The sequence below is a fragment of the Taurulus bubalis genome (genome assembly GCF_910589615.1).
Source record: "Taurulus bubalis genome assembly, chromosome: 19".
Taxonomy (NCBI): Eukaryota; Metazoa; Chordata; class Actinopteri; order Perciformes; family Cottidae; genus Taurulus; species Taurulus bubalis.
Window position 1 is genome coordinate 12,895,317 of NC_136607.1, and position 121,896 is coordinate 13,017,212.

The window sequence follows — 121,896 nt, forward strand, 5'->3', positions numbered from 1 at the left end:
CCTGTAATGTAACAATTTAAAAAGTCTGTATATTGGCTTGGTGCTGCCAAATGTATTTTTCTCATCGCGAGGCATCAGAGTTAGTTAGTTTAAGACATTTTTATTCAGCATGATAGAGGTGCTGAAACAACATAATAAACTAAAAGATTGCCTTGTAGGAAGTTACGGATTTCACCTTCAATGTGAGCTGAAAGTGAGAGTGACTTATAGCCATCAGTGTTTCATTTTCGGTGGATGAGCCCTGGGATCTGTGATCAGGTCCTGTCCGTGTCCTGAAGGAGTTGAATAGGTTTTAAAGGGAGGAGCTGAACAGTAATTACCATCTGACCCCTGCTCTGGCTAATGGGGTAGTGGGGGTGTGGGGTTTATAAGTAATGGGTGAGGGCTGGGGATTAAGGATCGGGGGGAGAGGCCTCGCAGACAGAAGATGAAGACAGTTATGTTTGTATGAACAGACACTGGAGTTCATTGTCCTCCACACTTCCTGCACCCCCTCCCCGCCAACATAAAATGACCCCCTATTCAATCTGGTGAGGTATCTGAATATATGCACACACACACACACACACACACACACACACTCACACACACACACACACACACACACACACACGGCATTCTGTACACACAAATACACGTAAACGCACACATCCTCTTCTCCTGATCAGATGACATCATTAACAATCATTACTGGGACACCAGGAAGTGCAGAGATCTCCGGCTCGGCGTCTGGCTGCACAGGATCAGGTTAGCCTGCTTGAGATGAGAGATTTGAAAAGGAAAGCAACCACCAAAGCTATTTTACCTCTCATTTCATTAATACCTCTGTGCTAACAGAAGACTCAAAGGAACGATGGTCAAATACAAGAGAAATTCCAACCCACCATCACTTCCTGTGTTCTTTGTCCACATGGATTTCCTATAAATTCGTTATTAACATTTCTCCAAAATGCTGTCAATAGATTTTCTTCTGTTTTCTGAGTGTAAATCCAAAACAAGTTTGAAGCAGTTTGTTTCTGATTGTTTTAAACATGTAAGCAATACATCCAGATGGCGGCTTGATCAAATATTAAAGCATGTTTATAGTATTACACAAGCTCAAAGTTCATATGTATTACCTTTAAGGTTCCTCTGATGTTGAATATTTCATTGAAGTTGGATGATCAGTGTTTTCTTATCCTGTCAATTTAAACTGGATACAGGGCTTTGTGGTTCCTGTGGCCAGGTTAGTGATTTGGCCTGGGGCTGGTGTTTGGTGTGTGCTGGAGCCACGGTTCCTCGGAGTGAAGGGCCTTTCCTTTTGGGCCCAAGGAAAGCTGACACGCCAGGCCTGGGTTAGTCAGTGACAGGCCCCTGGCAGGAAGTTTGTCTGAGTCCATGGACGCCTCAGTAGCGGTTCTTGTATGACACTAACCACAGCTACCACAAGACAAGGAATATTGCTGTTGCTGTCGGAGGCTATGTTACTGGGATTCGTTGCATGCAAACCTTTCCGTGGTGGGCCAGGGGAGGATAGCGATTTTAATTTATGTTAGTGGCAGCGTGCATGCATGCATGCATATGTGCGTGCAAAGCTGCAAACACGTGTGTATGTATGATTGAATCTTTGCCTGCCATTGTGTGTGTGTGTGTGTGTGTGTGTGTGTGTGTGTGTGTGTGTGTGTGTGTTTGTATCAGGACTCTGATCTAAATGCTCTGCTAGGGAGGAGAGAAGAGTGACCCCTACTGTCAAAGAAATTATACACCAGGTCCATAGTGTGTGGGTACATGATGAACACCATACTGCCACAATAAATCACCCTAAAAATAATCTATTGAATTAAAGGTCATCATGATTACATATAATTTATATTCACATAATTGCACTATTAATGCAATACAACTGTGTGCAAACGTTGAATCGACGTCCAGAATTTCACAAAGAACAGTTTTTTTAATGTGGGTTGTCTTCCCGATAGCCTTTACCTGAGACAACAATCATCAGTAAACATCACAGCCGGAGAAGGACTTTTATATGTTCCATCACCAGCCACTTGAGCTTTCAGTTTTTTTCTGAATAGGGGCTATGATTGGAGCACGGAGTGCTGGAAATCCTTTGAAAAGGGAAAACAAAGGTCTCCTCTGCTGTGATGAAGCGTACCTCTCAAGAGACCGGACCTGGGCCTGACTCAACCTTTCACACAATCGCCGGCCAACAATGCAACAAACCCTGCCCTCGCAAACCTACTATTGTACTGGAGCACGCCACAGCTGTGGAGAATCACATTTAGGTGTCAGAGGCAACAAATGTTTCTTTAATTGGAATAGTGGTATTAGCTCATGTTTCCTCCCAGTGCTTTATGAATCCCCTGTGCCTATTGTTTGGAAGTTCGCGTTGACGTCGCCTTGGCGGCCCCGGCAGCCCCGGCTAATTGAGAGAATGTGTGTTTGGACCAGGTTCAAGAGGAACAAGCGTCTCTTGGTTGTGTGCGTGGGTGCAAATAATAGTGTGTGTTTGTGTGTGTGTGTGTCTTTTTTTGTTGTTGTTATGTCCAAGGTTGTGCCTGTGCACAAGTCTACGTGCAGGATCCTGGTGCTGTGACTCTCTTTGTGTTCTCTCACTGACAGTGAATGTTTTCCATTTTGTTGATTTTAAATGAGCCTCTACACACTGTGACTCTGACCCTGAGCAAAGTCATTTAGTAATTTCACTCCATTTGAAGAATCCCCCCTTTCACCACCGCCACCTAATCTGCTTTTCAGACAGATTAAATCAACAGCCAAACACAAACAGTGACCATATTTGAATTCAAGTGTTATTTGAAAAAAATCCTGGACAAATAACCCAAAACAGGATTAAATGGGTTGCCAGTTTCACATGCTTAATATCCAATATAAATATTTGAGCTGGTTTTAAATAAACAAACATATCACTGATCTCATCATTACGTTTTGAGGGGCAAAATGAGTTTTTGATTTACAATGCTGAGAAAAAGAAAGTATATTAGGAAATGACCATAAAATATTTCTATGTACAATTTGACAAGAATCTTTTAGGACCTTAGTTTAAAGTCGGGAGCGATTCCCTATTGGCCCGATAAGTACCCGATTTTGTGCACTCTCCTGATCTTTCCTAGGAGATAAGATTACTGTTAATCTAGGGCATCAAAGACACACCAATCTTTTTCCTAATATGGGATCTTAACACTGCATCAAGACAATTTGCCACAATCCAGGTCACATGGATTAAAGATTAAGAAAAGGAAGAGCTCTTGATTTTACAACTTTCACTTATTCAGTAAATGTGTTATGTGGAATGTTCGGCTAATCTCTCTAAATCCAATGCTTTATGATATAAATGTCATAACCATAATACTGTAACTGCAATGAATGTAACAAAAATATCATTCCAATATCTATCATAAATGTATAATATATATTGTCATTCATTGTTAAAACCAGTATACATTTCACACAAAAAGGGTCAGGGTGAAAAATCAAAAACCAAATCTAGACACTTGTTTTGATAATAGGGGCCAGAAATAATAATATGCACAGAACAACAATGTCACTAAAATACTGTATTGTTTGATTAAGTTACTGAACAGATATCATGATCCACATATTTTTTTTTCAACATTACATTTACAGCAGCATGAATCTTTAATCTTTTGTTTCAGATGAATAACAAATCAAAGTCATCACAAGTCTGTACTGTGTGTTTTCTCATATCTTGAGAGGGGACAGGTGCTGCTGGCCCAGATTGGTGTCAACTGGGGATTACAGCATGCTACCAAGAGGGACTGTAAACTCAAGAACTACTGTCGTAGGAGCGGAGATTACAAATATGGATTAGGAGCAAAATAAGACGCAAATAGTGCTAAATTCACAAGATAATCTGTCAGCATGCCTTTGACGAAAATATTCCTTTTGTGAAAACAGAATTAAGACGGCTTTAGGTGTGTGTGTGTGTGTGTGTGTGTGTGTGTGTGTGTGTGTGTGTGTGTGCACGAGGACTTTCTCGCATGTTTGGACGTGTGTTGGGTGAGGAGTGGTTGGGATTATTTCAGAAGCGGATGGTAAAAGTGAATGTATATTCTTAAATAACTGGAATACCCAGAAAATCGACCTTTAGTTTGGCCTTAAATTCCTGATCTACGAAATATAGATGTTTTATCTTTGTGTGTGTGAGTGTGTGCGTGTGTTTCACACATTCTTCTGACTGTGACCAGATATCTGAGGTTTGCTTGCCAAAACTAATGTGATCAGAGCATAGAGAGAGTGTGGACTGAGTATGTGCGCATGCAGCAGTGGGCCCAGAAGTGAGTGGTTTGGAGAGAATTCATTAGCGTGTAGACAGGTGGCTAGAATTACACTCCACCAGTGAAAGTCAGCAGCCTGAGCTGTTCTGTGCTCTCTCTCTCTCTCTCTCTCTCCCTCTCTCTCTCTCTTTCTCTCTCTCTCTCTCTCATTCTCTTCCATCTCTCTGTGAGCAGTAAAGCTACACCGGCATGGATGACATTTCCAAAGACAGCAGGCCACTGATTAGAAAATGGTCTGCACTGAAACAACAGCCTCCGATCTTTATCAAAGTTTAACATCCCCCCCCCCCCCCCCTCCCATCCGCCCCTACCCCCACCCTCTCCCTCTTTTTCTCTCTCTCGCCCTCTCCCTCTCCAACCTTGCTTGCTATCTATCCGTCTCAAAGGCCTGTCTCTCTTGGGAGCCAACTATAAGTACTCCATCAGGCAAACCGCATTAGTGTAATTTTGTCCCAGGAAATTAGCAGAGCAGAGCGGCGCCAATTAGAAGTCAATAGCTGGCTTTATTAATCGAGCTAGCCATCGCACTTGATTAGATTAAGCTGGAGCTGAGCTCTGTGTGTGTGTTTGTGTGAGGGTGTCTTTGTGTGTTTATTCATCTGTGTTTGGGCCTGTCACTGAATTGTGCGTGTGTGTGTGTGTGTGTGTGTGTGTGTGTGTGTGTGTGTGTGTGTGTGTGGGGCCTCATGCAGAGAGCGGCAGGTGCTGCTGACTTGCTGATCCTGTCTCATTGTGACTGTCTGCGGCTCTGTCAGAGCTCAGTAATATGTTGATATTGACCCTCTTCGACTGCAGGCTCTTAGGAGACACACTGCAGAGGGGGCCGGAGCTAGAGGCATCAGTTAATACAGAAACAAGCCAGCCAATTGGATAAATTAAACTGACATTATTATATTAACTGCTGTAAACGTATAGCAGCAATTAGCGGCCCACATAAGGAGCACAATATCATACTATCACAGTGTAAACCATAGCAAACACATGGATATTGTCATACATGAAATAAATTGACTCCATTCTATACCTGGCTGCTGTGCTTATGACTCAGTTCCTGGGATGATGTGAGAAGATGCTTAGAGTTAGATCAACAAAGATCAGTGGATTTGACAGCTTAGGTGGCATTATTCACGGATACACAAATATATCTTGAAAATGTGGCTATATCTCGCTATATCCCTTTGGTTGATCCTCTACATGCAGATTAAAGTGGGAATTTCCTGTGTTATCACTGCCTATGCCCATATGTATAATCTCAAAACCTCAGGCCTCACAGACTATCCTTTACGAATTTGTCCTAATCCGTCTGGCATATCTGCTGGGTAACACCTGTTCCTGAAGGAGCTCAAAGTGGTGAGAGAGGCTGTAGAGAACAGACGGGATGTGGAGAACAGCATGTATTGAAATGTTTCCTTGAAAATCATAGCCTTTTGTGTCATTTCTGTCAATCTTTATATTTCAACTTGTACTTGTACCGTCAGTCTGTTTACATATCAGTCAGTCTTTTGTCAGTGTGCCGCTTTCTCCCTCACTCCTAAAATAAATCTTTACAGTCCATATCCTGAAAAACACTGGACCAGAGCCTAGCTTTAACCAAACACACTTCCGACATGTGCGGTGAAGTAGCTTGTATACAAATTATACATTCAGAAATGGAACGGAAATATACATTAGAGTGACAACATTGTAATTTTCTTTTAAAACATGAGTGTCTTTACGGAGGTAAAAGATCTAATCACAGTTCGCTGCAGCCACTGAGTAAAGGGCTCAGGGTGTTAAATTTCCAGCTGAAAACACTTGGAAATCCAAGGCCCCTGTGTGTCTTTAAAACATGGAGTTAGGGGACCACAAAATGGTCTACACAACCAAACCACCGAAACCCCACTCCCTGTACACACACACACACACACACACACACACACACACACACACACACACACACACACACACACACGCACGTACACACGCTCACACACACACACCAACAGTGGCACCAGTATCACCACTATGATATTAGTGGCAATAAAAGTGGAAATGGTGAAGCCACTCTGTGACGCAGCGACCATCAACTTTCAGACACTCTTATGTTAGAGTTCATAGCAATCTGTGCTAAAAGAAGGTGACATTAGTCTTTTTACACCAATGCAGCCCATCATCCCATCCAGCTACAGATAATGCTAGCGTAGCAGAGGGCCCAAAACAACATCAGGCTTCACTGGCCCAGAAAGCACAGCTCCCTCTGGGCCACGTCTGAGAGACTGGTGGCTAAGTTGCTCTGACAGCTACATGCTTTAACAGATGCAGTTCCCATCCAGCGAAACAGCCTCTTTGGGAGTAGATAAGCTAAAGAGAGTTGGTATTGGCTGTAGTTGCATGGGTTAGGGAGTTGCAAGATGTGATTGAGGGTAGCTAGTTGCTAACTGTACCTGCTGGACAGAGCTTGTGCACTGTGATTGAGCACATGAATATTATGGCCGGAGACCTCACAGCAAATAGTGTCAGCAAAGGGGAATGCTGCAAGCTGGATTTCAGTGCTGGTTCAACTGCTGATCTGAGAGGACATCGGCAATTGTATCATTGAATTGCTATAATTAAAATTAGACATATTGTAGATGTTCTCATTACAACTAAACTAATTACCACAGTTTCAAGTCTTAACTTGTCGGGGCGTTTCCTTTATTTAGGACGTCATCTTTTTGAAACCACATCAATCCCTTCTGTAAATCTATTTTGCTAAAATGGCTCGGTCAATATAAATGCTAGCGGGATCCATGGGAAACACATGCCAGGAGCTATAAACTCAACTGCAACAGCAATCAATTGTGCATCATGCCAAGGTACTTTCTAAAGGGTGGCAGTCTTACACCCCACCTACAGATCATCTTACGGGGCACTTCAATCTCAAATCTAATCACAGAAGCAGCAATAGCTGTGAAGGGAAACAAAGCAAGAGGCATTTCATATTCATCTCCCTTGTGTCAGGTGGACTAAGTGCCAGCTGGACTGAAAGGGCTGGCGAGGATGCAGGTAATGTTGCTGACTACAAAACAGTCTTAGGTTACCAAGCAAAATTATCGATCAGTACCGCCACGGGGGAATTGTAACTGTGCTGTCTGAAGACATAGAATTTAAATGTTTCTGACAAGGGGAAGTGAAAGAAAGCGAAATGATTTTCAAAAAGGTCAGTAATGAATAGTTGAAATACTGAATTAGCGCAATACAGAAACAAACCTGAATTTGTGTATCCACTCTAAAAGCAAAAGGTTGCTTCTAGAACCAGCTGTGAAGGTGTACAATGTACGCTTGTATTACAGTTATGTGTGCAAAATAGCAATTAAATACATTTCATTTTGTTTCTTAGAAAATAAACAACTCTTCCATGTCAAATAAAAGTATTGAATGATTTGTTCATCACTTTCAACAAACTATTACCACAAGTCTTCCTCTCAAAATTGTTAAATTGTGCCAAAACATTCCTATTTGTTGCTTTATCCCAAAAATCCCCCAATCCGGCAAAGGGCCTATTCCTAACACATACCCAACAATCAGCGCCATTCACGTTGGTAAATCATGTGACGCATCACAGATGTGACCAGCTGCTAACCTCATCTGTGTAGACTCAAATATGCCTCCGGAAAACAATGTGAATGAATAAAACCCAGCATAAACAAACAAAACCATAATCCATGGTTTTTTAACACGATACCCACAGAGTTGTTGATATTCCCAATTCTTTCCTTTCATTTACGATGCTTGGTGAGGACATGTAAATATATACGATCAAAGAGTGGAATCAGAGAAAATAGAAGTCTGTCAGTGCTGCTGACTGTTTAAAAGGATCATGCAAACAAAATAAGGAAAGCCAAACTATTTCCATGTTACTCAAAACATTACAATGTGGAGGCTTGAGGGAGAGAAACTTTCTGGTGCTTTCTCAAACTCCTTTTTCATCTCTTGCCACCAAAAACTCTCCTTTCTTTTATTATTTTGAAAGCCTTCGGGGACCACGCTTATGAGCGCGAGTGTATGTGTGTTTGTTGGAGAAAAACCCCACTTATTAGGTGTCACGTCGTGTTAGAAGCCGTGACCTGTCAGGGCTCGTCTTGCTACTTATCTGTCACCACTAGCCTGTTCAGTGTCTGCGGGTGGCTTGGAACACTGCACCTCAATACACATATTTGCTGTTCAAGCATGACCTGAACAACAGAGAGGTCAGCCATCAAGATGACCCTAATTGTCAAACACCAGAAAATACAAAGACGTTTTAGAAGCTTTCCAATCCTCGGGGTGAATGGCCAGACAACAATTATCGTGTCGGTGAAGACGTAAAGAAATATACTTCAACACAAATGACCACAACCCAGTAAGTTAAGAAAATTGTGATGCCTTCGGGAAAGTCATTCATTTTAGCATGTCAGTACAGTATGAGCTTGCCTGAGAAGTAAAAAGTGGAGCCCACGTTTTCACTATTTTACAAGCTATAAATCATGCTTGAGATGGGGCCTTGAGAAACTGGAATCTGAGAGCGTCACAGTGATGGAGGTGAGCTGCCAGACATGGCGTCAGGTAGCTGCCACACAGGGTTGATCAGCTCCGTGACAAGCCAAGAGGCCCGGCCTGTGACATTCTGTGCTGTCCAGCAGGTTATGAAGGCAGGCAGGATGGCGTTGGGGTGACAAGAACCAGGGGCTGTCAGGAGGAAAACGCAAGGCGAAGATGTCATGTTCACCGTGTCGACCGGGCGCCACCATCTTTGATTTTGCTCAGCTGAGACAGCTGTGAATACGTGTGCATGCTGCTGATGGATGTGTGTGTGTGTGTGTGTGTGTGTGTGTGTGTGTGTGTGTGTGTGTGTGTGTGTGTGTGTGTGTGTGTGTGTGTGTGTAAATGTTAGCAGAAAGCGGCTCATAAGAATTTTTCTCATACATAAGATTTTTTTGTTTTGCTAAACAGTAGCTTTGCTGTTATATCCAGATAAACATAAAGTTCTGTTCTCGCCATGGATTCTCATGACGTTCAACATTTTTAAAAGACGCCTTTGTTTTGCAACATTCAAAGGAAGCATTCAGAGAGTTTGTTTTGTTATTGTGTCATGCCAGAGAGGTTATTTCATGATTCTGATATTGACTCCAAGCAAATTGTGTCTAATACAGTACATTTAATTGAGTTTGAAGCCCAAACATCTGTTAGGTATACAGCAAATATTCATTTTTCATTTAATTCCATCCTCAAAGTGTCCTAAAATGTCATGTTTGTTTTTCTAGCTTGTTTCTGTCTCTGATGTGCTGCTTTGGATGATTCATGTTCCAGGATGAATTTGTGCACATTTACACTGTCAAAAATCATGTTAGGCCTCCGACAAGACAACCCAATGCAATCCTTGGCGAAAGACTTGTGGTGTTATCAGGACCATCTGTTGGACATACTCCAGACACGGCAGAAGTAAAGTCATCAAGGGCCCCAACTGATCACAGCACCTTAGGGCCATGTTTAAGGCGACGTGTGAACTTAAGGTCTCATTCCAGAAATGTTCTTTTTAAGGCGCGCACTGGTAAAGACCTCACAAAATTAATCTTAAATGGATCAATACTATACAGCGCAACCATGCACAAACATACAATACACGCTGAGATTTAGGGGCAAAAACAGACGAAGCCTCACCCTCTCCCAGCTCCTTCCTTTTATGATCTGTATTGGTGTCCACCTAAAAACCCATCCCATGTTAACTCGCAGCCTGCTGTTGACTCAAAAGTGTAATGATAGCTGCAGGGCCTTACGCATTAGTATCTCCTATTGGCAGTGATTCATTTCTCTCCTCTCAGTCTTTCCTCATCCTGCCTCTGAAGGATAAGGGTTGAAGTCCCGGTCAGGACCTCTAAATGGGGCTGTCGTTCCTGTCTTCCACCAATCACATGACCTGCTTTCGAGAAGGGTTGGTCAGATGACATACAGCAGAGGCATGACAGTGCTCTGTGCCAACAGTGCAGCACACACACACAAACACTGTGCTCTGTATATTTGCGTATATTTTAAGTGCTACAGCATCCTGTCATGTGCATCATCGTATCATATTTCACATGCATCTAGTCACTGACAGCTCCAGTATCCAAACACAAACACCAGTTAGGCAAATTCATCAAGGAAACTGCTTAAATGATTTAATGATTGAATTGATTAGGGAAACATGCATACAGGAAGTATTCACGTTAACAAAAGAAACATTACAGCGCAATTTTGAGACAGCCTGGCGGTTATTTTTGATATTATTTCAATATGCATGAGTTGTATGGAAGCATTTCCTTGTTACTGAACTGGCCTTTAGGTCTTGCATAAGGCTCCCTATACTGTATGTCTCATCTTGTTATATCTGAACTGTTGTTTCTATGTCAAACAGCCCGATGAATAGAAGAGGAGATGAACAGAGAAAAGCTAGAGGGTGAATTAGTGTGCAGCAGACTGCTTCATGCAGCAACACACAGAGATCAATATTTGCAGACACTCCCCTGCTTTAGACAGCATTCATGTCAGGACGAACAAACAGTCCTCACTGCAAAGGTAATGTCCAGCACACACACACTACACACTCACAGCGTACTCTCTCTCGCTTCCCTCGCGTATACCTCCCTCTCCCCCTCATACAGAGACACTCCAACCTGAGACAAAAGCACAGGTAAAGGTTGACAAAAGGTGTCTATATATCTTTTGAGTCACACACGGCAACCACTGTCTACATTATCCCTGCAATTATCTCCTTACAGACGTAATCCAGGCAGTTAAGTGGCTGGCTAAAAGCATGTGTGCACAAACAGGGCCGGAGAGCAAGGTGATGCATGCCGTTTATCTGCTGGCTCCATCAAACACCTGATGTACGGCTATTGGCAAGCCTGACAGGAAGCCACTCAGTTTGACCTTATGGGAGTTAAACCACGTAATGCTTGCTTACATATACACAATGTATATAAACTAGATTAATACATGGAAAACTGATTAATGTGAATAACAATAGGCAGTTGAAGGCAAATTTGCATGTTGTGATTTTGTGTAGTTGCCATTGGCTAATTCTGTTTTATGTGCTGGAATCAACAACCTTTTAAGCCAATAGGAGTGTTTGTTTCTATACTGTTTAAACACTGAGGGCAACTTGGTCGATTTGTGGTCCGATTATTCAGTTAAGCCATAAGCGACATCCTCATTGCAACTTTGAACTGCTTTTAGAAGGAAAATACTGGTGTGTTGAGTGTCTGAGTATTCAATGACAAATTGGTGTAACTGAAACCAGTTCATGAAGATTTTCACCACTTACCACTTAATTCATTGAAATCCTAAATAATTTCAGTCGATACATCCCAGTTACCCTATTTGATCATTGACCATATAGATGTTTTTCTGAATTCCCCTATTTTTGCTATCTATCCATTCAGCTCTATCTAGCTCTTTTTCGATATCTATCCCTATCTAAAATGAGCAGGGACTTGGCAAAATGGATCCACAACATCCCGCCTTCAATCTGTGCATGAGCCAGGAGACAGTCATTTTACTCTTGCTAAAACGAGTAAAACCAGCGCTAAAGGGAAGGGTGAGAGAGGTAACTTGAGCCAGTGTGAATGGACTCATTGTTGCTTTGGCTTAATTAGGCGTGACAAGCGAGGCGTGAACAGATTCCCATCATTAGGCTCTCTAAAAAGCCCAATAGAATCAATGGGCCACACTCCGGTCAGACTTTCTGTCTACCAGCCAGCCAGCCTCCTGCCCCTTTAGCAGGACACTGGATATAGTTACAGCCACGGCTAACTCAAAACAAGGCAATTCTATAGCTGTGGCCCGAACACCCGAGGTAATGCAATTGACGCCACGTTCGAGAGAAAAGGGCAGGACGATGAGAGAGGTAGGCAAGTGTGTGAGTGGTGGTTTTGGGGTAAAGTGTGAGGAAGTGTGTGTGCACAGGAAAGTGTGTGTGTGTGTGAGAGAGAGAGAAAGAGAGAGAGAGAGAGAGAGAGAGAGAGAGAGAGAGAGAGAGAGAGAGAGAGAGAGAGAGAGAGAGAGAGAGTAAGAGTGAGAGTGCATCCACAAGTGTAAGCCTGTCTGCTTCACAGAGAACTGGACCAGGCAACAAATTCGCAGCAGCCAATGTGGCTGATAAACTACAGGGATTAGCAGGCACTTCTGGAGCCCAAGTGGCCCTATCAATACAGGACCGGACCCATTGATCTGTTGTCTGGACGGGTGCTGGGGCTAATTCCTGGACCTTGGCTCTGAGTGCTTCTCGCTAGGGAGGTGGGCAGAGGTGGGGGAGAGACTGGCTGGCTACTAGTGGCGCCATCCACAGACCCTACTGGATTTGAGGCTCAGTGCTTATAGACCAACTCAATAGGCCCATTACCACAGCACGGCTGATTGAGGCTCATCAGAAGGAACCGGACAATCCAACACACAGGATTTTCTAAAAGTTACAAATTATTTATTTTCCATAAACATTTCCTGACAATTGACCTTAAGCAGAAACATTTAAGTTGAAACAAAAATATAGCTCCCTCACTTGGCCATAGAAGTTAAACCATTCATCATGTGAGTCTGTGTTGTTTGTAATCAAAACAATGAGGTTATAATTTAGGGTGACATAATAAATTAAAATGTTTATAAATGAATATATTTAATTACTATTTAATTATTATTATTATTGAATTAGTTAAAATATTCATGTTTTTCAATACGTGAAACAATACTTTGTTTACTTAGAGTTAATATAGGAGATTTATCCTAAAGTAAGGTCCAATTACCAGTAATTAGGTTTTACTGTAAACAAATTACTCACTCAAACATTTGTCAGTGTGTGGTATGGAAATTGCAGCATGTTGACAAATGGAGCTTATCTGTATAGAGCAGCCTGCATTAGCACCTCATGTAATCCCTGTCCGTCAAAGATATGGCAAGTGGAGGAAGGGTAGAAAGAAGTGAGGGAGGGATAGAATGCTAAGAATGGGAGTTAGAAAGAGTGAGGTAGCCTACCTGTTGGAGAAAGGGAGTGTGAAAAAAAGACTCAGAAGGAAACAGAAGTTAAGGAAGGATTGAAAAAAAGTAAAGAGAAAGTGTTAGGCAAAAAGGATAGGACTTAGGAGATAGGAGTTAAAAGAGTGTGCAACAAGTAGCACACTCTTTTAAAACTCACCCATTTGAATCTGCTTTTAACCTGTGATGCTATGAATGTCTTTGTTTTGTTTCTAACTGTTATAATGTCACCTCTCTCTAACTTGCTTTTATGGTTATTGATTTTATTGTTTTTTGTTGTAAATTATGTAAAGTGCCTTTGAGTACCTTTTAAATGACTATGCAAATAAAATGTATCATTATTATTATTATTATTATTATGTCTTAATAACCGACCTAAGGATGCTGTTATAGCTACATGAACAAAACAGGCTACTGATATTGCTAAACACCCACTAGTCACTCATGAATCTGTGAATCGGCCTTGCAGCAGTAAAATGTGTTGGTAGTTTTTTTTGTGCAACAGAGAGCTGAAACAAAACTGTGAAACAGACACAGTTATGGTTAACGTGATATATTCACTTTGGAAAAAGAGAAAGGGAGAAGAGTGAATGGTAGACAGGGTTACTGTTGCTGTCTCATACAGTGGTGGTGAAGGCAGAAGATATTAGCACCTACTGCTGAATATTTCATGGTATAACTGTCTGACTGCCTGCCTGTCTATTGAGTGACAGTCTCATTCTGGTGCTGAGGAGCATGGCATCCTTATAGTACCCTGAGATACTGGAGCACTCCCGTACAAGGAGGAATACACTGTATTGATTAATACCCATCGCACATGTGCATGCACAGAAAGAACGTTTTTTTATATATATCAATGGAGATGTCAAAGTAATCTTTGTCTACAAACATCTGCAGCTGGTTTGACAGCCGATCATAAACAGTTTGAGTCATGAATGACTGATTCAACATCTGACAAACAAGACTAAAGCTTTGATCATACTGAATTGCAGAAACAGACACATAAATTGGCCTTCAGAGTCTATAGCCATGATATTGATGCACTGAGGCTGAACTTTGGCACAACAGTGCTTTAGGCTAAATGCTAATGTAACCATACAAAAATGGTCCCAAAGACATTGCTAGCATGCTGATGTTAAGCATGACCATAGTCACCATCTTAGTTTAGCATTTTAGCATGCTAGCACTAAAACCAAAGTACCGCTGAGGCTGGTTATTTAAATGTGGGCCTCATGATGACGATTAAAAAAAAGTTACAAGTTAGGGGATCCTAAGAAAGTGTTAGTGTCTCTAAAAAAATAGGTGACATTCTATCAAATAGTACTCTAATAATACTTTTACATTTAACTAAAAAACAAAAATGACACCCTCCTGGCAGAGAAGGAGAAGCCAAAGTCGGTAGGATTCATCCTCTGGGGACCATTAATGTCAAGTCAATCTAGTTGTGCAGCTATTTCTGGACCAAACATCTTCATTCTCAGGACCATGGCTAAAGAAAGACTTGACAATGAAGTGGCTCATGAGACAAACGCAACACGTAATTGGATATTTGGGGCCACAAGTGACAATAACACTTTGGAGAATGCGTGCTGCCAAAAGAAAAATTCTGCACTCTGTGAAAAATGTGTTCATGAACACACAATTATTAAAAAAGAATCAATGATATGACCAAAAGGCTTTCTGCCTCATTGGTCAGTATCCTGTCCGGTACTCAAATGTGACAGTAAAGCTGCCATGTTCTGTGGTCTACCTGTTCTTCTTCCATAGCTGCACTCACCTGTGCTCAGCTGCAGAAAAATAGCATCTTATTTTATGAAGTGCAGAGTTATAACAATGTTCAAAGAAGAATACGGTTGGATTTCCAGTCCCCAGCAACCCCCAAAAATGGGGCCAGAATTCTTCATCAGGAGCTCTTCCTCACTCTCCATGTCCTCGTATTCCCATGAATCGATGACAAAGCCATGTGACATAACAACAAAAAACAGTTTTTAACACAATTCAACCATAAATATTAACATAAATCATAAATATGACTCGAGAGGACTCAAAAGTTATTGAAAAATCAATTTTCATAACCCAAGCTTGATGGGCAGCTTACGAGCTACAGAATCCGCCAATTGCGCCAAATCCACTGTCAGACAAAGCCTCAGCAAGATACCAACCACATTCCAGCCCAAAAACTGAAATATGACTTACTTATGGATGAAAAAATATTCCACACAGCCTTGCTTGGTATGTATTGGTGCATCTGCTTGAGCAGAGGCCGTCTGTGTTGGAACCAGAGGCGTTCAAGGTCCAGGAAGAAAGGGCATTTTGGCTTTCAGCGGACCTAAACCTACGGTCCACGAAATATGCACTAAATGAATTACAAAAAATATTTAACTTCACTTAATCAAAGTCAAACTTTGCAGAGATACTGTTAACACATAGTGCTATTTTATAGTAGTACAAATAAGCGATGATATGCATAATTAAAAAGAGGAAATACATTCTGGAATTTGTTTCTATCATTAACCAATAAACCAGTAACACATATACTGCTATATGAACCTCTTAACTAGTTTCACAAGTGTTTTCTATATATTATACCTTTTGAAAGTATTCAAATAGCCCTTGTGGTTGAGGAGTTATTCTGTATTTAGTATGGGTATGCAAACCATTTGGAATTTTTGAGAAAAATGTCTGTGGCTCAAGCAGGGTTAAACAAGCTAACAATTAAGTCAGACAATTTATAAGGTGACGTATTGACCTGTAATTGCTAAAGGTTTAACCCAAATGTGGAAAAGAAATGCAAGGGAAACCTGGACAGGATGAGTCCGATACCTCATGTTTTACTGTGAGTTGTGACATCCAGATATCTGTATCGATATTTCAGCATTTGTGAATAGATATGTGACGAGTGAATTTAAATTCAAATTGTTGAACTATTACAAGACGTGGAGCTGTGATATAGTCTAAAATATACTGCTGAATGTTACTTTATGAATAGCCTTTAGTCAGAAGTTAAGTATGTGTTCTCTTATTTCAACCCCCATTCCTCCATGTCACCACTTTCCCCCTCTCTGCCCTTACTGGGGCATCTCCATCGACTGTCATCTTTCAGGAGAACCATCTCCCTAAAATCAATTCAAAATAACGTTTCACCTCCAAATTCCTTCCAGAGACATCTGTTACCTCGCTGTGCCCTTCAGAGAGAAACCCCATTCATATTTGATACACGTCTGAGCAGAAATGTCAGTAATGTCTCCTGTAATCGTGACGAGTGTAATCAGGCAGGCTTTTGATGGGCTAACGGTTGGACGCGCACTCCACTACTGTGGCAAGAGTGATATTATATTTGGCAGCTGTGTCACATTTTCCTAAAAAGCTTTTCTTTGATTTTCAGACAAAAAGCTCTTGAGATTCCACTGACTTTTAGATACATTTTCTTTTGTTTCCCTACTTTTCTGTCAGAGAAGGGGAAAAGGCCCAGTCTCTTTTAAAAGACATATATTCCTTAAACTGGTTGTTTTTATATATTATCTTGGGATGAGAATTTATTCAAATGTACTTATTTGTGTATATTTTGTAAAGCAGGAGCATTATTTATATATTCATGTGAATGTGGACATTTAAATGTATTCAGACAGGCTTACATAAAATGCATAAAATGCAGTTTACAGACCTATTTTGGGGTCAGAGTGAAGTGTTTTGACTGATATTTTTTATTTTGTGTTGTTGTTGCAAACTGTTTAAATGAATCATTGTTATTTTTCCCAAATGTGAATCTCATCTCAACCTGTATTTCCAGTTTTCCGCTGAAAATAATGTGAAAAGCGTTGCACACTTAGGTGCCTCTAATTCCCCAGACTCTACAAAAGAGAAATGAAAGATTCCATTGAATTACTTCAACAAAGATTATTAGTGGCTGTGACAGATCGGGTTGTAAGATGGCCAAAAAAGGCATAACATGAAAGTAAGCAACTTCCGACCACAAGTACAGACAGTTGCATTTGAACTTTTTTTACTTTACTTGTCTAACATTTTGTGTGTTTGTTGTTACCATACCCTCACTTCGCCTAGCTGCGCTGGATGGAGCCATACCTAATTTTAGTCTTATGCAACTTTACATTATTAAAAAGGAAACATTCTTACAGGTGAAGGTCTGCGACGACTATGGGTGAAAAAAAAGGGGGGCGAAGAACATTTCCGAAATGGCTTTAATGTGTCATGTAATCGCGACAAGTGTGAGATCAAGCGGGTTTTGATGGGCTAACTGTTGAAGTGCTCTCCACTCACGTGTCAGGAGTGATATTACATTTGGCAGCCTTGTCACGTTTTCGCGTAAAAGCTTTTTCTCTGATTTGCTGACAAAAAGGTGCTCTTGAGATCCCGACGCCATTTCCTCCCATTTCCTTTCCTCTCCTGTTAGGGAGGGGGGGGCTTAACAGTCTTCAGTTGAGCACATGTTCAGACACCAATTGATTTGGGAAGGGAACCAATGGTAAATCAATGATATATCCTTCATTGGCTTTCCTTTTTCCTCATCATGTACCATCTTCCTTTGACTCCTGTTGCTTTGAGCCAATCCTTTCAGCAGAATAGCCGATACTCTTCTCCAAGCATTGCTCCGAGATGAGATTATTCTCTGCAGATTGCTTCTCCATGAGGCCCTTGGCACCATGTCCTGTGTACATGTTGTGTGCATTTGACCATTCAAGCACATGTGTACGTTTTTGGTTGCACGCTGGTTGCAGTGTGTCAGGGGCCCAGGATCCTCCTAATCAGGCCTGACACTGTACCAGAGGCCCCTCATGCTACCCCTCACTAATTTCAACCTCACCGGTAACCTCTCTCCACTATCCCTCCACCGGGCTGACAGGAGCCAGACTGTGGCTCCAATCAATCCACCCTGATGGCAAATAGCTTCCAGAGCTGTGCCAAGCCTATTATTTCCCACCCAGAACCCGCGCAGGCTCAGGTGAAATTAGCCAAGCTGAAGAAGAAGGACGGGGGTCATCCTGGGGCTGACATATTTTTCAACCAAATACTCAAACACACACACACACACACACACACACACACACACACACACACACACACACACACACACACACACACAGACCAATCACCTGACCATTCTTTGATATTCTGACAGCATAAGTGCAGTCCTAAACATACATGTTAATGCTATCATATGTATTCAAATGTACCCAAGAAGAGGATGTGAGGGCTCCGGCCTAAACAAATTCAGGATGCCAGGGAGTGTGGGTCTTACAACACACTTCCACAAGGGATCAGATGACCTCTGATGAGAGCTAGTTATGGTCTTGGATATCCTCCTCAAGTGCATCCACATTGCCTGGATAATCATGGAGGGAAGTCAACCAAAACTCTAATATTACGTCAGTTTTCTGTCATTAATATCAGAGAAAAAAGTACAATTTACTTAAAAATGTGGTTATTCTTTCTGCACGTGAATGATGACTTCAACATTGTTAGAATGTCATGTGAAGTGACTCTGAAGAAAGCCATAACTCATCATTTGACTCATCATGTCAGCAGGAATGTCAGCTACTGAACTTGCTGTAAACAGAGTTTTAATGTTGAAATGAATCACTGCTAGACCTGGCTGTTTGTTTTCTTCCGGAAAAGGGTCTTGTGATAGACGTGCGTGACAAATCAGGGAAGGACACGTTGTGACTGCTAAGACCCATTCAAGTAGCCAACGCGGGTTTCTACGTCATTGTTTTCAAACTTATCCGTTTACGCCCATCCTCACTAGGAAGTAAATCCCAGAGTTTCCAAACGAATCCATCTTTGGGAGCATTTCCAAACGTATCTCTAAAACTCTGCCGTAGTGTGGACGCTCGGTATAACGTAGCAAACCATATGCGCTTTAAGATGGAAACGTAGCCTCAGAAAGACCACAGCCAACGGGAGGATGATTGACTATTCAGTGTTCGCTTTCCGTCTCTGAAGTGTTGAGGCATCATCATTTTTTTGCCGCATTTGTCAAAAACCCACTGTATGCCTGCAAGCAAGACTCAAATTGACCCCGCTATGTCTTTTTCTCTAAATCATCATCTCAGAAGCTGCTCCCTTGTCAGAATAGACTGACATGTTTACATAAAGAGGGAATTAACTTAACCCCCCTCCCCACACTGGACAAGCCTACGGTTGCAAACAAGGGTTGTTCCTCCTGCGGAACCCTTTGCTGAGTCTTCCTCTCTCTTTGCTGCCTTCTGCAGCCCGTTGAAGAAGATGCTGATAAAGAATTATGTTTTGTTTGTTTTAGTTGGAAGGGAGAACATATTTCACAGTGTTGTAGGTCATAAGGCAAGTCAAATTCTATGTGGCGAGGGGAGGAAATATGAGCCTCTAAAACTCTTTAAGTGATTCCCTCACTGTCTTGGCCTCGGGGCGAGGTTGGACTTGTTGCAACATACCCAAACCGAACGAGGCCCAAAGCAATACATTGACAGGTTCTGATTTGTGATGGGTTGTTGGGGCAACATATGGTCACAAACTGAAGAAGGGTACGAAATTCTCCCCGGCTTATCGTAGGAGATCAAACGATGATCAAGAGACTCTTTTTGTTGGCATCTTCTTCTCCTGTCAAAATATTGTGAAGTAAAAACATGCTTCCACATCACCTTTATGAACCCCTCTTACTGTATCCCAGACACTCTGACACATTCACACACCTTCACTGTCTCCTGCTGCAGCCTGATCATACTCTGAGTATGAGCAAACATACCTCACCTCTACAGATGCCTGTTGCCAAGTACATGATGATCTGTACCAACCAGAATCTGAGTCTGAATAGTTCTGCTACTACAGAGTTCATTTTAGGGACGTGACCTTCTGAGTGATAAACCACCATTATTACCTTACTAGGAAGTCTGGGGAAAGCACAGTTGGGGCTTTCCTGCTAGAGCAGTCAGAGGTACACAAAAACTGCTTCAGACTTGTCAAAAGACAAGAAAATTATCCAAAAACATGATGAAGATAAAGTAAATGACTGTAGTGTGTGTGTGCAAGCAGAATCCCTTGTGCCCATCTTGGCACCCCTCCAGTTCAACTCAGCTGAGTTCTTGGACAAGGAGGAGATAATTGCCCCAGTGATCACTGTATGAGAGAGATGTAGTGTTGCTAGGAACCAACAAATGTCAAAACAACCCTGAGCCTTACAACCCGTTAGTTGTTCCTCTTCTGCTCTCAACTGAGAGCCTTGTGGTCAGCTCTTTAAGGGCTTTCACACATGTGATTATTCAATATGCAAGGAAATCTTTTCTGAGTATGAGCACAAAGAAGTACAATCACTCTCTCTATTGCTCTCATTCCCCCCAGTCTCTGCTCTGCTCTCTGTCTCCTTCACCTCATCACCTTTCAGTGTCTCACCACTGTGAAGGAAGGAAGCCATGAAGAGCATCACAGCCTGATTTGTTTAACGTACCGACTCCTTCTATGTGGTGCTGTGTGTGTATGTGTGTGTACGTGTGTGTGTATGTGTGTATGTGTATGTGTCTGCACATGTGGGAGACAATGAATCAGTCAAAGGAGAAAAGAGAAGAGAGATGAGACGAGATATATTTAATAGCGCAGCACTATTTGACATGAGGTCTATGTGAAGAGGCGTAAAGGCTGGAAGAAGTCCATGGCATATTGCACGCATAGACAAACACATATACACACACTTATCCCTGGAGTGTGCCCCTTCTTGTCAGCCAAGTGGTGCTACGCTTTGATCTTGACACAGTGGGGCAACCCAAGCCCCCATCTCTCAGATTTTTTTGTGTTCACTCTCTCTTACACTGTCTCTTTCTCTCTCTCTCTCTCTCTCTCTCTCTCTTTTTCTCTCTCTCTCTCTCTCTCTCTCTCTCTCTCTCTCTCTCTCTCTCTCTCTCCACGCTGCTACTTCTTCTACTTCTCTCTGGCTCCGTCTCCCTCCCTGCAGCCGTCTGGATGGCTGGCCCGACAGCCTTGGGGTGTTTAGGCTCTGGAGGGATCCCAATTTCCTCTTCTAATCATGACATCATCCTGCCTCAATAGGTTAAAGATGTGGCCAGGATATTCCCTGCTTCCTTGTTCTGCAGCCTCCCATAAAATTACACATATTACACATTGCCAGCCGCGGGAATATGAGTTTCTAAAAAAAACAGCAGGAGCTAGCACAAATGTTGAAGGAATGCATGCAAATGTTGTTTGGTTGCGGGTAAAAGGCATGTGTTGCTGTATGTGAAAATGTTTGCTAATTTTGTTCGTGATGGAGAGTCCAAAAGTATCCAGGCCATGAGGTAATCCAATAGGGCCGTTCATCGGTAGTTTGGAGATTGTGTCCCAGGATCGGACTTGATTAAAGGCAAAGGATGATTAGAGGTGAAGAGTAGCCAGAGCCTGCCTAGCCTGTCAATAGCTGTTAACTTCACCTCCACCAGCTCCACTAATCACACCAAGTGTAGCTCATCTGGCCAGCTCTCTGCTGAACTGTGAACTCTTCGTTTTCTTCGTTTTTCTTCGCTTCTTTTCTCTTCTCTCCTATTTTTTGCTTTGTTTCAGGTCTTTGCTGTAACCCTTTAATGCATTAAGTAATAACAGAAGCCCAGAATACAATCAAACTCTTAATGTTCTGCCTATTACTGCAATTTAGGTCAAAATCAGAATTGCATGAGGAGGGTATAGCTCCAGTCATAGCAGTTGTTCAAAATTACTTTTGAAAAACGTTTTTATCTGTGTCTGGACTTGTGTGTCACTTATGTGATATTGAATAGAAAAGCATAGATCAGAATAAGTTTTATAGCAGATGGGATAGTACTGATAGAATCACTCGTAACAAAGATCATAGGATACAGAATGTAAGGACATTTTACCCATATGAGTACTTAATAATATAATTGCAGTTCTAAGAATTACTTGAAAACATATTTTATCAAATGAAATATACAACATGATGCTGTTGCTGACATTGTGTATTCCTGATACAAACAGAGCATAGTTTGCAGTAGAGAAGTTAATAATCGTTTATCCGTGCTTTTTATTATAAAGAAGAAATAGTAAATATAATAATAAAAGGAAAATAAACTGTACACACACCGCACTGCAACCTTCACAGCTGTAATGTTACTGTTTCATACTCATCACACACACAGACCGGAACTCCCTGTCACATCAGGATTGCAATACACTGCGGAAACATGTTTGTGAATCACGTTATTGTTGCAGCTGGGTGGATTAATAAGGTCAACTGACGTCACATTGCTGTAGTGAAATCGGGTGTGGTTGTATCGGAGTAGTTTTATGAGTACATGAGCACACCTTGCTGCCATACTGGTATGGGTGCATCCCTGGATTTTCCCTTTTGTATTAGATTGCTGGCATGCATGTGGTCTTTAATGCAGACCGACAATCTGTTTATAACGTCAAACAGATCCAGACTTTTCACCAGAGTCAGTGGTATGATAATTTTATTTTTGCATAGGAAATGCTGTTAGGGAAAGTAGAGTGAATGCTATTGTCTTGCCTTTGCACACTAACATCCGACAAAACGATTGAATTAAAGTCTGTCACAGTAATCTGTCATCTGCTGCTGTTTGATTGACAGCTCGTAGAGAATCAACGCAAACCTACTGCCTCACAAAGAAAGAAAAAAAAAATTCATTTGTGGCACCCTTTCACCATTTTTGTGTGTTTTTGTGTGCTTTGAGTGTGCCGGCCAAATGGAGCACTGCCATGGAAAATACCTGCACTGACGCAATGTATCCTCATGCAATGGTTCATATGAGATCTTACCAGTGGTGGGCCGTCAGGGCCAGCTAAGCCTTCTCTCTCTGCTGGCCTAAAGAGAATCACTAAGTTATAGCTATTTTATAACGTTTCACAAATACACTTCACGTATTAAAATGATGTTTCACGATTAGCTTATTTTCTCATTGCACTGCTAGTGTCTTCCTCTGTTGCTCTGCTTCCAGCCTGCAGCGCTGCTTCTAGTGTAGCTTGTTTTAAGGAGAGCTTTTATCCAATCAGATTTCACCTCTATGTCTCTATGGAAGAAGAGAGGCCTGAGGCCTTCTAGCTGGCCTTTGCAGATTATGGGGACGTTATCGTTGATTGTCATAGTCTTCAACCAATCAGATCTTTAGTTTGACATGCTGGGCGTATTCTTTGACGTGCCAGGGCCGCCGAGTGGAAGTACGTGAGCATAAACATGCGCTGTGATTGGTCAGTGGACCAGCGTGACTTTTGTCAACAGAAAGCTAGTTAGCAAAACTCAGTAGTAGTCTGTGACGACGGGCAGAGCTTCTCAACGCTGATTGGCTTTCGCAACTCAGCATCGGGCGATTTCTTTGCCCGAGTCGGGCAAAACATTTCGGTCAAAGGAATATTTCAACTCGGGCGAAAAAGCTGAAAAAAACGACAAAGCGCTTTTTCGCCATGCTTTTTCGCCTCATCCGCGACGCCCGGTGAAAAATTTGCTTTTCCGCAATCATTCGTGTCTGTGCATTGACTTTACATGTAATCTACTCGCGCGAATATTTCGCAACTCTTTTGGTGTGAACGCAGCATTAAGCTCAATTAACCACAGACCTTATTTCATGCATTAAACCAAAAATCCATAAAAAATATTTGTTTTAAATTGACCTCAAGACGAGGTAACCGTAGTGCAACAATGCTAACAAATTTCTGAGTTTTATTACACATTGCGGCAGCACTCTATACTGCCAATATCAGCTGTAATTTTTGTATCTTCGATGGATTATTCTGTCATTAGCCTTTTAACAAGGAGTTTGTTGAAATAGTTGACCTTTCCTGACAACGAATGCTACTGTAATAAGTAACTGTAATGTACTGATGCAGCACCAAATATGAAGAAAATATCTGCTGACTGATGTCACATCTGCTGCAAATGTTCCAACGCAATATATCGTATTTACTGTAATATTTGACTCTCTTGTGGTTTTATTAATTTTATCCAAGTTAATGCTGACTTTATCCCTGTAGACTTATGGTGGGTTAGTTATAGGGCTTGGATTTTAATGAGAACTCCACCCACATTTTAATGAAATTGATTAGACAATAGTTTGGCAGCTGCTGACACAGCAGTCTCCCTCTGGTTGCTGTTTTGGTATAATTCAAAAGATTGCTGGGATTTGGCGTCGCATTTTCTTTTGATATCGGTTTTGTACGTAGCGGTAAAGCTTCCTGTGCCCTCTAACTAACCATCCAATGCAATGGCACCAACATTGCAACCTTTCCCATCCACCTGTTACTGCATCAGCTAATGACAAGGTCCCATGGGCTCAACTTGAGGAAAGGTTCATTCCACACCCCTACCCCAGAAACCCGAGCCCTGAATTTTAAGTCCACAGAGGGAGGCTTTCCACCCAAAGCGGTCCAAAAAGGATCTACAGCTCTCAAACTGATTTCAAGCTCTGAGGAGGACCCCAGCATGCTTGCCAACCCTCACCACTTCCACTACACGATTGGTAAATCGAATATAATTCAAATTGCAACGTCTTTTATTTGCATAGTGGCAATAAAGGCTGTATGGCTCTTAATTAAAGGCAATTTGCAAACCATTTTGGAATTGTTTTCAGCCCATATTGTCAATGTAATTAGTTTAGCTTCAGTTGCGACCACTGTGTGAGTGTTGTACTGGACTGATTTGATTATGTCATTGTCAATATTGTTTTAATTTAACACCTGTTATATTTAAAACAGGGAATAATCAGCCAACTGGATAAATTCAGAAGAAACTCAAGCTCCGGACAGTTTCAAAGATGACTAGAGAAAGCCGATCCTTGGACAGTGAGTCCTGTAATGTTTAGTGGGCTAGCTAGAACACAGGCAGAGTGTGTTTTACATTAGGAAATAAAAGAGTGATACTGTGCTTGAACCTGGCAAGTAGTAACCTTTATGGTGGTACGAGAGGCGGTTGATGTCAAACTCACACAGCCGTTTTTCATTCTTTTAACTTTTAAACTTGCTCTCAGGAGATTATGTTTTTCTCACCATTTCCATGAAGTTAAACATCTATCACCTGACATTTGTGAAGGAGACATTATACTGTCAGTTTTCCGAAAACATTCCCATCCAACAAACAACATACCTTGCGTTTGATGACCGGTTAGCATGTGTACTCAAGCACTTACGAGCATATCTCCTCTTTTATTTGCAAAATGAGTAAGGTGGGAGAGGTGGGGAATTGGATTCCTCCAACCCTGCTGTTCCTAGTCAGTGCGGCTGTAGACAGCTGGGCGCCCACTACAGTTAAGATCAGAGGCCTTGATAACCTGGGCCCTGATTTATGGAGAGCAAGCGGCCTCTGCAATCACCTAATGAGGTAGAGAACGCAGAGTGTTTACATGTTTATTAGATAGCCAAAACCAGCTGGGGACACTACTTTCCTCCACCTCTCTCTTTCTCTCTCTTTCTCTCTCTCTCTCTCTCTCTCTCTCTTTCTATCTATCTGTCTGTCTGTATGTCTCTATCTCCATGTCTATCTATCTATCTATCTATCTATCTATCTATCTATCTATCTATCTATCTCTATCTATCTCTATCTACCTATCTATCTATCTATCTATCTATCTATCTATCTATCTATCTATCTATCTATCTATCTATCTATCTATCTATCTATCTCTATCTATCTCTATCTACCTATCTATCTATCTATCTATCTATCTATCTATCTATCTATCTATCTATCTATCTATCTATCTACTCATCAAATCCATCCATCCAAATTGATTAATATATTGAATTTAGTCCAATATGTTGTTCAGTAAAACATTTTTTTGTAAAACTAGAGCCTAAAGGTCTTTAAATACAAAGTGTCCACAGAATACGGACAACGGATCACACACAGAAACCTTTTTGAAAGAAAGTTACCTTTACTTAAAGTTATGAATGATCGTATGCTGAAACAATTCAAGCCATCACTCTGTACAAAAACAGTAAAGCCAACTGTGAGGAGTGAATGCCTTTCTTTTCATGTTAATGTCACAAACGATGCGATACTAACTCAATAAATACAAATAACAATTGAATAGCATACAAACACCATTTAAAAGTCCTCAACGTTTCTTTATATCTCAGGTAAGATTGACTCCATACTAACATGTTGATTTTGAAACCCTCTGAGGTCTCAGCCATTTTTGCTATTTTTGGGCTGTCTGGTCTCCTGTTGTAATAATGCATGTATAACCTCAAGATTGCAATCATTTTATATACATCTCTTTTTTGAGGACAAACTGAGCTCATGAATGCTACAGTGATGTCGCATAACTGTATACATAGTTATATCACCGTGAATACAAAAGACAAACGGAAATGGAACGGATAGGTTAATATCCTGTCATTCCATTGTGCATATAATATTTTTTTCGAAAACACAATTAAAAAATATATATATTATGGCTTTTTATGACTTTTTCAACATATTTCGCGATTACTTTTTTCGACTTACTATATATACTATGACTTTTTCTACGTAGTATCCAAGATTTATTTTTAATAGAAAAACAAAAAGGATTTTGATTACTTTTTTCAACAGGCTATACTATTAATTCTGTATTCCTTTTTTAAACATACACTCACTTTTTTGACATGATTTACTATAATATTTGTATGACTTTTTTATGACTTTTTTTTGTCAAGCTATACTACGACTGACTAGTGACTTTTTTCAACACGCTATACTATGACTTTTTTATGACTTATATACTATGACTTTGTTTTAGTATTCATAGGCAGACATGTCAATATGATGCACATTCTTATGTTTTCTTTCACTTCTTTTCTACCCAGATATGTGCAGAGTTCCGGACCAAAAATCGTGACGATGAAATTTCTGCATGTCCATGTCCAACCTCTTCTACTATATGAACCACAAGTCTTAACAACCCCATGTTCGTTGGACACTCCCAATAAAATGTTGCTTTTCTTTATGCCACTATCCCTGGCCCCCGCAGACTACATGTCCAAGTGTCTTTGAGCCCCTGACCTTCTCTCTAACCTCTCAATGAACTACTTCTCAATCACAACCCGAGAGCTTGGGACACTGCAGAAGGGAATAAATATATTTTTTGTGGGTTTGATCCTTCTATAATGCATCAAATATTTGAGGTAAAACACCCAAAATGAAGAATTCAAACACACAAGGAGAATAGTTCTATGTGTGTGTGGTTTTGGTTGCATGGTTGGTTAGTTCCCATTTATGAGTGTCTCCTCCCCCTCATTGTTTCAGGAAACACCAAATTGTATCTGTTTTTTAAATGTGGCAGACATGACCCTGAAATGACTCCATTGAGTACATTCATACAGTGAAAGAAGAAGACGTGGATGAAGTGAGTGAGGAAACTCGATCATCCGCATTGTTGGTCTGGAAACTCCTCAATCATCTGGGTGAGAAAAAAAAGATGAGGACGGCATCAGAATTTCCATCATATTCACATGCATGCTACTACAACTGTGACATCAACTATAATTACTACAACTTCTACACCAACTGCAACTACAACTATAACAGCTCCTGACATAAGCTTTCTCAACGTTTTGAAGACTGCATGCTAATTTAGGGAGCCAGAATACTGAGGGTTTTTATGGAATATTACAATTGAGTTAATTATTTATTTTGCCAACATGGTATACTCTATGACTTTTTTTTAATTCTTGTAAACGTACTATACTATGACTTTTTACTTATTTTTTCCAGCATTGTTTCAATTTTTTTTACCATGACTTTTTAACAAGGCTATCCTATGAATTTGTATTCATGTTTTTCTATAAAATAAAGTAAGATCTTTTTAAAAATTATATACTGACTGTACACTGTATATATTTTTTCAACATATGCCACATAATGGCTTTTTTTATATTTGACATGTCTTTTGGGGTACAAATAAAGATTCAGTCACAAGGTACAGAACAATCAGTATTGCCTATAAACCATATATGTCATGCCTGATTACGAACTGCAAACACTTGTTTGGCCACAATTGTGATTATTCCGTAACGTACAAGTTTCACAGAGACGTACTTTAGATATTACTACAGACATACAGTTATGTGTATTTTCATGTCTCGACTGTTCGGTCCAGATAAAAGCAGCTGTAGACTATAAACTGGGTAATATATTTTAACAGGCTGCAAACCCTCGGCAATCACTTTTTGGCAAACAATCTCTTTTTTGGCATGACAGAGCAAGCTATTCCTGCTGACTTACAAACGCAATATGTGATTTCCAAAAGGTAAAAAAATCTTGGTAGTGGTATTCTAAATGTGCTCGTTGGAAATAATAAAGATTTCTACATGATCCTCACTTCAATTTGAACATATAACACTGTTAAAAAAAAACAGATCAGCTGATGCCAAAATTGAGTGGGAAAAAAATTCCCCTTTTCCTACTCCTGCCAATAAATAGTAGCCGGTTAACAGAGATACACCCATGAGCATGTAACAATGAATTTCTGCTTTCTTCCTAATCAGTCCGCCACAGGCTTACGATCCCCAGCAGAACCGATTGTCTGCTTCCACAACCAAACTGCAGCACATACTTTGCCTTTCTCATTACAGTAGGTCATAAAAAGTATCCTCATGAGGAGCTCGTCTACCTCAGGGCTTTTTTTCCCCAGCTACAGCAGACTGGAACTTACACAGCACTGCAGCTTATTGGCTTCATACACTGCAACTTCAACAGTTTTATAACCACCATAAACAAGCCACTTAGAGTATCTTTGTCTATCTTTGCGTTGGTAATTCAGTTGGTGTGTTTGTGTATGCATCCATTCATATATAGACATTTTCAGTCACCAGTGCTCACTGAAAATGAGATCTTATAATCCTTGCTGTTGGCCAGTCTCCTAAAAACTAAAAGGAGGAACAATTTGTGATAAAAGCGGGTACTTCTATGTATTATGACCGCTCGTTTAACAATGTTCTCTAGGTTACAGTGATAAATGATGGAATAACACATGTGTACGCACACACGTAGACACAAGCACAAAATAACACACTTTCCCATCAGCATCTCTGGAATCCCTCAGCACCTGGGAAAAACTCTTTGTTGTCCAAAAAAGTTAATGCATAACAGGCCGCTTTCTCTCTCTCTCTCTCTCTCTCTCTCTCTCTCTCTCTCTCTCTCTCTCTCTCTCTCTCTCTCACTCTCTCGCACAATCATTCTCCATTTGGCCTTGTAAAACCTTTGTAAATCAAATCAGCTTTCCATCGTTTTTTTTTAAATGTTGCTTTCTTTAGAGAAACACTAGTTGTCAGGGCTTTCAGAGCGTGTCTCTTAACTTGACAGTTTCTGTGGCTGCATTCTTGTTATCTGCTGCTGCGTACTGCTGGTGAGCACATTGTTCAGAACCCTTGCTCTCCAGAGGACGTTTGTAGCTCTTCTGACGGTTCTTCGGAAATTGGTGACCACAGCTGTAATATAACAGTTTCAAGATCTTCTGACAGCTCACTGCTTCGGCTTTTGTCAAACTAGAACTCGCTGTCTTCTTCTCTTCATCTCTCGCCCATCTCCCGAACATCACCCGATGGTCCGATTCTGAGGGGAACATAATCAAGCATAGTGGCTTGAAAATGTACTTTTATCAAATATAGCTGTTTATCTGCTGAAGCAAAGACACACAACTAAAATGTCCACAATGTTGCTGTGAGATTGGCCACTACCGGGACATGTGCTGTATGTAGATGAATAGATACCAGCATAAACATGCACAGATATAAAACATTAGGCAAGCAAAGACACACATTCTGTTGCTTGAATTGTGAGGCGCCACCTGTTACCTCAGCAGCTGAACAGCTGAATTCCTTAAGGAGTTCACAAACACACTTTAAGGTTATACAGTTACAGTAACACACAGTCAGCGCAGCAGGAGCGCCGTCATAAGTCACTGTCCTCTCAACTTCTATCTTTCCTCTACTCCTTGGCCCTCAAATGGTGACCGGCCGGCGCTCCTAAACAGCCCCGACCTCAACAAATCACTCATTTTCATACAATTACCTCTCGCTCCCTTCCTGCACATGGCTGGGTGCAAGTGTCGCCCGTCTGCCTGCCATTGTGTGCTTATTTTAGATCCATTATTTGCTGTAACAAAAGTGCAATGGGCAGAGTCACTTTCACATTAATAGTTTGCACCCAGAGGGGAAGTCTTCCCCCTCATCATGGATCAAAGGTCTCCTCTATTGTATCTAACTTCCTGTTTCCCTTTTTAGCTACTGTGTGTTGGTTTTTCTCACTCTCTCAACCTGGACTGCACTACGCAGGCAGTTTAGAGCATCAAATTGGACACTGCTGTGAGTGACAAGCACGACAAGGAGCCCTTTGACCCTTTCTGTGATTGTGAGAGGGCCGACAGGTGATTTGTGGAACCAGGAGTAGGATGAGAAGAGATGCGTTAAGTAAAAGAAATCACGCTCTCGATATCATGTGTCCACAGATGGGAGGTGAAATCTGTGTTCCATTGTTGTACTGTCAGCAGAGGTGTCTGAATTTGATAAAATGCCTGATCACCTTTCTCCGGTTCCACTCCCATGGATGGTAAATGATAGAGGGTGAGCAGGTGAGTTTACTGTGACCTTGGACTTCCAAAAATAAGCCTTTTCAGAGTGGAATGGGCAGTTGTGTGCTCTTGACAGTGCTCTGATCATCTTAGCCCATCGTGATATAAAGGGAACGCCAACTGCAAAACAGTTTCTGCTTTATCTAAATCCCCTCCTATGATTTACTACTTTGGATGACTGATGGAACTATGTATCCCAAGAAGCTGTGCAGTTTAGCACACTGAGAAGACCATTGTGTCATAAAGCTAAACAAATGACATCTCACCATTGAACTTTGAACAACTGAGCCAACACATGTCTCCTATGAATTGGATGAACCTATGTTTGTAGGGAAGATAAAAGACAATAAATAATCAGGCAGGAAAAGGTCACTATTACTGCCAGAGTCTAGAAACACCAAGGGTAATTCCAGCGTATGCATAATAACAGGACAGGGCAAGAAACACAAACTCAGACTATAATACAGGTTTTAAAAAAGCTTTTAGCAAAAACATATCAAGTTATCATGTCAGGTCTATTGCTTCAGGATTGCCATCATCCAGCTTCAATGAACAATGATTACAGTGTAACCTGTCTGGATCTTGGGCCATTAATGTAATTAGGCAACTTCTTTGTGATCTGTTTACAGCATGGAACATTTTTGTCTGATGAGTGACTATTTTCAGAAAAGGCAAGCTTGGCCATTGGATGATATCAAGGGGCCCCACTCTTCCATGGGTCCATCAGTACCAGTTTACAATAGTTTCACCAAGCTTTATCCTAAAAAAGAAGCCTTTAATTAATAGAAACTGAGGATGCACACAAACTCATGTTTTACAACATGTTTTACACACACAGTCGTCCGTATCCATATGCACGCACAAATGTGATCTGCAGAACACACAGCAAAGCAGTCAAGCTTTCTGATTCAGTCATAAACAAATATTAGAATAGCACTGAGCCGAAGTTGGCTCAGTGAGGAGGCATTTCCCTGAGCCCAGTGATCCTGTAATTATTGCCACACAGAAGGTGAAAGGATTGCTGATTGCTGAGGGGGTGACCTCTTGGTGGGGGATGGACGGATGTAGTAGCTAAGGCCAGTTCTGCGGCTATTGGTGTGTGTCATCATCCACCATATGACGTGTCCATGTTAATGCAGAATGTCCCCCGTGGGACAGCAAAGGGACTGAGCCCTGCAGACTTACAGAACGAGCGGTTTGCTCATGATACCTTAGGTCAAATATTCTCCTCCCAGCAGTCATGATTTCACAGAAACTGTTTCGAGAGCCACAGCTATCTCTATAATGGAAATTATAATGTAAAAGTGCATTAAAGACATACAAAAATATGGATTCATATGATCAGTGTTGTATGTATATATCAAACTTAGAACAAGTATTTCTTCTTCTTTGCTGCTTCATCGTGGCATCTGAAGCTGAAGCTCTGTTTTTCCTCTTATAGTTTTAGCTTCCCCTGTGCAGATAAAAAATATAGCGCCACCATATTGCCGTAGTGCCGCTCCTGTTAGAAATGAAATCCACTAAATGTGGCAAACCTTCTAATTTGAAAGAGCCAATTATGAGTAGCATTTCTTTGTTTTGTTGGTCTCAGAATTAGCAAATGAGCGTATATGCTACGTGGGCTTGATATGTTCTCTACTTTACTCTCTTTTAGCAACATCATCGAGGTCACAGCCGATAACAATTCAAGTATTTGGGATAATCGTTTGTTTGCAAAGGGCTACTCTTGCTTCCCCATGACAAGTGATCAACTGATCCTGTTTCTCCGAGCCTACTTTGCCTTCTTAGTTTCTGCATAGCTTCTGAAGGATCTGTCGGCTGATTAGTATGAAGAAAGTCACAAACCTATGCGGATCGTAGTCCACGGTCCTTGTCAGTAGATTTTCCTTAACTATGACCATGAATTGAAATTCATCTGCTTTGACACAACACTGAACTCCAAGTGCCCGCTGGATGTTCTCTGAAGGCCGTGTCTGTATCCTAGTTTTAGGCATGTCCTTCTAGCGACAATCACTTCTTTGTCAATGGATTCAAACTTGTGCTGCAGGAGGTTTTCTGTTCTGCACAAGCCTCTTGACTCTTCCCCCAGATGCTTGGCTGCATTGCATAGCAGGTGACTTCACGCTTGTTCAGCCATCGTAACAGTAAAAACTTATCTGGATGAAATTGATGTACACCGAGCATTTGGAGTCCAGATCATCTTTGTCCCACCAGAGCAACCTCAGGAAGTCTAAACGAGTTGAAACTGAGAAAAATCCACTTCTCATAAATGATTCTTTACTGATGTTGTCCACGCTTAATCCTTTCTTCATAAAGTTATCTTCCCTTCCATGTTGTGAATTGAATGGCCTTTGCACTTTGCACAGCTCCCGTGGTCTCTGTGCTTGAGACTCTGCCACTAACAACAAATGTTCTAATGATTAATCTGTAAAATATTTTACAATTAACTTTCCTCTAAAAGATCTAATTGACCATTTCCTGTTAAGTTCATTTTGACAAAGGCAATTTTGAACACTAACTAAATACACTAACCCTGAAATCTTAAATAAAGATATTATGATTTCCTATCAAAATATGCTTTCCATATTGTTACAGTGCACCGTTTGTAATCAAACTCCATAGATTTTTTCGACGAACCAGCATAAACTGTCAGAACACACCAGCTCTGTGTCCCTGCGCCGCGGGCAGAAGCTTACATGCATATGAACGGCACCAGTTATCTCTCCAAGCCGGAGCGCATGGAGCTCCCCCAACTCATCCGCTCAGAACACTGCCGGTATGTTGGCCTCAACACAAGCTTATCTGGGACCATTCATCAAAACAAAAAAAGAAAATCTGAAAAGCTCCCACACATCTTCACCAAAAAGTAGCAGGAAAATTACTTTGTGGCTTACTGTACTATATACTATTGCATACTTCCATATTGCAAAAAGAAAACTCTAAAAGCAGTTAAACTTATCTAAGCTTAAACATCAGAAGATTAGAAATTACTTTGGCACAAATATTCTAACACACCTTAATTACAGGTAATATGTCCTTCACATAAAAAAGAAAAGAAAATGCACTTCAGTGGAGTTACTCTTCAACTTTTCACTGCTTTAGCGTACATTCATACGGATATTTGAATTTTTTAGGTGGGCCTTTCTTTTAGGTTGCCTACATACGTTTTCTGGTGGCCCATTCCAGCAGTATATTTTTTCTTATATGGGCTCCTGCCCGTTCATCCAAACTGGAGACACGCCAACTGCCATCTACTGGAGGTGATACACTGACCTCATACAACCCCATATCAAAACATCCTAACGTCCCTTTCAGTTGCCCTTTAAACCAATTTACCCTTCATAAAACAGTTTTTTTTAACTAATCCTAATTTCAATTCATGTCCTTTATAAAACTTTTACTAAACCATGTCATGATCTTATGGAGTAATGCTGCTGCTCCAAACATGGAGGCTGAGCACAATATGAGCAAGTTTAACAGACCTGAGTCCTTAGTTGAACCACTTCTCCTACCACTTTAATTGGGAGGTTGTGGTAAAGCACTTTCTTGGCATTGGCCTGAAAACTTGGCTTTCAACACAGTCTAATCCCATTGCAGTGAGGCAAAAAGTGCTATGCTGATCTGATACTCTGGATTTCCATAGCGCCGTTATCCACTGCAGTCATGTTCCCTCTCCTCCCGGCGTTGAGAAGGTGTGTTCTCGCTGTAGTTCTCGGCACATCAACACAGACACAGGTCGGTTCTTTGAAACGGCCGTTTATTGCTTGGGGACATCTTGTGTCTTTGATGCTTTCCACGCCTTAGTCACGCCGTGAGAACTACAAATGGACACAGTACAAAACACGTCCACAAACTGTTCAGTGTGTAAAATGAAAACAAATGAAAATGCTTCATCGGTGCAAACACACAGATGACATTTTGCAGGTAGTTAGAACAAAATACCTCGTTGGCTGCTTGTCATGAAGAGGCTCTTGAGTCCATCAAAGTTCTTCAAAAGTCTCTTTGACATCTGCTTTGAGGCTGCTTCAGAAGTCAATAATTATATCTTTGAATACATTATAGGAGAGTTACACACGGGAGATGTTTGCTTTCAGGCCTTTCTGCCAGAAAGGGATTGTCTAAACTCAAATTTGATCTTTTCTAAAAACCTAACCATGGAGGTTTATTTCCTATGGCGAACGATATTTCTGTCAGAAAGACAAACTTCTCCCTTGTGCGACCTCTGTGAGAGGCATCCACCTCTTCGTTCACGTTGGGTTGTTTACAGTCCATCAACAAATTCCATCGTAAATTATTAGGTCCAAGACACACACAAACAATGGATTAATGAAATAATGGCTACAACCCTTCTATCTGTTGCACATCCTTGTACTGAATGAAGTAACTCAGTTTATTCACATTATATTTTTATTTTAACTCATCAAATACATTATTTATTTATGTATGTATTGCTTATGGAATCAATTACCAAGTATGTATCATGAACATATTCATGCAAACATCCCTTGCATGTGATTACTCAAACATGTTAAATCAGCTAAACGGTATAATGGTAGCTTGATCAATATTATGCCAAACAAACGGCAGCTTGTGTGGCCATTATTTTAAATGACACCTGTCCTTCTCACACTATTATCTGGTGTTCTAGGTGTAATGTGACTACTGCAACGCAGCCCTTAAGCAGGCACCATGAGCATCTTGCAACGTAAAGATGGAGAGGAGATCATTCCAGCTCAGTATTTTGGCAAATAATTCACACCTTTTTGTATACAAACTATAATTAACTGTATTGAATCCACCTGGACCTGAATTGTTTTACCCTTTCATATACGCTGTAGTTGTCTCTGTGCTGGACACTGCCGGCCTCCTTCAGACTCGGTGCCAAAGACATCATGTCGTTCTCTGTTACACATGATAAGTTGTTATAGCCACACTGGGCTCCGCCTGGAACGAGCACAGACAAATTGACTTTATCCTCTTTTGTAAAGTTCAGGGGTCTGACAGACAGACAGAAACACACAGATGGGGAGGAATATCTCTGCGCATCTGTAGGCTATGTCAGGGAGTCATGAGGCATCTCGTGGGGCATGTTTAGAGAGTAGAGAGTGGGGTTGAGGGGCAGTGGGGGTTATTCTGTGTGGAATGGAGCAGACTGAAGGGGGGCAGGTCACTGTGCCTTCAGGCAGGTGGGGGTGGGCTCAGGAGTTAATTGGTAGTTTGGGGTTTGATGGTGAACTCTGCTGACAAGTCTGTGTGGCCAGACCCAGTGAGCCCTGCTGCATATTCACTGTGTCGCAGGGTATTGCGGCAACTGTCACAGCTCAGCAAGCCAGAGAGATAGAAATAGAGAAAGAGACTGTGAGGGCAGGAGAGGGAAAGATGTGCGGGTGAAAGAAGTGCAGGAAAACGACTCGAGAGTAAAGATGATTCACTTCTTTATTCCTCATCTTCCTTTTCTTTTTTTATGTTTTCATTCTTACCATATGATACGGAAAGTGTCCAAGGCTGAAAGCTGGCATTTGATTTATTATAAGTATAAACTGTTCGCTGGCCTAGTGAGAAGAGACAGTGATGACTGTTTCAAAGCCAGCTATAGCAAGTGGAAGAGAGGGAGAGTTGGGGCCAGAATGAGGCTCCATGGAAGCATGACGCTGGAGTGACTCAGTGAAGCCCTGGTCCTAATTGTGGCCCAGGGAAACTATTGTAGCCGGGGTGCAGGTCACCCCGGGCCCCAGGAAGGTTACACTGGCCCTCTTAAACCTGTTGTTGCCTGGCGCTCACATAAAAATTACACCTCGTAAATATGTACAGCTAGGGAGTGTGTGAGGCAAGACGGGGTCAGTTACTTTTCTGAACCCTGCCCTTTAAACTTGCAGTCACCTTGGTCTTGTTGCTGACTGCCTGTTAGGTTGTTCGCTCACAGCCTGCGTAGCAAAATGGAGACAAGCAGCTGTGTATTTACTGGCTTGTCTTTTTTGCTTGGTAGTTTTTTTGGCACCTCATGTTTCTCTTTAGCTGAACAGCACTGAATTATGTCTCCTGTGTCGAGGATATCATGTTTGTACATAGCAATTCTCTTTCATACATTCTTATCAAACAAAAATACTGTTGCTTCCATTGTCATGGGACTCCAGGGCTCGGATACTCTTCATATTGCCCACATCTCTTGCTGGTTAATCTATACCAGTGGCAATGGTAGGAATGAATTGACACAGGACGAGATACAACTTTTACGTTTTTGAGAAAAATATTTTTTTTGAGTACTCCACCAATATAGCATTGCACTTTTTTCAAGATTGATGCAGCAGAACCAGAGGTGTCATCTTTGTATTGCTGTCAGTGTCATAAAACGTGTGAATAAAGTGGACAACAGTTTTTACGATGCTCTTTTATAGACAAAACATAATATGTTAGTGTTCAGAAGTAATTTACAATATATACCGATTATGTTATTTGCAAAAAAGTCTAACTGTAATTGCAAAAAGTTAAGACCGACTACTGTATGTGCGTACATGTATAGTGTGTGCAGAGCAGGCTGCAATAAGGCCTCTTTTGTTATGAAGGGTGAGTAATGGGGATACAGGCACCAGAGAGCCCAGGGGAAGGCATCAAAACCTTTGTCAGTCTGATATTGTTTTAGAACATATTTATCCAGCTTCAGCTTCATTACTCATTGCCCTCTCTCTCTCTCTCTCTCTCTCTCTCTCTCTCTCTCTCTCTCTCTCTTCTCTGCCAATTTTCCCCTTCTTTGGTTCCCAGGGACCTATGTGGGAACAATAGATGTACAATTAACGTGGGCCAGGCACGGGAGAGCAAGCGTTTGATGTTCCTGTTGAGTGGTCTCCTTGCTAAGGGGTAGAAAAGCAATGTTTGGCTGTGCTCAGGCTTTACTAAGTGTTTTCCTTTTTTTCCGAAGCATATTAGCTCACAGATTATTAAAATTCAGGCCATAAATAAGCTGATGGAAGCTGCAATATGCCAGAAATAATGTGTACAAAGGCAAGGCCATCATTATCTCCCCAAGGGCCTAAGTAGGAAGACAAGGAGTGGCAGAAAAAAAGGACAAAAAGCCCCTTTATGTTCACGTTTATTCTGCTCTTCCCTCTCATTTCCTCATGTTCTACTTCCTCTATAGTGTGACGATCAAGACAGATATAGTCATGCCAATACTCGACTAATGGTAACAATAGAATTGGAGATCAACCCTACTAGTTCCTGGTGCATATCAGTGAAATACATCTGTCCAGTGATTTGACTGATAAATGACAACGATGAGTTCACCAATAGGAAGGAGGTGACGGTATCTGTATAGTGTCAAGACAACAGTCTCTTCCTAAATGTAGGGAAGACAAAGAAGATAATTGATAATTTAATTGATTTTATGATGGCCAGACTGTACAGCCATCAGTTTAAATCAAACCTGTCCCTGTTGAAATTGGGGATAACATCAGTTGTGTCATTGTGTCAAAAAGGCACAACAGAGACTATATTCTGGAATGCCTTAAAAAATATTACATTTAAAATAAAATAAAACGACAGTAAAAACCTCCTGCTGCAAATGGAAGGTCGTAAGCAGTGTGGAGGACACCAGCCAACCAGCACACGGTCGGTTCTCATTCCTCCCACAGCAGAGCTCGGACGAGCCCCTAAAAAAAGGTTTCTACCCCAAGGCAGTTAGAGTACTTAACAGCAAGCACTTTGAATAATACAAGGATTTGTTTAATATTGTATAATTTCTTATTGTTGTTGGATCAGAAAACAAGGCCGATGCATTTCATTGCATTTGAAGGTACAACTGTACTTTTTCAAATATAAGACAAAAAACTTGGACTTGGATTTGGAGTGATGGAAAATACAAGTGTAATTGCTGTGCTAAGTGCTCAGGGGATATTTATAGTTTAAATGCAATCGCCTAGTTGGGTCTGGAGGTAAAAGTAACCACTGAGCACCACAGTACCAAATCTTTATTGTCAACAATAGCAGATCAAGAATTATTGTTGAGTCATGAATTGTTCATCAAGTGTATACGACCTCTACCATGAGACCAACACACATTTATCATTACTTATCATTGCTCTCATACTTGCTTCAGAAATACAAAACCACATGCCATGGGTCATTGTTTAAGTATATTCATTTAAATCAGCTGAAATCTAGCAGCTCTTCCCAAATGGGGATGTGTGTCATGGCTTGAGCTGCTGCAACAATGTGAAGATGGAATTTGGACAACATAGAAAACACAATGCCCGTGTGCACGTGTGTATCATATGTGTGTATAGTAAGCACACCTCACACACACACACACACACACACACACACACACACACACACACACACACACACACACACACTTTCGACACACAGTGGCAGGTGCCTTGTTCTACATTGAGTTGTAATGTCAGTGTCTTTGATCAGTGCGACTGCTGATGGAGGTGAAGGTTTCTCGTAAAAGATGCTGGGAAAAGAGAGACATTGTGTCACATATGGTGAAACAAAAACACACGGTAATGCTTCACCATGGCATTGGAGCACTGGGGAAAAGATGGAGTATAATTGAAAATAACTCTCCTTTTGCTTTGTAGATCGTAGTGAAAACTCAGGAACCAAACGCGTGAATTTTCAAAAATGTTGAACTATTCTTTATAAGTCAGGAAAAGATTGTTGTTTGGGTTACATTTGGAAAACATCAACACATTAGTGTGAACTTCTTCAATATTCAAACAAGAGCACATTCTTTTCCCAACCTTAAAATAAGTCTGTGAGTTGCCAAAGCATAACCATAAAGCATCATGCTTTTGTATTCAGGAGCAGATATTGTAGGAGAACGCTGAAGGACATTGACCGGTTGGCAGATACAGCACTTCTATGTATATAGGTATGAAGATGTGTTGTTACCAGTAAAACATACGTGTGAACGCAAATGGCTGCAGTAAAATGCTTTCTCCATTGTACATCCAGAAATGTACAACTTTACAATGTTAACAAGAGGGATTATTTTGAAAGATATGATTTTTTTTTAAACAGAAAAGCACACAAAGAGTGGAATTTCATAGATGGAGGTGGAAGGATTGTTTTCCCCCCTTTTCTTGTGACGTGGTCCATGTCTTTAAGTGTGTCTAAGACTTTCCATTTGGCTGTCACTTTAGATCTTCTTCTTATCTTCTAAGAACTCATCTACTCCTCTTGGCAGCTAATGGAAGCGGTGCGGATGTGTGGCACTAAGATGGCATATCAGCGTGGCCATAGCGTCAGAATGGAGCAATACCTTCCAGTGATGGCTTTCAGTGTCACAGGTAAAGGAGGGGATTTTGGGGTGGTAAAAAATATATATGTATATCTTTAAATGAGGGTATCAATGTAGGTCACAATGTAGCAACGTTGTTCCTCTGAGCATGCTAACAATCACATCTGTGCATCAAATGACAGCAGCTATATCATTATTATTATATCAAATATAGTTGCTCTGACAAGGTTTTCTTATTTATGTCAATGTTTTGTAGTAAGGACGCAGAGGAAAGAGAGGTAATGCTATTTTCTCCTGTAAAACAAACAAACTCTGATAGAACGATAACAGTACCGAAGAGTGGTGACATTTATCGGTATAGTGCCGAAAGAAATTGCCAAGATGGAAAAACTCCAATATACTTTGCATTGGATTTAATGAAACGGATACCTCTCATGGAATTGCTGCCAGCTGCAGAGCACCATTTACAGCTGAGAGGGAGAGAGAGGATAAATCAGAAGTCAAATGCCAATACGCCATCGGCCAATTCTCTCAACCTGATGAAACACAAGGATAATCAGATCTGGAGACGCTTTTTGGGAGTGGAAGTTCTTGGGGAGTGGAAGAGTTGGGTGATGATATGAGCAGAACGGACAGAACAAGGAGCGCTTTTTTCCTGACTGATTGACAGTCCCAAACAAGGCTGTTCTATTGATGGGGGGAATGGGAGGCGGGGCACTGGTTCTAGTCCCCAGACGTCCCAGCAGTGTGAAGAAAAAACACAGAGGAGATAAAATGTTCTTTGTGGAGGGCTGAGGATGCATTGGTTGATTTGTGGGTCAGATAAGGGGAGAGAAATTGAGAGGCTGACGGATGAATTAGTCTTGTTATATAAGGTTTTTCAACTGGGTGTGTGTTTGTGCACATTTATGTTCTTCTTCTCTAATACTTTAATAAACATGCATGATTATAGCAATTAACATGGGAGTTTTATTTGTATGTGTGTGTGTGTGTGTGTGTGTGTGTGTGTGTGTGTGTGTGTGTGTGTGTGTGTGTGTATGGTGTGTGTCCCTGCAAACACATGTTTGCAGTATAGTTCTCTGTGTGTGGTTGTTCGTCATGGTGACAAACGTGTGTGTCTGTGTTGCCTGTCGCAGGTATTTCATCACCTTGTTCATCAGTTAACACAGACGTGGACAGAGCATCCTGAAAGCAACAGCAAGCTTCTCTGTCACGCGGAACACCAGACACCTCGGCCGCTGGGACATTTTAGAAACTCTGCATTTGTACTCTTATTGCATCACATGGTCAGCTGCTGACTGTTTGCATACATTTTACAATGATTACATGATTCATCCATCACAGGCAGAGCATGTTTAAACAGGAGAGTGTGCTACGCCAGTCATAATATTCTCTGAATGCAATAGTTATTAAAAATGATCATGCCATATCTGTTATAATATAGCAGTTGCAGTTCAAACAATAAAGCAGCAAAAAAAAGCAATAGCTCACACAGAAACGTTTCCGCTGTAGACATACATTTGTCTATCACTTGTTAATCTCAAACGTCTCCATAAACTGCCCTTCTACCAAACATTTTAGTATTTGCTGAAATGAACTGATTTATGTCTGTTCATTTTCATTATCAAGAACAAGACCCCCTTCTCTAGAAGAAGACCAAATATATTAATCTACAGTAACACAATGAATGATGATTAGCTTGTTTTCCTTAATTCATTCCTAATTATTTCTGTGTGTTTGGTTTCTTCAAAGACCTTTATATATTTTCTGGGTTAATTATTAATTATAGGCTCTAACTTTTCGTTGTATCAATTGACTTCCATGTTTTTTTTGTCTTTGTATTTTTACCTGGAGTTATTGTGTTTCCTAAAGTTGAACTGAAGGTTACACCTCATCTTCTGATAGCTTTACAGTGATTGTTCATTTTTACTGGAAACGAGCGCTCTGTTCATAACTGTGACAACGCAGACCCACTGACAACGTCACGCTGTGGGGGCCTTTCAGATGATGTCAACGGACCGGTTGTTTGTGTACGTCTTACTGATCCATAATACTCAGCTCTCTGAGGGGGAGAGCAGCAGTAGCAGCGTGGAGAGAGACAGAGAGAGAGAGAGAGAGAGAGAGAGAGATAGATAGAGAGAGAGAGAGAGAGAGAGAGAGAGAGAAAGAGAGAGAGAGAGAGAGAGAGAGGAAGACACCGCTGTATCTGCAATAAGGGACGCCAATCTGCTGAGATGGGTTCCTTTTCTTTCGCAGTTTATCTGATGTTTTTATTTTGTCCGGTGTGTGTGCGTGTGTGTGCGCGCGCGCGCGTGTGTGTGTGTGTGTGTGTGTGTGTGTGTGTGTGTGTGTGTGTGTGTGTGTGTGTGTGTGTGTGTGAGAGCATGTCAGCCATACAGTATATCACGCTACAGCAGCGCCATGACGGCAGCACGCCATGGAGCAGACAGACAGCAGGCCTGAACCCAATAGAGTAAGATATTTTAAACTAACCGTTTACTACCTAAAGCTGTTTGCAGGACAGCAGATTTCTTTACTTCATTTTTAATGGGTTGAGAGACTTACCAAAAATAACCTAGTTTATAGCTTAATTAGCTCCGAATATACAGACGTGATTGTTGCATGCGTACGGCTGCAAACGCGCCGGTTTTAATCGTCATTTACTATTAATTAAACTTTAATTATTATTATTTGAAATACAGTAAATGCATTTTTATATTTAGCCTAATCTTACACTGTACGCATGGCTTGTAATAGGTGTGAAACATAGGTGTTTTACAAATTAACGTAATATATGTTCAAATAAAGACAATAAAAATGACAGTAGATCACCTACTTTTCCTACTTATTATTATGCAACTCGCAAAAATGTTGCACATAGAAAAGGTTTAGTGGTATAAATATATGTATTTCGGTATGCTTTTAAATTAAGGTCAAAGTAAAGAAGAAAATAAAGGCATGTTTTCCCGATTATCAATGTTTTATATTATGTCGAATTTTATAATTTTAAATGAGTTGGCCCCTTTTCTAATTGTATTATTATTAATATTAATAATAACATATACAAACTATAGATCTAGGTGCTGTGTCCAGTAGTTCCCTAGCGCCATGCAGTGGTGGACGAAATATTTTCAATGCGATTTCATCTTCCAGTGCCAGGAGGGCTCTCACTTTGTGGGATCCGTTTACAAGCCGATGTAGATGATTCCTTGTTTCCCCACGTTCCCAAAAAATATTAATACATCCAATTATCTTTCATCCAATTTGTTTATAGTGTTGTCGATTGTTAATTGGAATTATTAGACAATTATACAATATAGCTATTATCCTCCGTCTTCGACTCTATGCATTTTGTCAAATACCCCCAAAAAACTTTTGTTTGAGTCAACTTTGATGTCAGGAATCAAAGGCATTTTAGCAGAAATCCGTTTCAGGAGGAAAAGCCTAATAGCCTAATTGGGTCTATCAAGTAGCCTAAAATTGATAGAATAACATCCCCTCGCGCGGTTCAAAGAATGCCCAAAGAAAACTGTGACACTCTTTCTTTTCTTTTCTTTTTTTTTGGTCTAATGACCCCTGCAATTTTCTTCCACCCCGACTCGTTTGCCGGCGAGGGGAGGGAATATGACATAGGACCATGCGAGGATGCTTTTTCTTTGAAACTGTTTCTGCAGGTCGCTCCTGAGGGGAGTTTGAAAACATGTCAGCCCTAATTTGCGCTTCAGACATCACACCAGCAGTTTCTCCTGTTTGACAACAGAATATTACAATGATCTCTTTTTTTAAATGGGAAATGAATCCGTTGTGAAGAGTGGTTCATTTATGAACATAATTTATAACGCTATTTTAAAAAGCCTATCTATTTTAGTATTGTTGTATTCTTAATTTTGATCTTTATTCCCGCATGGTTTAATAAAAATAAAATTTGGAAATGTTGTTGATTACGTTTTTAGTGTAATTGATTATTATACGTCCTGCCTAAATGTCTATTGCTAAATATTTTCTGAACGTATTTTGAATCTTCTAAAAGCGTTATCTAAAATATTTGACGAAGTTTAACACCGAAAAAACAAAATGTAATCATGTAGTGATGAGAGTAAAAATGACAGTAAAATAACATTTCCCCGCTGATCATTAAAAGAAGAGAGAGAGAGAGAGAGAGAGAGAGAGAGAGAGTTGTTTCTTCTTTATTTATGCCTTATTTGAAAGTGCTTTAACAGTTTTCTTTCTTTCTGTCTTTTATGTAAAAAATGTCACACACTATGCTTAGCCTCCAGTAAAATATAAATAAACTGATTCTGAATATTATTCTGGATCTAAATATGTTTTAATTAAAAACTTTAACAAGCAGGTCTGTTAGTTATTTAGCTTACATTTATAAATCTGTTTTCTAATTAATATCAAGGCAGATTTAACATCAATTAATTCTCAGCAAAACACAATATTTCCACACCAGCTATATATCACTTAGAATAAATGAAAAACATGATTTCTGCTGTATTTTGCACTTCTTATTTATCCCCACGCAACATGTTATTCCTAAGAAAAGGGAATAAACGATGCGTAATGACCATTTCAGTCACATCAGTGATGATACCAGTATCATAGCAATCATTTATCCGAGTTGCCTATTAATCACCTTCCATTAGTGTCTTTTACTGGGCTTTCAGAGACTTGCAGTCCATGTTTCATGAAAAATGAGTCATCAAGCCAACCACAAAAACACTATACTGTAACTAACTGCCTTTTGTTCTTGTGTGTCACTCAAGTGTATTTTTTTCATTTGGGTTCAGAACACAGGCATCGATTAAAATATGTTTTCCCACCATCAGGATTGGACAAGGTACGGCGTCCCATGGGATCCCGAAGGGTGGTGTAGGCAGAGGGAAGGAAAGGGGAGAAGGGAGACTCATGTGCAACACTTTAAAAGAGGAGGGTTCTCCATCTTGCTTCGTCAGGGGGCCTGCTGACACGGGGAAACATCTGCTGCGTCGAAATAGAGACTGATGACTCAAATCATATGCTGTCAGAGGGTCTGCCAGCTTAGATGGGGAATGTAATGGTGGAGACTAGACCGCATCAGTTTGACCCCATGGCCCAAAAGGTATGGGCTCAAAACACACACAAAATATAACCTGTCCTCGTTCATACGCTGGTAAAACCGATCTGACACACCAGAGTGTGTGTGTGTGTGTGTGTGTGTGTGTGTAAAGATGAAAGTTCAAAAGATAAGCACTCAAAGTTGATCCACACATGTCAAAGTGTAGCTCACCTTGCGTTATTGCAGGGACGACCACGACAACAACACATATCAGCGGGGTTGTTTGTTGTCTGTCTCTAATAATCAGACTCTCTGCCATTTGATCTGGCAGCTGAGAAGTCGGTCTCTGTCTGCTGCATGTTCCTTGTTGTGTTGGTCCACTTGAGTGAAAATGGAATTTTTAGGGGCACGTTTCACCCCTTGGTTTACTCTGCAACAGCATGCTCGCTGATGCTTTTATGATTAGGACAACTAAATTAGAACCAGAGAAAGCAAAGCAGCACAAAGACAGACAGAAACGGCTCCAGCGGCCAAGCAAGGATCACTTCTGCCTGCTACCTTTTCTAGTATTGAAGCGCGCAGAGCAAATGAACCCTCGCCTCAAAAAAGATGAATGTTGTCGTTGTTATTGTAATGATAATCACCATGCACGGTGCACACGGCACGGGGAAAGCACGGCGTCCCTTGATAAAGCATGTCAGTTGTTCTGATCATCAAGGCGGACAGGCACAACATTAGGGCCTAAGAATGTTTCAGCAAATGTCTCCACCATAATAGTGTTGATTTACATGTAATTGTGGATCCTCCACGTGAATAAGAAAAGCAGAAAAGCAGGGGAGGAGGAATGTGCGCTTATGCTCTCGGTTTCCTGCCAGTAAGCTGATTTATCTTACCATAAGAGGCAGATCTTGAGAATATGCAAGGGAAGAAAGATAATGGATCATTATTATGTGTTCTTCACTCCCCTATCTTTCTAATGACTGCAGGGCTTTGTGATTCCGGCTTTGATTCGGATCCCATCCTCCAATGTGACTTGAGTGGACTAGCTGAGCTAAGACACAATTTTCAGGAGATTGCAGAGTAAGTGCCTTCGGCAAGACCTTTTTATTTTTATGGCACTTGACTTTCTCTATCTCTCTCTCCTGTTCGGAAGAAAGAGAGCAAGAAGGGGAGAGGGAGAGAGTTTTTCTCTTCGTTATTGATTGGGTTTTAAGGATGAGAAATGCTGGTCAAAACAAATATTAATAGTAAAAGCAATTTGCAATAATGTCTTTAGTGATCCTCTAAAAGTAGAATGTGTATAGTGTTCAGTTTTCACTTCTTTGTAGGTGTTTTTCCCAAAAGACTCAATGTTCAGGGGTTTTACATACTTCCATTTTATATTGCCTCCATTATGATGTTTCATAAATAATGCTCTCATAACCCCTATCGCTATATATATATATATATACATATATATATATGTATATATATATACATATATATATATATATATATATATATATATATATATATATATATATGTCTGTTCATTATGTATTTTCAGTGCATACATCACATGTGTGTGTGTTCTAAATGGCTCCTTCTGACAAAGTGCATTACAAGATCATTAATTAATTTGACTGGTCTCAAGTTAATTAAAATGAGAATGGGAATGTGGTCAAATGAACGTTGAACATTGAAGCTTCAGTCATAAGCACAGCATGTGAACTATAGCGATATGCAAATGCTCGGTTCATCTGTTGACTAACAACTCTCCCTTGTGGGCATGGAGGACATTGCATGAGGAAGGAAAAGTTAGAAAATCACCTTCACCTTTTGTAGTCACTTCAAACGGCATTCTGTCTCTCCCACGCAAGTTCCATCGCAGCTTCTCCCTTTTTTTTTTAAACACTAGTTTTCTCTCACAGAGCGACTTTCCCATCGCTTACACAGAGTGTATTATCTCATTGAGAAGTGCAAGTTACAAAGAAAGCATTGCAACATGTCTTGATTTAATATATCATACTCATTTCCAATTACAAACAAAGATAAGTCATTCCTAATTTTGATTTTAACTCATATATTATATGACAGCAGAGTTGAAAACAAGCTGTGAAAGATCTGTAAAACACTGAAAGTGCTGGTGAAATTCACACAATTATACGTTTGTATTAATTAAACAGAATGGCTATGATCATAAGTAAAACAATTGAACAATAGGATGTTGTGTTCAACAAAACACTGCAGTTGCTAGCCAACACAAACAGGAGTGTATAATTACCTGCATGAGTGGCTGTTTTCCATCAACATACGTTGCATTGAAACTCATGGGATAAGGTCACAGGTGTGCCGTTGGTGGGTGTTTTACAGCTGCCGACATGTCTCAGCCAATCACAACAGCAGACTGGCACCTCCTCTTAATAATTAGGTCAAATCATTTGTGAAATTATAATGTAATTATGAATCAATAATTATATTTTATTCTGAAAATTTGATATGTAGATAGTTAGCCTGTATGTAGATATTATGTTTTAAAATATATTAATATTGATGCCCTTTAATTAACAGCAGTGCTGATGGGTAAGTGATGATTAGTGATGAAGAGCGTCAAGCTTAAGCTGCTGTCAGCTTTCTCACGGCCTTTTATGACGAAAATATGACTATACATCTACACATACTTGTTTCCCCGCCATCTAAGGACAGGCTTCATGCGCAATTCGTTTTACAATAGTAATCTTGGCTTTACAGTGCACGCCTGCGTGGCATTTTAAGAGTTAATATGAAGGTATTAAATACAACATCTTTAAGTACTGAGTATAAGCATTGTCTCTTCAGCAGACCGATGTACCAAACAAATCATATTGCAGGAGATGCAGTGGAAAGAAAACTTGATTTTCCTAAATACCTTCAAACTAACTTTCCTAACTAGGACTTTCATGTCCCATTTGATCTTTAATTCAAATTCTAATTAGGTACACTTTTATTAAATAATGAGACAGCAAAGTATCGGTGGGAGATTCTTTGTTTGCAAGCGGATGATATTCCAAAAAATGGGAAATCTTTTAGCAAAACGCTCAGTAAATAAAACTATGTGAAAGATTAAAATGTGACCAACTAATACGTGACAAGAATATTATTAGACACTGAGTGGAACTAGTGCAATTCAGACCAGTAGACTCGTTATTGCATATCGGTGTCACCGATTACAATTTAATAATTCTGGTTCATCAACATGTTTTGCTACACTGAGAAACATTCCCCTAATTCACAAAATTCCAGTCCTCATCCTTGGTTTTCTTCTCGGCCTCCGCTCCCCACTCAGCCTTCCTGGATGGCTTGTGGCATACAGTCATCAAGGGGATTAATGTCCTTCAAACTTTTTATATTCAACATAAATGCAGATTGTTTTCTCTCTTGCGTTTTGATGTTTCAGAAGAGGGGCTCACGGCGACTGCTTTGAAGTCCGCAGAGCTTTTATCTTCCTCTATTTACGTTGGCTAAAGTGTTAAGTGGAGTTCTCGTTCGGCTTGAAGGATGTAATACCCCGCAATGAGAGATTTACAGGAAGGGGAATCGCAAACTCTCTGTGCTCCTTTCGGCGGCCCCCTTCTAACAAAAACTATTTATGCAAATGCAGAGTCCGTGGATGGAAAGCACTCCTCGACAAAATCAGATGTTTTCGAACAGGCTGCCGTGCTACGTTGGCAGATGTTCTGTCGCTTCAGCAGGGACCCTTTAAACAAAAGCTGTTGATGGCTCTCTGCGTAGAGTGTAAGCTGCGCCAAGAGCTGAATTTCCTCGACGCCATCTGGAAGATGGCTGAGGATGTGTTTGGCTGGAGCTGGCCCGTGCAGGAAAGTCAGGGCACTGATGGAAACAAGTACCGATGACTAAATAACTGCAACTGACCTCCTCTGATTATGTGACAGGAGGAGATGATATTTGAACATAACCCCATCATATAGTAAATAGAGAGATAGTGGTGTTGTTAGACCAGATTTAAGATGGGGAAGATGTTTCTAAAGGGTTAATTATGGTCATTATCTACACTAATTGCGATGTCTTTTTGGAAAGAATCTGTTTAGAAGTTACATTCTTTTTTATAACTTTGTGTTTAAAAAATATATATATATGTCAGGCTGGTGGCAAAAGTCTAGAGGCGACAAAGATAAAGGCGGCCCCTCAAAGAACTATAATAATAGATCTCCTACGTCACTATGGATGTTGAGCTAAGGATGGACGATGATTCATGTGGCGCACAGATGCAAATTGGGATAACCCCCCCCCCCCTCCGGAACCATCACACCTCCATTGTACAGGTATAACAGGCTCTGCAAATGCAAGCTTAATGTTACATCAAAATGTAAATGTAGTCACTATAAGAGTATATCAAATAAACATGATTAATGAATCCTTTAAGAAATATTTACTTTTGTGCCAAAGGAAATGAGATATAGGCTTGTGATGTAAACATAGTGTGTTTAACTATTTGATATGACATTCTAACGTCAATCATATCCTATATCTGAGTGGAGTAAACTCCTTTCAAACCACACCGTTCTCAGTGTGTTTACTATCTGTCCCACTGACAGATTAAGCATGGCAAACCTGGCGAGAGGGACTTTGTAAACGAGTCCCGTTACAGGTCACGTCAAATTGAAGCAGGAGCCATCAGTCCTTCAACCTCCCAAACTCACGGCTCTCACAGTAGATGGCGATGACCCTGACCTGTACCACCCACCGCTCTGGCAGGGCGCCTGAACCCTTGCTGACCTGGCTGGTATATCAGGGGTCAGGCAGAGATAGGACCCTCCACGTTGCCATATGACCACCGCCATGACAGACACCAGACAGTCTGTGTGTGCGGTGTGTCCCCTTTCCCTCTCTCTCTCTTTGAAGTTCAGCAAAACCAGCAGTGTTCACCACCATCCACAAAGCAGTGTGAAGCTACAGCCCCCAGCTGCCTCCACTTCAGAGGGAGAGGGCATGTCAAAACAGCACATGGCTCTGCCCTGCCAAAGTCACGCCTGCAAGTGGAGCACTCTCATGGGTCATCTGGAGTGACAGAAGGGCCCTGATCCTTCACACACCTCTGCTCTGTTTTGGGCCGAGGGGACAGGATGGTTGATTCTGTGAGGATCTGCATTCACAGCAGCAGTTACATTGCAGCAAACACGTTCCTGTGTTCTGTGAAGTAGACCTGCTGATCCGCCATTTTGGTGAGATTTGAGGTGTTCCTCTCTCTTCAAATCAAATCATTTTGCAGCATTTCCTGCGAGTGCGTAACTATGAGTCAGCTCTGGCCTTTATGTTGCTTTGAATTCTTCTCTTTTTGTGTTGATTACATTACTCTTAGAGTACATCTACTAATATAATTGAGACTTTTTGTAAATTAAAGTTAGAATGTTTTCATCCGGTATTTTCTAAACATTTCCATTACATGTAACTATTCATTTTTAACATTCTTTTTCATGACAATTAGCCGGAAATATAGCGTTAAGCCGACCAACTCGCTCTCATAAGAGGGCTTTTTTTTTTAACAACCTTGTAGTCTTGCGTGGTGCTCTGTTGGTAGAAAAGCGACATAAAACGTCATTGACTTCTATGTGTTTGCGCTAATGTTATGTCAGGCCTCCTTCGTCCAGTCTGTCGTCCATTTGGCCGCAGCAATGCACTTGGCAAGCAAGACAACAGGTGAATGGCCATGGCCTAATAGGCCATCTGTGGAAAACACATTGCAGTCAATTAAGGGTCCACTGCCTCCAGTTGCGACGGCCATTAGACAGCCCCACCACGACAAGTGACTCTTCAGCTACCCAGCCCTTTTAATTCACGGTGTCCTCGAACTGCCCAGTCCCTCAAAGACCGACTTTTGTCTTGTTTCGTTGTTCACCAGGCTTTAGATTCTATTAAAATGCCGTTTTCCACTCAAGGATTTCATGTGACCCTGATGGTCAAATATAACCTCCTCCACTCCCTCTGTTGTCCTCACATATTCTAACTCCCCCACTTCACCACACAAAAGCAGCATAGCTCTTAATTCCCCTCAAGAGGACAACCTTTAGAATGATTACATACACACAATAAACTAATTTAGTTCCTAACATTTCTTTGGCAAATGCATTTACTATATTTCATGTCTAGTCCTTCACAATGTCCTGCCCTTTAACACACATGCACACACACAAACCTTAATGGGCAGTTGACGCTCCTGTACGTTTATCCAAAATTGGACTAATATCAAATGTGTTCAACAGAGACATGAGAGCAGGCCGACATCATACGAGTTCATGAAATCAAACTTCAAACATGCCGCTGTGGCGTGGAACTTCCAGCAGCCTTCAGTTCTCCTCATTGGGATTACAGAAAGACAATGATGTGGCACTCCTTGGTTGTTGTTTTTTTTGTCTCAATGCCATTTTCTTAGTCCCTTTGCTGCCGTTTTAAAAACTCTGAAGCAGCTAACACAGATAAGTGCAGGGTAAGTTTATAATATATACATATACAAGTAAATTCACATAATTCAGTTTGTCTATGCACTTTCCGTCATAATTTAATCAGCTCTTATATGTTTGCATGAGTGAGCCCAACACATCGTATACAACTAAACGATCTTGTTAAACAGGAAGTACACTAGCCGGGTGAGGCAGCTGTCACTCAACAGTGTTATTCATTGTTTTGATTTCCTTCACCGAACCAGTCAGTAAACATTGCTTTCCTTAAAAGGTCAGGGTATCTTTCAGTCATTCACCTCATTCAAAGTGTCAGAGGAAATGTTTATTATTCTGGCAAATCCTGAGACGTATTCTCTTGTGATATGAAAACAGTGTGAAAACAAAGATTCACACCTCCGCACTGCAGTGAGGCAAACTGCATTCACAGCATTTCATCTTCGAGCTGTCAAGCTCCATTTACAGTCCAATTTGAACGACTGAATATATTTATGTGTAGTTTATACTTAGTTTAGTTTAGAAATGCTTTATATTTAATCATATCATGATATATTTTGGATCACATTTTAACCTGAACATTAATTGGAAGCTGTCAGAAAAAATGTGGTGCAGTAAAAAGTACATTTGTACTGAAGTGCATTACGTGAGTAAATATATTTTGTTTCATTTCACCACTGATTATCAGAAGTAGATTACCCAAATAAACAACAATTAAATAAGAACATAGCACATTCTGGGGTTTGCCGTCTTTTGGATCAAAAGAGAAAACTGAACACAACATCATTTTCAGGAGTTTTAATAATTTACTAAAAAAGAGTGTAAAAGTAACAGATCTGGATCTGTTTGATATTCAAAGTGATGACAGATGTAACATTTTTTTGCAAACTTGCCCTCGTCTGTACATTTGTGTACACTTACTTGGCAATTCAACCTCTTGGCTGTAATTAAATGACGTTTGTACTGTATACTGTATATCAAAAAAGCTCAGCAAAAAAAAAAAATACTTTGATATGAATCACTTGAAAGTAAACCAACCAGCATGAAATGTACAGCTTTAAGAAAATTCCAAAAAACACAGCTGAAAAGTGTATATACAAACATGCTAGAAATCTAACAAAGAGCAGACTGGGTGAAGCTGAAGAGACAGGCCTTTCTATTGGTTTGCTTGACATCATTTGGGAGAGCCAATGAAATAAAGCATCATTCTTAAATATTTAATAACCTTGCAATGTTCAAATACCATGGTCTTCTACTGCCTATTTCAAGTTTTTTAGCAGAGGAGGAACACTTTATAAATATAGAGTATACTGTATCTCCTGCATCAATTGGTTTAATTTAAACTCATTAAATAAAAAAGGCAAAAATGTTCAGTATCTGTAGAAAGTAAAAAAAAAGATAAATGTTCATACTGTGTCCACTTCTAAAGAGACGGTTGTGTCCATCATCTTCATCATTAAGTGCCTGCTTGGAAGAGGTAATATATATATATATGTATATTCATATATATATATTTATATATTTATATCAAATTCTATGACATGATATAATTTGTATAAATATGGCATCTTTACAATTGCATTAAAATGACTTTTTTTATTATTTCAGATCCCAAGACAATTAACAGTCAATTGGGAAAAAGGCCTTGTTTAAGTTTCTCCTTTTCTTGTTTTAAATATTAAAAATAAGTTTCAATTCTTTGCAAATGTATGTCTTACATTATAAACAACACTTCTGCCTTAACTGGTCAAATATTTCCCATTGTGTTCACATCTACAACACTTTGGAAGGTGAGGAAAAAGTGCCCCTTTCAGAGTAAAAGTAGAAGTTTCATCGACCGACTGCAAGTCCCAAGAAGTTCAACAGTGCAGTTCTATACAAAAATGTAAAAGCATCATTGATGTAACAAAGCCATGTGTTCGTGTAGTCATGCCACTTTGCTGGTTGTACAATATGGAGTTATGTGGCCCTGCACAGACGTCCTTTTTCACAGGTGAAGGTGGTGAGAGAATCGTAAATAGCTTCTCTGTAAATGTCCGATGCGTCATCAAATGCCACAAAGAGGTGTCGCCCGAGCGGGACATAATGCGATTTTGATCGGTGAAAAAGTAACTGCAGTTGTGTGATATGTCAATAATGGGGATAGTTGGATAGATCCATCCGTTCTCCTCCTCAGAAAGTACCATAACCGACACAGGACTAGTTGTGAAGGTACAAACTGTACTGGGTTTGCAGGGTGTCGTGGTTAACTAATTACGTTATTGTTCAGAGTATTTTTCTCTTCTCATTAATTACATTCCAGGCATGGGAGAGTCTGACTTGCCCTGTCTTTTATTCAGCCATTGAATCCGTGCCAACCCGAAGCAACAGAAGAGCTCTGGTGCTCTCTGGTGACCAGAAGGAGGAAGCGTAGGCACAGAGGAAGTGAAGGTACCCATCAGCCCCTAGAGCCGTCCCTTGAAGTCCCACACAGTTAAAGCATGTTCAGGATGGCGTTGTACATTTGGATCAGGACAGCCAGGTGGACGGGCAGGCAGGACTGCCGGTCCTGGGTGGCAGGGGTACACGTCAGCCAGGAGAGGGCGTTGTACTGCTCCAATACAAACCTGTGTTTGGAAAATAAACAATTCTATTAACGATTTCTGACTTTTTGGAGATGTTTTGATTATAATGGTTTATCCAGTCAATTCCCCCTGTTTTCCTTAATCACATAATAGCAAACAACTATTTGCTTTGTACATTTATAGTAGAGTAATGTCTATCTGAGCAAGGAAATAAGTTGCTCACCGTCTCAGTGTGTGTTATAAGCCGAGCTTTTTTGTGCTTTGTTCACATAGCCGGGCCGACCAAGCGGGCTTTTAAGTGCATGTGAGCGTGCCCGACTGACAATATTGAGTCGTTGAGAGGCAATTAAAATGATCTCAATTTCACATGTTGCACCTTTCCAAGTATTGGTTAAAATGCTACAATTCTGTGGCATTTAATCACACTTAAAAATAAGTATTAAAAAATAGTTTATATTCTATCTTTATCATTCATCATTTATTAATGATATATTTAAAATTGTTCAAGACCATTGCAACATTAAATACAGGTTTGTATAATGTTATATGAAACCACTATTATCATCTTTTTCAGTTATGATACATACACAAATTATAAGATGTTTTTACTGATAAGCAAACAACTTCAATCAATTTGTTCTTAGCACGCATTGCAATGTAAAAAAAAAGGATTTATCGTTCATGATCTAATTCATGTTATTTAATGAAAATGTAACACTTACTTATGAAGAGCAGATATTTAAAATAAATTCTTTTGTATCAACTACTTGAATATAACCACTAGAGACTTTGAAGGCTGGAACCTGTTTTGAACTCTGCTTTCTATACAGCAGGTGATAAAGACATCTAAAGGGACAACATGTGGCATGTATTTACCTGAGCACATCCGAGGTGGTCTTTGAGTCTAAGGGGTGAGGGGACCTCTTCGTTTTGTCGGACACCAACTCATCCGTTTGAGTTATGGAGATGTGGTGGTGGAGGGAGGCCTGGAGTAAAGAAACAAAGGGCACGGTGTCAAATGTTGAAGCATTCCTGACTATACTGCATGGAACAGCTGTGTGCGTCTTCAATAAAGTTTAAGTACATAAATAAAATGTTTCTAAACAAATTCTTCCTTTTCTTTATTTCTGTCTCTCAAATTAAATAGACTTCAATGGCTTTGTCTCTTTCAACCATACACATTCACACGCACACTCACACACACACACACACACACACACACACAGTGTGTTGACTACCTTGAGGAAGAGTGGACACTGGCTCTCAGCCTGCGGACAGGAGGCCCAGAACCAATGAGGAAGTCCATTTGCTTGTGCAGTGGAGACGTAGTAGCCCAGAGCCAGAGGTTGCTGCTTCAGCTCTTCTGGTGGACTGTCCCTGGAAAGCAAGCGCTCTCCCTGGTTCTATACACACACAGGTAAAGGCCAGTTATTAATTACAAACCTTTATTGGGATCCTTTCAAATCCTGGGACATTTTATTTTTCCTTTTACATCTTATAATATACATACATACTACATATAATAATATAATTCACTGCCATGAGTAGGCTGTCCTTCTTTCACTACTTTTATAAAAACATAACATTTTCATGGTAATGCATGAGAACATGAAAAGAGTACAGACAATATGTTTTGTTTTGTGTTGTATCAAAAGAGACCTCTGTAGTTCAGCAATTGCCATATGCTGCTTATTATTTGGTTTCCCATGTTCTGAGCTCATATCAAGTTAGATATTTCTAGGTTATAGCATGCAATTCTTGAAGATCCGAAGATACATAGTATACACATAGTATATACATAAAGCTCCAACAACACCATTTAAAGTGTACACATACAGATTTCAATCAACAAATATTTCATTAGCAATTTTTTTTCCCATGGAGTCTAGCTTTTTGGAACAGAACAACCTACATGTTTGCATTCATAGCCTGCAGGTCAATGCGGTAATGACACAGCTGACATAAGTATGTGTACCAGTTACTTGAACCTATAACTTGTTATTGTACAGCTACACACTGTTCCCACAGTGTATCAGTACTGAATGAAATGTTCCGTAATATAGGTTGTCAACATGTCTCTTCTCCTGTGCCTCCGAGACAAATTCCTGTGCTTCTATTATACTTGGCAAAACTATAATTCTGATTCTCGTTTGAAAAAGAGTGTCAGTCAGCAAGGACTGCAGTAAAGAAGCTCCCATGCAAGTACAAAATCAAATCTGAACCTGAGAAGGTATGCATTATAGTTCCAATAAAACATTTCTGTAATAAACAGTTGTACATAGCAATCAAAAAGCTTATTATACTCTATAGGATATACTCTATAGGTCATATGGAACAGACGTTTTTTTATTTTTAATTGTAAAGGTAGTCTGAGGTTGCCAAGTCTGATCCTACATGCTTCCTGTGCAAAGTCAGAGCAGCACACAGCCTTCATTGCCTCTTCTAAATCAATGTCAAGTTGGAAGGTGTAAATACAGCAGCATGCTTTTTTCACATGCAGGGTATGTCATTATTTTCCTTTGTGAGATGGATCATTTGCAACAGCTCAGGTCACTGCAGGATGATTTCTCTCCACTGGCTCATGACTCACTTTGGTGTGCTGGAAATGTGATCCCATTCCCATCCCGGACGGAGAGCCTGGTGAGGCCACAGGAGAGGTGTTGGGGGACGGGTGGAGGTTGCCTGTGATAAGCATCATGTCATGGCCAATGTCGTTCTCCAGTTCATCAGGAAAGGGCAGATCGAACATGTCGTCTGAGGGGAAGAAACAAGAGATAAAAGCACAGCCCCGAAATGTTTAACTTTCGTAATTAACAATGACACATCTCACATTTGTTGTCATTCCACACCAACACAATTAATATTCCCACAAAAGGGGTATGTCTTTTAGTACAAGGCTAAATTATATAACATGTTTTGCACACAGGAAAAACGGGGGAGTAATCTTTCCGGAGTTACTATTATTTTTCTGTAAAGGAGTCATATTTCAGGGGTTTTGGATCGTCATTACTAGGCGCAGCCAGTAGAGTAGGAGCAAATATTCTGAATTAAATTTATTGGAGTAAAATTATTAACTCTGAGGCAAGAGTAGATTTGACTATATTTACACATTTCTTTTCAATTTGAGTCAAATTTACTTTGACAAATGTACTGTGTGTACAAGCCATCTGTGACTGTGGGGAGAGATGTTTTAGCACAAATATGCCACCTGTTGGTACAAAATTATATCAAAATCATTTTAAACAAGGATTTATTTTGACTTGTCTCAAGACAAAATAAGAAGTCTTTGAATAATGACACTGTTATTTTGCTAGTCTTTACCATTATTGTCCTCAGTAGGGTAGGAGCTGGGTGCCAGCTGGGTGGTAGCAGAGGTTGGGAAAACGAGGATGTGTGTACAGGAAGCATCCTGAGGTGTGTTCAGCTGCGAGGTCTGCAGGTTGAGAGCAGTGCTGCGTCCAAACACTGAGCCCATGGTGACTGCATCTGGAGACAGAGAAACACAGCAAAGGGGAGGTGTCTATTACTAGGTCTTAAAAAATATATTGTGCTGTAAAAAAAATACTAATAATAAATATATTTTTTATTTCAGGCTCTAGCTAATTTACAGTTGTTCTTATCTGCACAATATGTAGCAAGTTTTGTACCTAATTTGTGTTTGTTTTACTTTTACAATTACAATTATTAATCTGATTACAATTAAGCAGGCGACTAACCAGGCATGATCACAAAGGAACCCTGTGGCTCCATGGCGACCAGGCAGGCGCTGAGGATGCTGGGGGAGTCGGCAGCTGAGATCCCACACATTCGACAAGCCTCCTTCAGCTGGCGCCCGATTGAATGGAGGGAATGCTCCCCGAGGAGTGAGCTCCAGTCTGGTGGAGAGAAAGGGAGGGAGAAACATGTGCAAAGGAGAAAGCAAGATAAAAGCAGGGATATTTAGAAATATGAAATATGTTATAGAACATTATTCCCCAATTAACAGAAAGCAGAAAAATATTTTGGTGACACTGCGTTTAGCCATTTGAGAGTCGCTGAAAATATTCATATGCTTCAACAGAAACTAATAACCCATCTATTCAGTCTGGCTTTTAGAGTGTTTTATAATTGTATGGTTTTTATTATAATTGCTTATTATTCTTAGTCTTACAAGTTTTTATGCAATGGTATACATTTGTATGCATATTGTATTTATTTTTCTTTTATTATTGTTTTACCATGATCAATATATTCAGTGTTGTATTTTATTAATTCATTAATACATTATTTCCTAACTTCATTTGTTGCGCCTTAGTCTCTTCATCTTCTCTCCATTTTCATCTTTTCATTTCAATGATTTTAGAAACAATTAGAATCATAAAACCATAGAACATAAGTGATATAACATGTAATAAACTATTTATAATACATTAAAATAATGTTTGTGCACCTTGATGTGGCCCAGGAGTGGAGGTGCTATGAATGGCTATTAAGGAACTGGTCCGTGCCAGAGAAGTCAAAGAAGAGCATAGATAATAAAAGTCAAAGTTTATGTTCAGTGAACGGCCCTACTTACTGCACGTTTCCAAATGAACACTCACGCATTTATATTTGTCAGTACGTGCACTCTGGGAAACAACGTGATTATGAAGTAGTGTTTTATCCACGTTAGGATAAAAGAAAAGAATGAGCTTTGCAACAAACAGGTACTCATTACTTCCTTTGAACATGACTCAGCAGTGAGTTTCATTCATCAGAGCCCGTTTTCTCTGCACGAACGTCACTCACCTTTCAGCTCTCCGTGCCCCAGCCTGCCCAATCGACCGATCACAATCCTCCATGGCAGTGAGGTCATCTGGATGATGCCAATACACCATTCCCACAGCTTCTGCAGTCCCATCTTTCTGGCTGAAACCTTGGGACGTCTCGCTCTGAAGTAAAAAAAAAAAAAATAAATAAAAAATATGTGATATCTAACAGTAACAAAAGAAGAACAACTAAAAAGCATAACTGTGCGTAGAATCAGGCCCATAAACCACTTTCCCACACCTGTTGGGTACATCAATGTTGATAATACTGGTCTCTAGGAGCTCCCCCTGCTGGTCAGTGCAGGATACAAGGATCCAGCGCTGGTCATGTGATAGGCAGTAGCCAACAAAGAGCACATTGTATTTGGGAGGGAGCTCTGCCCATATCTCCCCTGGTTCTGGCTGCTTGGAACGGGTCGGACTAAGGATGAAGGGGGGAGTGTACAGCTGCAGTGGGCTGGGATGCTGGAGGAGGAAATTCAGATGTCAAGAAAGAAAAGAGAATTCATATCGGCATGTGTATATTTCACAAGCAAGTACATTACTAATTTTCAGTGTATAATATAACACAAGTTGTTCAATGCTCTACCTCCGGACTCTTAAATACAGAGTGAACAGTTGACACCGGACCAAAGCCAGTCAGGGACTTGATGTGTGTTTTCTGGGGCACCAGACGTCTGCATTGAGAGTAGCAGGAGAAGGACAGGGAGCGCAGATGTTGCAGGTAGAAATGGCTCTCCCCACTGGCCGGCTGGAGAAGGTGCTGGCACGGCACCACCTAAGCAAGATGGAAAGAAAAGATGATGATGATGATCACATGAGCATCGGTGAATTCTGTTTGATTCTGTTCAGTATAAATGTGAGGCTTCCTACCTGTAGTACCAGCGCAGGTCTCATTGCCTCAGGCAGAGCCTGTAGCATCTCTGTGTAGCAGCGAAGTAGCCCTAGTAGCCAAATGCTACTGGCCTCCACTTCGTCACCCTCTTCTTCCTCTCCCCCTTCATTCCTCGCTCCATTTGAGCTAAGAAAAGCATCCACTATGTAAATAACAATAGCTGGTGGGTTGGCGAGGCTGTCCATCGATTCGGCCACAGTGGGGATGCCGATCCTGGACTGCTCAGCAGTGCTGAGAGAACAAGACAAGAAATAAGTTGCACTATGATTAAAATATGTGTGGGGCAACATTTTAGTTGAGGTAATTTTCTCATTAACGTGGGTCTTACAGTTCAGGGGGTTCTGCTGGTGTGTTGGCTGGTGGTGTGGCACTGGAAGGCCCTTTAGGGTCGCTGGGTGCCCCTTGGGTTGTCTCCCCTGTCTGGTTTGAGGTCGCTGCAGTCGGGATCGAAGCATTTCCTGAACTGACAGCCCCTGGAGCTTGTTCACCATCAGGGCCCCACGTGGGAGGCTGCCCAGAAGAGGCGGGCTGGGTTGAGGATGTGGAGTTTAAGGGAGGCTGAACTTTAGGAGGCAACAGAAGACTGCTGTCCAATGTAAGGGCTGATAGCTGGGGACCTGCAAGAAGGAAAATAGAATAAAAGAATGATTTTAAAAAAATAGGATAAAGTGCAATAGAAGTGTCTGGATGATATTTGATTTATTAGATTAGTCCGTTTCAATATTCTCACCAAGCTGCTGCTTGCAGGCATAAGCGTAGAGTTTAAGTTTGCTGAGGTTGTCGGCGTGCTGCTGTCCAGCCCAGGGTCCAGTCACCCACTGGTCCACATCCAGCTCCTCCAGCTTTTCTTGTTCCACTTTTTCTCCCACACGCACGACGCCATCCCTGGACACCTTGGCCAGAGGACGGTGCTTCCCTAGACGGCACGTCTGGAAACGCAGTCAAGGCTTCTGTTAATTCCCTCATTAGAAACACTTATGACATTATATTAAAATATGTGTTGAAGTTCTACAATACTTCTGATTCAGATTTCAATCTCTGACCTCATAAACAGCGCTGAGCTCCTGGAAGAAGGCGCGGGCTGCAGCCAGCAGAGAGGGGCTGTTGGGACACAGCACCACATACGCCACATCCCGCTGCCCTCCATACGGCTCCAGCAGCAACTTCTCCCAGAAAGGTAACGCCAAAGGGGACAACGCCAAGAAGTCCCTGTCCCTGTCATAGCCCAGTAACACTTTAGGGATGGGCAAGGGCTCTGGTGACTCCTCCGAACCTTGAACAAATGGAAAAAAGTCAAGGTTAGTTACAGTTTAAAAGAGTAATGAGCTAAGACAGGGGATTTGTTTTCTAAATAAAAAACAAAGAATGCCCACCGTAGGAGCCTCTGCCGGCCATCTTATGGAACTGCTGCCAGGTGAGTGGACCCTGGACATGCTGGATGTTTTCCCAGGTCCGTCCTGATCTCTTCTTCTGGATTGCATCCTGCAAGAAAGGCTGCAGAGAAAGCAGCATACGAACCATGTCCTGGGACGACAACATGTTCATGTCCACCACTGTGGAGATTGGCAGACACACAAACAAAAAGGATGAACAGATGCACACATGTTAAGTTGACATGATTCTATACACAACATAAACAAATTAACACACACAAAAAACATCAATGCATAGTTTAGATCACACAAAGGCAGCTGGACATACATCAAATAATATTCTCACTAAATATCTGTGAAGTAGGGCTATATTTAAGGGAGTTGATCACATACTTATCACAAGGAGGCATTCAATTATTTGTATGTTGTATTTTTTTTCAAACCCCTTCTTACCATTTGCATGAGGCCAGGAGTGCAGAGCTGTACTTCTGACAACAGCTGGATCTACTTTCCCGCCTGTGGGGTTATCCACATACTGCAACCCCTGCTCAAAGGCATTGTAACAGTCCACACAGGCATCACTCCCATCCGCCCACTGCTTTTCAGACATCCAGCTTTGGAGCAGTGCCCCCTTGCGGCCATGGCAGGAACAGCTGAGGGGGAAATGCAGGGATGCCAGGGAGGAAATCGGCTGGGAACAGTGCTCCTGCAGAAGGATCATGACTAACGGAGAGGCGGGGGCTGTGTCCTGCACACGCTTGGCCCTGGGGTCACCCATAGTTGGGTCCCGCCGGCAAAGAGCCAGCCTCCTCTCGGCCGCCCGGCCTACCTCAGAAGTCCGGCCATAAATATCCAGCTCATCCTCCAGGAAGAGGCCCGTGCCATGGGCTAGCCGCCTGTTCACAATGGCACTGAAGCCACACATACAGCGGTACTGATCTTCACAAGTGGAATCAGGGATATACACCCCCACATCTGCTCCTTTGACATTCATATTGCAGGCACAGATACAGCAGCTGTCAAAGTTGCGATCCTTGAAGACGTTGAGGACGGAGTCTGAGAGCAGGAGGATAGCGTACAGGCTGTGGGCCTCAGGCAGGGAGGGTCCTGGCCGAGCTAGGGGGTCTACAGAGCTAAGAGGCATGCTGGTGGAGGGCGTGGACACCGGTGAGCTGAGCTCAGTACCATCTTGCTTCACCGAACCCTGCCCAGAGCTCGCAGCGTTCATACCCCTTGGTGTACGAGGGGTTCGTGGAGTGGGCACAGAGAAACGGGGAGTGGCAGGAGATGGGAGGATGCCGGCGTTGGTGCTCACAGAGGCAGTGGTGCCGCTCATCTGGCCGTACTCCTGGTCTGAGAGGGTGGTGACACTTGGCATGTTTCTGAATAACACGCACAGGAAAGACAAACATAATTACTTAGGTGTCTGAGCAGCAGCACGAAGAGGCTGCACCTTACATCCAAACAGAGCACCTTAGAGAACAGGACTGTATCTAGTGATGCTAAAGAGCTAACCTCACATAGTGCTCCTTCAGAAACAGAAACCCAGCACAACACTGTTTTTATACAATAATAGCACAATTACATTTATGGACATTGAAGATCTCATATTTTGAAATGCTTGTCATAGCTGACTACTCACGTGTATCCATCTCTGATGAAAGTGGTATTATGGGAATGCATGACCGGGAAATGCTCCATTTTGGGCATGAGGGCCCAGGATGGACGATAGTAGCATTGCTCGGTAATCTTGAGTTGTGGTAGAACCTGGCTGGGTAAGCAGGAGAGTGGAGCAAACATGGAGGAGCCGATTTGTGGCTGTATAGAGAAGATAAGAGTGGGAAATATAAGTTGATCAATTAGCAACATAGGCAAAAAAGTAAAAGAGCATATAGTGGGAGTCTATCATTTGGCCACTGTCAACAACTCCAATACCAAAATACTAACTGTAGTCGGTACAGATATCTGTCTCACAACACAGAAATAGAAAATTAGCAAGCAAGGTATCAGTGGAACAATTCCAACACAATGTGTGCGCCTGATCAGCTGCTCAGGAGCTCAGTCAACACGTCCTTGCATTGACTTCCCCTTGATGAGAGTTTTAAATGGATAAAAGTTATTAATGAAAGTGATTAACAAGTCCAACTCCTGATTCTCGTACTAAAGTGTAATTTCCTCAGTTCACACTTGACGATGTTGCTACATGGGCTGTTAAATGGGGATCAATCCGACTCTCCCCACCTTGATATCCTCCTGCCTGGGACTGGCCATGCCCTCATCAATCTCCATCCTGTATTCGGTATACTGGGTGGAGGCTAAAGGCAGCAGGTGGTCAGCCACTCCGCTGGGTGCAGGGGGCTCTTGGCTTGGAGTGTCCCGATACGTTGTGATGGGAGAGAAGGCTGGGTGTTGCTCTAGGGAAGGTGGGGTGGGAAACATCCTCTGGAGGTCTGCTACTGCTGAAAGGAGACAGATATGGGACAAAAACACAAAGATGTGTTGGGACAAAACATAAAAGCTGTTGCCAGATAGAAATGTATTTCACTACTTGTCAAAGTGACTCACTTGATGGATAAGGTACAGCAACTCTCCCTTCTTTCCCCAGAGGACGGTCTTCTGTTGATACTGGTAGCTTGGTTGAGTGCTGGTTGGGGTAAACAGTTTTGTGTCAAAACAAATTATTACATAAAATTAATAAAAATTTTAATAAAATTTTATTGCATAAAACATAATACATAATGAGTAATCATACTAATATCTAATATCAGTGCCTGTGTTTCCACTAAAATATTTAACTGAAAAACTGCCAATTAGAGTATGTTTGCTAGAAATAAAACTGGAAATAAGTCAAGACAGAATATCTTACATGAAGTTCGTTAAAAGAAAAACACATTTGTCAGAATATTGTACATAAACCAAGATGCCTCACCCCCAGCTCTTCCTCATCTTCATCAAATATGTTGTCCAGATCCGAGATGTTGACAACCAGATCTTTTTCTCTGGTCAGAGAAGGGTTGGCTTTGGCAGCTCCATCATCTTGACTTGATTCATCTAAAACAACACAAGAACAACCTTTAGAAAATGGCTCCAAATAGAATATGTATTTGATGTTGATGGTGGTGGCTATGTCCCACCTGATTTTGGATCCGAGTTAAAAATGGACATAGCATCTTTCCCATCAGGCAGTGCTCCATTGCTGGTGATTTCTTCTCCCTGGTGAATACATTAGAAGAAAGGAACAATATCCTCAGATGAAATCCAGCTGTAGTTGAATCACTGCATTGTGTTTTTAAAACTTTTTTAAACTGTGTCCTACCTTGGCCTTCTTGCTGGGTTCTCGTCCTTGACCCTTTAACCTCTTGGAAGAGGAGAAAGTGTACTCGATGTCTCCTTCCTTAAAGTCGTAGGGATCCTCCCCAGGTTCCCGCAGTCCCTCCACACCCGGCTGCTGGTACAGGCCCAAAGTGTGGATGTGGTCCCTCACCCGCTCCTCTGAGATCTTAAATCTCTTGTGAGTCTGTGTATATAGTCTAGAAGAGACAAAGAGACAAATGCAATTAAGTAATGTGTAGAAGTAGTAGTTAATTATTTATGTTGAACTTGGCCTTGTAACTTATCTCATAAATAACTATTCTCATATATAATAAATGCTTTCATTGGATATGTCAATCCCCCAGTTTTTATTGTTGATGTTTTGTGTCCACCGTTCCCAGAAGCCTATAATCTTTTTTTCTGTATTCTAAGTTAATCTTCGCTCTTCCTCTCCCAACGTTTTGTTTTGCAAACACTGCTGTGGTTTCTCTCTCCTACCTCTTTAGTAGAGCTCCTTCAGTGGCTGTCTCTGTCCTCACTTCTTCTAATTTATCAGCGGGGAGTTCACAGGGTCTGCAGTCAGTCTTATCAGTCCTTGGAGTCCTGAAGCCTCTCCACCAGCCGGCCCCATTCTCCCTCTGCCTCAGCAGAGCTGTGTACATTGCTGTCTCGCTGGTCATCAACCCCAGCCCTAAAGCTCCTTCATGACAGACAGGCATATCCACAGGCCCATCCAGGACCTCTGGGTCCTGCACTCGGGGGTGTGGGCTGAGTGTGGGCGGAAGTGGAGACATTGGCGAATGGAGAAGGGACTCCGGGGCTTTTCGGCCATTGGAGAGGGGTTTGGGATACTTGCAGCCTGGCAGAGGCTCCATGGATGGCTCCAGAGCCACAAGACCCCCAATCTGAGGCCCTCCTGGTGAGTCTTGTTCCAGAGGGGTCTCCTGAGAGACAGATAGACGGTGGTGGAAGGGGATCATGGCTGGCCTCTTGGACTGTTTGTCAGCCTTTTCTGTCTTATCACTGGTCTTGTGTTTGGGCAGGGAGGGAGGGTATAATGACGGGCCAGAGGACTGAGTGGGGTTGGCACTAGTCTGGAGGTTGGCAGTGGACGTGGTGGTCAGATTCAACTTCTGCTGCTTCAACCTGCAACAAAGCCAAGTTTGGGGTTAATAAATACATAGAAAACAATTGAAAACCTGGTTTAAATTCATTATTACAAAGATGTAGCTATGAGTTTCCAAATGTCTTTCATTAGACATTGAATAATAAAAACAACCAGGTTCTATTCATTGTCCTCGCCTGTCTCTTTACTGCTCAGCAGTATTAGTCTTTGGTTTTATTAAAGTTTATACTGTGATCTGACACTTACATACTACAGTATTCTACTGATAGTTTTTGTTGTTGTTTTTGGTCACACTGTATAGTATGGTATGAATACGATGCTGATTGAACAGCTTGGGTGCAGCTGTGGTACCTGGAGCAGCTGCAGGACGCTCTCGCTCCCAGATCGCTGAAGTCCCACGTGGTTACTCCATTAGGCACTTCCTTCTTAAGCGGCAAATCAGTTGGCGGATTCAATCTGCTGGGAACAAAAAAAGATCCATGAGGGTGCCAGATCAACTGCATCACTGAACTTGCACAACAATCACACCAAACATTGGAAATAAACTCAGTGATGGTTGAACTTACACATGCTGAGGCTGGTTGAGATAGCACTCCCTCCAGGCCTGATGGACTACCTGGCACGTTAGCTTCTTCCCAGAATGCTTTGGGCTGATGCTGGCGACCCCCATGCTGTTGTCTGGTGTGGGGACACTGGAGATGGAGGTCACAAAGCCGCTGTCCGCTGAAACGATTCAGGGTGGAACAGATTTCATTATGCAGGACTGAGCATGGGATCATTTTGTATGTAATTTCCGGTTAGGTGTGTGTTTTACCTGAGCAGGGCTGCTGCGGTGACGTTGGCGGTGTGAGCGGCCCGCTGCAGTGGTTTGACTCCCTGCTGAGGCCTTGAGCTGCAGGAACAGGTGGAGGCTGCTCCAATGGGAGGTCCCCCTGGGCTATCAGCACTAAAGCAGCTGGGTAGGTCATCCTCACTCCACCTGAGAAGACGAAAAGGAGAAAGAAGCATTTTTATTATGCAATACCCATTAAATAAATATGATGCCTAAAATATCTTCAGCAACCGATCATTCATTAATATTTTGCTGAAGAAAAAGGATATAAGAATCTATATGCTATACGCAATCTACTGGCTCCTTATCCATTAATGTAACCAACACATTCACTGCTCATATACAACACAGCATGTTACATCCCTTCACACTGGCTTCTTCACTATCGTTTCAGGCAGCAAAGACTAGACAGACTTTCCGTCTTAGATGTAAAAGCTATTGGTATCCATATGAGGTTTGATTATAATCAGGTCAAACCAACACTCTGGGATCAGACTGATTAAACAAAGCTGTTGGAGTAACTCCCCAGGGATTTTTGCCTCGCCTTCCCTATCTTTACTGCTCCCTCCTCCCTTCCAGTCATTTCCCTTTTTTCCACTCTGAGATGTGGTAAATGACTGTGAGGATCATTGCAGCTAAAGTACACTTCAATAGCACCCCGTCCACTAATACCACAGCTCAAACTGCTCGGGAGTCAACATGGAGACCGAGGGTCTGCCCTCTTTTAAATCTATCAAACGTGTAGATTTCTTTCATACCTACGATGACCTCCACTGCCGCGTGACAGTGGCGATCATAGGATTGGCTTGCTTCTTCTTTTTCCTTTTCTCCACTTCCCTCTTTCTGCGGAAGTACCACGGGGTAGAAGTAGCTCCACTCCTCCATCAGCTTCCGTACCGCTGGGTCACTCATCTTGTAGGCCTGCCCTGTAAGCGTGCCGCTCAGACCGTACGGACTTAGGATAACTGCAGGTGGATAAAACGGATTGTAAGAATGGAAAGCATGGTGGAGGGCTGGACTCTAGCAAATAAATTATAAGTCGACTAACAAACATGCAATTAATCGACAATTCTGTAAAACCGAGTTTCTCCACAAAGAATCAAACATTAGCATCACTTTAAATCTTGTGTTTACCAGATATGTGTTCATACGTTTCTTGGAAATAAGTCATTCAGCATGAAAAAGCCTAAGCACCATCAGTACCCCTGCTGTAATCAGTACCCCAAATAATTACATAAATGTTGCTGCATTTCCTTATATTGCACAGCAAAGATACACACTGAGGTTTTGAACAGTTAATATGATGAGTTTGCAGAAGGTTGCCCATAATAATCTCATTTAATTTAATCATTTGATTGGCAGTACTTGTTTTAAACCAAAACGATGACAACATTATCTTATATAATCTGCATAAAATGTAGGACCCTGACGACTGTTTTGCAGTGCTTAAATGTCAGAGTACATTGACTCAAGTACTGAACTTAATTACAATTTTGAGGTACTTGTACTTTACTTAAATATTTTATATTTATACAGTCTATCTTACACTTTTACTCCACAACAATTCAGAGGCAGATGTTTTATGTTTACTCAGCTACATTTATCTTTAGTCAATAATAACCTTGACCAACTACATCAATTCATTATTATCATTATGAATATATCAATATCATAGCATAACTTGTATCTTAATTGATTACTTTTTCTTTACAACTTTAAGTATAGTTTGCTAATAATAATTACATACCCCCAAAAAATGTCACTGCAAGTCTTTCACTTGCATTGACATTGACGTTATATAATGTGGTCAAGCCACTTTTACGAAAGTAAAAGATCTTAATAGAAATTCCACTACTGCTAATTTGAACATTAAACATCATGTTCTGTCAATTATGGCATGTTGTATTATTTTAACAAATGTCTGGTTGTACTTCTTTGCAGTGTGTGTGTAGTGATCCCATGCATTGTTTTGTTCTGTGTACAAAACCCATGACAATAACAAACGATTGTCTGAAGCATTACCTTGGACTGGTGTGAGGGAGGTCTGTGCGAGGCAGATGTGGTGCTCTGTGATGTGGTATGCAGGCTGGTGCTGGGCGATCTCCACACTCGTGCACACATTGCTCTCCCCGTGGAGGAAGAAGGAGAAGGAGCATGAAAGGTGTTCACTGGAAACAGAAGACAGTAATGGTTTAGACTGTGAGACCACATAAAGGCAGAAACAGTACAGGAATGTGGTGGCGTATATATTATGTGTGTGTGTACAGGGAGCTGATCATAAGAAGATGTGAACAATATCTTTCCCACCATGAAAAATTGTATTAATTGGCAACATGAGTTTGCACTGTAATCTCGTTGTCCAATTACATGCACATTCCCCTTCACAACTGTTAACATAATTGAATTGAGATTGAAATGTAATCAAAATCACATTTAATGATGTTAAATGTGAGTTTAAGCCATAAATCACATCTACTGTAACACAAACGTACAACCTGGATATGCTGATCTTTCGGGCAGCGGCATGACAGATGATGAGAGCTTTTCTTCAAACAGTGATTTTGAGAGCAACACTCAGAATGTGTCTTTGCGAGAGCCTCGCTAAGCTCTACCTACATTGATCATCTTCATCATTTCCCACACGGGTTCCTTATTGCAGGTATAAATCCTCATTTGCGTATGACTGATTGTGGCGACTACATGTTTACATATGCAGTGCTCGCTTTATTACACAGCCACGCATAGTTCATCAAGCATTGCTCCTTTTTTCTTTTCTTTTTTTTTTTAATCACAGAGGAGGAATTGTTTGGGCCTTATTGCAATCTACATACCAGTGGGCGGGCAGCACATCATTAACAACCAAGATGGCTGCACTGATGTATATTTTTAATCTATAAAGCTCCTTACCACCTTGGTTTATATATATCAGACTGACAATAAAGTCAGCAGGTACTGTAATCTCCTTGTGATTACCCTGCTGCCTATGCAATATCTCCTTTGCCCTGAGGGAGCCGGACCTTCTTCTGAGCTGTAATGGTCATCAAACTCAATAAAATGGCCAGTTCTACACAGTCACTCATGGGCAGAACTAAGCACAGTCTGGAGGGAGCCAAATATCTTTTGATGTTGGCCGCGGCAGCCTCCAGATGGCGCCGAGTGTACCCAAAAAGAGAAGAAGAGGCCAATTTCTATGCTTCATAAACATTGCTGATGCTCCCAGAGAAAAATACACCCTCATAATAGGTGGTTTAAACACAACGATGCACAATCACAGGAGAAGTGCATACATTGCACACACAAGCACAAGTCGCCTTCGCACCTCCAGCCACACATTCTCTCACACTCCCAACAGCACTAATCCATCATCTCCACAATTCACATCTGTACAATGCATGAGTCAAAATGCTTTCAATGCCGCTGCTCTCCAACCTTGTCCTCAGTGCATCATTACACACATGAAGAGCTATATATAGCTGCACTGGGACGCTCAGGGGAACAGCTGTGAGTCAAGAGTACCAGCAGTCCAGCGAACTGACATGCCGATATGAAACGGTCACCATTTACATTTAGAATAATTAAAGAGTTTATTGAAAAGCATAAAGACAAATGTTCCAAATATCTTCTGTGTTTGCAGTGATTCTTTATGATAATTTACCTATATGTAAAGACACGGGTAATGGCACTTAAGACAAATAAATCAGGAAGTCTTTTTTTCAGAGGGTGATTGATTGGTTGATTGATTGTATGCATTTCACTGTGCTACACTTCCTGCTCTGGCTGCCCTGTACAGATTAAATAAGGCTGTGACATGAAGCATCCATTAGAATTTATTTCCCTCTTGTGATGATAATTCTGTTTATACTGTTATTATTTATTTTTTTATGAGATGTGTGTGCACTGATCGGGACTGATGCAAGTACAAAAACACGACTCCCTCAAGACCCCTCGTAAAAACGGCAGCTCTTGCCAAATAGCGGGGAATCGCTGTTGAAAATCCTGTGTTCTCTCTTTGTATCATTGTCTCTTTCACTGTCATAGAATCAGACAGCGATCCAGAGGAATTAGAGGCTGAATACTTTTGATATTTCAGGAATTATTTGACAATATTGTGCGCTGATAAAGAATTTCACCTTGGTGCTCTGAATTAAATCTACCTTATACATTATATAGCAGAGCCCAAAAAGGCCACTGATGAATATCAAATAGGTTTAAAAAGAATATTGTGTACAAAGAGGCAATCAGTCTCCATTAACTAATGTGCAATTATTATGACCTTAGACTTATTATAGCTGCAATAAAGTGCAATTAAATGTGATTCAGGGAAAAGGAGAACTACAAAAAGAGCATCAAACTGTAGGCTGACGCAGCTGGTAGATTGATGCTCCCTGTCCTTTTACAAAGGGCATTTTTCTGCACAGTAAGCGGGTGCGAGTGTGTGGACACACTGGGCTTCTTGCATCCTCGGGGGACATTTGTGCACTCGGCAAGCGTGCGTGTGAGTGTGTTTTTTTTGTATATATGTGTGTGAGTACAGTGGACAGAGATGTGAGGCAGCTGTGTGCTCGGCTGCATGAGTACAGGTATTAATAAATGAAGAGGAGTGATGGCTGAGACTCGCCTCAGGGCTGACAGAACTGGAGAGATATAGAGAGAGGAGACAGAGAGAGTGAGAGAGAGGGAAGAGGTGGTGTGTGGAGGGGGATTGAGAAAAATAAGTAAGAGTGAAAGGAGGAAGAGCAGGGCAGAAAGAAAGACAGCAATGGAAGAAGATGGAGACAGAGTGAGCGCTAGAGGTAGAGCAATTAAGGCAATGCATGAACAAGAGACGAAAAGGGGAAAATAGAAGGATGGAGAGGAAATTAGGAAGACATGGAAGGAGAGATACAGTGTAAGATGAGGAGTGAGAGCAAAACGAGTGTGAGAGAAAGAGGAGGAGGTGAATAATTCAGTGCCACGCACTACAATTGCTGCACACATATCGATGAGATCAGAGTTTTAATGGGAGGCTACTGAGCACAATTTTATGGTGAAATCAATCAGGGAATGTAGATCAGGAAAACACACACACTCAGTGTACGCCTGTGTGTCTATTTCATTTGGCTTCATAAGCACTGTAAGTGTCTAAGCTTGTATGCCAACGTTAACAGCAAAATATATACTATTATATGTGTACGAATGTGTATATAAGGTATGCATGTCGAGGGAAGACAACTACATGCGACAACAGACAAGCGTGCGTCACACTGCTGTGTGAAAGCCACTGAACAAAGAAGGTGGAGCGACTGTGTTGCTTTCATGTGACAACATGTGTCTTTGCACCTCATCACGGCGCCGCCAGCCAGCCAGGCAGCCAGCAGGGGAGCCGGTTAATGTCCGACATGCATCATGGACTTGACACACATGCATCTGTGTGTACAATCACAGGCACACCAAATAGGAGCGGTTATCTCCATTGTGGGGTGTTTCTCATGTGTTACCCCGTGGGAGTAAAAAAAAATAAAAACAAGATTAGATTAGTGTTAGAGAGCAATAAACAGTTCAAAAGAAATGCTTTTTTACGCTGTTAGAGGCATCTAAAGCCCATGACGTGATAACGTTGTTTAGATATCATTAACAGTCATGTGCACTAAGCAAGCACGATAGCATTTTCTTCCACTCTCAAATCAGGGGGATTAATCTCCTTAATCTGCACCTTAAATGCTCTGTCTGCCACCAGCGCAGCACTTTTATGAGTTATCTTTATCTTCATCGAGCTGCCTAACTCTTCCCGCATATTCTGAACAGATCTCTCGGAAGCACAAGAGAGTCAACACTGCTCTGGTGGACCGATGTAGAGGATGTTTACCCTCTTATAGCTCTTGTGAGCAGCGTGTACACACCCTCTGTCTACATGCTCCAAACGTCCTGCCATTGCACCGGCACAACTACTTTATTCCATACAAACAAAAACACACAAAAACACAAAAAACTCTCGGACTCGCTTGTGACACACCAGTATTAGCACAAGCATAAGGGGGATGCAGTTAGCTTGATGTATTATTCAGTGGCTCCCAGTGGGTGGTTTTAGCCAGTGTTGCTATCACAATGTTTGTGCTCAAACACTGCTCCAACTATGTATATGGATTCACAAGGAAAAGGTGCTCAAGGACACAAACTGTGCACACACACACACACACAGGCCAGAAAAAATATCAGCCTATCGCGGTTGAAATTACATTTTTTGTTAGTCCTGAAAAACTGCAAATAATAAACTGTGAATACTGGATTTTACCTTCATGTCTGTGGTCCTAATTAAAAAAAAGAAGGGAAGGATCTGTTGGAAGGCTGTTGCTGTGATGTATCACCATCCTCTCTATTGATCTATGTGTTTTTTTTCTCTTTCGCATCCTTCTCTCTCTCTTTCCCCCTCCCAGTGGTTTTACCTGGTAATATTAGAAATCTGGAGGATAGCGCCTCACGTGTTCTCTGCTTTCCGTCTTGAGAGAGACCGCAGACACGTTTCAGAGGAGAAAACGTAAATATTTCAGTAATGCAAATATTTATCAAGGGTGAATGAAGGGATGCCCCCCTGCCCGCCCTCTGAACTTTCATCTAAAAAGCACAAATAAATGACTTAAATAACACTGAACTCAACATGACATCTGATACCGTCTCGGTCTTCTGGTACATTAACATTTGAATGGCTCCAGTGCAAAGTAGTCAATCAATGAGTCTGCATAGATCTCATCTCTCTCTCTAAAAGTGTTTTACTGCTGACTGAAGCACATATTATAGTAACAGTAAAAGAACAGTCAGATTAATAAACGATTGCAAAAGTGGTGCTTTAGTTTTTATTGTTATTTTGTCATACACACAATCACACATATTTCAGTGCATTTACATAGAAGTGGCTTTGAGTTGGCTTCTTTGGAGAGAAAAAAAGCCAAGACAGAGTTTTCTTGTGAAGATAATCTTCCACTTGAACACATGTCAGCTTCCTATTGCTCTGCAGAAACCGCAAATCTAATATTTACATTTTCAGCAACACCATTTACTGAAGGAGCCAGATCATTGCACTTTGTATGGTCACGGTGACCTGAATAATCGACTTCTATTAAAAACATTAGCATCTTGAGGTTTCTCGCTCTGAAGTTTGCATAAGAAGTTGACTGCAAAGCAAAAGTCTGGACGGCGGGATAATAAAGAGCAAGAGGAAGAATGAACGAGATGTCTTCTCCTTCAGGGTGCCACAAACAAGTATTTACTGACTGAAGTATTGAAAAACTAATTAAAAATTCCTCACTCAACACTCTCTCTAAATCCTTTTGCTCTAAATCCAAATCCTGAGCCTTTATTCACCCCTGGCCTTCACAAGCCAGTCAGCGTATTTTAGTCAGTCCACCATTCATGCAGTCAGTCTTTGTAACAAGTCAAATAATCAGCTGGCTGCAAGTCAACCAGTAAGACAATCTAAAGACAATACAACACATCTAGGATCAACAATTTTACATATTTACTCTGATAATCTTTTTTCTGTAATGAAAGTTAAAAGTTGTAATAAAAATTAAAAAAATAAACGTTCTAAGCCGTACATTATTTTTAGTCTTCAAACTATTACTAATGCATTAGCATGGTGTTGAATACAACTTGTTTGGCAGAAGCCTGTAACTTTCTTTTTCTCACTTATAGCAACTGGGAGTAAAAAGTGTTTTATAAGCCACTGAAAGCACCTGGGGAAAGAACCAAGCATACCAATTATATATATATATGTTTTTACTTGCTAATTATTCTTGTTGTTTGTTCTTACCTGTCTGTTTATGAAACTTGATTAAATTACATTTTCATATTAGGGAGGACTTTGTACAAAACCCCCTGGCTCCCTTCCTCCCAAGCATATATCCATTCATCAAGCTGTTTTAATTGTGCAAATTAATAAAAGTAAACAATCTTGGCATCGGTTAACATATCATACAGGTTCATCAGAGATGCATGCCCAGTACAGTGTTGGTAAAATGTGAAAGTGGTATGAGAAAAGAATATTTCTGATATTTTTGTTGTTTTGTATTTTTCTGGAGATTCTGTGACCTTGTGATGTGGCCTAACAGCACATCTTTGTTGCCTTGGAGATGGCTAATATTTCATTGTCATTGGTCCCTGGGTAGGAGAGGAGAGGAGAGGAGAGGAGAGTTTTTTTCTCTCAGGTCAAGTGAGGATTTTAGTGCTTTTTAAAAAAAGGTACTTTAATAGGCAGAGCAACTTGCTTCTGTTTCTTGGTCTAGCACCAGAGGACAGCTCTATTACACAGTAAAATATATTATTTATGCATGAGTATATGGTCATTAATGCCAATGAAAGCATCTAGATTAACAAATATACTGTGCAGTATATTTGCCGTACATAGAATTGACTGAACTAATGAGAGAGACAGTCTTTAATACATCCATTCAGCCGTCTATAGTAATGATTAATTTACGACCCCCCATCTTCTCTGATCCCCACATCCCCAACACACACACTGAGTCTCTCTCTCCCTCCCTGTAACTCTCTCTCTCTCTTGCTCCCCTCAGCGTCTGATGCAATCCGTTACCAACCCAGAGTGCCTTCCTCTCATTCAGACACAAAGAGAGCACGAGTGTTGTGCTAAGAGAGGAGGAGGGGGACTCGGAGGGGGAGGGTGGTTTGGATGTGTCCTGAATGTGCCAATCCTCGGCGTGCCCCCGGGACACATACGAGATAAACACCAGATAAGCCTGACAAAGGTGGTGGCGCCAAGGCACAGGAGTTGGCACGGCTAAGGGGGCATTGATATATTAGCACTGAAGCGCCCCCTACTGGGGATAAAAGGCACAGTGTGGGAGTGAAGAAGAGACAAAGGAGCTGGTTACAGCTGAGGCAGGAGGTCAGTGTATGCCTAACTGAGCAATGTTCCCTCATGGCATGAAGACACTGACGGCCAGGGATCTGCAGGGATCCTTAAGGCTCACACTGTCAATTGTGGGGCAACACTGCTATTCTGGGAACAAGGGATGGTGTGTGTAGCCATTTAGGACAGCATGTGTGTGTGTGTGTGTGTGTGTGTGTGTGTGTGTGTGTGTGCAATCTGTGCTGGAAGCAAGCAGTGGAGACATGTGGAAAGGAGAAATGCCATGGATCCTTGAGACAATGTGATACATGCAACACCTGCAGAGTGCAAGCATGCAACAGCATGGCCAGTGCTGCAGACATCTGCATACGATTTGTATTTGTTTGCGCTCTATGCGCTTGGGAAAATGTCTCTCTCTCTTTCTCCTCTTCTCCCTCTCTCTCTCTCTCTCTCCTTCCAGGATGCTCAATAATTTACAGACAGAACAAGTCAGGATTGGCTCAGCAGGGGGCGTACCAGCTGACAACATATTCATATAGAGCTGTCAAAATGAGGAGGATTTACATGATGCACAAAAGAGACACACTCACATGTAAATCTCTGCACTGGAACACTGAGTGTAATTGCAGAAAAAGAGATGTGCTTGTATGCATGCAGTATACATGCACACACACAACCGGCACTTACCACACTAACGGAATTGACCGACCAGTGTCTCTATATGCTTCACTGCCATGTAGTAGTTTATAATGGTGGTTATATCTGGTAGAAATGTTTTTTCCTTCTTTTCCCCTTTTCCGCCCTGCAAGGAAGCACCTTTTGTTCCTTTAACTTATCACCTGTATGTGCCATATTTTTTGTGCTTTTAGGTACAACAAGTTTCACGTCAGACTGCCTCACAGTATTTGTGCGAACTCTGCACGTATGCAACACAAGTGACACACACGCTCTTGGGATGACACCCGATGTGTATCACTGAGGGACTTTCACCTCAACACCTAAACCTGAGTTTGCCACAGCGCATCACAGCAGACTGCATGCATGTCAGCAGCTTTCTAGAGCGAGAGCTGTCTGTGCATCTCTTAATTTGCACCACATCTGCATGACAATGCAATTTGCGGCGGTCTAGTTAAAAAACCACAAATATAAATAAGAGGATGTTCGCTCCCTCTAAGCGGTATACTAACAGATTTTACAGCTAAGTGGTTTCCTGCTTAAATGCATTTAAGTGCCGCTAAGTTAGAGATGTAAGGAATGTTGCATCCTCACCAGCAGAAGAAGTTGAAGTGGGCAGACTATAATGGCTGAAGCAACAAGCTGAGCAACTGTCATCACACCCACCCCTCTTTTTTACTCAGTTTCAGTCTGTCTGACTGTCTCCCACATTGCCTACACACTTACACAGCATGACATTGACACACACACCACTCTCTTTTCGCCCAGAGAGCGTGCGCGTGCGAGAGAGAGAGAGAGAGAGAGAGAGAGAGAGAGAGAGCATACTCACCTCTCTCCACCATTCACTGTCCTTTTTTTTTTTTTTTAACAGTCTCACACCATGAGCCAGCCGTAGGAACATCAAGGAGAGAGGACTCGACAAATACTGAATCGCATGAAAGCCATTCATGCCGCCTCGCTGTGTCACACCCGGTCACACACATGGACCTCTGTAGTGTGTATTTCTCACAGACTAACACACGGGAAACCTTGTGGCACACAAAGCATGCGGAAGAAGTCCAGCGACTACATCTCAATGGTGTGTGTGTGTGTGTGTGTGTGTGTGTGTGTGTGTGTGTGTGTGCATTGAAAGTTCTTACCTGTTGCCCAACAGCTTTTCTTGCAGTTCGTGAGGCTTGAAGAACCACTTCCCGATCCTCACGAACCCCTTATCCATCAAGCATCTGCAGCAAGAAAGAAGAAGAAGAAGGAGCCAAGATAGTTATTCATTAGACAAGGAAAAAGAGAGCCGGGAAATGGTTTACCATCTTGTATAATGCACCTCCACATATGAATCATGCAACAAGTAGTATTCTTGAGAGGCTAAGAGAGGTATTGATTCAACTCAATGGTGATTGTGTATGCTTCTGGTGGTGTTGAATAGGATTCCATTACAATACAGACTGTTTCTCAATGACAGCTTCAACATTAGGCCTTCAAACTTATATGAGTGGGAACTGTTTAACGTGGTTTTATATTTTGCTGACCTAAGTGCAATCACTTTTTGAAATAAGCCACAAGACATGCAAAACAGAATCGTTTTGCCTAAACCAGACAAAGTAATAAAGACCCGAGTGTATAAGACCGAGACGAGACTTTGAGGGGTTGCGACCAAGTCAATATACCGACAATACTTGATTAACTTTATTGTATTGTTCATGTATTACATGAACGGTGATAAGAACAAGCAACACATTGCATGACCACTCCCATCATACCATAAAGCTATTGTATGATCCCTGCAGCCTCAAGCAACATTATTTAATTTGTTATTGAGGGAGGCACAAATGAGTCAAGACCAGACCAGTGCGAGTCCCACACTTGATGACGCACATAAAATGTGGAACATGCAAACCACAGGCACGCTTCAAATAGATCTGCTAGATCCACATTCCCATTAAAAGACCCACAGAAAACAGAATCCTCTTCATTCACCTCTATTATTGTATGCGTGTGTGTATAAGTGATGACATGTCTTGATAAAATAATCAAAGGGCAATGCAGAGGTGACGTGTATGTGTTTTCCCTTTGTTTTCTATGAGCAATTACAGCAATTGTGCTAATAAATAAATGAGGCAATGCACAGACAGTTTAGTGATATGCCCGCAGTTGAGGTCTTGAAATAAAATATGCAGAGGACTCTAAAACAAGTCTGAGACCGATCTTCAGTACGACAATACTTGTGCAAAGGAAAAGGAAAGGTAATCTTCTGCTAATCTGCTTTGTCCCAAAGTGGTGTGCACTTTAACACATAGCTTTCCAAAACCTTTTCCTCTCATCAGATCAAAATTTGATCACATCAAACCGTTCAGTCATGCTCCCTATTTGGCTATCCGACCATCTGTGCACTTCTTCACCTCGTGTCGGCCTCCTTTCAGAGACAAAGCTCAGCGCTCTGAGAACTTTGACTCGTCTCTGTGTGCAGGTGCCAGTGCATTCCCTGCTGGATCCTCTGACCCGCGTCAAGGAATTACAAAATGATTTTATGGACTTCTCTGCACTCAGCTGAGCTGAGCTTTCCAAAGCTTTTAGCCTGCAGCTCCACCATCTTTGGTACAGTCTTATCGACCCCAAACAATTAATATTAGAAGAACATTAACAAAGAAACTGTGCTTAAAGTGGATTGGTTACATCATGGCAGATTCCCAAACCGCTTAATAAAGGTCAGTATTGGCCCCGGACACTAATTTGGTGCATCGGATCAATGTGCATGGTCACTTCACTGAAGCCCTTACACAGAATATACTGTGAGTGTTAACAGTGCATTATTTCCATTGAGCAGCCACTGTGAGTAAATGCTGAAGCTAATGCGGAAAAGCCTCAAGATACAGCTCCTTCAAATGCTGGCTCAAAAATACTCTTGGTGATATAATGTTAGGATTAGGATATTAGGCTCTTAAAGGCCAATTTTGCTTCTTCTAATGCATGTCTAATTGTGTATACTCATCTATCTTAAACCTGCCTTTTGTATAAGCCACACGAAGGCCTCACAGAAATCTGTTAACAAAACATGAAGTTGATATGAGGACATTTACTTTTTACTTTACTAATCCAGCAGACAAAAAGCAATATTTGCATCCATTTTGGATTTTCTCCAAGTCTATTCCCTGGAGCAAATATTCACAGTTAGTGCATACAGTTGTACTCTTCACTTAATTTACTTTGTCCTGTAAGTTTTATTTTGTTCTCATTTTGGTTTATTAAATTATTCACATTTTCTTTATGTGTAATTGTTTGCTTAAAACTCTGTTAATTATTTTTCTGTTTCTAATAATGGAAATAATTCAATGTTAATAATAACAGCCAGTGACAGAGGTCAATTTTGTCTGAATGATATAAAAAGAAAGTGGAAATGATCCATCCTGTGTTGAAATAGTGAGCTATAAAAGGAGTTAGCTTCAAGGTAATAGGAAGGTTAATTCACCCTGCCCCCTATGATGATCACTGATGCTTAACTTAATAGAGAGCAAATATGTGCTGCTTCATTTAACAGATGGCTCTGACTCAGAAAGGAGAGCTTTGGGTACTTGAGCAAGTGATTCAGCGCTCAGATTATAATTTCATTAAGGTGAAAAGTAAAACTGTCTGTCAATACGACACAAACTTCTTTTGTTTGTGGATCACTTCAAAAGGATATTCTTGCTTGAAACAAAAGTTACTTTCAGAGTATAAATGTAATTACTAATGACATTAATGTTGAATATTTATGTATATGATGCGTTATAAAAAGGCTGCTTTAGCTATCCCGAAGGAAAAATCACTTCCTACACATTATATTTGTCTCTCTGAATCAAACCTACTTACTTTACTTCCTTATTTAGCCTGTATGCGTTCTTTATTAACACTATAGCACTAATTAAACCTTTAATAAATGTTTTATATGACCCTAATATGCGGCTAAACGCAGCGATAAAGACATTTACCGTGTTTATTAATGTGCAGCATATGTCAACAACTATGATTACAATACATGTTTTGTATCATTACAACTGTGTACTCTTATACAGCAGCCTCCACTTGTTGGTGCCCACGGGAGACCGTGTAGCTTTTGACAAATACATTAATAAAAATTATATCTGCTTACTAAACTACTAAACTAAAACATAGTGTGTTTATACAATTCATTACATGCTGAATATGAATGAGAAATGAAAGTGCAAAAACTGCATAATACTGCAAGTTGTAAACTTCAAAAAATATTTTACATTCTATGTAACTATGCAACTTGTATTCATATTTTGTGTATTTTGTGTCCATCGTTTAGCGGCTAACGGCGTGCTTCTTTACCTTTCCAGCAGGTTGTGTATGGCCTTGAATAAGAGGGTCCTGCACTCGTAGGACAGCCCGCACTCCCAAAGACCCTCCTCAGCCACTGAAAGAAAAGGAGAAAACAATCAGGAAATTATAAATCTTACTATTTCATTATCTCGACAATAAAGAAAAGCAATGTTATTTTCTGTGACAGCGAAACATCTGCAAGCACCAGCTTGAGGATAATAAACAACACATGATTCAGCGTTTAACTGCATGTGTTTATAGCCCACTCAGTCAAAACATGCTGCATGTGCTGATGAGAAAAGCTGCACATCAAATCAGAAACTACACTGGAGATGAAGTTGTCTCTAGGTGTGTGTGTGTGTGTGTGTGTGTGTGTGTGTGTGTGTGTGTGTGTGTGTGTGTGTGTGTGTGTGTGTGTGTGTGTGTGTGCGTGCAGCTGTCAGGTTGGCTGCAGCGACAGCCCAGTCAAACCCCATGCAGTTGTCAACAGCAGTTAGCTGCAGAGTGAGTGTGTCTGTATCTGTGCAGGCTGACACACATGCTTGCGTGCTCAGGTTTGTACATGCGCGCAGACTTTTAACTCAACCCTTCTTTTTTTCTCCTGTGAAATCTAGACAGCCGGAGACCAAACGTGGTCAAGTCAGCTGCACTTTGCCCGAGCTTCTGACATGTCAGCAGCCAGTTCACATGTGTCAGATGTGTTGTGAACAACTGAGTGCCCTCTTGATTTCTTTAACCCCCTCGACACCAACCCCCAATACCCTTGTCCCAAAGAAAACACACACACACGCACACACAGAGTGGCCGGTTAACAGTGTTTCTCTTTGTTCTTTGCCATATACCTGCAGGGCTCCTGGAAGAACTGGAGGATTGTGGGTGGGTGTTGTGTTTGCTTATAGGGTGGTGGCAAACAAACCAAGCATCACAGAAATACACAAGAAAAAAGCAAAGAGAGACAGAAGCAGAGGCAGATCGCCTGGGGGATGGGTGGCATAAACCCTGGTAGAGGTTCTTTTCCCTTCCCTCATTGTGTGTGTGCGTGTGTGTGCATGTGTGTGTGTGTGTGTGTGTGTGTGTGTGTGTGTGTGTGTGTGTATTTCTTTCTCTTCCTCTGTTGCTTTGTTGCTTTTTTTCTTCTTCTGCTTCTTCTTCTTCTACTTCTTCTTCGTCTTCTTCATACCAGAGTGAATGAAATTTCCTTACTCGCCAGAATTACCCTGTAACCATGGAAACGCTGGCGGTGAGAACATGGCGCCCTGGCATTCAATTTCAACACTGGTCCCTCCCGCCCCTCACCCTCCTCCTCCTCCTCCTCCTTCCTCTGTTCTATTGCTTCCAACACCCCTCCCTCCCTCCCCCCTCCCCCCCCCCACCCCCCCCCACCCCCCACCCCCATCTACTCCTGCTTCAGGGCTCAGACAGGAAGCTCGCTCGAGCCAGCTCCTCTACAGAGGAGAAAGATAGAGTGAACACCACGAGCAGAATGCCAAGTCTCCTGCAAATCCAGCTCATTAGCTCTAACTGTCTCTGTATCTCTCCCTCTCTTCAGAATCCCACAACTTTTTTCTTCTTCCCCCACTCTGCCAGTCGCCCACAACCCATCTTCATTTACTCTCGTCATGACCGACTCACAACCGGCTCTTGACCCCCTATGACTCCAAAGCTGTCACTGACACCTCAAACCTCACATCCTCCCACAACTCCCACCTATAAGTCAACACAACTGAACCACACACCACGGAGAAATGGCCTTAAAGTAACCTTTCCACATTTGCTCCCCTAAATCCTGCATGAGGTTGTGTAGCTCCTAACAGAGCAGGTACAATTTGTTTCACAAATCCCACCAGTGGTACTGTCGCGGCACATACTTAGATGCCTCAGAGAACATGCAATCCACATTAGACGCTCCTGTTTATATTGCCGCTGTCAAAGAGCCAGCTCACTGCACCATATCAACACACGGCGTGACAAATCACTCCTGCAAGCAAACAAGGTCGGGCATCCACACAAGCGCGCGCACAAAACCTCACAAAAACATTATAGATATAGAAAATGGAGAGTGAAATAAAACAATGATCTGATACATAAAAAGGGATATTCTACAGGGATATATAAGGAACCCCATAAACCTGTCGTTTCATCAGCAGTCAGTCAGTGACCATCATGTTTTGAGTTTTTACTGCCTGTTAATCAGGAGGAGGAACACAGATGGCCCAAGGGAAAAGTGCGCTGTAGACACTAAATGCACAGCTAAGTGCAATAGGGCTTTAAAGCATCACGATCCATCATTCATCGCAGTCTGAGCTACAGGGAACTGCATCATGCTTGAAAGATCTTAAAGGGGACTGGATATAATCAGCCTCAATTAGATTAAACTGAAAGCTCATCATTTTTGTTTTTTACTGATTTTCACTGATAAAAAAGCCAGCTTCTTCTTATTGCTTTTTTTTTTCTTCAAGAAGCTTCCTGATTTTAAAAGTTATGATCGAAAGTGAAGGAAAAAATTGGGGGAAAACATAAATGACTGACTGATTATGCATCAGACTCTTGTTAATTAAGGAAGTAAAAATACAGATTTTATGACAAATAATTAACAGTTAAGCAGCAAAGTGTGGAAATATCTTTAAAATACCTCCCCCTCCCCCCTCTCTCTCTTTTTGAATTGATTTATTTTCTCTTTTTTTTACTGGCACCAAAATAAAAAATATATAATATCTAAAATGATGAGCCCTAAATAAACTGCACTGACTTGACATCTATATTGTGCCCACTGAATGTTGGAACGCTCCAAAAAATAAACTCCACAGATAAAAAAAAATGCCTGCGGCTGATGTGGCATGTTTATCCCAAACAGTGCAACAACAGAGTACGTCCGGGTATGTGTGTGCGGTCACAGTTCATTTGTGCTTTTACGGCGCGTGTGAACAATTGCCTCAGATCTCTGAACATGTCGGTGTGAGAGCAACATCATCAGGCATCAAAATTGCACCATTACGTGCATCTTACTGCATGCAGCGTGTGTGAGAACTGGTTCCCAAAGTGCCTCAGTGCACATGCAAGCTCTGAGCCTGACTTTGCATGTGCGAGTGCTGTATATATCTATATGTGTGCGAGTGCACAGTGAGGTAACGTCCTCACAAATGCATGTTTATTTTACGCAACCTTCCTTCCCCCATCCCCGTGCCTCAATGCTCTTAACCGCTGCGCCACCCCAAACACAAACAAGCAGTGATGGAACTGGGTCGCCACTACCACTTTATATATTCCCACCTCTCTTTCTCGCTCATCCTATCCTTCTATCTCTCCCTGTTTTGTCCATCTCTCTTTCCTAGTGTGTCCACCCCCCCCAACCCCCCTCTCTCTCACTTTGACAACTCTTCTCCCCTCTCGTTCACGTCCCGTGACTGTGTTGGTCTCACACCACTAGAGGGAGTGACCCCTCACCACTTCAATATCGTGCTAACAAAAACAAAGATGGTATTGATCTGAGAGGGAGAGAAGGCGAGAGTTGAGGTGTAACACCACTCCGTCTTAAACACGATGACCCCTCTTCACACATTTCCTTCCTTCCTTCCTTCCTCCCTCCCCCCTTCCTCCCCCCTCCCTCTCTCTCTCTCTCTCATTCATTCATTTGTCTTGGATCAATAGCACCAGCAGTATTGGCGTCCGGTGGTGTCTCTGCAGTGTGCAGGCTATGAGCTATCAGTGAAGTGTGTGTGTGTGTGTGTGTGTGTGTGTGTGTGTGTGTGTGTGTGTGTGTGTGTGTGTGTGTGTGTGTGTGTGTGTGTGTGCGTCTGATTTCACACAAAACCCCACTTTACTAATTAGCTACCCTGCTGCATGTCTGAGCATAGGTTGGTCTGTCTTAGCTTTGTGTGTGCGTGTGTGTGTGTGTGTGTGTGTGTGTGTGTGTGTGTGTGTGTGTGTGTGTGTGTGTGTGTGTGTAGTACACGTGGTGTTGGTGCAAAGCAACATGCTTTAGTTTACTTTTTTTTGTGTGGTTTGCTAGCTGCACAGTGGAGGACACAGCAGCACAGATGGACCGTAAGAGACACGGAAAGACGGAGGGGCATAGCAGGACAGAGGGGTAAGGATGATGATAATGAGGATGATGACTTCTGTGGAAGTGGGCGATGAGGGTAAAATTAATATTGTGATGATTATGAAAACATTATCTCTGTATCATATCTTCCAAAAAGTGTTATGAGTATTGATTAACAACGCTATCAAACTGCAGTTTTGTATGATTTAATGTTACAGATCAGTTCAATTGTTACCCTCTTCCATCCTACTTGGCGATTCAGATTTGTTTGTATCTTTTGACACGGTTGAATTCTCCACATGAAGGGGAAATTCCCACCAAGGACAGGTATTTGTGTAATATGAGAAAAACAGACTTCTAGCAGGGCCAATTTCTCACGCAACACTCGCATAGACATCAGAATAACAACAAGAGAAGTGTGCAAAGGGACCCAAGAAGCCCGGGGTATTACTTATAGCAGTTCACTGTCTTTGTGTATGCTGTTAATACGGCAATAGCATGCTGAGTTTCTCTGGCACTGAGCCAGAGTTAATGCAGCTCGGCCAGCTGAGCCAAAGAGCCCTCAATACCAAACCAAAAATGTATATATTCTAAATTCCCTCATGTAGAGACAGGGTACAAAAACGTGTTGAAAGTGTGGCCTGTTTTCCAATGCAGGAAGTTTGGCTAGAAATCCGGAAGTTAGGAGAACCTCGATTATTCAGGGACTTTACTCCATTTTCACTTGACAAATCTGCTACCAATTTGGGTTCTTTGGCTGAAGTTGTAGCTTGAAATGTGGCAGGAAAACGCTGTTGAATCTTTGTAGTTCCTGTAGATCACATACTTTAAGTTCATCAGCTCTTGAATCTTTTGGGTGAAAAGAGGCACATCGTGAGACTCTGCTAGAAGTTGAGTGAGGAAGAAAAGTTATTGTCATTCACAATTTCTTAAGCCATCACATCTGCCCAATCGTCTTTTTGTTTCTCTTCCTGAAGCCAATTAATTATGGGATGCTGCTCTTTGAACATCATTGTTGTCCAGGAGTCACTGTCTACTAATGAACCATTCTAATAAACTGAAACACTATAATACATCTCGAGCATCACCGTCTGTAGCTATGCTGGTGCATGTACAGCGCAAAACAAAGAGAGCACCCTGACCTCAGCTCCACACAGCGGACCAGTTACATGGTTAGAAAAGGAAGGGCTTTTCCTCATGTTATACACAATGTTTACATTGTGCATACTGATGTGAATGCTCAGCCATGTCCGTGCAGAGTCTCCGCTGCCTCTCTGTATTCTTTACATATACAGAGGTAATAAATGTGTTGTCAAGAAAGAAGATACGTAATATGCTTGTTGAAATATGTAAGAGGCTCTGAGATAGAATGTCACAATGGGACAGTCACCTACACATCCTCTTGCTCTAGTGACACCGTTTCCTAATCTTATCAGCGACACCTGTCTCTGCTATGCCTCTTAACAAATTACCACCACATGAATCCAGATGGCAGTAAACAGGAAACTCTGCAGACTTTTCCATTTAACCAATGTCAAGTCTTCACAATCATCAGACTGGAAGCAAAATGACTCACATTGCCTTCATTCCAACCAGGGCACAGATTAGATTTACAACTTTTGGTTGAAGTCGGGGATGTTGGCAGTCTGCTTATCACATCCAGTTAGTCCCCTCAGGTGCAGACATCCAAACATGAACTTTAACTGTCTCTCTTATTAAGTCATATTCCCTAGCGACGGCAATCGTATTTCAATAAAGATAAAGGCATTTTTATGTCTCGTTTTAGGAAAATAAATTGACTTGTTTGATAAAAGCATTATGTTAAGGGGAGAAAAATAAGATTAAGGAGAGGGGCCCATGCACAATTGTACTTTAAAACTCATACATTCTATCATGAGTACATGTAACAAATAAGTTGAATGCACACGGCAGGCACTAAGACCCAGAAAGCCCAGAAAGATGGACAGAACGAGGAGCAGTGACAGCAAGGAGGAGGAGGAGGAGGAGGAGGCGGCTTACAGAGAGTGAAGGGATGAGGGGAAAGTCTGGAATCAATTAGGTGACTGAGCTGTAGCTGCTTACATACTTGTGGGAGTGAGTCAGGCATAGAGGCAAGAGAAGGGACCAGGGTGTGAATGTTGTGCCATGAGCGTATGTATTCATATAAACACAAGCACATGAAAGCAACAGGATAGCTCGCTCGTTGAGTATTTGACGACATTGTACGTGTGAGTGTTGAATCAATCCAAAAGGTTTTGATCGTCTATCCCTCTTGCCGACAGCAACGACGGAGTCAAGTTGCAGCCAGAAAAGACACACCTCTCCTGAGCCGAGGTCAAGGTGGAGGGTACGAGCCGGTGGCTGGCACCGGCCCAGGCCATGTCAACGCAGCAGCTCTCAATATCCCCTCACACAACTTCCCCTCGTTACTTCTCTGCACACTGAATTCAAAAAGCACGTAGTTATATATCGCTGGCTCTCGCGATGGGGGGATTTTACTTTGAGTTTGAGAAAGCATAAACAGGAGTGACACATGTTGTGGGAAGCTTACATCGCTCTGTGCGTGGAGCTGAGCTTTGCAGAACAAATCGGAGTTTTCGAACGTGACAATATGCCCAGAATATATATCACGTCACAACTTTCAGTGACTCACATTGTGGTGTATTCACAAGAGTTCTGCTACACATCTGCTGCCAGCGATGACCTGGTGAGAACATTAGGAGCCTAAAGCATACTGATGAGAGGAGGACAGAGAGATGCAACATAAACTAAGTGTTACTGTATGCGTGTCTGCGGCTTGTGTCAAAGAGCAAGATTAACAGGGGATTGAAAGGAAAATATACACAAAGAGGCAGAAAGATAAAGTATAAAGTGACTAGGTGTAATTCTCTGAGGAGGCAGCCTCTCCATATGCAAACAGGGATCTATTTTACAGACAAGGATGCACATTTTACACTCTCAAAAGGGAGGCAATCATCACGGGCATGCAGGAAATAATGAGGAAAATAAATAATTGAAGCAACAAAGAAGAACCACTGAATGCATCATGTTAACACAAGAAAACACCAGCTGCCCACGGCTCAAATTTCCTCCTCAAGCCAACAAGACAGGCAGCAGATATCACTGTAGGCCAAATTCAATATGTGGTGTTCCACTTTTTAGAGATTAAAAACCTTCCTCTGTATATTTCCACATTTGTCAGCTCCTCATTTATTTTTTATTTGGGAAAACAGAAATGACACATTAGAGCCTTAATTTATTTAGCATCACACCAGTCGGTCCAGTGCTGAATTGGAGTGATACTGTGTGTGATTCATTAGTAAGAGCATGTTGACAGTCTCATTAATAATTCACGGGGTATTTACTGTAGAAATGCAGAGACGATGGTGTAATTAGGGTGACTAGAGAGGATCTAGCTGTGGCTTTAATACCAACATCAAGAGCAAAGCGAGAGTACTCTGTAATATAACCTGCTATAAAAACGCATCTGTGTGTGTGATTATGTGTTTAGAGGTTTAGCTACATGAAGAGAGAGGCATACAAGGGGTAGGCAGTGTGAAAGAGAGGGAGAAACTGAAATAGAAACAAAGTAGAACAAAAATAGAAACAAAGAAGGAAGAACAGAGGTCTGAAAAGTCATGACAGCAAAGGTATGGAAATAAAGAAGGGCTCTGTATGATGCTGACAGGGAAAAAGGTGTGTGTGTGTGTGTGTGTGTGTGTGTGTGTGTGTGTGTGTGCGTGTGCGTGCATGTGCGTGTGTGTGTGCGTGTGTGTGTGTATTGGCCTCTAACTAACCCTGACAATCAAAAATAAGACAACAGCCAACATAATTATCCCACAACCATACATAATTTGACACTCAGCTTTTCAAAACCAGCAAGCAAACACACACACACACACACACACACACACACACACACACACACACACACACACACACACACACTTCTGATTTCTGTTTGGGATGGATGCTAATTTCCAAATGTTTTCCCACAAGTGACTGGGAAATAAATAAATCAATTGGAGGTGTCTGAACTGTTTTGTGCACATTGTCATGAAAACAAAGTTAGTCTCTGTGGTCTCACATAATCACAATTTGGGTCTTGGACTTCATCACATAATTAAAAGTCAAAATGAGTAACACAACGGGAGTAGGAAAGAAACTCAACTCTGTCAGCATTCATTTATCTGCTGAACAATGTTGAATTAATATCGATCAAGACAGCAAAAATACACTTATTTACCAAGATTTTATTCCTTTAAATTGATGTGCAGGTGTTTGACAAGTGCCTGGACCTTAATTATTATGGGTGTATTTGTTGACCATGTCATCAAGCAATAGGATAATTATTAGTCAAATGTCTTTGTATTATATTCCTTTCACATTTTGAATTGTATGGCTCTCAAACTGCACCATAAATGTATTGTCTTGTCTACTGTTTCCTCATAATTAATCCTGTTTGTAAGAATAGACAGGAAGTAATAGCAACGGTTTGTTTCGGTTTACATAGCTGCATGTGGTGAGGATGACTTGTATTTACAGTTTGCTATTAATGTAAGCAGATGTTTCTGAGAACCGGTGGTGGTCTGAATGACGGTATTCCTGGGCCCATCAACACCTGGTTCACTGGAAAATGTGTATTTCCTGCCCTCTTCAACTGCAATAAGTGCATTAAATACATTAGTTATCTCGATGCACCCAACTCCTAATATTTACATGACTGTAGTGGCTTGAAACATGCATTCATTCGCATTTTTCTCTTGCTGAATTCGTGGAAATTTGTTCAAAATTTGCTGTAAATTTGATTGAAGACGACAGAGAACTACAGCCAGAGAACTGATTAACCACAACACTGAGTCATATAGTATCGCTCTGAAGTGCAGAACATCCTTCTTCCTTTAGAGGCTGGCTTAAGACAAACTAAGTGTTAAATATAGGGATGAATAAACACACAGATACTCAGGCTGTTCAGAGGAAAGCCAGTGACACTATTTTACAAAACTATGCTCGTATTGAAAAGATTAAAAACCATCAAAAATAAATAGACCTAAAACATTGGCAGCTCCTTCTCTCTTTTTTTTCTCACTTTGACTTGAGTAGTTTCATCTCCTTCTAAACAACTATGACATCAACCTGAGACTGAACTCTGCCTGTGCCTGTTCATACTGGGAAGCTATCCATGTCCTTGACTGGCATCATTTTTCCCTGGCACTGTAACCACACAGCCTCAGTTCACACCAGAGTTATTGACGAGTGATCAAAAACAATACGTTTGACTGGTCGTTCCAGAGGAAGCATTAGTGAAGCTGGAGACTGAAGAGTGACTGCAACTCAAAGTGGCTCGTGTTCGCTCCCTGCAACACCACCTCAAGTGCATGAAGTCTGCTCGAGACTTTGATATTTTGAGTGTTGTTCAGATGGAGTGAAGTGACGCTTTCTAGGAATTCCCATTCATTCAGCTAAATAATGTGTCAAGTGTCACACACCTAGTAGTGCCATGCACAGGCCAAATATCTCGCAAATTACAGCGCTATCGTAAAGGAAAAACACTTTAAAAGTACAACTTGAGTATTTAATATGTGTAAATTGCTCTAAAAAATGTAGGTATAACATTCTGTGAAGCAACAGAGAAGCATAATTCATATTTATGTCTGATTGTCAGATTGTGTGGCGCACAAAAAATATTTTTTTAACATCGCATTACATTTTGCATTTTACTGATGCACATAAAAAGGAAACAATAGCGGATTAAGATATAAGAGCACGATATCATTAATCACCTTTGCCAGAGCGGTGTAAAAGGGCACATTTCTGTGATGTTGACCCTCGTGTTAAGCCACAGATACTTGAGCACCTCATTAGAAGTGAATGGGCCTCGAGGTGGGAGGCAGGGCAGCTATTGAGAGGCTTAGCGGGACTCCACTGGGCTTCCTAACTGCCACTAGAGGGGAGAGGGGAGAAAACAGAGAGAGGAAGAGAGAGATTGACAGCAAGGCTCTCTCTCTCTCTCTCTCAAGGATGAGAGACGAATGATCAGGATGAGAGAGAGATGGAGAGCTCGCCTCTCTTTCCAGGCTGCAGTTCATTCATGGTTGTGTCTGTGTCGGTCCTTAGAGCACTTATAGCATGAGCATGTATGTTTCAGTTGAGTCTTACAACAGCGTTGCAGAGTTCAATTATAAAACAGCAAATCATCAAACAAGTCTTAATAGCTCGTAGCCAGATATCACTTAATTGATAAGAAAGATGTAAAAATTAAATGACAATAAGTCTGGCATTACGGCTCAATTGTGTACCGTTGTACAAACAAAACATTCAACTCAATCTAATCGAACGAGCACATCGGATGCTTGAGCATTGCTTGTCCATTCAGTTTTATCTCTATTGTCTTTTGTACACTTGAGTTTGTATATATCATTTTGTACATAATTATGTTTGTGAAATTTACACTTTACCTAGCATTGTTGCAGAAAATGTGCCTTATCCAAAAAAGAAAACAACAAACAAACTAAAAGTAGTTTCCACAGCGTTGTGTGGGAATCCTGCTTCAAACGCAGCAAAGGGCAAGGTCTCATTATCTGGTTTTTTTTTATGGCAAAATTCCTCAGACTTCACTGGCAATTGAGCCGAAAATGTGGTTAGACGGCATCAAGGATAAACACATACTGATGATGAAAGAACGGCCCGACTTACAAAGGGTGTGGGAATTCATCTCAGTGGCATCACCAGGCAGCGATTTTCATCCCAACTGGTTCAAACATTAGACTGCCAGAACAGAAAAAGTACTATCGGTACCGAAAAAGTAAAACTTCACAGAAAAATCCCCAAAAACTACACGTTTAGTCCATAGACTGTACAAAATATGGAAGTAGTGTCGGTGACGTCACCCATAGGAGCAATTGAGAAGCTCAAAGTTCCGCCCATCGCCGTCATGGCAGTGACGACGCAGCCTGAATCCCAGCTAATCAAAAATAAAATGGGCAAAGAGGTGGATCGGTGGTGGGGCTGAGGCGGCATGGGTGAAGCAGCAGAGAAGACCACTAGCGGCGAGAGACCTGAGACAGCACCCACCTGTCACTCAAAGAGGCCACGCCCTCAAGTATGCCTAACTTTAAGACAAAAACGTTCTTTGAACCAGCCTGTAAACATGTTTATTTCTGCTGTCGAGTTGAACAAATACGGGATTGACTTGCTTTTGGAGCCAGCCTCAAGTGGCCACTTGAGGAACTGCAGTTGTGGGAACTCGTGCGTTGGCTTAATTTCTCAGCACCGGAGTTTGCAGCTTGGATTATTCACTATTAGGGCCTGTGTTTAAGTACAATCTATTAAGTATGGTACATACTATACATCAAGACTCTGTCCTATAGATTTTGCTTGCAGAAATTAGTTCGGAGACTTTCAGTATTAAAAAAATACATCTTTATAATTGCTAATTGTTTTCACAAACAGCTGAAGTCCCTATAGCTGGCTATTGTGGAGACATTGATTGTGTGGGTAGTGCAGCACAAAATCAGCATTTCTATGCTGCTGATAAAAACGCCAGGGGAGAAAATCAATTTGTCCGTTGTAGTCACTTGACGCCGGCTGAGAGGCCTCACAAACTGCAGATATCAAAGGCAGCTGGCTCGTCTTCAAAAAGGAGGATCAAAGGAAACAACAGTATTCATTCCATTTCAATCCTAAATATTTTTATATATATATATATATATATATATATATATATATATATATATATATATATATATATATATATATATATATAGCTGAGATGTTAGAGTCATCTTTGGTGTTAAACAAATTTGGTTTTAGTCTGCACATCAAAATACTTTTGCCCCGAGGCAAAAATCTTAAAGTCTGAAATAAGATGTGCATAGCGGGCTATTCGTATCTATCTTTATAAACAACATGTTTCATTGTTTGTTCTTGTTTTGTTTTTTTTAGCTCAAAGTACTTTTGTTTTTAACAACGATCTGTTACTATTGTCTCAGTAAAGGTATAGTAGAGTCATTTCTCCCAGAGCAGGGAGTTAAGTCACTCTCCCTCTGTGTTATCTTTGCACCTTTCCCAAATGCTGCATAGTATCGCATGATACATATATATTTAATTTATGTAGCCCAGAATAGGAAATAACAAATTTGCATCAAAACGCTTTCCAATCTCTACAATACAGTAGGACACCTGCTGCCTTTAGACCCTTAATTCTGACAAAAAAACACCACACAAATCATTAAAGTGATAGCAGACAACAACATGTTTCAAACCAAATACAATAGTATGTTCCCATATATATATATATATATATATATATATATATACACATACACACACACACACACACACACACACACACACACACACACACACAGTATAATATGTTATTGTATGCACAGAAGGTTGCTTTAGTCTGACCCACTCTGAATTATCTGTACTATCAGTATGCGTTTAGATTATTGTGGAGGAGAGTTCTCTCATGAATAAATAAAAATGACTTGCACTTGGAATTTAAATGTGAAATAGAAATGTATAACCTGAGGCAAAATAAATATTGGCCCCACGATCTATACAGTATCTCAAACACTAATCTCCCATGCATGGAGACATATCAAAGCCTGAGTTGAACAACTTCTGTGTGCAGCACATGTATCCTTCTTTTGGTTCCAGTTCCCCCCCAAAAGATGGAGAAAGGACTCCTTCTTTTCAAAAAGTACATAAACAGAGTCAGTTTGTTTTAAGGCATTCTTCCAAACCTGTATTATTTATTAGCACTAGGTTGTTGATCGTCTTGAATGCCAAACATAAATGTCATACTCTCCCTCCCTTGTACTTCCCTCCACCCTCAAGCTCAGTTTGCCCCACCCTTCAACTTTTTCACTATTTTCACCGTATACTTACACCGATTCTCTTCACTTCCTAATTCCCTCCCAGCTCTCTTCTTCCCCCGTCTACTTCTTCTCTCTCTCTCTCTCTCTCTCTCTCCCCCTCTCTCTCTGTTGCTCTTTTAGTCCCTCAATCTCTTTCCGTGTCACACTCTCTCTCTCACTCTAAGACAGACACACACAAACACACACAAAGCTCTCATTCTTTCAGTTTGCGGCTTTTCTTTCAAAACCGAAAGCTTGCGAGGGAAAAAAAACGTACACCCCCACCCCTTCTCGGTGCAGCTGGGAAACTTCACCCCTACCATCTCATCTCTCTCTCCTTCTCACACACGCGCACACACACACACACACACACACACACACACACACACACACACACACATACACACACACACACAAACACGGTGCAGGGTCAGGGGGTCACAGGCCACCACGCCCTGACAGCCCCATAAGGGGTGGAGAGAAAAAAGAGGAGGCGGGAAGGAAATCAGAGATTCTCAGTCCTTGCCCCACAAATCTACAGACAAGTAAACATGACTGAGGCAGTTTTTTCCTCGGCTCTGAGTCTGCTTCCTTGAGCCCTTGTTTCCTAGTTCACTTTCCCTCCTCTCTCCATCCAGGAAAAGTCTGAGAAAAGTCCCCCCCCCCCCCCCCCCCCCCCCCTCCCCCGCCACAAGCAAATTTGTTCGTATTTGGAAGAACATCTGTGACCACAAACGGTACATGTTTCCATCCAGCCAGAGACTGTGCTGAGCCGAAGAAATCACTGAGCCTTTCTCACAGATTTGAGATGAGAAGGATGTGAACTGGAAGTGACCAATTTTCCTAAATACGTGTATGATGTTTATTTTTCTGGCAGGATGGCACAAACAAAGAAAAGAGGCATGCAGAACAACAAACCAACTTGCATGTCTAACTGCCCAAAGAGAAATCGCAGATGTTCTTCTTTCCCTCCAAACAAACCACTTTTTTTCTCCTTCTTCTTTTTGAAGCATGAATTCCCGTCATACGCACGCTCCCCTCCCTTTCTCCCTCTCACTACATGCATCTCTCCCTTGTCCACACCCCCTCCTCCTCCTTCTTCCCGCCCCTCCTCCTCCTCTCTTTTTTCTTGCTCATGTTTTCTTTTCTTTCTTTTTTTTTGCTATCATGGAATCGCCGCTTTCCACATGTGACTCACTTTTTCACCAGCCAAAGCCAGACTGGGAAAAAAAGTGAAATGCGTGCGTCTTCTCTCTGCCTCTGTGTCCCTCTCAGTAGGTGAAGCAGCCTTCCTTTATGGGGCTCCTATAACCTCCATAGGTCCCCCTCTTTCAGGGAGGTTGTTCGCTATTGAGACATGTGTCAGCCGGGCGACCTAGTTCCGATTCAAGGGAAAAATTTGGAGGCTAATTATTCATCCCCGCTGTTTGAGTTTTGCTTCTGAGAGCTGTTCCTAAGACAAACCCTGAAGGAATAAAAAGAAGGAGTAGGCCTTGATTGGCAACCGTACACCCCCACCTTTTATTTGCCAAGGAACTGAGCGTGCTCGCAGACATTCGCCACCCTAACATCACAGAAAGCAACCCCAAAAACAAGGGAGGAGAGAAAAAAAATAAAGCACAACAAAGCATGAAAAGAGGAGGAGTAGCAGGAGGAGGGGGAGGATGGAGAGAGGGCTGGAAGAGGCGGGTGTCAGAGGAAAGAATGAATGCCAAGTAAAACTTGTTGACACAGAAAAGGGGATTGAGAATCATTTCAGATCAGGGCTAGACTTTGTTTTTTAATTAAAATAAGATTATCAGAGGAAGCTCTTTCAACATGTTCTCTATTTAAATCGTACCATCAAGGTTCAGCCGATTCAATAAAGGCTCAAACCTGAGATGTGCTTTTTATTTCATCAGTAAAAGGATACATCTCAGTGCAACATGCAGTAAAATCATATCATTGCATCAATGGAAAAGGCCAGTGGTGATAAATATCTGCGTTGTACTTCTAAATGTTAAGTTGCTGTTCTCAACAATTTCCCTTTGAGACAAACCTAAAAAATACCTTTCCACGGGCACAGGGGTGTCTTTCACTTTCATTTACTCTCTTTTATTTACTTCCTGTCTGCCTTTTTGTACCCTAATTGACCTACGTGGCCCTTGTCTTGTTAATCTTTAACGCCTTTCATTCATTTCCTATTCACCGCTTTATGACTACAAGTCATAACCTTAAAAGGCTTCCTAACCAAACCTCTGTGCAACGAAATTACCACTTTCACCCACATTATCAGGTTGGAAACGCACTTCTCTGTCTGCTCACTGGCACCTGTTCTGTCTGTCAGTATTCAGCGTGCATCCTGGGAGGATCGGTTCAGCGTGTTTGCACACCCCTCATCATTTCTGCTGTGCATGCAGGGATCACGTTGGCACAATGCTAAGCAGGGAGAGCAACGCTGTAGAGCTTCTGGAGCATCGCCTGTGACAATCTCATTTGATTTTCTTCTTCGCTGGGTAATTTGCCATTGTATGGTATCATTATGATGATATCAGTAACACTGGTTGGTGGAGACGGAAGAAGGAACGAAAGAGGGGAAATAACAAAGAGAAGTAAAGGGGAGAGATGGGATCGTAAAACACATCATAACTCCCAACTACTTCCCAGATCCTAAAGTTTTACATATTATGATGGCCCTGAGAATGCGTCAGCCCCGGTATAACCGTAAAGGTTAGATTTCACAGCATACAGTATATTCAGCTGCTCACTGCCACCATCAAAATGATCAGTTGGTTACAGCTCACGGTAGCAGAGCCGGCACATTAGGATCACCGGTTTGAATCCCGGCTGAAGGTGAAATGGACACCGGTCTCCATTCACTTAACAACTGCTGCTGAGATGCACTTCAGCGAAACACTTAATCCGTCACTGATTCGAGGACGGCCGTGAGTAGAAGACTGTGGCAGCGCTGCACTGGATATGATGCTGCTTTCCAGGTGGACAGGTGCAAATGTCTCTTGCCGTATGAGGAGGTGACTATAAATATGCACTAGAAAAATAAAAAAAATAGCACATTAAAGGAATATAGGAATGTCGGAATTTTGGAACGTGTATTACTTTGCTTTCTTTCTGAGAGTTAAATGACAAAATCAATACCACCCATTTGAAACTGCAACCAGCAGAGTTAGCTTGGCTTAAGACGAGAGACAGTGAGACTGGCTGTGGGTGAAACTCACTGATTGGGATGTCGTATCTATAGCCCGGCACATATTTAACTTTTGAGACTGACACCGTTCAGATCTAATAAAAGATCAAACTCATAACACTGATAAATAGTGTTGATACGGACACCATAGATTTGATAGTATTAGTAAATTGTGACCAAGTTATAGACTGAGTGAGATATTTTACAGTGAGCATTGCTCTCTGATCGTCAAACTTTATTATGGTGATGACACAGTTTTTAAATGACCCCCAAAGCTAGTGTGACGTTTCTGTAACGTTACTTATGATCGTAATGTACAATGTTACAAATCTGGAATTAGCCAATATCGGCTGATATATAGGTCGGCATCTAGTTATAGCTCGTTTGTCTATTTTTGCGGAAAATTTAAAGTGAAAACGTGTTTCACAGTTTCCTGACAGGGTGCAGGGACTTCCTGGAATTTTGTCAAAACCATGAGGTTGCCAGGCAACCAGCAGAGACAAGAAATAGTTCAGCACTTAACTCCCAGTAAATCATGTTTACACTTTAGTATATGCGTCTTTTCCAAAATGTCAAACTATTCCTTTAAGGAGACAGACTTTTAAATGCTTTAATTGAAGAGGATGTACATGTTTACATATGTGTCTTGAATTGAATACTGTATCATATCTGGTGTATTTCTGATGGTAGACTGGTAAAAAAATAATAATAATAGTCCTTTGATGTTCCCATCTGCTGCATCTTTCCTTTTGTAATGCAATAGTAACATTTCTTTCTCAGTGACTGTGACAGTCCAACCTCTTTTAAAACTGGTATGCAGTGTCAGGTGCACATAATTAGAACAAATCAAACGCTTCTCTGGTGTAAACAACAAACACGTTCTCAATAAAATACATGAAATGCTCCACATGTCAGGAATCCATTCTGCTCCTGTGCACAGCAGACGGTGCTCTGAATGAAACTCTAAGCCGTGTGTGCTCCGAGTGTAAAAATGACATTGGTTTTGATCCAGTTGTGAATAATAAAGAGTCCCTAAAATAAACAGGATATGGGCAGGAACAATTGTGTAGGGCACATTACTAATGGAGCATCCTCGCCAGCAGATCCATAACAGTAATAACCTCAATCTAACCTGTATTTCTGAAGCAGGTGGCAAGTAGGGAAGAGGGTTTGTCTCCACAGGCCAGATTATGAGTTCACAGCCAGACGTGGACAGATGGAGGCAGAGGTTAGCCCTCCTTCCTGCGCTTTGCTACACATACACACATTTGGCAAACCTTTTTTTCACAGGACAATTACCTTGCGACCTCTGCCAGCCCACACACACACACACACTCACAAACTCTCACACACACACATACTTGGCCAATTACGGACACACACAAGGAATGATAACAGTCACAGTCAAGCCACACACATATATATAAACCTGTCATGGTGTGTGCATACACACATACACACACACACACTCCACAACCCCTCCAGCTCCACAGAATATGGCAGCCAACGCTGTTTATGAAGGACACCGCACCGAGCTGCAGCTTTCAAACACAGAAGACAGACAGGCTGACATGCTCCCATACATATTTGGCAGAGTGGTTTTGTTTTTGTTTTGTTTAAACCCAGTGCCTGAAGTCATGTCCAATTCACTCCCTCTGTCTGTTCTGTTAATTCCATTATCTCTGATTATTTTCTCATAAGCATTGCTGCCATAATCCACTTGTTGGTTACATATCTTTGTTGCACCAGCCAACCGCTGAGCTGATAATGGCTATGCATAACATAGGTTTTTTAAATCAGTCCTATCTCGCTTGCTCTTATTTTGTCTGGAACTGAGAGGACAGCAGAAACACACTGAATAATGCTGAAAGTCATTTTAAAGTAAGGTTATGTCAAAGAGTGCTTTGCAGGTGAGTGATTAAGTAGTGTATTTAAAGATGTGGTGTTATTGTAAATCATCTCTCCTCTGCCTTGCATCCCCGTGCTTCTTAGTTAGTAATTCTTTTTTTGGTTCTTGAATTAAGTATGCACATAATTTCTCTGAGACAGTGTGGTTAAGACTCCCGTCTCTGGAACAACATTCACCCCCAGCTAGGATTGATTCCAGTCACAATCTTTTTCTGCTGGTTTTCCCCTACTTTGTATTCCTCTCAGCTGTACTACAGTTTCAAGAAAGAAAAGGAAAACTCAGGGTGGTGGAAGGCCGACTCTTGGTTAAAACATATAGATATTACCACTGGGAGCCTTACTATGCGGGCAACACATCTCACATCTTAAATCCTATGAAAAATAACACTCACTTAATGAGATATGGCTCTGATGCACATGATTAATATATTTCAGCAACCTCAAATGAAACGATTCTGATCATACAGCATGGATGAACACAGCGGAGAGCTAAGTGAATGGCGCTCCAACGCTTCCTCCTGCATTCACCTTGACCACACGCTGTTTTTGTGGCACACAGGAGCACCGCCTATGGTGTTATCAAAGTCATCAGCCCTTAGCTTTTCGGCTGTAGATAGTCCTAACTAGATAACGCAACACCCACACACTCCTTATCCATAATCAATTATATTATTGTACTCTTGTCTCGTTGGAAGTTGAGTGTATTTGTGGACTGACAAACAAAACGGACATATCCATTGTCGTGATCTAGCTGATGCTTTTCATTCAGAGTAACGTCGATGAGTGCAACAGCACATTATTTTGAAAAGCTTAAGTCCCCAACCCATCCTAAGAGCTGCTGTAGGGTTCAGTGCCTGCACAGCACATGTACCACGTAGGCTGAGCAAATTTAATGAAAGCTTTGTTTGAGGATTGTTTTGTACACATTTGTGTATACTGGGAATGGAAAATAATTTTTAAAAAAGTGCATATCAAACTGAGCTTCTAACCATTAAAACAGCATATTTACTTCCTTTGAAACTAAAATCCTCGGAGAAGGACTGAACAAATCAATGGTTAGAGCTTTATCAAAACTAGACCATTTTGTAAGCAAGTAAAGACGGAGATATGACTCAGAAATAGGGTTTGAAGTTGTTATGGAGACGAGGTAATGATGACTCATGCTCATCTAACTCAGGTGGGAAAGTAAGTCCTCCACAAGGAGGAAAGGAGGCAGCAAGGCCACTGCAAGGAGAGGGATAAATAATTGGACAATTGTATCAGAACAGAAGTCTCGGTTATGTGGACAGAAGTCTCGGTTATGGCCTGAAAGTACATTATGAGTATTGTTTTTAAAGTCAGTACAGCAGGAGCAATGCAACGGGAGAAATGTAGGAACACCGAGCACAAGTCCGGCTGCAGCTGTGTGACATACAGGGACTTATATAAATTATATAATGTGGTTGTGGATAGTCTCATTTGGGACACATGTTTGGTTCAGATCATGGCTATGATGTTGGACTCACAGAGCAGTGTGTTATCCAGGTCACTGCAGTGTTGTCGGTATTGACAGGAAGGTCTTGCATAGGTTTTGCCAAAGAAAAACAGCAGCGCAGTCGTGTCAAGGTTGAGCTAAAGGTGGCGGACAAGCATCCGACTGGAGATGTCGGGGAGGCAGGAACAGATGAACACTGCTCGGCTGAGATGAAACTTTACGGGTTCCCCTGTGTCACACTCCCAGCTGTCAGAGGATAGAAAGTTAAAAGGTGGAGGGTTGCTGGTCTCAGAGCAGCAGGAAAAGCTATGTGATGTAAGGCGAGAGCCAAAGACCAGAGAGTAGAAAGAGAAGAGGCGGAGGCCCAGTAGTGAACCCTGGGGAGCTCCAGTGGAGGTGATGAGCACTGAAAGCAGATCTCCTCTCTGCAGTAATGAAGACAATGCTTTGTTTCCAATCGCTTTTTCCAACAGTGATTTGTCATTCACATTTAAATCTTGAAGTTATTGCTTTCACATGAGGTGCTTATTTATTTATTGTTACTGACAATGGAGTTACGCTAAATGGTGATCCCGCCACACCTCCAATACAACAGATATAACAGGTACAACAAATATTCGATGGATACCACAAACTGACTCGTGAGAAAATCCGGGCAGTTATAAAAAAAAATAGATCTTAGAATTTCTTAAATATAACTGTACAAGATGTCATTTGAGATGTAAAGATAGATGTAGCCCATTGACACTCCATTCTAAGGAGTTCTTAGGAGTAGATCAGTTTAAAGCCCTGACTTTTTGTCTACTTTGTGATATAGAAAGGCACTTACTTGACTTTCATCACTACAATGCAAAAAAAATTAGATGCTTAATTGCAATACTAATATTGTACTCACTCAATTGAAAATTATTCAAACAATTAATAAAAAACAGAAAACCCTCATGTTAATCCCTTTTGACACCTTCATGCATCCCAAATGGTACATCTTATACCAGTACATCCTACCAGGCTTTTTCTGTTACTTAAGTATTGTAAGTATTGCTAGATAAAATCGAGGCTATGGATTTATTAGCAACTATTTTTCTTGTATCAGACTCTATATGTTGTGTGAACTGATCGTAAAAATGTGACAGCTTTGTCATAACATTTCCAGTTGGTACAACAGATCAAATACAAACAAATCTAAATGTTGGACACATATGTACACCACACTGTATTTGCTTGAAAGGGGATGAATTACATCTGTACATCCTACATGAAAAATAAAAACATTAATGCCAGACCTTTGGTTTTAACTTTTGAAACGTTTTTTGTACTTTATTGTTATTATTATTACTAGTGCACAATTCACTATATGTTGGACAGAAGAGAAACATACTTTCGATCTTCTGCATGTTTGCACATTGCACAAAATTGATAATGAAACTGACTTTGACTTTGGGATAAGCTGTGTCTGGTTCATTGTCACGGCTTCTTACTACATTTCCATAGAACAAAGCCATCATTATTGTTATTATTAATGTTGTAATGCGACAAGTCAAAATATCAGCCTCGAAAAAGGCCGACACCTCCTTTGACAAGACAATAACTAATGTGCCTCTTTCAGACATGATAGTCGTGATAGAGGCAAGATGGATGACATTAAGTAACATGTTGCTGTTTCAGCCAATATTGTCAATAATTACATGAATGCAGTTGCCATGTTAGTAGATACAAAGCCACAGAGCATGTGATGCTTCTGCAGGATAAGCAAGGCCCAGATTGTGTGTACATACATTAACCATCATGTGTGTGTATGAGTACTACATGTATGTGTGTCTGTGCATGCCAGCCTGCATACGTGCTTGTGTATGTGTGTGTGTGTATTTATGTTTATGACTCATGTCCAAAATATATCACTTTGTGTCTGGCTGCGCTGGCAACATGCTGACGACTCAGCCAATTCAACGCATTAATCCTTTTTCCTCTCAAACTGTACTTAACCCACATGCACTGCCATCTGATTTCAAGACAGTGAGCCACAGTGTGTCGAAACACTTGATCGTTGAACCGAAGACAATATCAGAGAGTGCTGGAGTACAACGAGAGAGGAGCAGAGAGGTAACACTAGATCGTAGCTGCTCATACTGCTGGCACGGTCTCTATGGCATGATTTATTTAGACTAGAGCAGTTCTACATGGCTGTCACACAGTAGAATTCATGGCTTCTCCATCACGACAACCCCCATAATCATAAGGTTTTTGATCAGATTTGATTGTGGTTATTTCCTCTACTTGCAGCAGCGTTTGTGATGATATCAGATTAACTCACGGGAGTTAGCGAAAGATCAAATGGCCCACTTGGTGCCCATGAAAAGCGGGTAGTTCACAGGACTTCCAGAGCAGCAGAGGTCTTTCTCTCTATAAGGATGAGCTTTATGTAATGGCCAGCAGCTGCCAAGCTAGAGCAAATATGAGGAGGTGAAGCACTTGTCAAACTGTGCAACCATATTACTATGAGTGCATGAATAATAACCAAAAAGGCATATATCTGCATCTCATGTTCTTATGTTCTAGCAGCATTGAGAGTGTAGTATCTCTACTAGCCTGCTTCAGTGCTAGAGTGTCTTTCCCTTGTGTGTGTGTGTGTGTGTGTGTGTGTGTGTGTGTGTGTGTGTGTGTGTGTGTGTGTGTGTGTGTGTGTGTATATATATATATATATATATATATATATATATATATATATATATATATATAAAAAATATGACCAGTTTTAGGACCAAAACATTAATGTGGGACCTAAGTGGAGCTGATTTAAATAACGTCTCAAAATGACAGTTTTCCCTCACAGCACTTGTTATGTGCACTTTGGAAACATTGTTAAAAGGTGGATTTCCACCACAATCTCAATAAATGCCCTATAAGGTCACAACATATGTCTGAATAGCTTTTGTTTGACAACTTAAGAGTTCTTAGCTAAAGAACAAGATAAACTCTGTATACTTTCTAAATAAAGTCATAATCCATAGACTCTGTGTCCTCTCAACTTCCATTCAGATCATTTCTAAATGCACCTCCCGTCTCTCTGCACCCTCTCTCTCCACATGAACTACATTTACCCCTCGTCCCACCTGTTGGAGTGCAGCCGGAGTGTAAACGTGAGACTGTTGTGACTCAGTTACACAGGTCACAACACTGTTTGTGTTATCTGACTAATAGCTGCTGGCGGGCATACTAAAAACTAATGAATGCACCTTAAATATAATGAGGTTGTATTTTTCTATGTTGAAATACTTAAAGAAACAGAGCTGGTGTATTTTTTTATGCGCATTATCATTATCAGAAATAGCAATTAAAGCTGCTTGTTTTTTAAGATGACTGTAAAATTGTGTTGTATGTATTGTTGCGTAAGGGATGTTAGGCAACACCCTCTTCTTCATCATTACATAGCAAATACACCCATTCACTGCTCAGCTGGCAGACAACACTAACACTCACAGCTAATTTAAAACATGCCATTTCAATATTTTAATATTTTGTATTTAACCTGCTGATCATTCATAGTAAATGTGCCTGACAGTCAAAATGTGTCAGCATTTTCTGAATGGATGAGTAAGAATACAAACACAACAATGTCTTATATGAATCTGTTCCTTTGTTATAACTGGCTTCTCCTCTTCATTTGATCAACAAACAACAATGAAAATGTGAACCTGATTATTGTGAGATTCTATATACTGCAGACTGGGAACAAGATTGGGGAAGACGGTGACTGAGTACTTTTTATTTTAAAGAGGAAGAGAATGGGAAACTGAATACTTTACATTGTGGTGCGTCAAACTGAAGATTGAAGGTCTAACATTGCATGTATGCTTTCATACACCACATCTCAGGTTACTTTGCTTCTGTCAATAGATTTGTTCATGTAACGACCAAAGGGAGAACTCACAGGAGGAGCAGACTGACACCGGGGAGAGAAGAGAGGAAGAAGTCAAGGCGACATGAAGGAAGAGAAATCTAACACATAAAACATTCCCACAGCAAATAGAAATTCAGGTGTGTAGCTCCTTAAGACTCATTAAAACACAGAGAGTCCCTGTGTTACAACTGATTCTAATTTGGAGGAAATCCAGCTTTAATTAGCAATTATCAACTTGTTCTCACACCCCAAGTGCTATTTCCACTACTTAATAGGGACTAGACAGGTAAACCTCTGAGATTTTACACTAGAATTAAGGAAGTCGTATCATCATAATTGTATGCAGCATGTGTGCATTTGATAGTAATCCTCCTAAAGAGTCCCGCCACACTAGCATAGGCTCTCCATAGCAGCCCAGTATGGTGTTGATTAGTGGTAATAGCCTTTGAATTCAAAGACTGGAATGTCCATTAGTCATATTCAGAGATCCATCAGTCCCAATAGAGAAGTTAATTGCATATTTTGGGGATTTGAACAGTTGAGCTGGCAAAACAAGACATCTGATGACATCAACTTAAACTCAAGGAGATTGTGAAGGACAGTTTTTCAATTTTTTTTGCTATTTCATAAATCGATTCATCAATAAAGTAATCAATCAATTTTTTAAGACAAAATGTCAAAATGTACAAAAGTCAGAGCATTCAAATTGAATTGTTTCTTCTTATAAATTAAACTCCACAAAAATAATTTGACTTGACTTAGAGTAATATATAAATTGTCTGTGTAAAATGTTAAATTGAGCACTAGTAGAGTACAATCTCCGCAATCTGCATAGATATAGAAACAAATCCTTCAGGCCGACACATCTTCAACCCGAAATTATCAATAGCTGTAAAATATAAAGGGATGAGAAAAGATTATTATTAACTTCTTTAGATCTCAATGTGCTACTCAAAGGGAGTTATATTTGACAGTGTAGGCTGCCAGCTGTGACAGTCTACAAATTGGTGAGGTAATGCCAAAATGTCAGACTGCTACATACTTGCTATTCGGCTTCTGGTGATACATGTTTGGCTCTGGATGCCCAATTCCTGCCACTGAGCTCATCACACCGACTCTGCATGTGCTCAGTGATCGCTATCATCATCTGTGGTTCTTTTAAGATCAGTGAGCATTACCGAATAAAATGATCAAAAAGGACATTTCATATCAGAGTCGGATGACGTTTGCTATTACATGATTAGAGGCATGGTTTGGATGTTTGGCAGTTTTAGGGGAAGCAAAGAAATAAGTTATCCCAGCGTCTGCTATTGATGCAAAGAAAACTCAATTGAAATGTACACCGTATCTTTCTCCATTAGACATCCTGGTGCAGTCTGAGTAACGGGCTCTCCCCAACAGCAGTAAGAACATCTGTCAAATATCTGCTGCAGTGCCTGTGAGGCCTTTTCACATCAAGTCAGCTTTCAGAAGTAAGGACTGAAATTCTCACTATTGCTTCAACCTCTCCATCAAATATTCCTGCTTTTTTTCCCCCCTGACTGTTGTTCTGCTAAACCAAACCCAATATAATCCCTCTCCTGCTTCCTCCTCTCCCTGTCTTCCAGAGGCTTAGTCAATATGTTAGACTTCTACACACGTGCGCAGTGAGATAATGAAAATGTTTCTATAAATAGGGACAATACTGCTGACAGTAGCACTCTCTCAAGTGAGATATCTCAGTGTAATTTTCACTAACACATTCACACATACACACACACACAGTGAATACTGGTGAGGAAAAGCTCCTCCTAGCCGTGTGCTTTATCATAGTGATAGTCCTGAAGTAGCGTATAAACACTTGAGTTGCAAAGCAAACACAATTCAGATATGTGCTATATGAGGCTCAAATACAGGACTAGATCAATGCACTCTATACATCTAAAGCAAAATGCACGCGGCTTGAATCTGCAGCAGACTAAACAGCTTGAATCTACATAGAGCTGAACGCTGCTCTGTGTTAGACAATACAGCTCCTGTAGAACATGCAGGTGCTTTGTTGTACTATAAAACACTACATTTATATGCCAATCATACAAGTCAAACTCATGTTGTACTTATACACACACAAAACATATTTCACTACTTCAGTCTGTTTTAGGCGACTGTATTCAAAGTCATCGCTCAGTCTATATAATCCAACACAATATAGTAAAAAGCCACCATGAAATTAAACAGTCTACACAAGCCTCGAACCTAAACTTTCAGATTGTAAACAGAAGCTGAAGAGAAGACCGGTGGGGTGAGAAATAGCTGAGATGGATAGAAGAAAGAAGCTCTTTTTGTTTTCTTCCTCACCTTCCAACTCATGGTGAATGACATCGGAGAGCTTGGGCTCTTCGCCCCACCAGAAGATCCACAGCTCCTTGGCGTCGGGCTTGATTTTGCGCCGCCATACGCACAGCAGGTTGGCCTGCACGCAGCGCATGAAGCTGCGCAGAACCGGGTCGTCCTGGGCCGGGGCGGAGATCACCGGCCCGTACTCCCCGCTGCCACGGAAGCTGTAGCAACGCCATTTAATGCCCGTCAGCTCCGCCTGCGGGAGGAGAGAGAGAGATGATTAACGCTGTGAACGGTCCATTTAAACAACCGTAAAATATAACACCGCATTTTTTATATATGCAGTGCAGTTTATTCCAATCATGGTAAAGTGCAATGGAAATGTTGAAACAATTAGTTGATTCATTAATAAGCAATCATTTGGATAATCTATGAAGTCATTTTTCAAGCAAAAACAGCAAATATTTTCTCATTCAAGCCTCTCCAATGTACTTTATATCATTGTAACATTTATATAATTTAGTTTTAACCTGTTGGTCTAATATTTAAGTCATCATTATGGGCATGTGTCTATATTTTGAGACATTCTACAAACCAAACAATGAATTGATCAACCACGAATATAATCAGTAGATATTTTCATCTTGAAAAGCATCTTTAGTTGCAACCATAAATGGCATGTATAATTGTCATTAATTATTGTTAATCAAGGACTTCAAGAAGCATGTTTACATTTCACTATCTAACATTTCGCACCCAGTATATGGAAAAAAACACAACTCTTTTGCATAAATCCATTAAGTGATAGCAGCCTTATTAGTGCTGTGTTAACCTTGAAGTATTGCACTTCAGTAAACATAGATTTCTCTCACATGAAAGAGAGCAGCAGACAATGCTGACTCAATCAATAGCTGCGCTGCTTCTGTCCAATTATGTTATATTTTCACTGGCTGCCTGTTTACACGGCTATGATCCTTGAGTAAATGTTTCAACATAGTTAACATCTCCCTGTTGTGTTGTTATTTAACTGAAACCTTCACTAGCTGCTGCAGATGCTGTAAAGATACGATAAAATGTGTGCAGAGAAAAGGCGGAGAGTGACGGCGAGACATAAAAAGGAGGCCTTGAGTGAAATACAGGGAATTAACTACAGCAGGAGGGAGAGCATTGCAACATAGAGGGGAGCTACAGAGTGAGACGTGAGGAGAGGAAGACATGTTGGGGACAGTGATTGGAGTCCAGCCCAACAGCTGACATCTTCTCCATGTAATCTGATGGGATGATAGGTGTTTATGTTGACTATAGCCGACTTGGGCATTGGAGGCTCTCCGCCATGACACATTTAGTGACGAGCCAAACTTCTACTTCCATGATTGTACATTTTGTAAATGAGCATACATAAACTCTCTCTCACACACGCACACGTCAGTACCCCTGTGATGCTCATGTGTGCTTTGGAAACTCTTTTCCATGTTTGTTTGTGTCCTTGTGTTTGTATTTCTGCATGAATGAGTCGAGCGCAACAAAAGGCATTGTTGAACAGCACAGAGATTTGGCAGGCAAGAGGGGGGGGGGGGGAGGATCTCTCGGTGTGTTGCGCTGCCCTCCTCTCCTGTGTTCACCCAGCTGTGAGGATCATGTTTGGCACACTGGCTCGGGCGCCAAGACACCCAAGACAGACGGAGAGACAAAAAATACTGACCCATTTTTAACACGGGTACAGGTAGAAAGGAGCAGCTCCAAAATAATCAAAGCCTGCAGTGTCTTTGAGTGGGTGAAGAAAAGGAGGATCTGCAGCTTTGTGTGTGTTCTCAGTGTTTGTACGCGAGGGTCGCAGGGTTATGTCCGACCAAGGATCTAGCAAAAAACATGCTTTTGAGGAAGCCTGTGCATGTTCTGAAAAACACACACCGCAGCATCTTATAAGTGAGTGTGCATCAAGGTATGCACATGACCCCCAGGAACACCCTCCTGACTGCAGACTGCACCCATAATTACAAGCATGTCTCTCCTGTAATGACAGTGTGTGTAATGGGAGATATAAACATTGGCGCTGTGATAAGCCAAGCCCTAAAATTAGCCATGACAAGGTCAAGGATGCTGCTTCTCCCAAAGCAAAAGAGGAAGACATCTGCTTGCACTGCCTCGTCACTCCCAGTCAATGTCAAAAGTTCCTCCGCTGTTTGACACAGCTGTCTGCTGCTACTGAATCAGGAGCGGAGACGAGGAGGCGAGGGGAAGTGAAATGTCAAAAAATATATATTCACAATAAAAGGCGTACCAGTTGTTGGTTTTATGAGGCAACACATCTCGCATCACGCTCTCTGCTGAATTGGTTGTTAAAGATCCCCTCTAGACAAGTTCTTGTTTTTTTTAAATCCCCTGCTTGCTTTCATCAGCGCTATGAGGCTGTACGCAGACACATTGATGCTTTCAGCTAAATGCTAACATGAGCATGCCGACATGCTCACAATAACAAAGCCGCTGTAGAGCAGGTGTAATGTTTCTAATGTTCACAATATTAGTGTGACACGTTAGCCAATTAACACTAAACACACAGTGCAGCTAAGGCTGATGGGAATGTCATTGAATTTGCAGCTATTTAGTCAGACACATCAAGGTTTTGGACAACATTGACATTTTGACCTGATGATGCCGCTATTAAGAGATCACCAGTGTTATTACAATTAATCCTGAGGGTGACATGAATGGCAATCCATCCAATAATGCCACCAATGTGCAAGATAAAAAGTCAAGGTACCAACAAAGTCATTAGCATATTCTGGGGACCATAAATGTCACACAATTGTACCACAATTGTGACACAAACCAAAGACCAACCTACCAACATTACCATCCTTTTTGTAGCTATTTCCTAAATTCATTCAGTTACTATATGCCATCTACTCTTTCTCTCTCATTGAAAAATCAAGAATCTATGACACTATTTTAGTTTAAAAGCTGCTTGACTATTGTGTCTCCTATTTCTTGCAATGAAAAGTCCATTCTCAGTGTGTGTGTGTGTGTGTGTGTGTGTGTGTGTGTGTGTGTGTGTGTGTGTGTGTGTGTGTGTGTGTGTGTGTGCATCCTGCTGCATCACACGTATGTTACATACCAGATCAATATTAAACTAACTGTAATATCAGGGATGTATGGTGAGCACAGAGAAACTGATATCAGCCCTCTAGTGTCACAATGCACATACGTAAGTCCTAACAGTGAAGGTCAAACATTAACAAGCGCAATAACTATAACTAAAACACATTTTTGAGCGGAGGATGGCTTAAAGGCAAAAACCTGTTCACCTTCTCGTGCTGAATTATGGCCCGAGGTCTATTATTCCTCCAATAACAAGTTGTATTTCCAAGTGACGTATCGCGCTAAATGTCTTTCAAACACAGTGTATTTGCTGGCCATGTGTAAAGCACTAACCGAACACCCCGCTGAACTCCTGGGGAGGATTAGCTGTGGCACAGTTGCAGAAAGAGGAACAGGGCTACAGTCACATGCTCCCGGGCAGATCCAAACACATGCCTGCACACAAACACTAACACACACACACGTGTGTGCGCGCACACACACCATGCACAGCAGCTGTGATGATGTGTAGACCAGAAGTGCTCAAAGACACTGACATGCATCGGGAGGCAGACAGATTTTCCGGCTGATGTCCAGTTATTTGTCATCGATGACAGCTAAAATCTGCCTACATGCCACCACATGTATGGAGACTGTGGCGTCGCAGTCATACCAGTGCTAAAATAGCTAGAATACACAGCCAATTCTTACATTTGTATGAATAAATTATCACTTGTAACACATGAGAGAAAGCAACAACAAAAAACTGTCACGCGTGTCCTTATTATCTCTGGTGACAGTTCCCCACAAATAAAAATAACCTTTAATATTTGTTTTTAGTTCTTTCAATATTATTCATGAAAGAAACAGAGGGTGAATGTTGCAGAATTGCTGCTCAGATTATTTAGATGTAATAAATTTAGTGTGCAAGTGTCTGCCAATCGGAGGATAAATTATACCAAGCACTGGCCTTATAAGTGGTGTTTTAGGTAGAAACTGCAGCAATATTGTAATAGCATAATGGGTTAGGCAACTGTGATTTTACTCTCATTAATCTGTGACAGAAATATATTTTTGTGTTACAACAGTGACTATATGTGTGTTTAACTTGCAGACAAAAAGGAGAGCAAATGTGTGCCCAAAGCAGCAAAGCACCTCACAATCCTTCAAAGCGGGAAAGAGCAAATCAACGATTATTCTAGGCACAGGTCTCTGTCTCTTTTAAAAAAGCGCCCACGGGGGTGAAAAGGGGAAGAGGTCAAGGAAAAAGAAGGCGGATTTTGTTTCACTGTCAATAAAGCCGCCACTTCCCTGAGCCTCTTGTACTGTCGGTTAGCTGGTTCAATTTCTGATTGAGTGCAGGACCAAAAACAAGAGCTTTTCCTCCCTTTGCTAAGACAGACCAAAGCTTTGACCTCACTCTCACCTCTATTATCTTTCTCGTCTCCACTCTCGCTCTCCTCTCTCAGCATTCTCTCACTGTCACGGATACCTATTGAATACACCCAGGAGTAGCTCACGCTCTCCCTCTCCACTTTGCGTTATTCCTCTCTTTATGTCTTAAACAGAGAAAATATAACAGCCGACCTTATGTTTCCCGAAGATGTTCTGTGATGGGACAGAGGAGGTGGAAATGTGTGCTCTATTTGTAGTATTCTATTCAAACACCCTTCAGTAAGGTGGGCTGTATTACTTTAAAAGCTTTTATATTCTTTGAACATCTATTTTCAAACCTAAACTTAAAACCAGATAGGGAAAAAATAATTTCCTGTATATAAGGTGAACTCAGCCCCAGCTTGGGAAAAACGTAATCTATATTCCAACCAGAGGTCAACCTTAGGGCAACAGACATGTGCTTGTAATCAAGAGGAAATATGGAAGTCAGAGCTTTAATCTTTGGCATACAATGCTCAAATAGAAAGCATAAACCATGTGACTTCAACAGAAAGGAGAATCATAAAGGTGTGTCATACTGCTTATTGTTTAAAGCGTATAGCTTTACAATGCGGAGGAAACCGACGCTACTTAGATAGCAACGCGGAGAGGAAAACACACTTGACATGCACTTTGCATGAATGCTCCTGCAGACTGAAAATATTTTCCCTCCTCCTGTTCTTTCTCCAAAAAAAAACGCGTGGGACCTTTTGAACGGACCTCCTAAGCTTCCCAACGTGCAGCTGAACGTATGTTTGTGTTGGACTTCTTCCACACAGACGAGGCTTAGCAGCTGCCTGGGACAGAGACAGGCATGTAATGACAGCACATCTAAACATGACTCCACGCTTGTAGAGCGCGTCCATTCACTTTCAAGACAAATTACTTTTTGATAATGCTTCCATAAATACGCAACGTTGACTAAAAGAGAAATCGCAGATAATGTTTACAGAAAACGTTAAGAAAAAGGTGTATTTTATCTGTTTATCTGCAGATGTTTGAGCTTTATTCAGGACGATTTTATTTCAGGATTGCAGTTTATGGGAACATTTTCATCTAAGTGGAGTCTAGTGAGTCTAGTGCGATATCAAAGCCGACAGAGCATGAGAACGCCATCTAGGAGAGATGCTGCTTCTGTAGGAATCTCACACCGGCATAAGAGCCTCGCAGTATGATAGTCTGACAAAGGAGGCACTTTAGGCAATTGAGAGACAGCTTGTATCAGCAGTTTTACCTACTCTGTCACAAGTGAAACACTTATTCTGTCAGAGTGGCATAGCTTTCTCATCAACGTCAAATCAGTTAGATGCTTGACAAGCTGCCAATATTTGGGGTGGACTTTGTGATGCCAGCTGAGAGTCTTTCGATAAGACTCGTGGTCTTCATCAGACACAATGCAACACTCTCCATCTCTCTTTGGTTCAACGTCAAAGAACCAGGTACAATTGATTGTATTCTAACGGGGAGAGAATTAACCCAATACCACTTATTTTAAGTTTCAGCGGAAACACTTTTGTTTAAAGTTAGAATCCTTCAAATATTCATAAAATCCAATTGATTTTTTGATACTATGTGTGGTCAGCTTTTTTCAACAATGTAATTTACATTTTGTATTTACCCCTCTTAAAAGTGGTATTCATTGTTAGTGACGCTCAATTCAACCCAAGAAACAATACATCGAAAATATGTCATCCAGCATTAATTTTGCAATCGTATCTCATTGATATCAGCCTCACCGTTTATTGTGAAGCAGGAAGATGAAACGGGTTAGTGCTGACCACAAAATAAATACACCAACTAAACAAGACAACTGTCATTTTGGAAAAACTGACTAGTTTTAAATAACCAACCGACTCTCTTCTGAAAATGACTCGCACTGTTCACTGCAAGACATCTGATGGTGGATGCTCACGGCGTGATGAAAAGACAAGATATTGACTGAATTCTTTATTAAAGCAAAATGAGTTTGTTTGGCTGCAGTGTGAACAGATACAACAGATTGCTCTTCTGTTATATTCCTGATAGCTGCTCAAAGAGTTTTCTGTAGTATTAAACCACACCTATTGTGACCACTAGACACCTCCAACCAGGACTGAAATATTAGGGATTTTAACAACTTTCCTTGAACGCATCAGAGCTGGCAGGTTTGATGAAGAAACAAGTGGGGAAAACCACGCTGAACAAAGACAAGGAAGGTGGCTGTGTTGCTAAGTCAGCAGTGAGAAGTCACCAGTTAGAAGAGCCAGTGGCAGAAATCAGAACAGGCAACGACTCCCCCTTCATCAATTAACCCGTTGAAATCAAATTAACCCACCAAGAATCGTGCTCCCCTCTGGCATTTTCCACCGCAAATGAAGAGCGATGCACATTACTGCACTTGTCTGGGAGCGAGAGCAAACAAAAGCACCAAACAGGTGTAAAGGAAGGCCTCTGGGGCCGCAGCCACTAAACAGATGCTTTTCCTCTGCCTTCTGCCGCCACCTTTTCAAGTCCCTACAAAACAAGGAACCGTCATTTGATCTGTGTTCTGCTGTAGCATCCAGCCCTGGGAGGTGAGCAAGCCAAGCGACCTAATTAGAGCAGCGCGAGTCCCCAGGGCTGAGTGACGGATAGACCTGCCAATCACGCTGGAGAAAGCCTCCATCAAGCCATGACTTCTCACCTGACACAAAGAGAGGCGGGAGGCGACAGTGGCGGAAGACCAATAAGGACGGCGAGACATTGTGTACAGTGCACTGCAGCATCTGAAAGAGCTGACAAGATCCCCAGCCATTTGGCAAATAAAACAGCACAAAGCTGCAGCGTCAGGCTGCTTTTAAAGCGTTATGGGACAGGCTAAAGCAGTGGCCCTGCTTAGCCTAAATTATTAACGTGCAAATAAATAAACCAGTCTCTGCTTTACTAGTGTCTCTGGTGTAACTTAATCAACCGTGACAAGCCACGGGGAGCTGGGAATGAGCGAAAGACACAAAGAAAGAAAAACGGAGGATCATAAAGAAGGAAAAACACAAGACGGAGAGAAAAAGTAAAAACAGTTGCTAGGCAACATACAACATCTATAGGAATTCAGCAAGGTATTCAATTTTAGAGATTTCTGTCTCCAGGGTTACAGTGGAAATATAATATTTCAAGCACTTCTGTGGTTACTTTACTCTAAAAATCACAAAGGAGCGTCAGGATGTGTGTTGTCTCTCCTGAGCACAACTATACCTCCGTTTGTTCTCTTACAGCTGGAATTTATAAGCTCAAATTTGGCTGAAGATATTATCAAGCACGTCATGCATGCGTCAGGCAAATCCTGGGATTACCAGAAGCAAAAGATATGAACATTGTGGTATAGGGTTACTCACTGACTTTCTTCAGTGAGAGAATGAGAGAATTCAATGCAGTAATTGTACAATTAGCACTGCATGGAGGCGTCTGAAATGCCTACAAGTAGTTAATAGTCTGATTGTTCCTGAAATTGGGCAAATGGAGCATAAGCGGTATGAAAAATATCTAATTTGGCTTGTAATTTCCTGCATTGATTTTTTCCACAGGGATGCCATTTCAGATCAAATGACAGCGCTGCATAAATCAGCATGACTTCTCCTTGTTTCATTACACACCAGATAAACAAAATATAAAGGAGAAAAACTGGAAAGCGGCAATGCCTCTTCTGTCTGCATGTGTGTGTGCGTGTGCGCATGTGTGTGTGTGTGTGTGTGTGTGTGTGTGTGTGTGTGTGTGTGTGTGTGTGTGTGTGTGTGTGTGTGTGTGGACTTCAGCACAGGTCACACCTGAACAGGTTTCAACCTGCAACTCACCTGGCTGCTATCTCTAATCTGTTTGTTTATGGGAGTGGAAGCCAATCTGAGCTTCAACAGTAAAAGTCCACTGCACTTCTGCTAACATGTTCAACACACACACACACACACACACACACACACACATACATTATGTAATGCCACTCAAGTCCTCCTTCCCTGTTTATTCCCTCTTTACAACAGACACAATGCGACCATGGCATGTTCATATGTTTGCCACCACCGCTCTGCCTAAACACTTAGCTCTGCAGCTCCATGCTCACTCAGTCATGCCTGTTAAACACTCGATCAAACCCTTTGTGTCTCACTTCTATACTGCAAAGTCCATTTGTTCTGTGAGGCAAGCCAGGACTGAAATTGAGCTGTACAAATTTTCATTAGCATCTGAAAAATCATGGGTGTCTGCCTAATTCAAGATGAGAGAGAGCGCCGTTTTGGCAGGACAGGGAGAATCAATGCGCCACAAATGGCTGTGAATCAACAGTCCACACATAATGTGTTTGTTCTCATCAAGTACCGGTCTGATTGGTTGCAGATAATCTCTCAATGGAACATGAACACATGATAATTAGAATTTGCAACAGCAAAGCAGCCAACATTAATGTTTTCTCTCTCCCTTGTTTTGCAGCTCTAAAAAGAGCCCCTTTAACCTAAGTGTGCTTTAACTGCAATTGAATCCCAGCCAACCATGTTATTGGCAAAGCTGTCTGGCTTGCAGAAAAATATTTGCCCAGTTACAAGCAGGTCAGTATCTTCTTTTGAAAGAAATTCTCTTTGTCAAGGTGTCTGCGGTCAGGTGAGGAGATTGCAAAGAGATCATGTGATGACACAAAGAGCAGCAGCAGCAGCATCCAACACAAGCGTTGTCCGTTTCTGGAATGTATTTACCAATCAGACAACAGGCATCAGACTTTGAGGTCATATAGCTGCAGCAACATGCATCCAAAATGTAATAGTTTGGAGAAAAGTGGTGTTAATCCATTGGGAAGAAAGACAAGCATTTAGGAGATGAAATGGGTCTCGCTGCATGAGACAGAACAAGTATTGAGCAATTCTGATGTACTAAACAATATGTAATAAATGTTATGCTGCTTTAATACACCATGAGGAAATTGGTATAATAAATATTGCACTGCATTTTTTTAAGAGCTTTAATTCCCAGGTACTTTTCTTTACATCTATCATTGAGTTGTAAACATCTGGTGGAATCAGATTTACTGAGTGCATTCATTTTCCTGAGTCATGTGTCATTTGTAATGTTTTTTTTTATTTTTATAAAGAGCAGCAATCGCTCTTAGTCGGATTCCTTGTAAATTCTTGAAACAAGTTCTCCTGAAAACTGGTATAAATTACTCTAAATGACTAATAAATGATTTCTTTTAAGATGGGTAAAAACCACCCACCAAAACCATCACCTAACAGGATGCGTAAACTATACAACTAGCTTTACCTCGACCTGCTACAGTATTAAAATGCAGCTCACAAGTTAATGCACAGGTCTCATATATGAAAGGACAATTGTGAGTAAATACTTTTTTATTTCAAAATTACATTGTGGTGATGTAAGTGGAGGAGTTGTGATGAAGTATGTGTACCATATGGTATTGTTACATTGACTTGTTTTAATGATCTACTTCTTCCACCACCACCAGCAACACTGTTTAAAATATGTGTATCTAGCAGCCTATCAGTGCACATGACAGCTAAATAGCTGACTTTCCAGCAATCAAAAGCGCTTGGTGGCACCAGCTACTGTCCATTCCTACCAATCCTCCTTCCCCGCTCAGCCTTCTGTCGGCCTGCACACATGCAGGAACACCAGCGGACGCTAAGAATAGATCACAGCTGGCACTGCAGGGCTTACATATTTCACACTCAAGCCACCGTGCTCCAAAATACTCCTGCCCATCCCGTCCCATTTCCAGCTCCGGCACCAGCGGTGGTTCCCTCCCTCCCTGTCCTGCCTTTGAACCGTTCTTCACCTCTGTGGTGGAGCCCTGACAAGCCGACTGCTCAGATAAGATCCATGACTACACTCTGGAAGAATTAAGTAGAAAAGAGATGTGTAGTAAAAACAGAGACCTAAGTGAACAATCCTTGTTCACAAATCATTCTGCTGTGGCAGCAGCGATCCACTATTTGAGGAGCCAGTGTGTCCGTATCTCAAATACAGAATACCGTGTTCACACAGGTGGGCCACTGCCGGGTTGGATCCCATTGCGATGACAAGGGATTCCCACAGCAGTGACAGGGGCAGATTACTGGGCGGTGCCACGCACGGTCTCAAGGTGAAGCCAGTGCTAGCTGTCAAATATGCAAGCAAGCGTAGCCAAAAGGCACATGTTGGGCGTAGGGGGTGCACCGCCGGGTGAGAAGCAACCAGATGGAGCTGAGGGTGATGCTTTGGAAACCTGGAACCTCTCCTTGTGGAAGAAGAGGACGCTGGCAATATGAACTGCACAGAGAGTTCCTGCCATTACGATATGTAATAATGTACATGTATCTTTGTATTGTGTGAACAGATTGTAGTGAAACTTTAAAAAACTGAGACATTCCCCGATTTTTGCCAGGGAAATCCAGAGTATGTGACGTTTATGCGAGCGCCCAAGTACTTTGTCTTTCTTCAGTTCCTCTACAGCGCCAACCGTGTGTCCTGAGTGGATAATGTCAGCTAATTAATCCACCCATCCAGGGCTGATCCGGCCGGTAAGTTGGTTTGCTAACGTTACAAAGCAACTAATGCCAGATCCATGTACCGTAGCCAAGTTGCAGCAAGCTGGCACACAGCAACCTACTTCATAGCAGGAGCCTGTAGTCTGAATAAAATATAGAGCATTACAGATATTTATGTCACGACACCGTTTTCGGGCATTTTGACTGGGATTCAAACAAATCTTTTCGGAAATTCCCCCCAAAAAATGTGTTTAGTCTTTTATGACGATAACAAAAATATGTAATATCATCTATCTAATCTTTTGAATTAAAACAATGCTAATTGCAGACTATTTTTATTGAGAGAGAAAAATTCCAATACAACTGCTTGTATTCAGCCTTACCGATAGTGGAAACTAAAAAATATCTAATGATATTTTTGGCAATTACATGTTTTACAAATAGCAATAACATATAAGAATATTTTAAAAGAGTCTATTAAAGTAGTATGAAATTTAAACATTTCACAGTTGAAGAATACATTCTACTGGAAAAAGAAATGTCATGGAAACAATGTTTTCTAAATTACAGTGCGTGTCTGTTTTGCAGTGTCTTGTCACTTTTCAGCATTTGCCCTGATATCAATATATCTGCAATATAGCCAATACATTAGCCATAATTAAATGTAGCTTACCATTGATTTAGCGAGCAAGGTGTATCCTAAGATTTGAAAAACTTTATTTGAGAACTTCTTTTGTTGTGACTTCTCAAAGTAAGATGTTGAAAATATAACTCAGGAATCAGCAAAAACAAGACCAGCCCTGTGTAAACTCCCACTTGGCCGATTCAATGGCCAGCAAATGATGACCCACACTTCATCCAACCCCTTTCTCATCCCTAAGCATCCCTGCAATTCCCACCCCCATTAACGAGGCAATGCAAACAGCCTGTATTAAAAAGGCACCGTCCCTGATTACCTGCTTCTTCTTACAAGGCTCGGCCACTCACCTGCCATAAATCAAGACACTGCTGTTATTGCTATTCTCTCTGCCTCTTCTCTTAGCACTCCATTTCCATAACAGACAGTAGCATCATTATTACACATGCAAGATCTCCATTGGAATACAGTTTGGCTAATGAGTCACATTAGACCTCCACTTGAGGACACTTAATTACCAGTGTTGAGGGGACAGAGGATGTTCTTTATTTAAGGGTGCTGCATTCTACCTATGTTTGTACAGGACTGCGTCCTTGGGATGCATGCGATGTATCCCAAATAAAGGGGATGAAACATGCAAGTGTGGGTGGAAGATTTAGTGTGTGCATGTGTGTTGCATTTGCGATACATATGTTTGTGTGTGCACGTGGGTGTTAATGTTTTCCCCCTCTCCGTGTTGGTGAGTGTGTGTGTGTGTGTGTGTGTGTTTGGCTGTGTGTGCATAATGTGATGGGTGTTTGAAGTTTGTCTCCCGAGTCTAGATGGTTTACAGTGTTTACACACACACACACACACACACACACACACGCTGAGGCTTCCTGCGTCGTGAAGCTCTCGACTGTCTCCTTGCATTTCCTATTCAGGCTGGGGCTCTGGCTGGTGTCGGCGTCATAAGAACTGGCCCAGTCCACAGAAAGATGACTGTTTTCTCTCTCTCTCTCTCTCTCTCTCTCTCTCTCTCTCTCTCTCTCTCTCTCTCTCTCTCTCTCTCTCTCTCTCTCTCTCTCTCTCTCTCTCCCTCTCTCTCTCTCTCTCTCTCTCTCTCTCTCTCTCTCTTTCTCTCTTTTATTACGTTCCTCTCTCTTTAATTTTCTCTCTTGCTCCGTCTCACTCTCACCGTTCCTCTCTTAAATAGGCTGAGGCGAGCAGTCAGGAAATGCACATCAGTCATAATACTTTCCTAAAATGAAAACAGATTCCGCTGCAGTCTTACTCACTCCTTTGCCCGAAAACATTCCTCCGTCTCTCCTCCCGTCCTCCACCCTTCCCTCCTCCGTCCACCACTTCGACTGAGCACACCAGGATCTTTTCTCTCACTTACAAGGGTCTCGTTTGCTTCCCATCACAGACGGATGATCACCGGCAACACAAGACAGTTGTTTTGTGGGTTGTGCGATGGCAGCACACGACAGCAATCTGCTGTGTCTCCATAAAGTCCCACAGTATGAGCACTTATGCTTCCTAAAAGGTACTTTTTATTGATGTGGGTTGAAATAACTGCTGGTGAATGTGTGTGAGGGACATGTGAGTGCATGCTGGAATGCTGTTTGACAGGCTGTCAGACCACAGCCCTCACCGGTTAGTCACGAGGCCTTAATGCAAAAAGATAGTGACCTGACCTGGAGGAAAAGGTGAAATAAATGGCTCACATTAGAGGTTGTATTCTTGGCATTTATGGAACTCTAAAAGTCCAAGTTATGCTTGCAACTGAATATTAGCATTATTATTTATTTTTTTACCGATTAATTCCTTATGTTATGAAACAAAAGGTGACATCCTCAAATGTCACCTTTGAGGATGTCACAACAGTCAAAACACCAAAAGAGTATCCATTGTCAATGACTACATAGAAAAGCATGACATTTCTTGCATTTTTCCTTGAATAAAAATCTCCAATTATGAATAGATTATCAAAATTGTTGCCGGTCAATTTTCTGGTGAACAACTACACAATTTATCAACTAATTCTTTGCACACTAAACCAAGTAATAAGTGGCCCAATTCATGCAGAAAATCCTAACTGAGGAACTGTTCATATAAAATACATATTTTTCCTGGATGAATACTCACACCGGATTCCAGTGATAACACCAGCGTGTTAGCCTCCACCTCTTCATGCACCAATGTCTCATTTTCCCTATCAGGATGCAATCTGCATCCCTCCCCTGTCTCTTTGTCTCAGTGGAATCCTCTAAGCAGGACACTTGGTGTGTCATTAGTGTTTTGTTCGGTCTTGGACTTCCCTGTAGGAGCCCTGCCAGGGAGCAACCGCTGTGGCACCAGCCAGTCATAAATATTCTCAACAAGCCGGCTGATGGATGGTCTCTTCCTCCCTCCGTTTGAAAGGGATGTGCACGGGGCCGGCACCACGGCCAACAACGCCACGGTGAGTGAATGAAAGCTTGTTCCACGAAGGAGCAACCTCGACTGAGACGTTGACAGAGACGTTTTCAACTGCAGCATGTCAGACTGAGAGAATTTAAGACGTCTGATACCGGAGCGCAGTCACATTCATTTCCGCAACCAGTGCAATGAAATTCAGACAAGATGCTTTAGAATAGCTTATGATAATATTTAGAATCCATCTCTCCCTGCTTTCTGTCAGAAAGGATCTTAAAATACAAATACTGCCAGTGTGTTGTTTGAAATGTTAGAGATTTCTGCAAGCTGTGTGATAACTACAGAGTTTCTTTCTCTTCTCGAGCCACCAGAAAATCTAAATCCATACCATAAGACACGTGTTTTCTCTAGCTGAGGTATGACCTGTGTAGTGTAAAAGTAGGCAGCCGCTGTAGCCGGTGGACAACCTGCACGATCACCTAAAAAGCCCTCAGGACCCCTATGTTGTTGTGGTTCTCAGCAGCCTGTGCCTGTCTACCGCATGCCTTTCCACTCGGCTGCCTGTTGTTGTAGGACAGTTAACTCGCTGATTGCAGGATGAAAACTGTGAAAACACTGTTCAATCTCCTCCGCCCTCAAAACCAGTGACTACTGCAAGAATTATACTGCCTGGAGAGTCCAAAAAAACACCTTTTTACAGATAAACTGAGTGTGGAAGTGTTGTTTCCGCTGTGTGCTTGATGCATGCCGCCGTCTGTCAAAATCTGAAAATGTGGCTTTTGTGTGTTCACATTTACACACAATTATCCCTAATCTTCCCATTAAAAACCTGGTGAGATATTTTCATAAGATCAGCTCATTAAACTATCATTCCCTGAAGATCATAAACCCTCGTGTTTGTTTTATTCTCTGGCTTTAGAAATATTTAAACGAGGCAGCAGCCCGCCTTCTTTCTAAGTAAGTTTCTTGGCAATGCAACAGAGTTCCAGCTAAATTTACAGTGAAATTATTATTTAAAAAGGGAGGGAGGACAAGGGCCAGAGCACACTGTGCTCTGGATGGAGATAAATGAGTGTTAATCTATTGTTTATCTGCTAAACCCACGCCAAAACAAGTGGCCTGTTTGTTTTGGTAATATTTCAACATTGTATTTTAAGCATTACGAGATATGTTTATAATCAGATAACAGTGCTATCTTATTCTAAACAGGCTTAGAGGTAAGATGTGCTGCATTTTCCTCGGACCATTAACCCGTGTTAATGATTAGCATATAACAACACCAGCTATTGGTCCACCTTTGTGCAGCAGACACACACTGAAGCGTGCCTCCCACGGTCTTATGACTTGTCAATCACAACTGGCTCGCGCCAGATATGTATGTGTGTGTGTATGCGTGTGTGTGACAGACAGGCATGCTGTACGGGAATACTGTACCAGAGAGAAGATGTTGGAGTGGCAGTCCTCAAGGCTTGCCCCGTTAGCCACCCAATTCGCTGTTGTAGTCATAATCGTCCGCCGTTGGGGTCGTCAGCGCTGGGCATGTCGAAATCCTACATCGGTATAAACACCGAGCAGGGCTGACAAATCGGATCCCGGACGAGGCTGCCAAGACGGGCAGGCGTATAACCTCACAAGAGGTCCAGATAATAGACTCGGGATGTGTCGGGCAGAGAGGAATGGGCGTATTCAGAAAGAAGTGCACAACGCATCCATGAAGCCCCACAGCGGATGTAATGTTGTAATGTAAATCCGAAGCGTGTGCGGGGATCAAAACATTGTAACAAACCAGGTCAGGCGATTCCAAACGTGATCATTGTCAAAGGCGGGGAGCACGGAGACGGATCCATCTCAATCCACACGGAGAGGACGATCAGCCCGCTT

At 41.5% G+C, this 121,896-nt stretch overlaps 1 protein-coding gene across 1 annotated transcript; it reads right to left on the reverse strand.

Moving 5' to 3' along the window:
• Positions 1 to 54,048: 54,048 nt before the first annotated feature.
• On the reverse strand, positions 54,049 to 121,521 carry LOC306751133 (mediator of RNA polymerase II transcription subunit 13-like; the record flags this gene model as incomplete). The annotated part of the gene is made up of 31 exons (XM_079234669.1): positions 54,049 to 54,181; positions 55,016 to 55,125; positions 55,378 to 55,542; positions 56,730 to 56,893; positions 57,461 to 57,625; positions 57,856 to 58,014; positions 58,907 to 59,049; positions 59,168 to 59,391; positions 59,516 to 59,704; positions 59,800 to 60,052; positions 60,150 to 60,438; positions 60,552 to 60,750; positions 60,865 to 61,094; positions 61,195 to 61,374; positions 61,648 to 62,576; positions 62,837 to 63,012; positions 63,436 to 63,653; positions 63,760 to 63,838; positions 64,124 to 64,245; positions 64,329 to 64,407; positions 64,511 to 64,724; positions 65,005 to 65,652; positions 65,984 to 66,088; positions 66,199 to 66,355; positions 66,447 to 66,611; positions 67,223 to 67,429; positions 68,487 to 68,632; positions 77,121 to 77,204; positions 80,308 to 80,392; positions 106,006 to 106,243; positions 121,450 to 121,521. The coding sequence occupies 31 exons, from the start codon at positions 121,519 to 121,521 to the stop codon at positions 54,049 to 54,051; spliced, it is 6,327 nt and encodes a 2,108-aa protein (XP_079090795.1).
• Positions 121,522 to 121,896: the final 375 nt, after the last annotated feature.